Source organism: Setaria italica, chromosome III (assembly GCF_000263155.2).
Source record: "Setaria italica strain Yugu1 chromosome III, Setaria_italica_v2.0, whole genome shotgun sequence".
NCBI classification, from domain to species: Eukaryota; Viridiplantae; Streptophyta; class Magnoliopsida; order Poales; family Poaceae; genus Setaria; species Setaria italica.
The window spans coordinates 19,336,918-19,475,717 of record NC_028452.1 but is presented as its reverse complement, the minus strand read 5'-3'; the positions used below and the strand labels follow the sequence as shown (position 1 = coordinate 19,475,717).

At 48.5% G+C, this 138,800-nt stretch overlaps 10 protein-coding genes and 1 long non-coding RNA gene across 25 annotated transcripts; 5 read left to right on the top strand and 6 right to left on the bottom strand.

Moving 5' to 3' along the window:
- Positions 1-2,961: 2,961 nt before the first annotated feature.
- Positions 2,962-7,550, top strand: LOC111256746. Its single transcript, XM_022825245.1, has 2 exons — positions 2,962-3,445; positions 7,537-7,550. The coding sequence occupies exons 1-2, from the start codon at positions 2,962-2,964 to the stop codon at positions 7,548-7,550; spliced, it is 498 nt and encodes a 165-aa protein (XP_022680980.1).
- A 41,243-nt stretch (positions 7,551-48,793) lies between these two features.
- On the top strand, positions 48,794-51,411 carry LOC101778226 (one cut domain family member 2). Of its 3 annotated transcripts, XM_004961947.4 has the most exons (4): positions 48,794-49,310; positions 49,442-49,512; positions 49,970-50,291; positions 50,383-51,411. In XM_004961947.4, exons 3-4 carry the CDS (start codon positions 50,030-50,032, stop codon positions 51,171-51,173), a joined length of 1,053 nt encoding a protein of 350 aa, XP_004962004.1. In that variant the 5' UTR covers positions 48,794-49,310; positions 49,442-49,512; positions 49,970-50,029; the 3' UTR covers positions 51,174-51,411. The 3 variants fall into 3 exon arrangements, with proteins under 3 accessions (XP_004962004.1, XP_004962006.1, XP_012700452.1); XM_004961949.4 differs by lacking the exon at positions 49,442-49,512 and having other exon boundaries at positions 48,828-49,310; XM_012844998.2 differs by lacking the exons at positions 48,794-49,310; positions 49,442-49,512 and adding an exon at positions 49,548-49,851.
- A 2,712-nt stretch (positions 51,412-54,123) lies between these two features.
- LOC101777137 (probable beta-1,3-galactosyltransferase 8) lies at positions 54,124-56,466 on the bottom strand. Its single transcript, XM_004961943.2, has 7 exons — positions 56,312-56,466; positions 55,997-56,212; positions 55,855-55,919; positions 55,239-55,772; positions 55,007-55,132; positions 54,809-54,918; positions 54,124-54,706 (listed from the first exon to the last, which is right to left on the bottom strand). The coding sequence occupies exons 1-7, from the start codon at positions 56,312-56,314 to the stop codon at positions 54,555-54,557; spliced, it is 1,206 nt and encodes a 401-aa protein (XP_004962000.1). The 5' UTR covers positions 56,315-56,466; the 3' UTR covers positions 54,124-54,554.
- Positions 56,467-59,409: 2,943 nt separating this feature from the next.
- Positions 59,410-62,740, bottom strand: LOC101777550 (splicing factor 3B subunit 4). Of its 2 annotated transcripts, none has more exons than XM_004961944.2 (4): positions 62,518-62,740; positions 61,234-61,445; positions 60,810-61,011; positions 59,410-60,720 (listed from the first exon to the last, which is right to left on the bottom strand). In XM_004961944.2, exons 1-4 carry the CDS (start codon positions 62,549-62,551, stop codon positions 60,587-60,589), a joined length of 582 nt encoding a protein of 193 aa, XP_004962001.1. In that variant the 5' UTR covers positions 62,552-62,740; the 3' UTR covers positions 59,410-60,586. The 2 variants fall into 2 exon arrangements, with proteins under 2 accessions (XP_004962001.1, XP_004962002.1); XM_004961945.2 differs by having other exon boundaries at positions 61,393-61,445.
- A 9,074-nt stretch (positions 62,741-71,814) lies between these two features.
- LOC101776727 (protein ACCELERATED CELL DEATH 6) lies at positions 71,815-76,279 on the top strand. Of its 2 annotated transcripts, XM_012844895.2 has the most exons (4): positions 71,815-72,052; positions 72,650-73,390; positions 74,671-75,200; positions 75,277-76,279. In XM_012844895.2, exons 2-4 carry the CDS (start codon positions 72,769-72,771, stop codon positions 76,000-76,002), a joined length of 1,878 nt encoding a protein of 625 aa, XP_012700349.1. In that variant the 5' UTR covers positions 71,815-72,052; positions 72,650-72,768; the 3' UTR covers positions 76,003-76,279. The 2 variants fall into 2 exon arrangements, with proteins under 2 accessions (XP_012700349.1, XP_004961999.1); XM_004961942.3 differs by having other exon boundaries at positions 71,815-73,390.
- Positions 76,280-80,237: 3,958 nt separating this feature from the next.
- Positions 80,238-85,210, bottom strand: LOC101776323 (protein PGR). The gene is made up of 4 exons (XM_004961941.4): positions 84,803-85,210; positions 83,804-84,026; positions 81,199-81,447; positions 80,238-80,694 (listed from the first exon to the last, which is right to left on the bottom strand). Exons 1-4 carry the CDS (start codon positions 85,081-85,083, stop codon positions 80,563-80,565), a joined length of 885 nt encoding a protein of 294 aa, XP_004961998.1. The 5' UTR covers positions 85,084-85,210; the 3' UTR covers positions 80,238-80,562.
- Positions 85,211-90,831: 5,621 nt separating this feature from the next.
- Positions 90,832-98,215, top strand: LOC101775374 (ankyrin repeat-containing protein At5g02620). Of its 3 annotated transcripts, XM_004961938.3 has the most exons (3): positions 90,862-91,685; positions 96,601-97,133; positions 97,230-98,215. In XM_004961938.3, the coding sequence occupies exons 1-3, from the start codon at positions 91,043-91,045 to the stop codon at positions 97,959-97,961; spliced, it is 1,908 nt and encodes a 635-aa protein (XP_004961995.1). In that variant the 5' UTR covers positions 90,862-91,042; the 3' UTR covers positions 97,962-98,215. The 3 variants fall into 3 exon arrangements, with proteins under 3 accessions (XP_004961997.1, XP_004961996.1, XP_004961995.1); XM_004961940.3 differs by lacking the exon at positions 97,230-98,215 and having other exon boundaries at positions 90,832-91,685; positions 96,566-96,734; XM_004961939.4 differs by lacking the exon at positions 97,230-98,215 and having other exon boundaries at positions 90,834-91,685; positions 96,866-96,999.
- Positions 98,216-102,268: 4,053 nt separating this feature from the next.
- On the bottom strand, positions 102,269-105,182 carry LOC101774964 (dnaJ protein homolog 1). The gene is made up of 3 exons (XM_004961937.4): positions 104,644-105,182; positions 104,151-104,530; positions 102,269-102,919 (listed from the first exon to the last, which is right to left on the bottom strand). The coding sequence occupies exons 1-3, from the start codon at positions 104,827-104,829 to the stop codon at positions 102,469-102,471; spliced, it is 1,017 nt and encodes a 338-aa protein (XP_004961994.1). The 5' UTR covers positions 104,830-105,182; the 3' UTR covers positions 102,269-102,468.
- Positions 105,183-110,658: 5,476 nt separating this feature from the next.
- On the bottom strand, positions 110,659-115,877 carry LOC101760121 (beta-galactosidase 7). The gene is made up of 19 exons (XM_004963697.1): positions 115,710-115,877; positions 115,029-115,124; positions 114,806-114,918; positions 114,558-114,624; positions 114,292-114,384; positions 114,060-114,203; positions 113,879-113,973; positions 113,676-113,784; positions 113,519-113,603; positions 113,312-113,430; positions 113,070-113,231; positions 112,785-112,969; positions 112,562-112,659; positions 112,196-112,308; positions 111,798-111,905; positions 111,610-111,717; positions 111,193-111,338; positions 110,929-111,085; positions 110,659-110,844 (listed from the first exon to the last, which is right to left on the bottom strand). Exons 1-19 carry the CDS (start codon positions 115,875-115,877, stop codon positions 110,659-110,661), a joined length of 2,352 nt encoding a protein of 783 aa, XP_004963754.1.
- Positions 115,878-121,439: 5,562 nt separating this feature from the next.
- On the top strand, positions 121,440-128,236 carry LOC105913921. Of its 6 annotated transcripts, XR_002677090.1 has the most exons (6): positions 121,440-121,662; positions 125,698-125,835; positions 126,108-126,168; positions 126,249-126,399; positions 126,681-126,791; positions 127,621-128,236. It is a non-coding gene; the product is annotated as an uncharacterized LOC105913921 (long non-coding RNA). The 6 variants fall into 6 exon arrangements; XR_001163466.2 differs by lacking the exon at positions 125,698-125,835; XR_002677088.1 differs by lacking the exon at positions 125,698-125,835 and having other exon boundaries at positions 126,078-126,168.
- On the bottom strand, positions 121,753-131,907 carry LOC101774288 (beta-galactosidase 7). 4 transcript variants are annotated; one of them, XM_004961936.3, is made up of 19 exons: positions 131,549-131,906; positions 127,136-127,231; positions 126,921-127,033; positions 126,691-126,757; positions 126,482-126,574; positions 126,271-126,414; positions 126,082-126,176; positions 125,880-125,988; positions 125,666-125,750; positions 125,448-125,566; positions 125,202-125,363; positions 124,896-125,080; positions 124,687-124,784; positions 124,374-124,486; positions 124,046-124,153; positions 123,853-123,960; positions 123,614-123,759; positions 123,222-123,531; positions 121,753-123,106 (listed from the first exon to the last, which is right to left on the bottom strand). In XM_004961936.3, the coding sequence occupies exons 1-19, from the start codon at positions 131,753-131,755 to the stop codon at positions 122,996-122,998; spliced, it is 2,469 nt and encodes an 822-aa protein (XP_004961993.1). In that variant the 5' UTR covers positions 131,756-131,906; the 3' UTR covers positions 121,753-122,995. The 4 variants fall into 4 exon arrangements, with proteins under 4 accessions (XP_004961993.1, XP_022681224.1, XP_022681225.1 ...); XM_022825489.1 differs by having other exon boundaries at positions 125,448-125,750; XM_022825490.1 differs by having other exon boundaries at positions 125,202-125,566.
- Between the last annotated feature and the right edge of the window lie 6,893 nt (positions 131,908-138,800).

Genomic DNA, 138,800 nt, shown 5'->3' with positions numbered 1-138,800 from the left:
CCAGCTCCTATTCGTCACAAAGCACTCATGACCTGTGGCGACCGGAGGCAAGCTAGGAGCAGCCCCGTCCTCGGGTCCCGCACGTCCTCGGGCCCTGCGCGAACGGTAGAACAGGCGTGAAGCTCCCCCTCTCTACAAGCTATCGCCAGAGCGGCGGTATCCACCGTCCTCCATAACGGATGGCAGGGTGACGACGAAACCCCCTCATCATGATCTATCCCGATACCTACGAACGTCGAAACAGCTACCTGCGAAGAGCTGCAACACTTGGCATCCGGCGGCCACCCCTTCGGACATGCACGACGGCACGCGTTCAGGGTCGGCAGGACGTCGGGCGCCAGGGGCCTCTGCCCCCCTTCCCGCCAGACCTTTTTACCATCTCACTCTTTACCTTTTACCCGGTTCCCAATTGTAACTCCGGCCAGCCCCTTGCGATATAAAAAGCGGAACCTAGAGCCGGGGAAGGGGGATCGATCGGCAGACCAAGAGATCAACACTTCTCCTAAGAACACGAAAAAGAGACCTGGGGACCAGTCCCTCTCTCGCCTGTCTGTAACCCCCTACTACAGAATCCCCGCGCGGGCAACACGAACATCCCCGATATTGGACGTAGGGCTCCCTTTGCCCGAACCAGTCTAATCCGTGTCTCCCGTGCAACCATCTGAGGCTCACGCGCATAAAAGAAATTTACTAGTCTAAGTCCTGATCCGCTGATCTTGACAACGACAGTTGACGCGCCAGGTAGGGGACCTTTGCGCGTACATCTCCAAGTCTCAGATGGCCAGTCACGATAGCAGCTTCGCTCCGGGCTCCCTGATTCGCTTCGGGAGCCTGGACTTTCTGGCCACCGGAAATGGGATCGAGCTGATCCCTATCCATGTCCTGCCCGCTCGTCCTGCTGCCCTCGGCACCACCGCCAGGACGACGACGAGCGGCCGGACGCCAGCCGGAAGGGCTTCACCAGAAGGATGGCCCTTCGGGCTACGCAACGCCACGGGTGCTTACGGCCGCCTCCTAGCGCGGTCCTTCGCCACGTCACCCGCGAGCAACGAGCCCGCGGGCATGGCAAGGACGGTCTCCGACGCTGGCTCCAGTAACGAGGATCCACGCCCCTCGCGCGAGTGCTTCATGGCTGACGCGCACTCCGAGGGGTCCAACGGCGATGGTGCTGAGGGGAGGCAACGGCCCCCCCCCTCGCGCGCCGCAGCTACGACTGGGGCCCCACCCAGGGCACCAGAGGGCTCTCTGCAACCGGAAGCGCACATGGGCGCATGCCAAGAAGTAGAGCACCCCCGCCACGAGGGGGGAGCACGACAACGAGCGCGCGACGTCCAGGAACGCATCTGTGCGGATGGAGAACGTCCACCGCTCTTTGCCCGCGCCAGCCAGAACATCGCCGCTGCGGCGGTGCTGCTCCGACAGCTCCCCGAGCCGGCAACGCTTGAGGAGCGACGGGCGCGCCAAGAGATGCGTAACCTACTCGAGTGCGCCGCCGTCCAGCAGGCGGAAAGTTCGGCGTCTCGATGACGCGGCCAGAACGCCAGTAGGGCAACGCAGGGCGCCCCCCCGGAGCGGCGGGGGGAATCTGTCCATCAACCCCTTCCGGAGGCGAATCCAGCTGCGACCGCCTAGCGAGCACCGCCACTCGCGATAGGCGAGGCCCGATCCATCCACCAACGCGTCGGTCCCGTTCGCGACGCCCGCGATACACTGAACGCGCGGAGACGCTCCCGCGCGGACAGGGCGGACGGGGCGGACCGAGGCTACCACGTCCACCGTGGCGGATGCTACAACAGCGGGGAGGACCGCAGTCCGAGCCCTGGAGCAGCTGGACCTCGGGCCTTCTCTGCGCGCATCCTGAATGCGCCCTTCCCGCCGCGCTTCCGGCAACCTACGAGTATGGCCAAATACTCGGGGGAGACCAACCCTGGAGTATGGCTCAGCGATTACCGGCTCGCATGTCAGGCCGGCGGGGCGGACGATGACCTGTTCATCATCCGCAACTTACCCCTGTTTCTGGCAGACTCCACGAGAGCCTGGCTAGAGCACATCCCTTCAGGACGCATTCGTAACTGGAACGACCTGAAGGAGGTTTTCGTAGGAAACTTCCAAGGGACATACACTCGCCCCGGCAACTCCTGGGATCTCCGGAGCTGCCGCCAGGGGGCGGAAGAGTCCCTTCGGGATTACATCCGGCGCTTCTCCAGAAAGCGCACCGAGCTCTCCAACGTCGCCGACGCCGACGTCATAGGAGTTTTCCTAGCAGGGACCTCTTGCCGGCCCCTCGTCCACGAACTAGGGCGCCGAGGTCCACGAACCACGGAGGAGCTCCTCAACATCGCCACTAGCTATGCCTCTGGCGAAGAGGCTGTCGGAGCGATCTTTGATCGTTCCAAAGGCAAGGCGAAGCGGGAGGAGGACGCCGGCGAAGGCACCTCCAACCGCCAGCAACAGAAGAAGAAGAGCAAGCAGCGGCGCGAGGCCCCCCTCGTGGCCGCAGTCGAACGCAAGCGAGGGCAGCCACCCCCCGAGGGCGCACCCGGCTTCTTCGACAAGCTGCTCGAGGGACCGTGCCCGAACCACGAGTTCCCCGTCAAGCACGCCTACAAAGACTGCAACCTCATGAAGAGGTTATTCGTGGGCAACCCGGTGAAGGGTGATCGGAAACGGAAGCCCGACGAGGAAAAGAAGGGCGAGGAGGAGAAGGATGACGGCTTTCCTAAAGTGGACGGCTGCTTCATGATCTTCGGGGGCCCCGCCGCGTACGACACCAGGCGCCAGCACAAGCTAGAGCGTCGGGAGGTTTACGCCGCCGAGCCTGCGACCCCGACTTTCCTCGATTGGTCCGCGCCGGCCATCACCTTCGATAGATCCGACCACCCTGGACGCGTCCGGCACCCAGGGCGCTATCCTCTCGTCATCGACCCCATCATTGGCACAACACATCTCACCAAGGTACTCATGGATGGGGGAAGCGGCCTCAACCTCCTCTACGCTGAGACCCTCGACGCCATGGGGATCAACCGCTCCCGTCTCCGTCCTAGCAAGGCCCCCTTCCATGGTGTTGTGCCAGGGAAGCAGGCGACGCCCCTCGGGCAGATCGACCTGCCCGTCACGTTTGGGACCCCTTCCAATTACAGAAAGGAGGTCCTCACCTTCGAGGTGGTGGGCTTTCGCGGAACCTACCACGCCATCTTGGGCCGCCCATGCTACGCGAAGTTCATGGCAATCCCCAACTACACCTACCTCAAGCTCAAGCTGCCGGGACCCAACGGAGTCATCACCGTCGGCACGACCTTCCAGAAGGCATACGAGTGCGACGTCGAGTGCTGCGAGTACGCCGCGGCTACCACCGTCTCGGGCGACATGGTGGCCCAGCTTGAGGAAACCATTGAGGACCGGTCCGACGCCAAGCAGTCAGGAACCCTCTTCGAGCCCACCGAAGGTATCAAAGAAGTCCCCCTCAATCCCGGTTGTTCCAGCGGAGGGGTGGTGCGAATCAGCGCAGCCCTATCCCCCAAATAGGAAAGCGCGCTCGTCGGCTTCCTCCACGCAAACAGCGATGTCTTTGCGTGGAAGCCCTCGGACATGCCAGGCATCCCGAGGGAAGTCGTCGAGCATTCCCTGAACATCAGGGCCGGCTCTAAACCGGTGAAGCAGGGCTTGCGCCGTTTCGACGAAGAAAGGCGCAGGGCCATTGGCGAAGAACTCGAAAAGCTCCTGGCGGCCGGCTTCATCAAGGAAGTACACCACCCCGAGTGGTTGGCCAACCCTGTTCTTGTACCGAAAAAGAATGGGAAATGGAGAATGTGTGTCGATTATACCGGTCTCAACAAAGCGTGTCCAAATGATCCGTTCCCTTTGCCGCGTATAGATCAAATAGTCGACTCGACAGCCGGGTGCGAAACACTCAGCTTCCTCGATGCATACTCCGGCTACCACCAGATCGCGATGAAAGAGGCCGACCAACTCGCCACCTCCTTCATCACCCCCTTTGGCCCCTACTGCTACGTTAAGATGCCATTCGGCCTCAAAAACGCGGGGGCTACCTTCCAGCGATGTATGCTTAAGTGCTTTGGAGATCTCATCGGGCGAACCGTTGAGGCTTATGTCGACGACATCGTGGTCAAATCCAGGAAGAGCGATCAGCTTGTCCCCGACCTGGAGCTAGCCTTCGAAAGGCTAAGGGATAAGCATATCAAGCTTAACCCAGAGAAATGCGTGTTCGGTGTCCCAAGGGGCATGCTGCTAGGCTTCATCGTCTCCGTACGCGGCATCGAGGCGAACCCGGAGAAGATAGCGGCCATCAACGGCATGGGGCCGATCCGGAACATGAAGGGAGTGCAGCGCGTCATGGGATGCTTAGCATCCCTAAGCCGCTTCATCTCGCGCCTCGGCGAGCGAGGACTCCCCCTCTATCGGCTCCTGAAGAAATCCGACCGCTTCGAGTGGACCAGCGAGGCGCAGGAGGCGCTTGACCGGTTCAAGGACCTCCTGACGAAGGCCCCAATCCTGGTTCCGCCGGCCGACGGCGAGGCCCTCCTACTCTACGTCGCGGCGACCACCCAGGTGGTCAGCGCGGCCCTAGTGGTGGAGCGGGAGGAGGAGGGGCACGCTCTCAAGGTGCAACGCCCGGTATACTTCATCAGCGAGGTGTTGTCCGAACCCAAGTCACGATATCCGTAGATCCAGAAGCTCGTCTACGCCGTCCTCATCACGAAGAGGAAGCTGCGTCACTACTTCACCTCCCATCCGGTAACAGTCGTCTCTTCATTCCCGCTTGGTGAGGTAATCCGGAACCCAAATGCAACAGGGAGGATCGCGAAGTGGGCGGTTGAGCTTATGGACCAGGGTATCACCTACGTCCCCCGCACCGCCATCAAATCCCAGGTACTTGCCGATTTCGTGGCCGAGTGGACGGAGGTGCAAACGCCGCCGGTGGCAGAAGAGCAGGAGTTTTGGACGCTATACTTCGACGGGTCGCTGATGAGGGCTCGCGCCGGAGCGGGCCTCGTTTTCGTCTCTCCGCTGGGCGTACGCATAAGGTACATGGTTCGCCTCCATTTTCCTGCATCCAACAATGTCGCTGAGTATGAAGCCCTTCTCAACGGGCTTCGCATCGCCATCGAGCTGGGCATCCGTCGACTGGACGTCCGAGGCGATTCCCAGTTGGTCGTCGAACAAGTCATGAAAGAATGGAGCTGCCATGACCCAAAAATGGCCGCCTACTGCAACGAGGTACGTAAGCTCGAGGACAAGTTCGACGGGTTGGAGCTCAACCACGTCGCAAGGCGCTTCAACGAAGCCGCCGACGAGCTCGCAAAGGCGGCGTCTGGCCGGACGCCCGTCCCTGACGGCGTCTTCGTTAGAGACCAGCTGAAGCCTTCGATCCGCTACCCGGAGCCAGCAGGGGTCGGCGAGGCATGCCCGGCCTCGGGGTCGGGATCCGAGCCAGGAGAGGTCGGCAATACGCCACCTATCCCGGACCCGAACACCAATCCCGAGGGAAACAACGCCGCCCCACCCGACCCGGCCGCGGAAGCCAAGCCCTCCGACCCCGCGGTTATGGAAATCGAGGCGGGTCCCGCGGCGGGGGCCGACCCCCCGACCGATTGGAGAGCTCCGTACCTCGAGTACCTTATCCACGACGCGCTCCCAACTGACAAGACCGAAGCCCGCAGGATCACGCGCCGAGCGAAATCCTTCGCCATCATCAACCAAGAGCTTTACAAGCGAAGCCACACGGGGATCCTCCAGCGCTGCATCCCGATCGAGCAGGGAAGGGCGCTGATCCAGGACATCCACGCCGGGGCCTGCGGTCACCACGCTGGGCCAAGGACACTGGTGGGCAATGCCTTCCGGCAAGGTTTCTACTGGCCAACCGCGATCGCGGATGCTACCCAGGTAGTCCGCACTTGCGAAGGATGCCAATTCTTTGCCCGCCGAACCCATCTGCCCGCACAGGCGTTGCAAACCATCCCCATCACGTGGCCGTTCGCGGTCTGGGGGTTGGATCTCGTTGGACCCTTCAAAAGGGCGCCCGGGGGCTTCACCCACCTACTCGTCGCTGTCGACAAGTTTTCCAAATGGATCGAAGCAAGGCCTGTGGCGCAGATCAAGTCCGAGCAGGCGATACAATTCTTCACCGACATCGTCCACCGCTTCGGGATCCCGAACTCCATCATAACCGACAACGATACGCAGTTCACCGGAAAGAGATTCCTCCAGTTCTGCGACGACCACCACATTCGAGTGGATTGGGCGGCAGTTGCGCACCCCCGCACGAACGGGCAAGTCGAACGAGCCAATGGCATGATACTCCAGGGTCTCAAGCCACGGATCTTCGACCGCCTTAAAAAGTTCGGCGGACGATGGGTTGCGGAACTCCCAGCAGTCCTCTGGAGCCTGAGGACGACTCCCAGCCGGGCGACAGGATTCACCCCGTTCTTCATGGTTTACGGGTCCGAGGCCATCCTGCCCACCGACTTGTAGTACGGATCACCAAGGGTCAAAGCATACGACGAACAGGGAAACCAGGCGTCGCTCGAGGACGCACAAGACCAACTCGACGAAGCGCGAGACGTAGCCCTCCTGCACTCGGCTAAGTACCAGCAGGCCCTACGGCGTTACCACAGCCGCAGGATACAAGGCCGCGCCTTCAACGTTGGAGATCTAGTGCTCCGCCTCGTCCAAGACAACAGGGGTCGGCACAAGTTGACTCCCCCATGGGAAGGCCCGTTCATCGTCGCACAGGTGCTACGGCCAGGCACCTACAAGCTGGCAACTCCCGACGGGCAGATCTTCAGCAACGCCTGGAACATAGAACAGCTAAGGCGCTTCTACCCATAGCTCTTGTTTATAAGTTATACATAGCTTTGCCCCCGTTTTCGTTTAAGCTCAGGGGTATCCGACCCTGGCCTCGTTCCACGGTCGCATACCCCTCAGGGGCTACCAGTTTTGTTCTTCTGCTAAAAAGAAACCCTGAGCCACCTTGGCTCAGATCTTTTCGTTTAAGCTCAGGGGTATCCGACCCTGGCCTCGTTCCACGGTCGCATACCCCTCGGGGGCTACCAGTTTTGACCTTCACGAAACAAGAAGGCCTTTTCTTTTAAGCTCAGGGGTATCCGACCCTGGCCTGGCCCCAGGATCGAACACCCCTCGGGGGCTATCGGGGGCTCGGACCCCAGCCGCTGGGCACCGCCAAAAAGAAAACGTTTTTTCTTCTTTCGGAAAACCGGCCACTCCCTTTCGAAAAACCTTTGGATGCAGAAAGAAAAGGATGCGTGAACGGTACTCAGCCAAGTCACGATCGGACTGCGAAAAAGCCTATGCCCCAGCGGCTACGGTACCTTCGCTCATCAAAAAACTTACTGACGCACCCGGCAACGCATCCAAACGCTTTCAAAAAACCGAAGGAATAACAAAGGGAAACGGTTTCCTTAGCACAGAATAAAAAGTCATAAGAACAGGCCCGTATGGCCAGCGCAAACAAGTTCAAAACGACTGACTTAAATACAAACGTTTTTTGGGCACAAGCCCGGTACAGCTAATTGACAGGAAGGTCGGCTGGAGCAGTAGTCCCGGGGTCGGCTGAAGCGGCGGCTTCAGGGCCAACAGGAGCGGCGGCTTCAGGGTCGGCGGCAGCAGAGGCCTCGGGACCGGCAGGAGCAGCTTCAGGGTCGGCAGGGGGGACGGCCTCATCCTCCAGAAGCTTCGCGAGGGCCTCCGCCGGTGCAGTCACCGCGGAGTCAATCTCGTCCAGCTCGGCGTCGGTGTAGCCGACGCAGTACCCCTCACTCATCCCGACAAAGTTAATGTCGGCATAGTGAGAGCCGAAGACCCCGAAGGCGCGCCGCACACCGAGGTGAAGCGCGTCCACAGCAATCTCACGACGGCGACGGCGCACTTCAAGAACACGGGCCGGCAGCGAGCTCGACCCTTCTTCCGGAGCGACACCGAAGTCCTCGCAGACGGCGCGGACCGCATCCCGCAAGGCGCCATGCTCACCGCGCTCCTCGTCGAGCAAAACCCGCAACCTGGCAAGGTCCTCTGCAGGAGCCGATCAAAGAAACCTCACCAAGTTAAAGGAAACGAAACACCAACAGCACGGAAATACAAAAGCAGAAAGAGCCTCACCGTCGGCCTTGGCCTTCAGCTCGTGTTCCCGGGCGACACTGAGGGACACGGCAGTCTGGAGCCCGTCCACCTGCAAACGGAATTGGTCGCGTTCCGCTCGAAGGGCTGCATTCTCCCCCCTCAGCCACGCCAGTTCCTCGGCGTCCCGGTGGGCCCGCTCGGTAGCAGCGGCTCTTAGCCCCTCGGCGTCATGGCGCGCCTTTTCCATAGCAGCCTGGAATTCCTCAAGGTCGAGGCGGGCCTTCTCCGCGACAGCCTGGAGCTTGGCCTCGGCACGTCGCGCCCCCTCTAGTGCCGCCTGCTCGCGCCCCTCCAGGTCGCGAACGGCCCCCTGGGCAGCACCGAGCTGCAAGGCCAGACCCCTGGAACGCTCCCTCTCGGTGTTATAGTGCTCCCAGAGGTTTCGCTGCCGCCGGAGGAAGTCGGATTTCTCCAGGCTGGCCTCCTGAAGAGCCTGCAAAGTAACATGACGGTAAGACAAAAAAGTAAAAATAAAAGAGCTCATCACCGAGCGGCAAAAGCAAACATACCTGGTTGCCAGGGACTACGGTGTTGGCCAAAGCTCCCAACGCCGAGGTCAGCGCCGCCTGAGCCCGGGCGACGCCGCCATGCACCACCTACCACTTATGCCACTCGGTGGCATCATCCAGCGCGTAAAGGCGCCGCGGCGGGTCGTCGCGGGACGTCCAGCGGAGGATGTGCCCTCTCCACACCCCGGGGACGGAGGAAGCTGAGGGCGGAACAAGGCCTGACTCTGACGTCGTCGTCGACAACGACAGTACGACGCCAGAATCCCCCAGATCCGCCGGCGGCTCCGGCACCTGCACACCCGTCGCCACCACGGCCGCCGACGGCACCTCTGTGGGCACCTCCATCTCAGCCGCCGGAAGCACCCCCGTGGGAGCAACCGGGACGGAGACCTCGGCCTCCGACACCGGTGCCTTCACCGCCGCCGCACCCTCGGGAGCCAGCGCCCCCTCTGCCTCCGACCTCGCCACGGCAGCGGGGGCATCCGCCCTGCCCACCGCCGTCTCCGCCTCCTCCGCCTCGTCGGCGTCGAGGTCAATCACCTCCCCGGCTTGTGGGCCCGGAGGAATCGCGACCCAAGCTGGAAGAACGACCGGTGGGGCCGCCGGCGGAGTGGGGTCCGCTCCCCCTCCTGCGGCTGACCCCGCCGCCGTCCTGACGACCGGCTCCTCAACGGCCACCTCCGCCGGGGGACCTGCGGCCACGCCAGGAACCCCGCCTGTCGCCGCTGGCAGGGTGGTGGCCCGTCCCCCGGAGGAGGACGACGACCGCAGCATCTTCTTGGGCGCCAGCCGCAGGCTGACGCCACGGGGAGAAGCGCTGCAACGTCAACGGATAGGCGTCAAACAGAAACATATGAAAGGAGAAAGAAAAGATGACGTGCGGAGAAAGTCAACTTACGCCTTCGGAGCGCAGGGGCGGCGTGCGCGCTTCGACTCGGAGCCAGACGCCGACCCCGGGGCGTCTGGCAGTGGCCGCTTGTCGCCACCCCGTTGCCCCCCGCCAGCAGGCACGGCGGCGGGGGCAGCCCCCACGGATCCCCGAGGAGCCCCCCGAGTGGACTCCTGAGGGGCGCCCCGCGCCGGACCCGAGACTACGGTAGGGGCGGGCTCTGAAGGCCCCTGAGGGACGCTCCGGCTCGGCGCCGGGGCGACATCCCTCGCCGGCACCAAAGGAGCACCCCGCGCCTGCTCCTGGGGGGTGCCCTGGGACGACCCTGAAGGGGCGCCCCGCGTCCCTCTCTGGGGAGGATCCTGTGCCGACCCCCGGGGGACGCCCTGCGTCGCCCCCTGAGGAGTGGTCCGCGCAGGCTCCTGGAGCACGCGCTGCGCCGGCCCCTGAGGCACGGCCCCAGGACCGGGGGGAGCCGGATCCCGCACGGGCGCTCCCGCCGCCACACCCCCTGCCGCCGTCTGAGGGTGCGTCGCGAATCACTAAAGCCCCCGAATGGGGGGCAAACAATTCCACTTCCTCCTCCTCCTCCTCTTCTTCTTCTTCCTCTTCTTCTTCATCGTCGTCGTCGTCGTCAGACACGACCGCCCCTCTCTGCCGCCGTCGGTACTCCTTGGCGGCCCTCTGCCGCCGCTTCCCCATCTCCTTGTCCTTGCGGCGTTTGTCCTTCTCCGCCTGGAAACGGTTGAGAGCCCTCCGTGCGGCATCCTCCGGCACCGGCGGGAGAGAGTCCTTAACCCGGGTCAGCGAGCCCTGTGAGGCGAAAAAGAGGATCCACATCGGAACAACGAGACGGCAGAACATCAGGGGGGAGAAGTAGTGACCCAGACGCCTTACCAGGTCCACGAAGCCCTGCTCCGGGCGCATCGGCGGGTGCCCGGGGACCGGGTACTCGACATCCTTGTCCTCCAGCACCTCCCGGAGCCGTTGCTGGATCTCGGAGGTGGCGAGCGCGCCTATCGCCAGGACGGTGCCCTCGGGCGGCATGTCAGGGGTCATGACGCCAAGGGGCCGGATCCGGAGCATCAGCGGCGCCACCCGCCGGGCGTGGTATGCGCCGATGACACTGGCACCAGTGAGTCCCTCCCGCTTCAATTGCCCGATGGCCTGCAGGAGGTCGGAGATCTTCTTCTTCTCCTTCTCCACCGGCCCGTACGCCCACACGTCGGCGTCGCGTCGATAGTGCGGCCGGTGAACGTCGGCAGGGGGGAGTTCGGGTAGTTCTTCACGTAGAACCACTGGTTGTGCCACCCCTTATGGGACACAGAGGTCTTCACCGTCATATACTCCTTGGAGCGAGTATGACGGAGGTGGATGCCGGCACACCCAATCGGCACCGGAGGCGACTGTTGCTGGCTTTCGGCCTTCCCGGTCTTCTGGTAGAGGCTCACCGTGAAGAAGTACTTCCACAGCTCGAAGTGGGGCTCGATCCCCAGGAATCCCTCGCACAACGCGACGAACGCCACAATGTGCTGGACCCCGTTGGGGTTGAGGTGCTGGAGCTCGAGCCCGTAGTAGTGGAGCAGCCCGCGGAAGAAACGGCTTGGAGAGGAGGCGAATCCCCGCTCGTGGAAATGGGCGAAGGAGACGACGTAGCCGGCGGGCGGCGACGGAACCTGCTCCGTCTCCGGCAGCCTCCACTCGTCCGCCGCCGTCCTCTCGCAGAGGAGCCCCTTCCGCACCAGACCTTCGGCGCGCTTGGCGGTGAAGTGGGAGACTCCCCAGGAAGCCATCACCAAAGAAGGAACAAGACCGACGAAGACGAAGACGAAACGCGCGGCGAATGGCAACGGGAACAAGGAAAACAAAGCGAGCGCAGGAGAGCTAGGAAGGCAAGGAGGCTTGAGCGTGAAAGGAGAGGAACCAGAGCGGCGTGTTCCAGCTTTTATAGGAAGAGTACCGGGGAAGCCAAACCGACGCCCCGGCCGCCATAAATGCGGCGCCAGGTACGCCCCTGCCACGCCCGTTTCCTTTCGAAAATCGCGCGCACGATCGGCCGCGAAAAAACATCCTATCTTCACTCCCCGGGCTTCGCGCCCACGACGCTTCGCACAACCGGCTCTGGCACATCAACCGCTCCGCTCCGGCCCGACGCCCACAGGGAGGTAAGAAAGGGATACAGGGCTGAAAACGCCCCTACGGCCCGATACGGTCCAGGGGTTCGAAAACTGGCCCAACACGGGTTCGACAGTTGCCCCAGGACATCCCCGAGCAAGGGGTGAGAAGGGACGGGCCCGCTAGCGGCCAACACCCAGGCGAGCAAACGCCAAGGGCGCCCCAATCTCACATTCGAGTCCCGCTCAGTATAAAGTTCATGGTTTTTCCACGGGGAAAGGCAACGAGCCCTCAGGTCCAATCGAACGGATCCGAGAACTATATGAACTGACTGGCGGGAAATTGGAGTACGCCACCAGCTTGGCCCGAGCCGGACCCCCCCGAACGGGGACCGGGACTCCACTCGAACTTACCCGTTTGCAGCTCAAACGAGCACCACGGTTCGTCCTACGTGGATAATGTGGCCCGGCTCAACCCCTCCGTCCCAGCGAACGGTCGCTTGAGGGGCAACGATAAAAAAAGTTGATCTGGCTTACCGATCAGTTTCCTGCAACGAGCAGGAGCTCGGGGGCTAGCCTCGCAAAAAACTACCACACGTGTGGTCACAAATTGACAGGTTCTCTCGAGCATGGCGAATAATGAAACAAGCATGCCATGATACAGGAACCGACGGCAAACAAGCGAAAGGAGCCTCCGGAGGAGCACTCCTGCTCCACCACAGGCTCGGGGGCTACTGTTGGGGGGAAATATTAACGACCCCCTAAACGCGCAGCTTAAAGAAACAAACATGAAGGCCCAGGCCCACCGAAGTGTGGTCAAGTCTCCGCCTCACCCGACCCCAGCGTCAGGGTCGGGAGCGCCCGACCCCCCTCCGCAAGGTCTCCGCCTCGACCGACCGCGCCCCCAGGGTCGGGAGCCCCCGACCCTGTACCACGAAAGTTCCGCCTCGCCCGACCTCGAGCGAAGGAGTCGGGCACGTTGAGGCCCACGGGTCAGAATCCTCCTCGGATACGTTCCACATAGACAAACAAATCCTGTGGGGCCCCCCGTCGGCCTCACCATAAATGCGCCGCAGAGAAGGCAGAGCGCAGGGCGACCGCGCCCCCCACGCAACCCGGCGCAAGTACCCGCGCACGACCCTCCTGTACGAGCTACAGTATTGGCGGCCAGCTCCTATTCGTCACAAAGCACTCATGACCTGCGGCGACCGGAGGCAAGCTAGGAGCAGCCCCGTCCTCGGGCCCCGCGCGAACGGCAGAACAGGCGTGAAGCTCCCCCTCTCTACAAGCTATCGCCAGAGCGGCGGTATCCACCGTCCTCCATAATGGACGGCAGGGTGACGACGAAACCCCCTCATCATGATCTATCCCGATACCTACGAACGTCGAAACAGCTACCTGCGAAGAGCTGCAACACTTGCCATCCGGCGGCCACCCCTTCGGACATGCATGACGGCACGCGTTCAGGGTCGGCAGGACGTCGGGCGCCAGGGGCCTCTGCCCCCCTTCCCGCCAGACCTTTTTACCATCTCACTCTTTACCTTTTACCCGGTTCCCAATTGTAACTCCGGCCGGCCCCTTGCGATATAAAAGGCGGAACCTAGAGCCGGGGAAGGGGGATCGATCGGCAGACCAAGAGATCAACACTTCTCCTAAGAACACGAAAAAGAGACCTGGGGACCAGTCTCTCTCTCGCCTGTCTGTAACCCCCTACTACAGAATCCCCGCGCGGGCAACACGAACATCCCCGATACTGGACGTAGGGCTCCCTTTGCCCGAACCAGTCTAATCCGTGTCTCCCGTGCAACCATCTGAGGCTCACGCGCATAAAAGAAATTTACTAGTCTAAGTCCTGATCCGCTGATCTTGACAACGACACATATATTGAGTATAATCTGACTGACTCCCATGGAGAGTGGAAAGAAAGGTGGTTCTACATCGGGAACCATGAACCTCGCTTGCCTGTGGTGACTGGTCACGCGCCCAAGCATGCAGAATACTGGGTGAACGAACCTGAAGATACTCCCGAGCTGGATCACTTGATGCAGCAAATCACCGAGTTGAAGGCACTCGGGCTAACTGGGATTAATGTGGCGGCCAGCTTTCTGAAGAGAAGAGTTCAGTCGCTTCAAAAACGTGCTTACTCGGGAAGTGAGTACACAGGTCTTAAAGATCCATCGCGTATGTCCGATGACGATATATCCGATGATGATGTAGAGGCGCTGCTGGCCAAGTTTTTAAGGAACTACCAGGGAGTACCAGTAATCCATGCGGCTCTGCGTCAGTATGACGCCTGGTATGAGCCAGAAGTGGTATGTCTTTTGCACCTGACTTGTTCTCTCTTCTGACTTATGTGATATTTGTTGATGATACCGACTTGTTGTTTGTAGTCTCGAGTTCTTGCCGGCTACTTGGCGCAGTCGGAAGAAGAGTTAGGAGCTGTTGCTGAGGAGTCGGAGGACGAGCCTTCTCCTCCTATCAAGAGATGCAGAGTAGTCCGCAAGATGTCTGCGGCTAAGTCTGCTTCAACACCGGAGAAGTCCTGGGGTACCAAAGTATGTAGTCGTGAACGTATCTGTAGCTGATGAATTTGAACTTGCTATTGATGCGACGAATTTTATCTTGTTCGTAAAGGCTGTAGATACGGCGCTTGGTGATGATGAGGCTATTTCTGAAGAAATAGTCGTGACCGACCCAGAAGTCGGTAATGTATCTGTTGACATGGTGCCGGAGAAGGTGCCATTAATAGAAACTGGAGTAGCCCCCGAGCTATCCGCGCCGACTCCATCGGCTGCCATGCCGCCCGTTGTTGACCAGGCGGTCCTGGGGTTACCTGCTGAATCAGCGGGTGTTGTAAAGGAAGTGTCGCCAGTACTCACTACTGGTTCTTTACTGTCCAGTGTGATCGCCAGTGGTAAGTGTTCTGCCCCGGCTGGATTCGTTGATCCAAGTGGATTTGTAGTCTTGACCTTTGCTTTACAGGTCTTGGCGAGAAGACGATGCCGGCGGCTGTTCCTGCGGCGACAATTACTCGGCCACCTGTTGTCGAGAAGAAACGTGTGCGACTTTCGCCACGTTCGACTCGGTGAGCTTACTTTACCTGGTGTATATCTTTAAGTCATTTTGAAGTCGTCTAATGACTTGTCTTGATGCAGGTATACGGAAGAAACTATCCCTGTGGAGGCAGAGGTAGGGTCGGATCCCCCGACTATACTATCTGTTCCTTTTGAGGATTTAATCGTTGAGGAGGTGCTCGGGGTTGACGCCGGTCGTCTTGGAGCTACCATGTCGATGCTTCAAGATGTCATCCATTCGGCGGAAGTTCCCGCCGCTGCATCGGGTTCCGGAAGTGATGCCTTATCCGCATCTGCTGGCGGATCATTGGCCGTAGTGAGTGTTGAGAAAACCAAAGAAGCAACTGCTCCAGGTATGTTTCTGCAGTCTTGTTATTGTAGTCATAGCAGGCGGTTGACTGACGATAAATGATGTAGGTGCCATTTTGGGTACAACTCCTCATCTTGCGGAAAGTACTCAAAGACCGGTGGTCACCCTGCCATCCAACTTGGAGTTCCAGAAGGCCACCGATGTTTTCTGGAGCTTCCAGGTAAAATTCCTTGTTGAGTTGTTGCATGACCCGAGTAGTTGTGAGGCTTGAAATTCAGCACTCCATACTCGGACTTTTTAGGAATGAAGTCATCAACTGGAGCAGGAACGTGCCCGACTGACAGAAGCTCTGAGGGTTCATGAAGTTGGGGCAAAGTCTTTTGCCGTGGAACGCACGGATCACGCGGTTCTGCAGCAAAAACTGGAGAGCCGCTACAAGTCGCTGAACAAGAAGTATCAAGGTAAGCATTTTGCCTACTCTGGGTGTGTCCAACAGTAGTTGGCTGTGGTTGAGTTTTTTGTCTTGTAGAGCTCAAGAAGCAAGAGGCAGCTGCAAGGAGCCAAGTTCTCGACTGGAGAAACGCGCACGACCAAGTGGCGGATGAAGCCGAACATCTTCGGGCTGCGCTGACAGAAGCACAAGCTGCTTGCGAACATCAGCGGGACCGAAAGATGCAAAATGGCGTGATGCTTGCCATGGCCATGGTGGCATGCAGAGATCATGCCCAGACCATGGGAAGACTTCAGGGCGAACTCCAGGAGCTAACTGTAGCAGCTGAAGACTTGGTGAATGCCATAGCCCCCGTGGAAGAAGGCGCAGGGCTGCAATCACTAGTCGAGCGATTAAATGCTGCCACGAGTAGAGTGGCGGGACTTTGCAAAACTATTTGCAAATAGGTCCTTGCAGTTGTGAAGTCCTACTATCCGAGGGCAGACTTGGCGGCAGCTGGTGATGGCGTGGCTCGCAACTGCACAGAAGAAGCATATGCGCAGTACCTCGAGGAGGCAGAGCCTATTGCATCGAAGATGTCGGAGTTTGTCTCTTTAGAAGAGCCTTGAGCTTTGTATGTACTCTTGTATTTTTGTCGAGTACTTTGAATGATACTTTTGATAAATGAATACTTGGCCATTGGACTTGTTGCTTGAAGTTTGTTGTCTTGCGAAGAGTAGTTTCACTCCATCTTGTTCGACCCAAAGTGCTGGAGTCGGCTGGGCCTGACCCTCTAGGGGAGGAGCTCCGTCTCGCCCGACCCTGAGTCTTGGGGTCGGCTAAGCCTGACCCCTTCGAGGGTGGAAACTCCGCTTCGCCCGACCTCACGGGGAAACCCTGCTTCGCCCGACCCTGAGTCCAGGGGTCGGATGTGCCCGACCCCTGAGCAGGGGGTCGGAGTAGTCCAAGCCCCCGAGATAATTGTGAGAGCGTAGGCCACGCTTGGCTTGTAGTAGTCCCGAGTGTCGAGTAGTCGTAATGCTGCCGAGTACTCGTCTTTTGAGGGACACGGGTGTACTGTACTCCTTTGTCCTTTGTGGATGCACGAATGTACTGTACTCTTTTGTCCTTTGTGGAATAAGTACCGTCACGTGGGCAGAGTCAGGAGTTGTCAGACTCATTGATCACAGGTGCATAGTAACTCTTGGGCAGGTGGTAGTTGCGGCGTTCGACTATAAATAGAGCCATCTGGTGAGCGAACCAACTCAAGTTCCTGATCAACGATGGACTGCCTTCGGTTGCTTCTATTTGAGTGTAGATAGCCATCAGAAAGTGCACCGGTGCTAGAAGATTCCTTGTAGATTGAGGCCACCTTCCCTCCACAGACTCCTGCGCTCGTAGGGATAGCCGCGATGCTAGAAGAATCCTCGTAGGAGGCTTCGTCGCACGCCTCATCTTGCAGCTCATGATCCAGTGGAGTACGCGCTCGAACTCGCGAGTGATTGGTGATGAGTGCCGCGGTCTTTATCCTACTCCCTGAGAGGTGGAGGTGTGGCCGTAGATTGGATTGGCTCCGCAAGGCTAGCAAAAGAGCAGCCTTGGTTCCCTCTAGGCGCATCGTGCCGGATTCATCATTGCCGCTGTCAAGGCAGTGGCAATGCTGGAGTTCCTGGCATTGCCTTGGGTAGGGTACCTGGGTATGGCTGCGTTTTGCGTAGCTTCCTTGCATGTGGGCCCTTCCTCTTGTGGTCGGCAGACCTGAGTGGCCTTGTGATATAGTAAAAGCCTGAGGCTTAAATGCAGCCCGCCAGTAGGCAGTTCCTTGTAGTCTTCGTGTATTCCGAGTACTTGTACTCATATGTAACCTGATGTATCCTTGTTTCAGTAAAGAAATATTGATACGGAGATTTTGTACCACGGCAGTGATCCTTGTTGAGTTGATAACTCTTGTCAAAGCTGAGGTATCTTGAAGTCAGTAGTCCGGCAGTTAGCTCGAGTAGTCATCATGAGTTATTGCTTTGAAGTGATTAATCAGATGCTGCTATGGGTAATAGCGACAAAGATGTTCTATATTCCAAGAGTTTGGTACTTGTTCTCCTGAAAGCTCTTGGAGTCTGTAAGATCCAGGTCCCGTAACCTTTGATACGATGTAAGGATCTTCCCATGCTGAATTGAGTTTATGCAACCCTGACGTGTCTTGGATACGCTTAAGGACCATATCGCCCGAGTTAAAAGATCTTTCCTTGACGTTGCGGTCGTGGTAACGCCTTAAACCATCAAGGTATTTGGCAGATTGCACTAGTGCTGCGCATCTTGTTTCATCTAGACTGTCTATATCTGTTCGCCGTGTTTCTGTTGCCAGTTCTTCGTCGTATTGTTCAACGGATGGTGATTGCCACATGATGTCAGCGGGTAGTATGGCTTCTGAGCCATATACCAGGAAATAGGGTGATAGCCCCGTAGTCTTGCACGGTTGGGTACGGAGGCCCCACAAAGCATTTGGTAACTCTTTGAGCCATTTGCCACCTCTGGTGTTGCCAACGTCATGTAGTCTTTTCTTCAGGGCGTCGAGTATCATGCCATTAGCACGCTCGACTTGTCCGTTGGCTCGTGGGTGAGCGACCGAGACATAGCGGATGTCGATGCCGCTGTTTTCGCAATATTCCCAAAAGTCGTGATTATTGAAGTTTGACCCTAGGTCTGTGATAATCCTGTTGGGAAAACCATAGCGGTGTACGATTTCATCCAAGAAGTCGAGGACCCGGTCTGCCTTGGGGCAAGTGACCAGTTTGACCTCGACCATTTGGTGAATTTGTCGATTGCCACGAGTACTCTGTTGAATCCTCCTGGCGCAGTTGGTAACGGACCTATCATGTCGAGCCCCCAGCAGGCAAATGGCCATGTTGGAGGTATTGTGACTAGCTTGTAGGCCGATACATGTTGCTGTTTTGTGAAGAGTTGACAACCTTTGCATTTCTGAACTAGTTGTTTGGCGTCAGCCAGAGCCATTGGCCAGTAAAAGCCTGCTCTGAAAGCCTTGCCAACTAGTGTCCTCGAAGAGGCGTGGTTGCCAGAGATTCCTCTATGAATCTCTTCTAGGATTTCTTGGCCATCTTCTCTGGTGACGCACTTCATGAGTACTCCAGATGATGCACCTTTCCTGTAGAGCTTGTCTCCGACTAGAACGTAATTTTTTACTCGCCGGGAGGTTTGCTCAGCTTTATTTTTGTCGGATGGTAGCTGGTGATATTTGATGTAGTCGATGAAGGGTGTCCTCCAGTCGACATCTATCATCATGATTTCATGAGAGACGTCAGCAGTCGGGATTTCTAGCAGTGTGACTTGGTCGGATATGGACGACTTGCGCAGTTCGTGTACAAAGATTCCTGCTGGAACCTCTGCGCGAGTAGAGCCCATTTTGGATAAGACGTCAGCGGCAACGTTGTTGTCGCGGACGATGTGATGAAATTCCAAGCTAGAGAACTTGGTTTCTAGTTTGCGGACTTCTTTGCAATAAGCATCCATGTTGTACTTGTTCCGGTCCCACTCTTAATTGATCTGGTTTATAACGACTAGAGAGTCGCCGTACACCAGTAGTCGTTTGATGCCGAGGGAGATTGCGAGGCGAAGGTCGTGTAGCAGTGCTTCGTACTCGGCTTCGTTATTAGGTGTTTCCCAGAATATTTGCAGCACGTACTTGAGCTGGTCTCCCCTGGGGGAGATGAGTAATACGCCTGCGCCGGCTCCTTCAAGTTTGAGGGATCCGTCGAAGTACATTACCCAATGTTCTAGTCGTTCGACTGGTGTTGGAACTTGATTTTCAGTCCATTCAGCTATGAAGTCGACCAAAGCCTGGGACTTGATGGCTATCCATGGCTTGAAGTTCAATGTGAGAGCTCCGAGTTGAACTGCCCATTTGGAGATTCTACCCATCGCATCTCTGTTGTGGAGAATTTCGCCGAGCGGGAAGTCGGAGATGACTGTGATGTTGTGCTCTTGAAAGTAATGGCGCAACTTTCAGGAGGTGAGCAAAATAGCGTATAAGAGCTTTTGTATCGGTGAATACCGAGTTTTGGAGTCCGAGAGTACTTTGCTAACGAAGTATACAGGTCGTTGGACCTTGTAAGCGTGGCCTGGTTCAAATCGTTCGACTACTATTGCCGTGCTGACGACATGAGTAGTAGCTAAGATGTATAGGAGCAAGTCTTCGTTCGGAGAAGGAGCGGTGAGTACAGGAGGCTTTGACAAAAAGTCTTTGAGTTGTGTTAGTGCCTCATCTACCTCTTCCGTCCATTTGAACTTGTCCTGGCGTTTAAGAAGCTTGAAGAAGGGTAGTCCCCGTTCTCCAAGTCTCGAGATGAACCGGTTGAGAGCGGCCATGCAGCCTGTGAGTTTCTGCACATCCTTAATGCTACCTGGTGCCTGCATGTTTGTGATGGCAGATATTTTTTCCGGGTTGGCCTCAATGCCGCGAAGGCTAATGATGAACCCGATAGCTTACCGGAAGTTACTCCAAAGACGCACTTAGTAGGATTGAGTTTCCATTGGAAAGCGCGGAGACTAGAGAAAGTTTCCTCCAAGTCAGCAATGAGTTCCTCCCGGTTTCTTGTTTTGACGATGATGTCGTCGACATAAGCTTCGACATTGCGGTGAAGTTGCCTTTCGAAGCACATCTGTATGGCCCTTTGATAAGTTGGTCCTGTATTTTTTAGTCCAAAGGATATTGTTTTGTAGCAGAAAGCTTTAAAGGGCGTGATGAACGCTGTTTTGGCTTGATCTTCTTCTTTGAGGCTTATCTGGTGATAGCCGGAGTAGCAGTCGAGAAAGCATAGCAAAGCGCACCCAGCGGTGGAGTCAACCACCTGATCGATCTTGGGTAGCCCGAAAGGGTCTTTTGGGCAGTGTTTGTTGAGGTTGTGTAGTCAACACGCATTCTCCATTCGTTGTTTTTCTTACGAACAAGCACAGAATTGGCGAGCCAGTCAGGATGAAAGATTTCTTTGATGAACCCTGACGCGAGTAGCTTGGCTAACTCTTTTTTGATTGCTTCTCGTCTGTCCTGAGCAAACCGGCGTAGTCGTTGCTGTTTTGGAGTAGCTTTGGGATCGACATTGAGAGAATGCTCAATCAGTTCCTTGGGCACACCTGGCATGTCAGCCGGTTTCCAACTGGAGGTATCATGGTTGGCCCGAAGGAAGATGACGAGCGCGAATTCCTATTTAGGATCTAGCCCTGTTCCGATCAGGGCTGTCTTGGAAGGATCACCTGTCTGGAGGTCAACTGATTTGAAGTCTTGCTCACTGGCGGGTTTCACCTTTGTGGACCCCGACTTGTTTTCCGGGATCTCTAGTTCGGTTGGATTGAGCTTCTTTGAAGCTGTGAAAACTTTTTGCATGGGACTTGATGCTTGAGTAGTCGCCGCAATCTCCACGGCTTCAGTGTCACATTCGTATGATCGCCGTAGATGTCCTCGTAGCGTGAGCTCCCCCTTGGGGCCTGGCATTTTGAGTACCAGGTAGACATAATGTGGTATGGCCATGAACTTGGCGAGTGCTGGCCATCCGAGTATAGCATGGTAGGATGTTGTGGCGGATCCACTTCGGATTAGCTTGATTAAAACATGGTTAAGTCGCCTAACACGCGACACTCATGCCTTAGCTGAGTTAACACGAAGTGCCGTCGGATTTCATCCGATTTAACCACTTTAACAGGACGAGTTAGCAAACTCATACGAAGGTGAGCGGTTCCAGAGAATACAACAAGTCCACTGAGTTAAACAAATTTGACCGTTTAGTTCAACAATAAAACAAACATCAGAGTTTTACAAGTTCAAAAGCAGCGGAAAGATAAAACAGCGGAGCTAGCACCGGGGTCGGACGTCCTTGGTGAGGCCAGCCAAGACGTCAGTGATCCCTCTCCTCGCCGTCCGAGGAGGGATCCCACTCGACCGTCCAACCCGAAGGGAGTTAGGGCAGCCAAGTGCCAACAGGAGCGGACTCGGGAGCAGCGGGTTCACCTGAAAAAGAAAAACCACAACAAGGCTGAGCTACTAAGCTCAACAAAACTTAACCGACAGGGATTAAAACTACTCCACCTCTTCTAGACATGCAAGGCTCTTTGGCTGAGGGGTTTGTTTGCCAAAAGCACTATGTGGATCCTTATTTCAAGGTTTTACCTCAGATTCTAAGTTCATTATCCGGTCTAAGTTAGCAACTTACTCTAAGCAAACAAAGAACCAACCAAAGGGTATATATAACATCATCAAGACCATGTCATCATCAGATTCCTTTCTTAATCAGGGTAGCATAGCGATCAAGTAGTCTCAAGCTGTGAGAGGCAGACAAATCGATTCGAGTTCTTTAACCATGCATGGTGAACCTAACCACACGACATCCGCGCACCACCGAGGGTCGCTTCCTGTGTCGGCCTTCCCCATCAATTCCCTAACCCGTGTCGGGCCCATTTCCTTTGGTGCAATGTTCCACAGACCCGGCCTCTGTCGTTCTATGACCACACTTGCCACCACGTGCGGCCACAGGGGAAACTCCGTTCCAAGGACAATGGGGTGACCGCTCACGTCTAGGTTCAATCCAGTACTCGGCTTCCTCATCCCATACTGAGTATGAGGTTAGTACTTTCAAACACTTGATCACGAACACCACCACTGTCAGGCCTTAACAAGTTCCATAGATAGACGGGGCGATCAGCCGACCACCAAAGAGATAACCAAAACCCTGCCCTGCCCATCGTCCTTATAGTTGTGACAGAAGGAGAACAACCAACTCCTACAACTCGCGAGTGACAGGAAATCACTCGACTTTTACCGCTTCCTATTTAAGCATAGCAACTACTCGGTCTGACAGCTAGTGTTCAACTCAAGGGATCTAAGTCATGCATCTACGGTTGCAATCAACTCCTATACGTAAATGCACAAACAAGATGAAGAAGGCATGCGCAAGTTTGGGAAACTGGGGTTCATGCTCCGGGGCTTGCCTTCAAGCGAGGAGGGAGGGAACGGGTCTTCTGCTGGGGCGACTTCGGCTTCTGGAAGCGGTTGCTCAGCTACAGCTTCGTCTTCTGGCGCCGGGTACAGGTCGTAGACGCCGTCGGCGAGATGTAACTCTACACGAATGCAAAATGCAGGGGGTTAGCACTTAGACGATTATTTCAACAGCAACTCTTGCGAGTTCTAGCCCAGAAACTTTGTAGCAAGGCTACCGAAAAAGTGAGAAAGTTCACTTGAGTCTGCGACTTCGAATCTGATGTACTCGGTACGGTAATATTCTTTAGTGCTGAAGGTGACTAGAAGGACAACTTGTCCAAGTGGTATAGCTGCGTTTCCAGGCACGATGCCGTAGAAAGGTGAATCCATTGGGGTAAGCATTTCAGTAACGTCGAGGCACATCTTCCTTAATGTCTTGGCGAAGATAACGTTGAGGCCGCTTCCGCCATCGATGAGTACTTTGGTTAACTTTGATCCTGCCACAACTGGATCCAGGACTAGTGGGAAACGGCCTGGTTCTAAAAATTTTGTCCATTGATCTTTTCTGTTGAAAGAAATTGGAACTTCTGACCATTTTAACGGTGTAGGGTCCGTTGGTTTGATGGCCATGATCTCCCTGAGTACGAGTTTGTTGGCTCGCTTGGATGCAGTGCTTGGGATACCGCCGAGAATGACGTTGACGGTTTTTTAAGCTGTCTGGAAGTCACCTTCTTCATCTTCGTCGTTGCGGGCTTTATTCTTACCCTTAACTCTCTTCTTGGTGTACTCTTCAGGGGGTGGTGGTGCGGGTAAGTCTTGCATGACTTGGCGCATGCTGTAGCAGTCTATCGCCGAGTGCTTGCTAGTCGGATGCCATGGGCACTACTTTTTGAGTAGCTCAGTGAAGGTTGGCCCTTCATCGTTTCTGCGGTGTCCCTTTTTCTCGGAGTTGGTCATGGCGGCAACAGTGTTGCCGGGCTTCCTTTTGCGATTGTGGTTACTCGAATAGGTGTTCCGAGCATCGGTATGCCGAGTTCTATATGGGTCATTGTTGTGGTTGTTGTCGCATCCGCGGTTACGGTGGGAGCCGAACCATTCTCACTCTTTGTCTTCTTCATCCGCCCACTGTTGCACCATAACTTTGAGTTCTTTGACATCAGCTGGTCGTCGGCGACTGAAGTCTTGGTATGTTCGTCGATCATAGAGTCCATTCTGGAAGCACTCAATGATGTCTGTTTCGGAGATGTCAACTATGGTAGCCTTCTTTTTGAAGAACCATCGCAGATAGTCGCGTAAGGTCTCGCCTTCTTTTTGCTTAACTTGACTTAAGTCGATCTTGTTGCCTGGTCTAGCCATGGAGCCGGCGAAGTTGTTGGTGAAAGCCTTTGTCAAGTCTGCCCAAGAGTCAATGGACTTGGGTTTGAGTGACTCAAGCCAGGTCAGTGGTGCGGGTTCCATGCATATGGGGAAATGGATAACTTTGGTGTCGTTATTGCCCCCGGCTGCTTGGACGGCTAGCGAGTAACATCGTAGCCATTGAATTGGGTCTTGCTTGCCATCATACTTGGTGATTCCAGTTGGCTTGAACTTATCGGGTAATTTTGTTTTCATTACCCGGTTTGTGAAAGCAGGAAAATGGTTGTAGCTGTCGACTTCCCGTTCGCGCCGACTGTTGAGAATTTCTCGTAAATCACTGAAGTTGGACATTTCGTGGTTCTTCCGAGTAGGGCGGATGTTTTTAATCGAGTTGGTGTAGCTGACCTCACCAACATCCTTATGTCGAGCAGGGGCCTTATGCTTGCTTGGACATTGGCTGTGTTACCGAGGTTGGTTGACTGCGTTATCGTTTCATGGGGTGGTGTTATTGTCTGTAGCTCCCCTGCTACCTTCTTGGTGGTATGTGATACGAGGAACACACGTGATTTGTGATTCTTTGTCGAGTAGCTTGTAAGCTTTCTCCGCGAGTTGTGCGATCAGTCCGTTGACGCGCTGCACGAGTTGAGCCGTGGCTGCGTTATCCTTATCCTGAGGCATCAATGTTGTTAAAAGGTTGATTGAGGCGATAGCCGCGAGTGGATTATTGTGCTCCTGAGCTTGGACTGCGTTGAAAGCCCATTCAAGATTTGTGATGGGAATATTTGTAGCCATCAACTGTCGTCGCTCAGCTCGAGTAGCGTTGCGCGCCCTTCTTTGGTTGCGCTACTCGGAGGTTTCATCGTGAGGGGCGTCAGCTGTAGACTCATCTTCGGAGATGTTGTCGATTTGTGCTAATCGCCTGGGGGTTCTGTTCTGGCTAGTACCCGGGTTGTTATTCTGAGTAATAACAAGTATCTCCCTGTCCGGGTAGTAGCTTCCGGACCTTGATGTTGCAATTTCTGTGGAACTTTCCTCGCGGTTGGAAGTGAGTGGAACGCCTTCTTGATATGGTAGGTTGTCTATATGGGCGACGAGGCGCGAGTCGTAGTCACAGTCGAGAAGAGGCGGTCGCAATCCCGGCCAATGGACGAATCTGCCTTGTGATGTCGAAGTTATTACCAATCCTTGGGCTGGACCAGATAATGGTATCTCTGGTGAATAGGACGAGTCGAAGTCGACGTCTTCGTCATGCCCGAGTTCGAATCGGGTTCGAGTAAGAAAACCTTGGTGGACTTTGGTTGCGTTGCGGAGTCCGTGCGGGAACCGCTCTGAAGTCGAAACGACTTGGACACTGGCTGGGACTAACTAGTCCGAGGCGAGTCCAACCCTGAGTCCTTTGGTCGGCTGAGCCCGACCCTTTGGGGGAGTAGCTCCGCTTCGCCCGACCCCGAGGGGTGAAACTCCGCCTCGCCCGACCCCGAGGGGTGAAACTCTGCCTCGTCGAACCCTGAGTCCTAGGGTCGGGTGCGCCCGACCCCTGAGCGGAGGGTTGGAGTAGTCCGAGGCAAAGTCGAATCCGACGTGTAGTCGAACTCGAATTCGTTGACTTTGAAATCTTGGTTTTTTCTGATCAGATTTTCTGGTTTCTTCTCCTGAACGTCGACGATCTGGCGCCGGAATGATCCCGAGCCTTCGGCGACGCAAAGCCATGATCCAAAAATGAAGGTGGCGCCGGCTTTGATGAAGAAGACGGGCCTGATAATGACCTTTGCCATTGAGTTCGTGCTGAGAAACTCGATGAGTCCTCCTACCTGGCGCGCCAGCTGTCGGTGTTTTAGACCGGCAACCCGCCTAGGGGGTACCCTAGGTGGTCTTTTATGCGGTAAGGGTCGTCGAGAATCAAGGAATCAATGGTGACACGAGGAACACGATTTAGACAGGTTCGGGCCGCTAGATCACGTAATACCCTACGTCCTGTGTGTTGGTTTGTATTTGATGAACTGGAGTTGTCCTCGTGTGTTGAGGTATGTCCTTCTGAGGGGGGTCCCTGCCCGCCCTTATATACATGGGAGGGCAGGGTTACAAGTCTGAGTCCTAGTCGGGTACTTTTACAGAGTTCTACTCGGTAATGGCCTGAGTAGTTTTCCATAAACATACTTGACTAGTCTGAGTAGGATACGCCCATCCTTGTTCTGATCTTGTCCGAGTACGTCCCTTGGTGGGCCGTCCAAGGCCTACTCATGGACCTGGGGTTTATGCACGACATTCGGGCCTTCGGAGAGTAATACCCTACGTCCTGTGTTCTGGTAGATTGTATTGCTAGTTGCAAGTGTGAAGGGTTAATGTGAGGTGGGATGAGTCGAGGTGAGTTGCATTACCCTCGGGGGCGCCCTTGGCCGCCTCATATAGGCTTACGACCTAGGGGTACCCTTATCCCTCAAGCCCTCGAGCGATGTAGAGTCCAACAGGAACCTGACGGATGCACAACGAAGCTTGTAATGTACTCAACTGAAGGTACGGTGTCGCCATAGTGATGGAGAGGCTGCACATTGCTAAAAAACGGAAGAAAAATTGAAGCTTTCGCAAGCGTATGACCAAATACGCATGGCTATGCGATTACCGAGCTTAGGGATGTCTGGCATCCTGTAGATCGAAGGGAAGCACATGCAGGGCGTCGCAAGACGCACTCCATATGGAGTAGCCCCCGAGCATTAAAGCTATTAAAGTAATCGATCCAATGGTTAAGAATTTGATGTATTGTTTCCGTCGTAAAAGTGATACAAATATAGCGTCTAGCCCCCGAGCGCGAGGACTGGTGGAGCCGCGGAGGCATGCTGACCTGAAATAGGCGCCTAGCCCCCGAGCGCGAGGACTGATGGAGCCGCGGAGGCATGCCGACCTGAAATAGGCGCCTAGCCCCCGAGCGCGAGGACTGATGGAGCCACGAAGGCACACGGACCTGAGATAGGCGCCCAACCCCTGAGCGCGAGGACTGGTGGAGCTACTGAGGTACGCTGACCTGAAATAGGCGCCCATCCCCCGAGCGCGAGAGCTCGTGGAGCCACGGAGGCACGCCGACCTGAAATAGGCACCCAGCCTCCAAGCGCAAAGACTGGTGAAGCCACGTAGGCATGCTGAACTGAGATAGGCGCCCAGCCCTCGAGCACGAGGACTGGCGGAGCCACAAAGGCACACCGAACTGAGATAGGTGCCCAGCCCCCGAGTACGAGGACTGGCGGAGCCACAGAGGCACGCCGAACTGAGATAGGTGCCTTGCCCCCGAGCGTGAGGACTGGCGGAGCCAAGGAGGCTCGCCGACCTAAGATAGGTGCCCAGCCCTCGAGCGTGAGGCTAACGAAGCCACGGAGGCACGCCAACATGAAATAGGTGCCCAGCCCCCGAGGGAGAGGACTGACGAAGCCACGGAGGTACGCCATTAGACTTAACGGAAAACCCGCGAATTCTATCCATCGTGTGTGTCGTAACTAGGGATCCACGGATTTCATTGCTAGGTTTACACCGTCAATACCTTCAAAAGCCGAAGAGGCGCAGTTTCCTTTTCATTTCCACTCCACTTGCCCCCAAGCGCCACCGCCACCAACGCCATAGCCTATGTGGCAGAGAACCCTAGGTCATGCCGCCGCATCCGCAAGCTGCATCTATTGCTTCTCCGCTCGAAGACAGTACTCACCGCCACCACACCACCATTCCCCGCCGTATGCAAACCAAAAGGCCTACCTACATTTGATCTACGCCACGAGGATTAGAAACCGAAGAAATGACGGCGGAGCAGGCACTGGATCCATCCATCCACTTGATGAAGTCCGTGATGATTGAGGAACGGATTCAGGCCCTCATCGACCATGGCCTACTCGGACCCAATTCCCTCATAGAGTGAAAGGCGACCGCGGGCTAGGAGTTCCCCACTGAGGACAAGACCAAAGCTGTCGTCTTTGTGGCGTTCTTCGAGCGGAGATTCAGGATCCCGATGGGGGAATTCTTCTGCGGGTCGTTGGAGTACTACAAAATTGAGTTAGTGCATCTGAACCCTAACCATACTCAATATCGCCGTGTTTATCCATCTGTGCGAAGCATTTCTCAGAATCCCCCTATTTCAATTTGTGGACATATCCGTACCAATTGAAAGTGGTGACGACGAAGGGGAAACCGAGGGTAACCAGCGGCTGTGGATTTTTGCTACGGCTAAAGAGGGTCGCTGAGTATTTCGACCTGCATCTCAAGGATTCAAACAAGGAGGTGTATGAAGCGTCCCCACATAAGTAGAGACTAAATGTGATACAAATATCAGTCCCAGGAGGCTGATAATACATTTATTCGACAGATAATTCAGTTACCGTACAACTCCCGAGGGAGTGGGCGTGAGAGCCACGCAGCGATAAGAAATAAATAAACAACAGCGCCTAACCAAGCAACTGCCAAAAGACAGCACTCGGGACTACACGGCAGCAGCAGCATCTTGGAAAGGCCAACACCACAGGCAGCGTTGGGTGCGGACACAACCTCTACTCAAGGTCTTCAGCGATGAAGTCAGGGTCTTCCTCTGTAGCAACGAAGTAAGGGTGAGTACAAATGTACTCAACAAGTCCAACCCCATCCACGGAGGGGGATACAAGCAAGTATATGCACAGGATACAACAAGGATAGGCTAGAGTTTATTTGCGATAAAGCTAAATTTTCCACACATGCATAGGTTCGTTTTTAAACAAATTTTTGTGAAGCTTTTCCTTAGTAACCGAACAAGGGGTGGGGTTGATCCTACACAAAGGATCCAAGTTTTTATCGCTATCGGACTCCCCGTCCGCCATAGTGCACGGCACAACTGCCGGACTCTTCCAAAATTCAACCCACCCACACACACACACACCACCCATGCCCAAGTGCTAGTTATGTGACCAAGCCGTAACTCGTCCAATGCCATGGACACGGCTACCCAGATAGGTTTTAACTCTGCAGAGGTTGTACACTTTTCCCACAAGTAGGGTACCACAGCACGATCACCTTGGTGCCGGTGCGGATCCTAACAAAGTCATTACCCACCTTAACTAAAACTGGTTAGCCCTCACGGAAGCACCCAAGGGGTTCACGGCTCATCCACGAGACCGTAACCGGGACCTAAGTCACCAAGATCTTATTCCTTTTCCATGGGCTCCCGTTGCTCACCAGCACCCCTGACGGCTAACAGTTCAGCTAGTGAGATTTATGCTAAGTCGTTGCCCATACAATGGTCGAGTGGTTGCACGATGGTGGAATTAGGCAAGATGACACATCAACTCGGTCCTTAACCACGACAAGATGGATATCTCCCGACGTTGCTCATCCACCAAGGTACGAGCACAACACCCTGGCATCCCACACAAGGAATACCCATCCATCCTGTCTCCACATCCTTTTCCCTTGAACCCAGAAAGCCATTTTCCTTTATTTGCACACACACACACACATTTATTTTCCGAAAACATCAATGTAGTGGTGATGGTATTTAAGTAGTAATTTCCTAAGCATTCTAGCGGTGGCTATCGACCAAATAGAGCAAATCGTATTTAGAGACAACCATAGGATAACAAGGAATGTTCATAACAATCAAGGGGTGGCTATCCAACCATGTCTTGCAATGAAATAATATGCATTTTGTAAAACAGGCCAATAGGTTGTGTTTGAAAAACTAGGTATTAAATATGCATCAAAGGGTGAGATTGGACTTGCCGTCTTCAAAGCCTTCCGGGAGCTCCGGCTCATGCTGCTGGTCCTCGGGCTCGGGCTCGCGGTAAAACTCCTCCTCGGGATCCTCCTCGGGAAATCCGCGATCTACGGCACACACAAACGGACACACAAATAAATAAAAGAAGATCGGTTTTTAACCGTAAGCTCCAAACAGAAAACGTGAACGGAAAATAGGTAGAAAGATTATTTTTGGGAAATTTGGATATGGATCGGCGAAAATATTCTGGAGGATGAAGTGGTGAAATTTGGGATTAATTGGAGGAAGTTTGGCGCATGAAATGACGGGTTAAACATGAATTAGGGGCTTAAACGGAGGTTTAGGATTGATTTATAATAAACTAGGGACCTATTTGTAAATTCTTTTGGAGGTGGAGGGGCTTATCCGCGAATAGGTTTATGAGAGTGGTGGAAGGACTATTTCGCGAATAACAGATTCCTTGGGGTTAGATCGGAAAGGAGGGGTTTCTTCTTCCCTTCTCTCTGTACCGAAACAGAGGAGATGGGAGGGAGGGGCGGCCGGCCTTGGGCGGCAGCCCAGGCTCGCCGGCGGCGAGGAGAGGCAGTGGGAGAGGCTAGAGGAGGCCGTGGGGGCTCCATTTTGCCCGATACCTTGGAGCTTCGGATAGGGAAGGGGCGGCCGGCGGTGGTTCGGTGGAGGCGGCGGCGGTTGGCGCTCGGGCGGCGGAGGTACTGGTGGCGGCGGCGTTTGGCGAGTGGTGTAGGTTGGGGTGGCGAGCTGGGTGGTGGTGGAGCGGCAAGGGAGGCCGGGCGAGCGGCCCTTTTTATAGGCCGGCGAGGGGCGGCCGGCGGTGGGGGACCGGGCGGCCGGCGGTGTCCAGCGTGGGGGTGGGGGCCGGGCAGGCCGGGCCGGCGGTAGGGGCTCGGGCGCCGGAGGAGGGCGTCGCGGGGAGGGCAGCACGACAACGGTGGCGTGCGGCGGGCAGCACCGGAAGAGAGGTAGGGGCCGGCGGCGGGCGGCGTGGAACGGGGACGGAGGTGGGGCCGGCGCAGGAGGGGCGCGGGAGGGGTCGGCGGGGTCGGGCGGCGCGGAGCGGGGCCGGAGGCGGGGTCGGCGGGGTCGGCCGGCGCGGAGCGGGGCCGAAGGCGGGGTCGCCGGGTTCGGCCGGGGGAGTAAATGCGTCGGTGGGGGGGCGTCCAAGGAAATGGCGCCAGGAACTGGGAGGAGTGGCGCCAGGAAGAAGAAGGGAGGAGGAGAGAGGAGGAGGAGGAGGAAGAAGAAAAAGAAAGAGAAGGAAGAGGAAAAAGAAAGAAAGAGGGAGGAAACAGAGAAAGAAAGAGGGGGAACCGGCGGCGATTGCGGCACGCGGTCAGAGCACGCGCGCGGCGGTCTGACGACGGCACGCGGCGAGATTTACGGGCACGGGTAAAGATGATGGCTGTCGGCTTAGGTGCCGGAACGGCGAAATCGCCGGGAAAGTTTTTGATATCCGGGAGCTCAGCGGTAAAAAGATTTTAAAGATGATTTTTAACGGGTGATGTTACAGTGTAAATCAAGAACAAGCATTTCCCTAAGGCGTACTCCTTCGTGAGGCCGGCCGACCTGGTAAGATCTTGGTTTCATCAATCAGCTTTCCTTCTTTGAGTTTGCTTCTTCTCTAACTGTTCCCTTTGATTCACCAGAGCCGTGAATTTGAGTTTTTTGTCCAGCATTGCTTCCACAAGGGGCCGACCCACAACAGCCCAAGATCCACCCTACCGCTGATGTTGAGCAGCCGCCTCCTGCCCTGGATTGGGAGTCGGACTCATCCTTTGGCATCTCCGACGAGGACGTGCCGGTCCAAGGCAGCGGGACGGAGGCTGGAAGTGCCTCTCCTATTGGGTGGTGGATGCGCCAAGCCATTCTCAAGGTGATGGAGTCCAAGGCGCTAGAGGCGGAGACGCTGGAGGTGGAGAAGAAGAAGCGAAAGAAGAGGGGTGCCACGAAGCCGAAGGCACCTATTGTGGTGGCAGCATCCCCTGCGGAGACCTCATCCAGGGTGCCAAGCAACAACTCCGAATCACCCAACCTGGCTGCCAAGAAGAAGAAGGCTGAGCTACTTGAGACGACCGTTGTCGATGCGGAGAAGCTCAAGGAGCGGCTAAAGATGGAGATCTGTGGGGGAAAGCGAAAGGAGCCGACCTTGCCGCCGCCAGCTCCTCTTCACCCAAAGTTTCGAGCGAAGAAGAGTACACTGTGAGTGTATTCGTGGCATCACTTATTGTTGAAAGTTTGTTTGTATGCTGCTTCACCCTTTATCTGTTCTACACCGATCGAGCAGGAAAGCGGTGACGGAGGATGAGGCAAGCCTGTAGGAGGCTAGCTTTGGGACCCAGGTGGGAGGTTAGGTTCTCGATGTAGGCTTGGGCTTTGCATCTTCTACATCTACCCAGACCGGACATGCCGCCGACTTGGTGGTAGAGCCGGAGAGGCCCAAACAAAAAGTCTCTATCGTGCCTAGATGCTGCTGGGGGTGCCGTCATCTCCGTACCCAGGGCCACGGATGCCAGTGCCATGGAGCAAATGGAGGAGACCCCTAGGGAGGCGCCGATTGATGCCGAGATGGCAGGCTATGACACCGACGTCAATACCCACGTGGATGATGATCGCACCACGCTGGCGCGAGTTGTGGCGGAAGATAAGAAAGACCTTGCCGTCCTGAAGGAAGCCTCGGTCAAGGTCAAGGAGGTTTTATACATAAGTTGGCTGACCTATCTTCATGTTGACTTTCATCCCTGTCTTCCATCTTTGAAATGTTGGAGCAACTTTTGTATAGAATCTGGACGAGCGCGCGCGCAAGAGGGCTGGCGCCATCCACCGTGTCGAGGAATATCACCTCAAGGCTAAGCGCCTAGAGGCCAAGCTCAACAGGGTCAAGGAGGCTACCGCGGAGTAGCTCCGATGTAAGGCTCGGGAGCTGGAGGAGCAGAATCGCCGATTGGTCGGCCGATTCTATACAGGCGCGCACCCGACAGCTCATTTTCTTTAAAGAAGATATCTTCAGCTTCTGTTTCAATTGACTAGTGGAGATATCTTTGATGGACAGAGCCTGGAAACCAATAATTGGAAATGAAGTATAAGGATGGCAATTATCTATCGGCCTTCCGCTGCAACTGCGCATCGGGGGGAGATGACTTCCAGACTGCAGAAGAAAAGAAAGTCAGTGGTAATCTTGCAGTGCAAAGGAATTAAGTTAAAATCGGCTAAAAAGGGGTAGTACCGCTGCATTTGGATCAATGTTGGCGGGATCCAGGTGTGACGACCGACCCCTAATCTCCCAAGTTAATCTTAATCGGAGCCCTTGATCACCGTCATCTGTCTTGCTTTACCGCGCCTGAGTGCTCAGCCTTCAGCCCGATCCCGACCCCTGAGACCCGACCCCTCCCCGCTTCGCTCCGATCCCGACCCCGGCAAGCTCAGCCCACCGTCGGATCCTTCTAAGCCTTCCTCAAACGTCCGTTCTATCCGCCCGGAGGACCACGAGATCTTTTCCCCCAGATCCTCCGCGACAGGCGCACTCGAGTTGCATGCCCGCTTCAGAGTCTCCCTGCCGCGTGGCTCGTTTTCTCTGACGCCGCCGCTCAGTTTTGTCTCTGGCTAGCGACCGAGTGGATTCTCACGCCCCCTTCCCCAATGGCAGCGGAAGCCCCTCTGCAACCTTTCTGCAGAACCTCGCCTCCCGCGCCCATCATCACGCCGCCAGATCCCGGCCCCAGAGCCCGATGTCGCCCGTCTTTTCCGTCACTTCGACCACAGTCGCGCCGCCTGGTCCCCGCTACACGACGATTCCTCCATCGCCAACCCCGACCACGGCAGCGACAGCTCCTTTCCCCGCCCTGTCAGAAGCTGTCCGACAATCTGTTGCTTCGCGCTCGCCCGCGCGCCCACGGCTGCCTGTCTTCTCACCTGTGCGCCCTCGATTCCAGGGTCGTTAAACCGGTCGCTTCTATCAAATCTTCCGCACGGCGACGCCCGCCTTCTGCCAAATCTCAACCACCGGCATAACCGCTCCTGCACCGCCCTGACGGCAGAGCCCAATGACCACTGGCGTCACCCCCGGAGTCCTGCACCACCGCCCTCTTTGCTCAATCGCCGCCCCGACAGAGCACTCCATTGCTTATCCCCAGCCTTCGCGCCGCTCCCTTTCTCTCTCTCCCGCGCCGCTTCCTTTCTCCGTTCCAGCAGCTATAAAAGGAATGCACCAGCCGCCGGAGTTCCCTCCGCCATTGTTGCCTTCAGCCTTTCTCTCGCTCCCTGCTCAAGCTCCTAGCGCCACACACCCAGTTCTGGAGGAGCTCTTCTCTCAGCTTCTCCCTCAGTTTTCTCCAAGTCACCCAGCTGCTTGCTCCTCCGTGCTGCGTAAAAGCTCTCTTGTGATCTGCAAGAAGCACCGCCGCCGCCGTAGCATTTCCGGTCTTAGCCGTTGTTCAAAGCTTTAGTCCCTTCGCCCAAGTCTGCCTCTTCCTGACCCCAAGCTTTCCTTCCAGGAAGAAGGTGAGTTGCCGACCCCAGTCCGCTTCGCCCGACCCCTCCTATCCGCCCGACCCTGGTTCCGTCTCGCCCGACCCTATCTGTTCCGCCGACCCTTATCCGCCTCGCCCGAGGGTTCGGCTGTGATCTTTTTCTTCAATCCGAGGGTGTATGTGTAAAATCTAGGAACCCTTCAGCGCTTGCATCTGAGGATTCCTAGTATACCACATCCTCTAGTTCAAGGATCAGATCATAAGTTCCTTTCCGACCCTTGCCTCTTGATCATCACCAGCTCTCTTGAACCTCCCTACCCTCCTGCTCCTTGTCGCAAGTTTCTGGGCTCAGGTGAGCCAGTGTTGCTGTTGAAATAACCGTCTATGCTAACTTTTGCATTGCATTCGTGTAGAGCTGCACCTCGCCGACGGCTTCTACGAGCTACACCCGGCGCTAGAAGACGAAGCTGTAGCTGAGCCCCTGCCCGCTGAAGCCGAAGTCGCCCCCGAAGTCGAGCAGTTTCCTTCCTCTTTGCTCGAAGGCAAGCCCCGGTTGCATGAAAACCCTGCGTGTTTTACCAAACTTGCGCATGCCTTCCGTAACATGCTTGTGCATTTACGTATAGAAGTTGTTTGAAACCCTAGATGCATGATTTAGTTATCCCCATGATCTGAGCACTAACTGTTGGACCGAGTAGCTGCCTTGCTTAACTAGAAGACGGTAAAAGCCGAGTGATTTCCTGTCACTCGCGAGTTGTAGGAGTCGCATGTCTACCCTTTCTGTTATAACCATAAGGACGATGGACGGGGCAGGGTGTTGGTAACTCTTTGGTGGACGGATGGTTGCTCCGTCTGTCTATGAAAACTTGCTAAGGCCCGACAGTGGTGGTGTTCGTGATCAAGTGTTTGAAAAGTACTAGCCTCATACTTAGTATGGGATGAGGAAGCCTAGTACCGGATTGAACCTAGACGTGAGCGGTCGCCCCATTGTTCTTGGAACGGAGTTCCCCTGCTGGTTGTCGCACGTGGTGGCAAGCGTGGTCACAGGACGGCAGAGGCCGGGTCTGTGGAACCTTGCACCAAAGGAAATGGGCCCGACACGGGTTAGGGGATTGATGGGGAAGGCCGACACAGGAAGCGACCTCCGGGTGCGCGGATGTCGTGAGGTTAGGTTCACCATGCATGGTTAAAGAACTCGAATCGATTCGTCTGCCTCTCACAGTTTGAGATTGCTTGATCGCTATGTCACCCTGAGTAAAGGAGGAATCTGATGATGACATGTTTGTTGATATATTTACACATCTTGTTTGGCTCTATGATTGCTTCGAATAGGTTGCAAACCTAGACTGGTAAATGAACCTAGAACCGGAGCTAAAACTGGAAAATAGGGTTTTACTTAGTGCTTTTGGCAAACAAACCCCTCAGCCAAAAAGCCCTGCATGTCTAGAAGGAGGAGTAGTTTTACTCCTATCGGTTAAGTCTTGTTGAGCTTAGTAGCTCAGCCTTGTTGTGGCTCCTGTTTTTCAGGTGAAGTTGCTGCTCCCGACCCTTCCCTGGCTGGCGCTTGGCCGCCCCAGCTCCCGCCAGGCTGGACGGTTGAGTGGGATCCCTCCTCGGATGGCGAGGAGAGGAATCAGTGATGTCCCGGTTGGCCTCACCAGGGACGTCCGACCCCGACGATTGCTTCCGCTAGCGGTTTTACCTTTTGTTATTTTTTTCCTTGGAACCTTGTAAAAACTCTGATGTTGGTTTTTGTGGCCGAACCAAAGGGTTAAATTGTTTAACTCAGTGGACTCGTTGTATTCTCTAGAACCACTCACCTTCGTGTGGGTTTGCTAAACTCGATCCTGTTCAAGTGGTTAATCGGATGAAATCCGACGGCACTTCGTGTCAACTTGGCTTAGGCATGGGTGTCGCATGTTAGGCGACTTAACCCTGGCTAATCAAGCTAATCCGAAGTGGATCCGCCACAGCTGGTACCAGAGCCGGTTTAGCAGTACAGAGAAAACAACAAGCTCTAAACACTTCTTTGAAAAGATAAAAGTTGCAAGAGACTTTTGAAAAATCTCGTATGATCGTTAAGGATGGCTTTAGTGCGAGAGGCCCTAGGGGATTTCAGGGTTGTTTTAGGTGACTAATAATTACTTGGTTATCCTGCTAACCCTCCAGCACTTCGCCACGTCTATCATACGTGTGCCGAGTTCCGCATCATGAGCATGCGAAGGTTGATAGGGAGTTCTATTCAAAGGACCCTATCCTCGTGGTTGTTTTCGCCCACGTCTATCACACGTGCGCAGGTTCCGTATGAACTCCATACGAAGGTTGGTACGGTTCGATTCCAACGAACCTATCAGCACGGTTGGTTCGCCACATTTATCATACGTGTGCTGATTCCGCATCACGAGTATGCGAAGGGTTATATGGTTCCATTCAAAGGGAACCTATTTCCACGGTTGAGTGCTGTCCATGCAGCCTTAAACGCATGGGTGCCGTTCCTATAGTGAGCGGTAATGTTTGGGAACGCTTTCATGGGTGCTGGCACGAAAGGTTCGTGTGTTGGTGTTTTCTGCAGGTGCGCTAACCGCGTTCGTTTAGGAGACGTTGTAGAACCGACTAGTTATAATAGGGAGAGACGTAATTGTTGCCTTGTCACCGGCACTGACCACGTAAGACCCAAAGTTTCGGACAGTTGTTTTTGGTTAAGTGTAAGGTAGGCCGTGCATGCGTCACAACTAAAAAGTTGTAAGGTTTCCTTCTCAACAGCAACCTTGTTCGGAAGAGTTCTTTTTGGATCTAAGGATTTCTAGTTTCTTTCAGTTGCCCTCGGTTACAACCGAATGCTTCTTTGTCTGACCCCTGATCTGACCCTTGGAGTCTATCTCACGTGGTTTCGGTTTCTTGGTTCCAGATGGCTGTTCCCGGGCATGTTCTTTTTGGAGCGGATGGTACTTTCCAGTCGACATGTCTGCATTTCGAGGGGTTTCCCGCGATTCTGTGGGACATGTTGAAGTGGTTTGGGTACCAGTCCCCACCCTTGTACGCCGGACGGTTATATCTGGAGCAGGGTATCCAGACGTGCCAAGTGCAGGCGGTGGTACCTCCTCCCCCTGTGCGGCCCGACTGGCCCTCTTTCGGCATAATAGCCTATGGCCTTGCTCCTGAGGACACATGGGAGTCTGCTGCCCTCCAGCTTCTCACCCAGTTCTGCCAGCTGCATCCCTTGGAGATCACGCTCGACCCGATCGGCCTTTTCCCCGTCAGGAACCGGCTGGACCCGGCATGGCTTGACCGCGTCGGGAATATTGAGGTGCTAGCCACCACATGCGCCATGGTCACCATCTCCACCAATAACAGGTGCATGGCAGCTCTTTACCGGCTGATAGAGCTTCAAGGGAGAGCCATGACCCTCTTCGCCCGGACAGCAGCGGATGCTCACGGGTACCTCCAATCGGCACGGAGAGATATGGTAGGCCAAACCTACCAGCTTATTCAACGAGGTATTCAGATCCACGACATGCAAGACCGGATCTCCGAGCTTGAGGGAGAAGTCGCCGATCTAGTGGACGGCATGATAGAGCTATCGGAGGAGAAGATGGAGACGGAAATGGAGTTGGCAGTTGCCAATGCCCATTTGGAGGAGCATCAAGCTGAGCTCGATGATATGCATGCCCTCAACATGCAGCTCGAAGCTCAAGAGGACCCTGAGGAAGACGAAGGAGCGTCCAGCATGGATATCGAGGAAGATGGCGCCCCTTCTCCCACTCATAGCGTCCATTTGTAGATTGAGGATTCTCAGGGAATCATTCTTTGTTGTACTCCTCGGCAGCCTAAATTTTGGAAAGGTTGTAATAGGTTAGCCTAGAGTCGAGTACTCCCTGTGTTTGGAACACCATTGTATAAAGTCAATTCTGGTGTTTGACCTTTAATCCTTGCACAGTGTTGGATGCTAAGCTAAGTGAGTTGCGCCATGACCATATGCTGTTTTCGGGGAGCCTGTTCAGTTGGCCGACCCCAGTTTGTAAGGCCGAGTGCGCCGACCCTTGAGGCAGTTTCCGCCTCGTCCGACCCTTTTTAAGTATGGATCGTTGCCGACCCCTTTTTCTCAGAAGGATCACCTAGCCTGACCCCTTGGCTTGAGTTAGGTCATAAGAGTCTGTATATGACATGTTTCGCTGAAGTTGAGTACCAGGTCAAGATAGATGTTATCTGCGCTGAGAATGAGAAAAGTGTGTTTTCCCTATGAGGACGTGTGTTGCACCATTGGCAAGAGTTGCATTGGAGAATTTAAATTATGCGATCCATTTGTTGGAGTACATCTAAGGTTATGAAATTAATGGAGCGTTAACTCTTGCAGATGGCGCACCACACCAGGTCTGGTTCTGTGCCCGGCAGTAGCGAACAGCGACAGGATCTTCCCCCGCCCCCGCCCTCATCACCACTGGAGGCAATCCTAGCAACTCAAACTGAGCTGCTAAGGCATCTGGTACAAGGGCAACAGCAACAGCCACATTGTGGAAGAGCTCAACAGTAGCCGCATATCGCTCGGTATGAGGACTTTCTGGGGACACAGCCCCCTTTGTTCCAAAAAAACACAAGAACCGCTCGATGCTGACGCCTGGGTTCGTACGATCGAATCCAAGTTTGAGCTTCTCACCGCCCCATGCCCCGACAACAACAAGGCTCGGTTTGCAGCTCAACAGCTGCGTGGCTCCGCACGGCTTTGGTGGGATCACTACCATGCCATGCTGCCGGCTGGCCATGTGGTCAGTTGGAATGAGTTCAAGACGGCGTTCAAGGCGCATCACATTCCAGAAGGTCTCTTGGAGTGCAAGCTCAACGAGTTTCTGGCCCTTACCCAAGGAACCCGAGATGTGCTGCACTACGCGCAAGCTTTCAACGACCTGTGCCGTTATGCCGGCTACCATGCGGACACAGACGAGAAGAAGCGGGACAGATTCCGCCGAGGACTGAGCTTGCAGCTCAGGGAAAGGTTGAACCCCATCAAGGTGGACACCTACAATGAGTTGGTCAATCTGTCCATCTCTCAAGAGGATTGCATGCAAGCTCTCAAGGCCGACCAGAAGAGGAAAGCCTCTGTGGCATTTCCAAGTCCGCCGACTCGAAGGTTCCGGATGGTTCCTCCACAAGCCCCTGGCCGACCCCAGCAGTCAGGAAGGTGGATTGCCCAACCCCCGCCAGTAACAGCGCCTCGTTTTCCAGGCCTCCAACCGCAGGTGCCCCGGCCGACCCTGCCAGCACCACCCCGCCCAGCGCTAGTAGCCGTTGTTTCACCTGCGGCAACGAAGGACATTTTGCAAAGGACTGCCCCAGGAACAAGAATCAACAGCAAGGTCAGAACCCCATGGCAGCCAGAGGAAGAAGGCCCAAGGTGCAAGTCCGACAAGGCCGACTCAACTACACTAGCTTGATCGAGCTCCCCGAAGGTGCGCCAGTAATGACGGGTACCTTCCTTGTTTTAAATCAAGCTGTTGTTGTGTTGTTTGATTCGGGAGCCTCTCATAGCTTTATCGGGAGTAAGGCTAGGGAAAGATGTGAGCTGGATATCGGTCACACAAAGGAACCTTATGTGATCGCCACTCCTGGAGGAAGGATAACGTCGGATCAGATTGTTACTCTTGTACCTCTCCAGCTAGGCCCCACCCTCTTTAAGGAAAACCTTATCATCCTTGACCTAGAAGGCATAGATGTCATCCTTGGTATAGATTGGATGGCCCGACATCATGTGGTTCTAGATACAGTAGCCCGATCCCTCTACATCAGTTCACCCTTCCATGGCAGTTCTACCATATCCTTGACCCATCCTGAGTCTGCACTTCCTTGTGCCTACCCCCTATCGGGAGCCCGTCTAGAAGGCCTCCCTGTTATCTGTGAGTACCCCGACGTGTTTCCGGAAGACTTGCCGGGTATGCCACCTGATAGAGAAGTGGAGTTTTCCATAGAGTTGATCCCTGGCACCGCCCCAATATCTAAGAGACCCTATCGAATGCCACCCGCTGAGTTAGCCGAGTTGAAGACCCAGTTGCATGATCTGTTGGAAAAAGGCTTCATCCGACCCAGTACATCATCTTGGGGTTGCCCTGCCCTGTTTGTGAAGAAGAAGGATGGCAGTCTACGTATGTGTGTGGATTACCGCCCCCTCAATGCTGTGACCGCCAAGAACAAGTACCCGCTACCCCGCATTGATGTCTTGTTTGATCAGTTAGCCGGAGCAAAAGTGTTCTCCAAGATCGATCTTCGTTCTGGATATCACCAAATCAAGATCCGACCCTGCGACATACCCAAGACAGCTTTCTCTACCAGATATGGACTGTACGAGTACCTAGTCATGTCCTTTGGACTCACCAATGCACCCGCCTATTTCATGTACCTCATGAACTCGGTATTCATGCCCGAGCTGGACAAGTTTGTAGTGGTGTTCATTGATGATATCCTAGTGTACTCGAAGAACGAAGAGGAACATGCCGACCATCTTCATGTAGTTCTCCAACGGCTAAGAGATCACCAACTCTATGCCAAGTTCTCCAAGTGTGAGTTCTGGTTAGATAGTGTTAAGTTTCTGGGACACACTATCTCCAAGGATGGTATAGCCGTTGACCCCAATAAGGTGCAGGAAGTCATGGAGTCGAAGCCTCCTGCCTCAGTACACCAGATCAGAAGTTTCCTTGGACTGGCCGGCTACTATCGGCGTTTCATACCGGATTTCTCTAAGATAGCTAAGCCGATGACCGAATTGTTGAAGAAAGAGGTCAAATTTGTGTGGGACAACAAGTGTGAAGAGGCCTTCAAGACCCTGAAGCACTTGCTGACCACAGCCCCAGTTTTGGCTCAGCCCGACCCCTCTAGGCCGTATCACGTATACTGTGACGTCTCTGGCACTGGACTTGGGTGTGTTCTTATGCAAGACAATCGAGTCATTGCCTATGCCTCACGGGCGTTACGACCTCATGAGCTGAGCTACCCAACCCATGACCTTGAGCTAGCGGCAGTGATACATGCCTTGAAGATATGGAGGCACTACCTAATGGGAACCCACTACAACATCTACACCGACCATAAGAGCCTCAAGTACATCTTCACTCAGGCCGACCTCAACATGCGCCAAAGAAGATGGTTGGAGCTGATAAAAGATTATGAATTGGAAGTGCACTATCATCCCAGCAAAGCCAATGTGGTAGCCGATGCCCTTAGTCGCAAGCACCATTGCAACTGCTTGTTGTCAACCGCCTTCATCAAGACTCTGTGTCACGAAATGGGAAAACTCGGTTTGGAGATTATTTCTCAAGAGACCCTTGTTCACATCACCCTTGACTCAGTTTTGGAAGACCAAATCCGGTCAGCACAAGTAAGAGATAAGGAAATACAACGGATCATCAGGAAGATCTCAGTAAAGGATGAGGGATATAAGCAATTCCGACAGGACAAAACGGGAGGTGTGCATTATGGAAACCGACTAGTTGTACCCGTCGACCCCAACCTTAGGAAGCAAATCCTAGATGAAGCCCATCTCTCCAAGTTCTCAATCCATCCTGGTAGCACTAAGATGTACCATGATCTCCGTCAAGCCTTTTGGTGGAGTGGAATGAAGCCGGAAATTGCCCGGTATGTTTCAGAATGTGACACCTGTCAACGCGTCAAGGCCAGTCATTTAAAGGTAGCAGGTACCCTGCAACCGCTACCTATTCCCTCTTGGAAATGGGAAGACATCAGCATGGATTTCATAGTGGGATTGCCCCTTACATCACAACGATATGATTCCATCTGGGTTATAGTGGACCGTTTGACCAAGACCGCACACTTCCTTCCTGTTCGCACCACCTACACAGTCAAGCAGTATGCAGAGTTGTACCTCGACCGCATAGTTTCCCTACACGGTGTACCCAAGACCATCGTCTCTGATTGAGGAGTTCAGTTTGTGTACCCGACCCTGGTTCCGTCTCGCCCGACCCTATCTGTTCCGCCGACCCTTATCCGCCTCGCCCGAGGGTTCGGCTGTGATCTTTTTCTTCAATCCGAGGGTGTATGTGTAAAATCTAGGAACCCTTCAGCGCTTGCATCTGAGGATTCCTAGTATACCACATCCTCTAGTTCAAGGATCAGATCATAAGTTCCTTTCCGACCCTTGCCTCTTGATCATCACCAGCTCTCTTGAACCTCCCTACCCTCCTGCTCCTTGTCGCAAGTTTCTGGGCTCAGGTGAGCCAGTGTTGCTGTTGAAATAACCATCTATGCTAACTTTTGCATTGCATTCGTGTAGAGCTGCACCTCGCCAACGGCTTCTACGAGCTACACCCGGCGCCAGAAGACGAAGCTATAGCTGAGCCCCTGCCCGCTGAAGCCGAAGTCGCCCCCGAAGTCGAGCAATTTCCTTCCTCTTTGCTCGAAGGCAAGCCCCGGTTGCATGAAAACCCTGCGTGTTTTACCAAACTTGCGCATGCCTTCCGTAACATGCTTGTGCATTTACGTATAGGAGTTGTTTGAAACCCTAGATGCATGATTTAGTTATCCCCATGATCTGAGCACTAACTGTTGGACCGAGTAGCTGCCTTGCTTAACTAGAAGACGGTAAAAGCCGAGTGATTTCCTGTCACTCGCGAGTTGTAGGAGTCGCATGTCTACCCTTTCTGTTATAACCATAAGGACGATGGACGGGGCAGGGTGTTGGTAACTCTTTGGTGGACGGATGGTTGCCCCATCTGTCTATGAAAACTTGCTAAGGCCCGACAGTGGTGGTGTTCGTGATCAAGTGTTTGAAAAGTACTAGCCTCATACTTAGTATGGGATGAGGAAGCCTAGTACCGGATTGAACCTAGACGTGAGCGGTCGCCCCATTGTTCTTGGAACGGAGTTCCCCTGCTGGTTGTCGCACGTGGTGGCAAGCGTGGTCACAGGACGGCAGAGGCCGGGTCTGTGGAACCTTGCACCAAAGGAAATGGGCCCGACACGGGTTAGGGGATTGATGGGGAAGGCCGACACAGGAAGCGACCTCCGGGTGCGCGGATGTCGTGAGGTTAGGTTCACCATGCATGGTTAAAGAACTCGAATCGATTCGTCTGCCTCTCACAGTTTGAGATTGCTTGATCGCTATGTCACCCTGAGTAAAGGAGGAATCTGATGATGACATGTTTGTTGATATATTTACACATCTTGTTTGGCTCTATGATTGCTTCGAATAGGTTGCAAACCTAGACTGGTAAATAAACCTAGAACCGGAGCTAAAACTGGAAAATAGGGTTTTACTTAGTGCTTTTGGCAAACAAACCCCTCAGCCAAAAAGCCCTGCATGTCTAGAAGGAGGAGTAGTTTTACTCCTATCGGTTAAGTCTTGTTGAGCTTAGTAGCTCAGCCTTGTTGTGGCTCCTGTTTTTCAGGTGAAGTTGCTGCTCCCGACCCTTCCCTGGCTGGCGCTTGGCCGCCCCAGCTCCCGCCAGGCTGGACGGTTGAGTGGGATCCCTCCTCGGATGGCGAGGAGAGGAATCAGTGATGTCCCGGTTGGCCTCACCAGGGACGTCCGACCCCGACGATTGCTTCCGCTAGCGGTTTTACCTTTTGTTATTTTTTTTCCTTGGAACCTTGTAAAAACTCTGATGTTGGTTTTTGTGGCTGAACCAAAGGGTTAAATCGTTTAACTCAGTGGACTCGTTGTATTCTCTGGAACCACTCACCTTCGTGTGGGTTTGCTAAACTCGATCCTGTTCAAGTGGTTAATCGGATGAAATCCGACGGCACTTCGTGTCAACTTGGCTTAGGCATGGGTGTCGCATGTTAGGCGACTTAACCCTGTCTAATCAAGCTAATCCGAAGTGGATCCGCCACACCAGGTCGTTGCAGTATGTTGCGGGGGACACGCAGAAGAGGTGTTGTTTCCATTCACCCCACCATAGCTTGAATTGTTGGACTGCAAAGGAGGCCACCACCCAGTTGGCCAAGTCAATGGTGTTGGAATCTGGTGCCAAACTGCATAGCCGATTATATTCAAACCCCGTGGTAAGCTCATCCCGAAACTTCACGCGGCCGGTAAAATAAATCCCAATCGGCAATTGTCCAAGGCCAAATTGTCATGCTGCCACTGATGGGTTGTAAAACTCATAAGTCAGGGAGTCTTTCCTCAAAAAGGAGTTCGCTGGCAGAATCCCAGGCTTGATCAAGATATCCATAAGCTCATTGTCAAAAGAATTGGTGGTTGAATTGAAATAGGCGGGGTTTTCAAAAAGTGGCTCAGTTCTTTGATATGGATACCAGCTTATGGTTTCTTCACTGAAGCCAGCATAGAAGCACCTGAAGTACTCGGCGGTCTTGGTGGGAGTGAATTTACTACCGGGGAGCGCCGACGTCGCTTCGCCAAAAGAAGTGCAACGCCGGCGAACTGTTGGATTTTCCCTTGACTCGATATTGGGAAATGTTTGGGTTTCAATTCATCCCCGAGAAACTTTGATCATGTATAGATTGAACCAGAGGGTAATGAACCACCAAGGGCCACTGGGGTTTCCAATCGGCTCTCCAGTCGACAACTTTACAGCAATTTGGTGCAGCATATGGTAGGCCGATCCCAACAAGTGCTTTCCTAGAGGAACATTGGAACCCCTCACTAATGCTTCGGCCAAAGCTTGTGTGTTCAACGAAGGGCCGACTGCTCGGCCACAGAAGAAATGTTTTTCTAGCCACATTATCAGAAAGGATGTGTGCTCTCTGTCGCTGATGGTTCCAGTCTTCATATTCCTATCGATATAGCCTTTCCATCCGCCGATTCCTTTCGTTTCCAGGCGATGGGTGGGCTTGATCTGGAAGTCGAAGGGCCTGCCGGGCGAAGAAATGTCAAGGCCGGTCAACATCAGGACGTCGGCTAGAGTCGGAGTCATGGGCCCATGGCCAAAGAGGAATGCGTTGAGGGCGTCAGACCAGAAATAGGATGCCGCCATAACTAGGGGCTCGTTCTTCTCCATCTGAGATAAAGACAAGTTTATGCAATGGCCGATTTTCTATTCATCCGACAGAACCCTCTTAGAATCAGCCATCCTTTGGAACCATTCCTTCCAACCAGGGGTCTCGTTCGGCCAAGATCTAAATGCGCCCGTCCACTAATCTAGATCCATGGGTGATTGCTTGAAAGGAATTCTGTGGGTTTCCAAATTGATGAAGTCGGTTGGATCTGGGTTTCCCATAGGGCCAAGACCGATGAGACCAGGTACGTCTGAGAAAGGGATGGTAATTCGCTGTCTAATCGCTTAAGGAAGATGAAAAAGGGAAAACTAAGAATAGATCTAAAAGACGCATGAGCAGTAAAAAGTAAAAGGTAAAGCTTTATATGTTTACCTCTGGGATGAAGCTCATTGTCGCTGATGGAGCCGTCATTGTTGAGAATGAAGCGGGGTGAGGATGAGAGAAAGATCGCTGGAAGGATGCAATCGGGAGGCGAAAGGGCGCTGGAATGTGATGGAAGATGACTTGCTAGGGAAAGGGAAAATTCTGAGCTCGTGGAGAAGAAGCGGCGGAGAATGCTTGTATTTAAGGATGGTTCGAGAGAAATGGTAAAGGCGGGATTTTTACCGCCGTCTACACGAATTTCGGAGGAGCGGTTGCCTCAGGCGTCCAGTTTGAAAAGATTGCAATCATCAGGTAAAAGACTGCAAAATAGAAAAGAGTTTTTGCCGCGCTTGTCTCGGAGAGAAAGTTAATATTAAAAAGAATTTCGAAGCAAAAGTTATGTTTTACTCCGAAACTTGGGGGCATGTGTTGACGCCGGATTTTGACACGTATTTTGAATCGGCGTCAAGGAAGGAAAAGATTGGCCCATGCGGCAAGCTAAAAGCTACAGTTGGGAATCGACCAATTAAAGCTACAGTGTTTCGGTCGATTGGCAAAAGGAGTCAGCAAGGATTGGCCGATTGGGAGCTGGAGCGGCTTGGCCAGTATGGGCCTAGAGTGAGCCGGAGAAAAGATTAGCTAAAGAAGAAGGTTGGTCCGTGGGATATGACAACCAACTCCGATATGAGTTGTGTTTGTAAATATTTATTGTTATTTAAAATTAGAGATAGATTCTAGTCGGTTAGGAAATCAGTTGTAACAGGCTATAAATAGTCACCTCTAGAGGTTTGTAAAGGACACATCAATCAATACAACAAATCTACTTATTCCTCGCACTTTACTTTCAAGTCGACGACTTTGCCAAAAACCTTTTCTTTTCACGAGTTCGTACGGGTTGGCAGGACTGCATCGACACGATCTCCGGCCGATTTGTAAGTTCTATTTATTGAGTAATATCTAAGGTTTAACTTCGTGCGCATCGCTGTTGTTTCGTTTAGATTTATTCACCAGTTATCGATATTAACTAGAATTATAGATTTTATCTATTGCTCTAGTTTTATCACCAGTTATCCAGCTTGAGATTCGAACTGTCGGCTTCATTACTGTTATTCTTATTTATTGTCATATAGTCGATTAGATCTGTTTCAAGTGTTGTATTTGTAGTGTTGTTTAAATTGCTCTAGTAGTTTCTTTTCAATCACTACGTAACCATCGGGTGCTCTATAGCCGATCATCTCTACATTAAATCGATCGATTCGCTGATACGCTTTTCATGACAGATCGGAACCTTAGCCGATCGAAACCCCTGGAATTTAATACTTTTCTTTTCTTGTCAATCAACAGGTCAGATTGACTGGCACACCGCGTGAACCGCACCAGGGCAATAACCTGAACAGGAGTTAAGCAGATTCTTCCGGATCGTATGTCCGACGCTGAGGGTCATCGGCCGATTTTTAACGCCAACACAAGCAAAAGAGAAAAATTCCATAGTTGTATTTCTAAATAAAAATATTAATTTTTTAATAAAAAATCAAAATATAATCATGTTTGATCTTCTTTTATTCCATTAATTGTAAATAACATCATGGTAAAAATGGATTTAAAAACGGATATACGGTTTAGAAGGAAATTGCTTTCAAAATTTGGAAACTACACTATTGTTTACGTATGGTCCATTGCCTTTTCATTTGCTCAGACACCTCCAGCCGATCGTGGCTTTGCACGTGGTCAGAGAAAAGGAGCGGAGGCCACAATTTCGAGCTCCGTCTGCCTAGTTCATTTTCTGGACTGGCTCCTTGGCCAGAGACCTGTATGGAGGCGTTTGGCAGGGCTTCAGCAGGAGCCGGAGCTGGAGCTGCTCGCGAAGCTCTGCCAAAAGCGGCCTTACCCTGATCTCTTTTGGTTTAAAAAGTCCTTTTATGTTTGTATGGTTTGTAAAGTCTTGTGAAAATATATAAAATATATATTTTATTTTTGACCCATTGCATATGAAGATGAGTTAATTTATGCGGAGTATGTAAGGGAATAATCGATAGCATTGGGACGAACAAGCCGTGTGTGTAATATTTAATTAGAGCATCGTTTTCTTTGCTTTCGTTCTTTTTTTTTTGTTTTTTTGCAAATGGCGATAGCCAAACCAGATTCATACCTTTTTAAACTATGGCATGACAACATATCTATATCTACGCTGTCTCCAAACAGATATAAAAAATATTTTCCTTCATTTTAGTTCATTTGAAACTGAATATAATATCGTACGTAAGATCACTCTATTCGTCTCGTAGAAATCCACTATGATTCTATGAACAATGTGTGAAGCCGAGACCCACGCCCAGAGCCACACAAGCCATAGAAGTGGCGCCCAACCGGCAAGCAAACGGCCAGAGCATCAAATTTCCTAGAATACATTATTACCTTTTATTTTCGTTTTTTCTAAGACCGGTGCAGTGCAAGGGCATCGTTGACGATGGCAAACCAGGACGCAGCTGGCCCCCGGAGTGAGGAGTCGTCGTCAAGTGCCATGAAACAAACGATCGTTGACAACTTCTTCCCTCCAGTGCCGAGTGCCGAGCAGTCGACCACGCTTGCGGGGAACACGCCCGCGCGCCGCGGGTGGACGCACGCGTCCCAGCCGCCGAGATCGAGCCCCTCCCTGCCTGATTCCCAGCTCAGGAAGGACGCCGACGAAGCGTAGCGTCAGCGCCCTCTTCCACAGGACGTCGACACGATCAACTCACTGTCACAGCCGCGCGGGCAGTCCAGAAGAAAACGCGCTGCGGAAATATCTAGCAGCACCTGGATCTTACTCACTAAAATTCATATCACATCAAATATTCGAAGACTAATTAGAAGGACTAAATATGAGCTAATTATAAAACTAATTACACAGATGGAGACTAATTCACGAGACGAATCTATTAAACCTAATTAATCCATCATTAGCACATATTTATTGTTGCATTACATTGTCAAATCACGAACTAATGCTTAATAGATTCGTCTCGCAAATTAATCTTCATATATGCAATTAGTTTTATAATTAGTCTATATTTAATACTCCTAGTTAATACCTAAATATTCGATGTGACGGGAATTTTAGAAGATTCTAAAAAACCGAACACCCCCGTCATGTAAATTTAAATTCTACTTGACGGCTGTATCGTGCACAGAACGCTTGTACGCCGTGACAGGCAAGCAGGCACCAATCGACGCGGGATACGTCGCCGCGGCGCCGTCCGCCAAAGCGAGAGCGCGCGGCGGGCACGCGTTCGCAGCGCTCCGGCCTGGACGGCAGCGCCAAAGGGCTCCCGCCGGGCGCGTCAGACTCGTCGCCCGACTCCCAAGTCCCACCCAAGCGGACGACGCGACGCAAGTCACGCAACGCAACCCCACCAAGCAAGACGCCCGCGAATATTCGCGGCACCCCGACCGACCGGGCGCGTCCGCGGCCCGGTCCCGGGCGCCGCCTCCTTATTTTACAACCCGGCTCGCGGGCGCGAGGGGACGCGGGCGGCGGCGAGCGAGCGAGTTCCAGTCCTCCTCTTCCGCGCGCACGGAGGAGACTAGCGGCTCACGCCCGCAAGCGCCCCACACGGCCACACCCCGCCCCGCCAGGCCACCACGCCCCCGAGAATAGGCGAGCGGCTGCTGGCCCACGAATCCAGGAGCCCCGGCCTGCGCGGCGCGTCCGTCGGCCCTCCCTAAATCCGGCCACGCCCGCCGGGGTGGAGAGAGAGAGGCGACGGTTGATCAGTCAGTTCTAGGTTTCCTCGGGGGTCGCCTTCCCCTTCGCTTCCCCCTCGTTGTTGCCGGTTTGTTCGGCTCGATCTGGTCGGCGGATCAGTCGGTTTTCATCACCAGAGGAATAAAGTTAACTTCCCTCGGCGGCCGTTCGCCCGTCGCCCGTATCGCCGCCGCCGCCGCCTCTGTTGGTTGGAGTCCGACCTCCCTCCCGTCCCCTTTGGTGAGTCCTGCTCGCTTTCCTCGCTGCTGCTGCTTCCTCCTCCTCCCGATTCGATTTGCTTCGCTCATCCCACCGATCTGCCGGTGCGATTGTTTGTTGTTTGCTCATCTGGATTTTTCCTCGCCTGGCAGTTTCGGTTTCCGAATCTTCTAGGCCATCGTCAGCCCGGCGGTTTCTCGAACTCCATCCCGTCCGATAACAGGTTGGTTGGCGCATTCTGATTCCTTGCTCTCGAGAAGAAAAAAATGAAGTTTTTTTTTTTGTTCTGGTGCTCGCTGTGGGGATAATGCTGGCAGGGGAGGCCATAACTTGCTAGGCTGGCATCTCATGGCGTGTCGCTCAACTAACGGGCGGACGCGATTGATTGCCCCGCCAGCCCAGTTGGATTTGTGGGGTGCGTTTTCGTTTCCGCACGCTTGATGGCGAAGTGGTTGTTGCTTTCGGAATCTCTTTTCGTAGTCACTGAGAAATATTGCTTCTTTGACATTTCTATTGGTGTTCGTTCATCTCGCGTTTGCTTGGTCACGCCTGTTCCCAAGATGTGGGTTCATACTCAGTCAAAATAAAATCGAATTTTTTTTTCTGGTGCTGGGTACTCTGAGCATGTTGCTTTTAGGATTCGTTCTCGAGGGTGATTTGGTGCTGCGGTTCTTTCGCAGGTCTTCGTTATCACTTCGTTTGCGTGCCTCCGGCGAGCGAGGATTAGTTGAAACCGGACCATGGCTGAGATAGAAGACGCGGTTGGTGCGCCGCCAACGGCGACGACGACGGAGTCCGAGGGCACCACCACAGACGACGAGCATCTTTCGCCGACCTGCGCCTGCGGCGGCGGGGGCGGAGGTCGCGGTGGAGGCGGAGGCCGCATCAAGATCCTCTGCAGCTTTGGCGGCCGCATCGTGCCCCGCCCGCACGACGGCGTGCTCAAGTACGTCGGCGGGGAGACCCGCGTTCTCGCTGTGCCCCGATCCATCCCCTTCCGCGGTACGTTCTTGATCAGTGCGCATTGATAGTTGATACTTTGATGTCGTCGGTGCTCAGATCTTCAATTCATTTTCCGCCCCGCCGTGTGCAGAGATGAAGAAGAAGGTGGAGGAGATGTTCAAGACGGAAGTAGCGGCCATCAAGTACCAGCTCCTCTCCGTCGCCGAGGACCTCGACGTGCTTGTCTCCGTCACCTGCGACGAGGACCTGGCCCACATGCTGGACGAGTACGACCGCCTCGAGGCCAAGCGCTCGCCGACCGCGTCCCCGCGCTTCCGCGTCTACGTCTTCGCGCCGCAGCCCGCCGCGCCCGCCTCCACCCGCTACGCCGGCCTATCGCGCCTCCACCCGCACCACCATCACCAGCAGCAGCACCACCACCACCACCACTTCCAGCCGGAGCGCTACGTCGCCACCGTGCCGGCCTCGCCCGACGGGAGCCCGCCGTTCCCGTCCCAGCCGCACGGCGCCGTCTCCGCAGGCAACTCCCCCCGCGCCAACGCCGTGGGCGCCGAGCCGCCCGCCGCCTTCGGGCAAGGGATGCAGCGCGTCCGGAGCACGCCGAACCTCGGCACCCTGGACGCGGCGGCGCAGTGCCTTCACCAGCACGCGGCGGACGGCGGCGGCGTGCCGGGATACGTGAGCAGCTCGCCGAGGCACGCCGGCCTGCTGCAGAACAGCTTCCACCACTACCAGCACCAGTACGCGGCGGCGCCGGTGGCCGTGCCACACCATGCCGGGCGGTACGACGCGCGCGGGTACGTCCGGGTGGGCAACTACCTGGCGCCGGTGGCGCCTCCTGCCCGGCCTGTCTCGAGGGGAGGACTGGCGCCGCACAGCGAGATGGTCACGCCGAAGAAGTCTGCCATTGTTTGGGATTGATGCGGCCGTCGGTACGCCGGAGCCCGGAGGGGAGCCTGGTATAACGAATCCTTTTCTTTCATCAGTACGAGGGGGCAATGAGTGGACTGATACGAGTGTTCTTGAGATGTAAATAGACGGTCGGATGGATGGCACGCGGCCTTCTTTTAGCTGTTGCGACAGTGTCCAATGTCCATGCGGATTGCTGAACAGGTTTGTGCGTTACTTCGGGGGTGCAGCACGTCACACCGGACTCTAATCACGAGGACTAAATATGATCTAATTAAAAACTAATTATGGAGACTAATTCGTGAGACGAATCTATTAAGCCTAATTATTTCATTATTAGCACATGTTTAAGGCTTAATAGATTCGTCTCGCATAATTAGTTTATGTTTAATACACTTAATTAGTATCTAGACATTCAATATGATTGGAACTTTACAAGGGAGTAAACAACTAACTTCAACGCTGCCCGAAGCAGGATTGCGTTGACAGTCAAATCAAAATATTCAGGTAGCCAAGGAAAACTAAGCCATGACCTTCCTCCTTCACAAAAGCTAGGCGAGATTTTGACATTCAGGGTGCGTTTGGTTTACATCCTAGCTACACCGCGCCAAATATTGTCTACGGCCAATGTTGAGCAGTTCGTCGGGGTTGGGAACGGCAGCGGAAGGAGCCAAATATTATCCACGGCCAATGTTGAGCGGTTCGTCGGGGTTGGGAATGGCAGCGGAAGGAGGGAAGGCGGGAGCTGCCGAAGAAGAAGCACCCTTGGAGAAGTAGTCCCGTAGGCGTTGCCGTGGCCGTCCATGGTGGAGCCGGCGGAGGCATGGGGAGGAGCGGGGGGCGGTGACGGCATAGGGAAACAAAGGGGGCGGATCTGGCGTAGGGAAAAGAGGGAGCGGATCCAGCGAAGGCGTGGGGCGGAGCGGGGGCGGTGGCGGCGGATCCGGGAGGAGCAGTGGGCTCATGGTAGTGGAGGCGTCAGGAGGAGCGGGGGAGGTGGCGGCGTATGGAGCGGATCTGGCGGAGGCGTGGGGCGGAGCTGGGGTGGTGGTGGCGTAGGGAGCGGTGGGGGCGGAGGTGTGGGGAGGAGCGGGGGTGGCGGCAGGAGTAGTGGGTGCGGCGGTGGGGAAGGCAGTGGGTGTGATGGCGGTAAGGAATGGAATGGGAGAGAGGCAGAAACGGATCGGGACGGGTGGGGTGGGTGGGGGTGCGGCGAGGGGAGGTAGTCCCGGACGGGGTATTAATGAGGGGTACTCCCTCTTTTTAGTCCTCATAAGCAACCCTTAGAACTAAAGGGCTAAACTTTAGGGACTAAGATTTAGCAACTTTTAGTCACCCCATTTGCCCATTTAGAGATTAAAAGTTTAGCATGGCCTTAGTTTATGGCCAAATCAAAAATTGGCTATGACACAATTATGAGCATGACATGTGGGTCCTGCATCTAATGATCATTAGTTCGTCAAAACATAGTTAATATGGATCTAGAATTATAGATTTAATTATGAGGAACATTCCTGTGCAATCAGTTTTTAAATATGATTTCGTATTTAGGAGATATCGTTGATTGAAGCTGGTAACTGAAATGAGCAAAATATTTATTGCAACGAATCACGTGCTGCCATGTCATGAAACAAATGCCCATGCAGCCAAGCCAATTTGGGGCGCCCGATTTGGCCGCCCGAGAAACAGCTGGAATCCAAGGCTACGACCAAAGTTTTTTGGACATGCCAAACTTTGACACTAAACCAAGCGCCGGCCAAAATAGCTGGTCACGGCCAATATTTGCCGTTTCCGAGTCATGATAGATAAAGTAATCTGACACTGACATTCAGAGTTGCCCCCCATTGTAAAAATAAATGCTTCAGATTGGCAAAGTAAATGCTAAACAAGTGATGGATCCTTGATTCACCATGGTTTGCTCAGTCAAATTATCAAAGGAAATGCTAAGCAGTGCCGTACGAAGAGCAAGAGCGCTTCTCCACATGATCACAAGTGGAGAATGAATGTTTTCATTTTGGAGGGCGGTAGGCGTTGTCGGAGGGCCGTTTTTTCCTTTTATTTTCTAAGGATGAAGGGTCATGTTGCTAGCCTTTTAGAAATGATCTTACGAACAGGGGCACAGACCAAGGATGAGCAGGGGGAGGGGACTTAGGCCCCCTTATGGTAGGCACACTCTAAAGTCTAAAGATACACATAATATTTTATCATATAAATCAATGAAAAATGAAATTTTGCCTCCTTTAATAACTTGTTTTTACTGACTGACTTCCTGATGTACCAATATACTTGCTCGAATAAAATATTGATATTATGATGTCGCTTTCCACTTGCCTAACTTAGATCAAATTTAGTGGCTATTAAGAACTGGCCTTGGCTGAGCCAGAACATTTCGAGGAAGGCATGCACACACGCTGCACGTCGTCGCGCTACATCAGTAGATGATCCGTTGTTGTCTTCTTGATTTGGTTCTGCATATCCCGTTGGGTTTATCTTTTTCTTGTTTAGGACCTCTTCGTGTAGAGGATGTACATGACGGTTCTTCTGAAAATACGATGAACCAGCATCTATATTCTATTCGTGTAGAGTAAGCACACCGTAGTGTTATAACTGATGTTGTGCTCCTCTTGTGATACTAAGCCAAAAAGGTTCCGTAGCATGTCATGAGCACCGAGCAAAGGGACAGTTGAGCAGTTCAAGCGGTGAAGCGAACCGCTCTATCTTTGGACAAAGATAGAAGGCAGAAGGTCGTGAAGGTGGCCTTTGTTGTCCGCACATCTGGTCGGAGGACCATCCTGGGCTTTCACGAGCATAAGCTAGCGCCTATCCTGGGACCTGGGGTGATCATGGTGTTAAACAAGGGCATCTATGCGTTATGTAGACTGCTTTTCATGCCACGACACATCGGTTAACTCGATGGGAGCTGAAGAGAAGGCAAATCCCAGAGTCATTGACCATTGTTGGTGCAGCCATTAATTCGGCATCTGATAGTATCACCATTTCTCGAAAGGAATAATAAAACATACTCATTACAATTCGTTTGGCAGGACCAAGAGTTAGGCAATCGCGAATTGGAGAAGTCATTCCACATGAGAGAGTTGTAGGCTTGTAGCAGTATTGCGATTGGGCTCAATCCCTTGCAATTTTGCAAAGCAAAACAGGACGATCTTCTGAAGTTCTGATTCCACAAGCACATGCTCGCATCATGCCACAAGCCCACAACCACCACCTGTGCCTAGTATACGTGGTGAGGACGTATACGCAATTCTGAATTCTCAGACAGCGCCGCTTGGTTTCCGAGAGTTCCAGAAAATTCTAGATGGAAATAAACAAAAGAAACACTTTCAAAAAGAAAGCTGGCGCTCATCATGTATGTGGTGGATCGATCGTCGGAGATCAGATGGCGGCGGCGCTCCAGACGGCACCGTCGCCCTCGCCGCAGGCGCTGTGGATGGCCCTCATCCTGTCCACCGACTTGCAGATGCCGCTGCACGACCAGTCGAAGGACGCCGCGCACACGTTCCCAGCCTGCTTCTTCCACTCGCAGTCTGCACACACACGCCGGAGAGCATGGATCAAGAGCCAAAACCAACAGCGCCACCGCAGCAGCACGGTAAAATTAAGATCAGGTGGTCAGGAAGCCATCGTACCTGGCGGCGTGGCGCAGCAGAGGCTGCGGTCGTCGACGTGCTCGACCTCCAGCCCGAGGAGCCACGCGCCGAGCGACACGTCCTCGTTCGCGAACCGGTGCAGGATCGGCCTGCGCGTCGTTTTCGCCGTGCAAGCGTAAGCGTGTGCGCGCGAACGGAATGATGCTGATGACATATGAACTCGACGGAGACGCTTACTGGTTGATGGAGATGTAGGATGCGAGGTCCCTGGAGACGGCGTAGATCTGTCCCGTCGCGTGGCGGAAGTACTTGTTCCCCTCGTCGCCGAACTTCCAGTACTCCGGCTCGTGGTACTTGACGCCCCTGCAGCCGTGCATGGCAGCCATTTCGCCGTCGGAAGTGAATCATCACGATGTACGGAGAGCCAGTCAAAGAACATCACGGGTTCGTCATCTCATCGTGTGCTTACTTCTGCGACAGGACGGGGCCGGACTTCATGCACCCGACGTAGACCCTTGGCCTGGCCCGGTACTTGGCGAGCCTGGTCGCCAGCATCCCAAGGTTGACATGCACGTCGTCGTCGACCTTGACGTAGAACTCGGCGTCCCAGGTGGCGACGGCGGTGGCGAAGTAGGCCCGCGTCTTGGCCGACAGCTCGTGGTACCCCTCCACGTGGTCGAGCCGCAGGAAGTCCCCCGTCGCGGCGGCCTCGACGTTGACGGCGCGGTCCAGTGCGCCGCCGGGGGTCGCGCTGTGCCCGATCACGAAGCGGACCACGACACCCTTCTCCTTCTCCAGCCGCCGCAGCTTGTCGCCACGGGGCACCCAGGTGTCCCGCAGCGAGTCGCGCCGCTTCTTGCTGCTGAAGGCCGTGTTGATGCCGACCACCACCAACGCCTTGGGGAGGCCCCGGGACGGCGCCGACACGCCCAGGCCGCCGTTCTGCTTGGCGCGCTCCACCGCCAGCTCCATCTCCAGCGACGACACCGACTTGTCCAGGGACCTGGTCAGGAACTCAGGATCCATCCAATGCACGGCAGCAACATTGATTCCAAGTGGAAAAATAAGGCTGCGGGACGACTCACTGTATCGCTTGGTGCGTTCTTGTCACCTCCTTCGTGATGTCGTTCGGCTTGCTCTCTTCCAGCTTCTGAAAGGGGAAATATTTTTAAAACATTTCGTGTATAGCGTATTGTGTGTGTGGAACCATGGTTTCTTCATACTTACACGCCTGCTTTGGTCGCAGTCGTCGGCGAAGAGAGGGATCCCGGAGCCGTGACTGGTGGAGGTCTCGCCCGACGGCGGCGTCACCAGCGCCATCCGGCCGCTGAGCAGCAGCCCCACGAAGAAGCTCGTGGCGCACAGCATGACGACGGCCTTCCCCGACATCGGCCTCGCCCGGGGCGCCTTCTTCTCCGGCTGCGGCTGCCTCTCAGTCTGCGCCTGCAATGCAATGCCGGCACGAACAATAGGAGATCACCATTGGAGAACACATAGGAACGCTCAAAATCTCAGGGCAGCTCCAGTCCACGCGCTACATACCATCGTCGCGGTGCGAGCACGACGCTTACAGGTGTTCTAAAGCTCAGAAGTGGTGAGCGCGCGGCAGATCCGAGCACCTGGTGAAACCAAGCGAGGAGACGGGGCAGGGAAATGCGCGCGGTGCTCTCGGATCATCGCGCGCGGAACACGCCGGCTACCTGTCATCTGATCCCGGCACTGCGAAGCGGTTCAGTTGGCATTTGGCAAGGCCCCTTTGGCGTGAGGAGGCTCGGCGCTCATGCTGACAGCATGAGCTTAGCTAGTAGTTAGGATGCCACGATTAATACCTGGCCTCCGGCTCCGGGGTTCAGGAGTTGCCCTCAGGAGAGGATCACTGTCATGACTCAAGATCAATGATTCGTCCGGGAACCCATGTGTGCTCCGGTGCTAACCGGTAAACGCTCGCTTCTGCTGTGACTGTGAGACAGTGTACGAGAGTAAACTGGACAAGCGATTGAGCATTTCCTGATTATCCAATCTACGCGGGTGAAACAGAATCCGAAGAAGAATAGAATCGAAGCCTGCTGAGACGACAGCCCACTACTGGGATAACATCACAATGTACACTTTTGAAAGTGGTTTACATAGCGTGTCAGACAGACACAGCTGACTGTAATGGAAAATGAACTAGTTTATACCTAATATTAAAGCAAGTAATGTTTCTGATAAGTTTTTTCGGCCGTCGTGGTAATTTTGCAAAAAAGTTCCTCGATTTTTTGGTAATCAACCTGCAGTCTAAATGCTGAACAGATGGAGGGCTCGGGTGGAAAAAGTAGAGAAGGGAGGGGTTAAAGGGGATAAAGGTTCTCCTTCCTTCAAAACAGAGGCGACGGAGGGGATTGGGCACCCCGGCGGCCGGAGCGGGCCTGGTGCCGCGCCGCGGAGGTCGGCGGGCCCCTCAACCGAGCTCCGGTGGCACTCCTCTTCCATCTCCGACGGCCCCCTCTCTGCCTCTATCTTCTGGGTGGCGCGGCGGTGGGCATCCTTGCGGGACCGGCAGCGGACACCCGCAGATCCAGCGACCACCCTCCACACTCCGACGGCACCCATCTCCGCCCCCCTCCTCTCCTCCCGGCGGCACATCTTGTCAACGGCGGCGCAATAGGAGGTCAGCGGTGCTTCTGCTGCTGAGGCCAAGCAACGCAACAGGGAAGGGGCGCGGGGAGGGGGGCTTTTCTCCTTCGGCGGCGCCCCTCCTGACTGGCGAGCACGAGCGCAGGGAAGGAGCGGCGCGAGGACAGGCCCCTCTTCTCCTTCAGCTCCTCGCTGGCGAGCACGAGCGTAGGGAAGGGGCGGCGGTGGTCAGCCCCCTCCGACTCCTGGTCCGCCCAGTGCTGTCAGGCGGAAGAGGCCAGGGTACATCAACGGGCCGAGAGACAACCCGGCCAACACTAGCGAGCTCTCCATGTCTCCGGCGGCTGGGGCGGTGAAGCAGAGGCGAGGTCGGTCGATTCGTGGAGTTGCCGGCGGAAGAGACTGTGGTAGATCAGCGGGCCGAGAGACGATCCGGCCAACGCCAGCGAGCTCTCCATGTCGCCGGCGGCCGGAACGGAGAAACGGAGGTGGTGGAGCTTCGTCCGGTGGCATGCCTCCACACCGCACTGCCCGCCGCGCGCCCTCGAGAACCTGGTGTAGCGGTACAGCACGACAATCTCCTTGCTTCCTTCGTCCCCGTCAGCGGCCTCCACCGTGGCGACACGCATGAAGGGCGACGGCGGCAAATCGGGCCGGCCCAAGAAAACTCTTCGTTCGGCACAGCGTTGCCGGTTTGGTCGCTAAACTTGATGTTCAACTCTTGTAATTGTTGATCAACCGTGGCTCCTCCTCCTCCACGTCAATGAAATATGGGAATTACATTTTCTCTTTTACCAGATGGAGGAGAAGCAAAAGTTGTTGTGTTATGTGTACAGAGAACCTGAAGTTTTGGGAAAGGAATTTTAAACATGTGCTTTGGTATTACAATGGCAGGCTGCAGGCATGTGGTCTTATGAAATATTATAAATTCTGAACCTCTAGCAATTCAATATACCATTTCATAAGGTTCTAAAATACTTTTTTTTCATAAGTTCCCAGCAGCAATCAGATCACAGTGAACCTAACTGAAGCTTGGCCTGCTGCATGTTGGCGAGAAGGCAAACATAATACTGACTACTGGGTATCTTGTCTTTCAGCTTTTCAACCGTGCTAGAACAAAACAAGTGTAACTGAAGTAGATGCTGCTACTCTTCTGGACATCCAAGGGTGCCTTATTCCATGATGGTCATAAATTTGGTCGGAGCTGCAGTACAATACCTCCAGTGCTAATGCAGGGTAGCGTGTCAAAATGTTCCATTCCTCTCACTGTTACTACCAATGGATAGTTTTGAAGTGCTTTGTCAGGCACTGATAATGAGAGTTGAGGAAAACAAACCGATTGATCATCAGGAACTGAACCATATTCCGTTCATGGGAAGAAAAGAAAGGAGCTTCATTTTGCCCATGATTCAGCCACCCAACTCAGATTCACTCAACTCAGATGGATAGGAAAAAGATCATACATTGTCCAAATTTAGTCATGAAGGATAAAAACAAAACGTGTAGAAACTACCCTAGCAAAGGTGTTAGTGTTAGAAGATTACACGAGGCACGCACAAAAAGCTTGGCAGCATCCAAATACTCTTTTGGCAGCATCCAAATACTCTTTTAGCAGCCATACAACATGTGTATTCCATTGATCAAACACAAGGAAAAGGAACACTTTACATCAACCAACTATAGAGATTCAACCATAGGGCCTATTCAGCTGGACTTATAAGCCGACTGAAAAGCTAAAACGACTGATTTGTTGTAAGAGAAAAACACTGTTCGGTGGCTGATAAACTACAGTAAGCTTGAGTAAGCTTTTTGGTCCAAGTATAACAGGCGCACTGCAAGGTATACCAAAATTCAACGCAGTCGATGAAGTGCTCCCCGGCGCCGGCGTTGCCAACGCACGTGCCTAAGGTCTCACTCAGCTCACTGGCGGCAAACTGGTCTCAGATCATTGCCAACAAACTGTGGTGGGCGGTACCAGAGAGTGGTACCTCCGGCCTTTAAATTGCAGATAATAGAGCAGCCTCAGAGCAAAATTCGGAATCACGCAACGATTGTTCAATTCTGCAGTATGCGAGAACCAAAAAATTACAGCCTGCGGACCCATCGCAGGAGGAGACCTCACAGCAGGTGGAGGTCAACACGACCGTACAAATGAACTGACTGGATGCAAGGGTATTGTTGCATCATAAAGTAGTACCATTACGGCATAGAATTGGGCAACTGTCATTCTTGAATCTCGAATTGATCTCATAGGCTGACCCTGTATAACAAATCTTCAATCATTAGGAAATGTAATAGCCTGCAATCTGGAGCTCCAACGGGACAAATTTCCTTTCAAATTCCTGTAGTCGAGATCACGACCACAGGCATGGAGCTCCCAAATACAGCCTGCTGAGAAATGAGTATCATCTGACCCATCTTGATCAACAGTACAGGGCCACCAGCAAGATTCACGATTCAGAGGATAACAGTACCATTGGGAAAAAAAATGCAATAGCTAAATAATTCACCAGTGAAGTGAGAATCCAGCAGTAACAACTTCCATGCTACTGAACTTGGAAGTGACAACAGATCAACTTGCAAATGCGGGACCAAAGCAGCCATGTATGATGTAACAGAGAAGGTATAACTTGATTACTCGAAAGCCTGTTGTGGAACAATGAAAGCCTGTTGCTGCCACAGACAGACAGCTCAAGCAAACAAGTCATATATAAACCAAATATTCATATAAACGAACAACATAATGAGGGCAGGTTTCCCCTTTCCTTTAACAACATTTCCCCTTCAGATGTCCAACATAATACAGATTCGATAGGGATGATAAACAAAATCCACCAAATACTCATATCTCAAACACAAACACGCTCCTATAACATGAGAAACAGCTAACGACATTTAATGTAAACAGCAATTGCAAAGTTTTGCCACCCATTCATGTAACTAGACATGGTAATTCTAGTACAATCATATTAGTGGAGCCTTGATCACTAGGGCACGAGAGGAGCCTAACCAGCAGACACAACTCCCACAACAATGTAGAACAACCCAAAAGATAAGCATATGCCCTACCACCATAAACCATATTCACAGGCATTAAATGGTGAGTACAGAGATAACCTTACAGATGGCTGAGACAACAGATAATGGCTTCGGCGGTCTACTCTGTCAGAATATCAAGTTACAGTCACTGGAGCTCACATGCTAGTAGGACGGGTATGGAACTGGTTCCCTGGTAGCTCGACGGCTAACATCATTCATAACAGAGCCAAATACACGTCTACTATACTCATACGTACCGTTGCTTAGTCCTCTACTCGGTAACCCACTTGATGGCGCTGGTAAAAAAGGGAATTATAAGCTTTTAACACAAAATTCAACATCAAATGTCTCACGTTCCATAAACACCAAAAATACAATTGCTCACCTTGAGAATGTGAGTCATATGAATGATTTGGTGAGATACCATACCCTGCAATCCTGCCATTCACGACTGTATGCTGTGACGAAGGAGTATCACTAGACCGCATAAGTTGAGGAGGCTTTGGTGCTGGTATAGGGTTTAACCTAGGAGTTACAGGCATATTGCCATTTGAGGAGGGTTTGTCAACCTTGTCTTGCCCAGAGATCTGTCAAAAAATGCAACAATTTCAGAGCTTAGACTTTTGCCAATACTCATAAATATAGTACGAGCAAGGACCTGAACCAGTAAAGTACAGTATCATATTCAGTTGGACAAAGGTTTAGTTCCAACACAAGTTAATGTTCAGTGCATAAAAGATATATACCATGGAAAAAAATAACGTTCAACTAGGCAAAAGCATAAAATGGGAGAGCAAAAAGAAACGCACCGCAAATCTAAGTGTTTTATTATGTAGCCGAACAAGGCCAGAAAATAGCTTAACAGCATACTGGGCAATCTCCTCTGTTTCATACTCAGCAAAAGCATAACCCTTTGGTCGACTAGTTTCCTTGTCGCGAGGTATGTGTAGGTCTACAACTCGACCTACCTGAATAAGAATCTCATACAGGACCCTCTCAGGAACCCTGTCATCCAAGTTACCTATTTAAGAAAAATACAATTCAAGAGAGTAAGCTATTAGGTCAGACAATAAAAAAACATAAAGTAAGAGTAGCAAAATAACCAAGGTAAAGCAGTACCAACACTGCAAAGCAGGCAACAACCATGTAGGATATCAGGTTATGCATAACATAGACATGAAGCTATGCATAACATCACAAAAAGGAGTTCATAGGAAAACAATGGAGCAACTAACAAGCAAACAGATTGCGAAAACCTACTAGTCAAACAAAGAACAAAACAAATGAGGATGATGGCTAGGCAATTTTTTTTTAATATTCCTTACTTCAAAGGGACTGAAGGATCAAGATCTCATTGTAACTGATTACTAAAACTAGTTATGCCCAACAACTCAAGAATGAAATGCATCATGATAGCATGACCAGCATCGCCGCAAGCAACTGATGCCAAATTTCCAGTGACGTGCAACTAGAAATGTTTGCTTACAAGTAAGAGAAAGTTCATTCGTCTTTTTCATCGGGAAATTCACAAAGAGAAGCTCACGTAATTAAGCCAGGCAATAAAATCTAAATCCTGTTTGGGGGCAAAGCTCTTGCTACATGTGGATCCTAAGCGCGCAACCACCTATCTAATAATATAAGAATCGGGAAGGGCAGCCCGAAACCCAAGCAACAGATTACCCTAGTAAACCACCCATTTCATTCAATTAAACCCCCAAATTACAAGGTGAAACCCATGGGTTACCCTACCAATCAGCAACAGCTCAGCCTAACAGGCAAGAGGAACTACAGCTACTACTCGAATCAAACCAAAGAAAGACCAGAGAGGAGCAAGTACGAAACGGCCCCAATTTGGGGTCGGGAGTAACAGCGACCGCCGCCAGCCACCGGTCCGCGAGAGGATAAGCGTGTGGACAGCGACCCCGCGAAGGTTAGACCGCTAATCGCCGCAAATCCACACCTAATCGCGGGAAATTTTGAGGAGGAGGAAAAATTTGAGGGGAGCTGAAACTCCGCGGGAGTCGCCGCGCCGGGTGACTCGGTCCTCGAACGGCAGGGGGGCGCCGGGAATGGAGGGGGAGGGGAGATCTCACCTATGAAGACGGTGCATCCCGGGTTCCTCGCCATGGGCGCCGGATCTGGGAGGAGGAGGCGGAGGCCGAAAGACAGCGGGAAGGAAGACGCGTTGACGCCGCGGCGAATGCGAGGACTGCGGGCGGGGGAAGGCAAGCGAAGCGAGCAACCGAAGCGACTGGCAGGCGAGGCTAGCGCACGGGAAGGTTGGTAGAGCCGTAGAGGGGGCGGACTGTTCGGTGTGAATGTGTGTGATCTGCCTGCGCGGTGGGACTATTTGTGGAGGCGGCTCGGCTGCCGACGCCGTGACGGCTGAGGACTCGTAGCCCCGTGCCCCCGTGTGGCTGATGGTTGGGACCGGGCTCTTGTGGGCCCCGGTGGCAGAGGGAGGTGTTCCCAGAGGGTTCTGACCTTTTGTGGTTGCGTGAGAGAAGAGTACGGATTGAGTTTGTCTTTCGTAGTACCTAATTTGGGTTCCTCTACTCCCAAAATACACACATAGCTACATGATCTAGGTATAAGCATTGATATGCGTCCAAACGACCCTAGACCTGACCCGCAAGCTAATGTGGCACGCCACGCTAGACTACACGTGCCCAGAAGCCGAGCATTTTTTCACATACTCCCCTCCAATACATACACACGTATACATATGGTCCTCCAGATTGGAGATTCCATCTCCAGCCTTGATCCTTTTCCCATCCCCATCGCTGCCGGAGGCAGCCAGGCGCACGTCGGCTGACCATCGGAGCTGGCAATCCCACCGCCGCCGAGCCGCGCTGCAATCGCGCTTGCCGCCGTGGCGCTCGTGCTGGTTGTGGCTGCGACACGAGTGGCCGGCCAGACGGTAGTGGCGGTGGATCCGGGCGGCTGGGCAGGATGGCGCCCACCGCTCGCGGCATCGTGGCATGCGCGGTGGCGTGGCGGGCACGGCGCACGGCTGCGCGGCGAGGAGGGAGCTGTGGGGCGACGGTTACAGCAGCAACAAGACGCGATGAGCATGGGGTGGGTGTTGTGCTCCCAAATCACCCATTGCAGCAGCAACAACAAATGGCACAGCTCTATTCTTGTCTAGCTCTGTTCTTATAGCAGCAGTAGCAGCAGATAGCTTGCAAGGGAAATCTCTGGGGATAGCCGAGTAGAGGAAGCACAAAGCAAGAGATGTTGATAGAAAGCACCAAGCAAGATTGACATGTTCATGCGGGGAGGAAATAGGAAGCATACAAGAACAAAGAGGGAACAAAGAGGGAACAGGAAGCACCAAGCAAGATTGACATGTTGATAGAATTGCTAGGATAATTGTTGTGTCGGTGAAATGTTTGTTAGGTTTGTGTAGTGTAAATGATCGACCAGTATTATTTGAGATTTCATAAATGGTAATGGATATGAATTCACAGAAATTGACATGCATAGCATTTTCATATTCCAAATCCAAGTACTAACAGTGGTAGCATCCAACATTGTTTTGGTGATAACCTATTACATATCACTTCAAAAGAGCAAAAGAGTTCAAATTAATTCAACACAGATGGTTTTTCCTTCTTTGTAGCTTCTCCATTCTTCTTTGCAGGTACAACCTTCCTCTTCCTTATAACAACTTTGCCTTGTTTTGTTGCAGTTGTCAAAAGCGCAGGCCTCTCAACTGGTATGTTAGAGCTGATGAAGGTAGAGTCTGGAAGTGGGCGTGGAGGCTGAAAGGAAGATGTCGATTGTGATCCCTGGTGACATTGAGTTGTCATTGTAGAACTAAACAACACAATTGACATTACCATCCAATTTTAAGCAAGACATGGCCAGTAGCTTACCTGTTCCATCATTTGGAGAAGCATGGTGGAGCTACGTTGTGACATCATATGGGAATATACTAGTGATGAGAAATGTTATGACATCATGATAGAACTTGAAATAGGAGCATAAAGTACAGTGAAGGAGGTAATACCTATTCCGGGACTGGAGGTACCATTTGTGGTTCTTGATTTTCAGGTTCTGCATCCTCATGTTCTTGATGTTCAACCTCATCAGGTATATAATCCTCAGGCCGAATGCCCATCTTCTTAATAGAGCATCCTTTAGCATTGTGGTTATCCTGTTTACAATAGCTGCATGTGATTATCACTCCATGTTTGGACAATTTAGGACCATTCGTTCCCTGGATTTCACATGGTGGCTTCCTCCTACACCTTGGTGACCTTCCTATTTTCTTCTCTTAAACGGTAGCTCTGACTATAGGGCCATCTATATGTAACCAGGTGCTCTTATCTCTGCATGGCATGATGTTACCTTCATATGCCTTGTTGAAAGCTTCTAGGGAGTATCATGCATGGACTATATTCTCTGGAGTAATCCTCTCATGCCTTAAGCAAGAGATGGCATGTTGACATGGAACACCTGTCAGATTCCACTTCCTGCATTCACATTCTTTGGTATTGATATTGACTACATACTAAAAATCTCTCTCAAGTATTTGGAAAAACCCCTGACCAGCAGGCAATGCATAACAAACATTAGCAAATTCAGCATTTTTGGCTACTTTCTTCCTTATCTTTGAACATATATTGCTTACAAACTGCTCAGCCAACTCTTTTTGCTTGTTGTAGTATCTTGTCATGAGCTGTTGCTTGATCCTTTCAAACATACTCAGGATTGGCATTTCCCTTCCTTCCAAAATATACTTGTTGAATACTTCACAATTATTATTCAGCAATATGTCAGACTTGGGAAATTCATAAAAGTATGCCCTTACCCATGTGTTTGTAGGCATTCTCTGCAGCCAATTATATGCATCTTCATTTAATGTCTTCATCTTGCCCATATGGTACTCTCACTTGGCTACTGTACAAGCCCTTGCACAAGTTCACAGCTGGTTCTTTAAGATCTCACTTTAAAGCCTACATCCTTGAAATTGGAGTAGAGATGTCTAACACAAAATCTATGTTCCGACTCAGGAAAAACCTCCTGAACTGCAGGAATCAAACCCTAAAAATGCACAAGAAGTACAAGAATTAAACATTGCTATGTGTGAACTTAGCTTAAATAGGAGAATAAATATAATGAAAATATGTACCTTCTGCTTGTCAGTCATGATAGTCCAGGGAAATGTGTAGCCAATGTCCAAATCTTGCTTCAGAGTCTCCAAAAGCCACTTCCATGAAGCCTTTGATTCAACCTCAACAACAGCTAAAGCAATTGGGTATATGAAATCATTAGGACCAATGGCCACTGCAGTAAGAATCAGTCCTCCAAATTTGGTCTTAATGTGGCAGCCATCAAGACATATCAATGGCCTGCAGCCAGAAAGGAATCCTCTTTTGCAAGGATCCAGTGACATGTAACAGGTAGAAAAATGACCATTTGATAGGTTCAGAAAGAATGAGGTGCCTCGATTACTTTTCCTGAGCTCTTGTGCATAATCCCAAAGCTAGTTATATTGCTCACTGTCATCTCTAAAAATCGTCTTCATAGCTATTCTTCTAGCTCTGGCCAACTTGCTTCTTGAAGGAGTCAAATTCCAATCTTTCTGTACCGTTCTTGCAAAGTTTGAGATACTCATCTTATCATTGGCTCTAAATGAATCCAAGTACTTGTCAGCTAGCCAATTTGTAGTACACCTCTTGAGAACCCACTCATTTTGACAATTGTGTCCTCCAACATATATCTTGATTGTAATTGCCTTGACTCTACTGTCATATGATGCATAGAGTGCCCAAGGACAACCATCTGCACAGTGAGCCCTGATCCTCTTCCTCTCATTCCTTGGTATTTTTTATCTCAACTCTCTTCATACTATACTCTATAATAGCATATCTCAGTTTCTCCATTGTCTCAAAAACCATTCCTACCTTGAAAATAGGGTTAATTAAGTCTTCTTGCCTGAAAGAACTTTAACTTTATGTTGACTTGTGCATCTCTGTCTTCATTAGGTAATAGCAATTCCTCCTCCTCATCATCAGTAGATAACTCTTCTGTCATAGCAGCTCCATTCACCTTCAGCCTACTTCCCTTAGCCTTCTTCACCTTTCCAGTACTCTTGGCACTACCTATTCCTTCATCCATCACATCCTTATCCACGTGATCCACAAATAGATCATCATCATCATCATCAAGTTCATTTTCACTATCCCAGAAATCTGAATCTTCATTGTCACTGCCAGATTCTCCAACTGAATTACTTCTCTACTCCTTCACTGGACTTAGATTCTTATAAAAGTTCTGGTAGCTTCTCTCCATCTTTCTTCTCCCTATACTGCACCTTGACAGCGCTCACCACCTTTGGAAGCTGTGCAATTGGGTTTGATACGATAGCTTCCCAAGGAGCACTAATAACAGTATCATCATGATCAAAATAGACAACTAGGTTCTTAATCCTACCCACAACTGAACACATGGCATTGGTGTCTGCATCACCATGTGTGGCTCTCAAGCCATCAGCCAATTCTTTCCCTAGTAGCAGTCAATAATACTTCAAATTTGATGTCTTTGGGTATTGTAGCTCCATGAGCATGTCATCTAGCCACAATGTCGGCCAAGTATCAACTTCACAGTGATCATACCAACTAACTTTTCCAACTACATAACTCCTCAAATGCCCAAAACCAACAAAGAATCCACCATGGTGAACCTGTACTGTGAAGTCATCAGGCTTGTCACCTATGATCAAGAACAAACCAATGGAAACAACAAATTAGACTAAAATTAAACTTGCATTTGATACCAACAAAACCTCAACAAAACCCCAACAGAACCCTAAATCCCACTGAGATTACCCTAATTTGGATAATTCCAACCCCAAAACTCAAATTTTCTACCAGCCACATGCACTAATCCTACCAATACATCACCGATTCTATGAGTCTGAGTTAGATTCTCACCATACGATGGCGCATGGTTGACCTTCCTTCGCAATGTCGGAGCCATCATCGGCTGCCACCGCGGTGGATAGCTACGACACCACCGCTGTGCTTCGCCTTCGTCCCTTGTCGTACCACGGACTGGTACAATTCGCCGGCAACTGCCTCCGTCCCGATTTCCTTGGTGGCAACGAAATCGAAGACAGAGAGAGGTGGAGGAGAGGTGACACGAATGGTGGCAGTGCAAGGAGGATGGGGGCTGGGGAGGGGGGTTCTGTAAAAAACACTCCACTTGGGTCCAGCGTGGAATGCCACATCAGCTCGCGGGTCCGATCCAGGGCCCATTTGGACGCGTGTCGACACCTAGGTCTAGATTCTATAGCTATGTCTGCATTTTGCGAGTAGCGGGACCTCGATGACACTCGGTGGCAAGTTGATGTACCGCTAGTGAATTTTACTCTAGCGTGGAGATAGCTCATCGAGTTTTTTAATTGATAAACAATGCAAAAACAAAGCGGCTAGCGCTTCCTTCCGCACCTAGCTTGCACGTTTCCCAAGCTCAGCTCTCTCACAACACACCAGTTGGCTCAAGCGAAGCTGCCCTATTCTCATCTCTCTCTTCTGGCTCAGCATCAGTAGCTGGCTTATGTTGTTGGCGATGGCCTGACGCACCGGTGGCTGGCTGCGGGCTACGTCAAATCACACGAACCAATATTATATACTATGTGGGTTCAATTTGTACCATGGGTACATGGTCCTAATAGGTACTCGAGATCCGGATCCGGTACTGTCCCTCTTGACATTATGTCACATTGGTATACGTACTTTATGTCCCATTGTATGAAATATTCCCTCCGTCCTAGTATAAGTGTACTAATAAGATTTGAAGTGCACATTAGAGTAATAGCAAATGACATTACTACCCCTATTAAAAGGATACAGGCAGCCTAAACATGCAACAGTGTACAATTTGAATAAGAAAACATGAAAGACAAACATACTTCAGAATAGACCACATTTTTGGAATGTCCTAGACTAGCACACCATTACAGAGAGAAGGTGGAGGATGGCTAATACTCCATGTTGGGTGTTTCAGATTCTATTTTTTTTACAAATGGACCCACATGTATAGACGCACAACAGGCAGGAATGTTGGACAGATGAGCATCTATTGATATTGATCGTTTAATTTGGGATTTTGTTAATCTTACAATTGCACTTAAACTGGGACAGAGGGAGTACGTATCCTATTTTCAATTGGTACCTGTCCCAGCGATCAAAGCAGGACATGTACAGAATCCTTGCACAGTAAATATTAGGTACATAATCTTCTTTGATTTCAAATTCATTGAAACCACCAGCTCTCTCTCACCTCCATCCATCTCTCTCCTCTTAGATCTAGATATGAGGCAGCGTCGCTGGTAAAAAAAAAAGAGCAGTGCGGTGGGGCCGACCGATACCGTGCGGCACGACAGGCCCTGACGAGTGTGGTGTGGGGCTATGGCAGGCCCGACCATCAGCGGTGTGACGTGGCGGGTCTGAGCGGTAGCGGTGCCCTGAGGCAGCAGAATTTATAGTTAGGACATGGGCAATACTTACAGCATATGACTAGATAGGTACATCCGATGTACAAAATGGGATATTACTGCTGAAATTATTTCACCATGGTTAACACACATGTATAACACATGCACATGCAGTGATAAACTGGTACTCAGGGTGCACATATATTTACTTTCATTTATCATGATGTTTCATGATTTAATAATTTATAATTAGAGCATGTGCAGTACCCATAGTGTTCATGCAAAAATAGTAGGGTGCATCTGCTATACTTAACTTAATAATGAGGTAGATCAAGGAAAAAAATGAAAACTTATGTACAAGATTATTGAATTATCATGTGAAAAGGGCAACTTTTAAAATTTAAACCTCGTGTACAGTCCATATAGTGCATCACATGTGCGAGTGGGCAAAGAAGTAAAAAAAAGTACCACATAAAAAAACACCTTTACATCTCATTGGTACGTCCCTAGATACAAAAAAAAAGAAAAGAAAATACGCATGAAATAATCACTAAAGATAAGATCATTGTCAGTGTTTTATACCCGGCAACCTACCGAGGGGTATCCTGAGATAGTAGATTGGTTGGTGGGAGATCGCCGGACCTGGAACTTGAATGTAAAAGCGAGGATACAAGACACAGATTTATATAGGTTCGGGCTGCCAAAGTAACGTAATACCCTACGTCATATTTGGGGTGTTGTATATTGCGCCATGCGCTTAGGTGTTATTTGGTGTTGAAGATTTGGTTCTCTGTTGTGGTTTTGCCGATCTAGGTACCCCTGCCCTCCTTTATATATTCCAAGGGACGGGATTACTAGTCGGTTACGAGGTAGGAATCATAGTAGAATTACAGGGTGTGAGTCCTAGTAGGGTTATAGGGAAATCCTAGTAGGAGTCTGCTTTCTTCCTTCCTTGCGGGTACTGGGGATCTATCCCCAACAAGCCCCCGATCACTTCATAGTCGAATGCAGCAGTCTTCGAGTACTTTTTAGATCCTCGCCAAGTAGTTTTGGTGCTCTTCGAGTACTTTGTCTGGCTGAATCTTCAAAGTTTCTCAAAGCTGTCATGAGGTTATGGTGTGCTCAAGTCCTTGATCATCTTGATTTTGTAATCTTCATCTTTGGAATGTGATATGGAGGGCGGTGAAAGTCGCACTCCATATAGAGTAGCCCTCGAGCCTTAAGTTGAATCGAAGAATCAGGCTAAGGGTCATAATGGTCTTGAATCTTCTTCTTTTGTCTTGAAAAAATCAAATGCTGGGTGTAGCTTATCAGCTCCCGAGCCTTAGAATGATTAAATAATCAATCCGAGAGTCTTTTAGTATTCACGCCAGTCGTCTTTCGAGTAGTTTTGCGGCGTCCAGCCTCCGAGCTTATACGACAGGTGAGCCGTAGGAGCCATGTCGAGTAGTTGTTGACGCTTAGCCCCCGAGCTTGAGAGCTAGCGGAGCTACTAGAAGTATTCCGAGTAGTAATTGGCGCTTAGCCCCTGAGTTTAGGAACTAGCTGAGCCATTGGAGGTACGCTGAGCATCCTGAAGAGTTATCGCCGAAGCTTAACCCGAAAAAAAGATGCATAGCATATTGCAGAATCTTGAAACTACTGAAACTTATTTAGTGATGAATATAATGTAAATATTGTGTGTCATGCTCTTGTTTCGGCCACATTATTCCCGAGTAGTTAGCCTATTACGTTTAGGCTCTTAGTCCCTACTTAGCCATTGCCACTACGTGTGAAATCTTTATCTCATGTATGCGTACTGGCACTGCTTCTACGGAGATTTTTATCTCGCATCCTAGCATTTAGGTATGATAGAAGATCCGAGACTTTTACGGATTAAGGCATGTTTTGCTCGAGAAGATTAGTGACCGCTAAGAGGAGACAACCAAAATAAGTTCAGATTAGTGGTGTCCCATGTGAGATAGAGGGCCAGGATAAGTTCATCTCGGGCTGCCAGGTACACAGAGATATTAATCCAAATCACACATAGATGTCTGAAGTTTGAACCGTGGCAAACAATTTCCCCTTCCTTTCTTTTTAGACCTATTTCGCGTGGCTATGACTCCTATTAAAATAAGCTCTAATAGGAGTAAAATAGTTTTTTTAGAGGTGATGCCTTGTTTGTTAAAATCATTTGCAATGTGGTTAATTTTTAGGGCAGCAAATGCTTTAGGATGGTGAAGAAGCCACTGAAGCAACTTTGAGGATGCTCGGTAGAGATTTTTGAAGCAACTAAATATTATGGCTTTGGTTTTAGGAGTGCCATTTTGGGTTCCTCTAGTCTAGTACAAAAGTGGCTTTGGTTTTAGGAGTGTTTTATTGTTTTTTATGTGAGGTCCTTTTTATTTTCACCGTTTGATAATTCTTCAGAGCTTTAAGTAACCAAACAAACAAGCCGATAAATGACACGCCAGGTGATAGAAGTCGACAATAGTAGCACACGGCGCCTAATCGCCTAGCATTGATTGCAATTCGAAATTTGAGTTAGAGGCGTGTCTCAATGCGTCTTTAACGGTCTAGCTACTTAGCTAGATGCTGATTTTTTTCTTTTTGGAAAAGAAGGTGCTGACTTAAGTAGTCAGATTCTTACCAATGTTGGAGATGCCCTTAATTGTAACGTAAGCTAAAAATATTCCTAGTCAATCTAAATCCAGCACCGTATTATCACCGATGATGCGGTTCACCACCAAGTTTAGAAGAGGGAGCATATCTTTAATTTTCACTCACAAAATTATTTTCAGCGCGGGGGCAATTAGTTTTTTAGAGGGGCAAATTACTGGATGGAGTGGGAGTTTGGGCCGAATTGTAGGATATACTCACCTTGTCAGTTCACCACCAGCCTGCCTGTAGCCCACCCAATTCCTCAGGCAGCCTATCTCAGCAAAGCCCTCCCACCGAGGCTCCAGCGGTCCAGCCAGCCATCTCCTCGGCCCTGTTCTGCTTCGGCAGATGGGAATTGTGAAGCAGAGAATAGCCGCATGGTGGAGGAGGTTTACTACTTGCTTGCACCATGGAACCCTAGGAGGACTGGAGGAGAGGGGGCGGGTGTTGTGGCCGACGCCGTGCCCAGCGCGCGGGCGATGAGGAACAACAGCTGCGGTTGCGCCGCTCAGCCGCTGCCGGTGGCTGAGCAGGTGACTTTGGTAATCAACCTTGAACCCTCTTCGTCTTTTCATCCATTTAACTTTTGGTTGGGGATTTGGGATTCCGCAACAGGACTCCATAAATTAACGGAGGGAGTATCATGATCTCACCCGTTATGTTTGATTTCAACTATTTGTGTTGCAATTATGCCTGATTCCGGACTTAAATTGTACTGGTCATCATAGATACGGTGAATGTGAATCTGTTGTATAATACAATATCCTTGTACCTGCGGCTGAGCTGTGGCTGTGTGCACCCCGAGGTGTCCTTTTACTAAATACTCCACTAGTTGTATCAGACATTCAAACGTCAAGCGCGTAGGATGGCCAAGGCAATATGTTACTGGATTAGGTCGCGTTGGATGCTTTCTTTTTGTTTGGTGTAGATGAACCCCAGATCTAGCTGACTAGCTTAAGGGCGTAGTTGGTCAGGGCTTGCTGGATTTGTCTTTTATTTTGTAAAATAGTAGCCTCCCAAGTCTAAAGTCTCAACCGCCAGGTTGTATGTATAGTGGACATGTATTCTAAACAAGTAAGCAACCGAATAAGTGTAGCAAAATATATTGTTGATTGTTTGACTTCGTTACAAACAAAAAGGAGCTTGCAAGGAAGTTCCGTTAGCATCCATGGCCCTGTGTATATGAGGAGTTGAGGATGGAACATAGCCATGGTAGCTATACAAATGCGTTTCATTTCGACTCATTCAGCCAGAGTATATGGCAGCAAGGCACATTCCACACACAATGGACCATAAATTGCTCAAAGCTGCTGCCACAGGCGATGCAGACCTATTAGAACAAGTTCTAGGCTTGCAGCCCCCAGCAGCAGCAGAGCAGGGAGCAGAGTGCTGCCTAAAAGGTGTCACAGCAGAGGGCAGCTCGGCTCTCCACATTGCAGCCAGCTGCGGGTACCTGGAGCTCGTCAAGATGGTCTGCGCTCGGGACATCTCGCTTATTAAGGCAAGGAACAATCTGCTCGATACACCTCTGATTTGTGCTGCGAGGGCTGGGCATGTGGATGTGGCCAATTACCTCATGGACTGTGCTATGGATGAGCAAGAAGATTTGAGGGCGAGGAATTTGGATGGGGAGACCGCGATGCATGAGGCGGTCAGGAATGGCCATTTGCACGTCTTGCAGGGACTCATGTCAAGGGATAGTGGGCTGGCTGGAGTAGCAGATGAGAATGGTGTGTCTCCGCTTTACTTGGCGGTTGCGTCCAATCGGGCTGACATGGTCAAAGTCTTGATTGGCAAATCTTCTAATCCCGAGACATCGTTGTGCTACTCCGGGCCAGATGGACAAACTGCATTGCATGCTGCGGTCTACGTCAGCAGAGGTAACTTGAAATCTTACAAGTTGTATTGGAGCCATGAGCTTTGTCGTCCATTCGTCATCTGCTTTTCTTTCTTAAATCTGTATCTTCTCATGACTGTTGGATCTCTCTGAGAACTAACTGCTTATTTAACCAGTAATGAGTTTTGATTTTGTGAGAAAAGGCATCATGGACATAAAATAAAAGAGAAAAGAAAAGGACAAGGGAAAGTAAATCAACGCACTGAGTTCCCTTGTTGCTTTAGTAAGTTAATAAATTTTGCCTAATTGTGCAATTTACTACTTCCGTCAGAGGTGGGGATGATTGCATGACTGTGAGCGAAATTTTATTGCCCAATGGTGATTATTAGAGATTGTATAGCTGATTTAGCTTTCCATGTATACTTGATTGTATTCCATACGCTATATATATGAAGGTCACCGCCCTCATTAGGGTGTGTGGTGTTTCCCCATCTATCTCTCTACAGAGATACTGTGATAGCAGCCTAATAGCAATCCTAAGGTTTTATGGTGTTCATCCTTTTGTGTAGAAGAGTTTTATTACCTCCACTAGGGTATTACTTGTGTTGGACTGAAGTTATAATAGTCATATAATTACAGCTATGCTTAAATTTGATTCTCTGGTAATATAGCTTTATTCTTAGCATTTAATTGTTAGTATAAAACCTTAAAATTGTCTAGTTGAAACTTTCAAACTAATATGAGATCCAAGGATAAGCAATGTGATTTGGGAAGGCTACCAAGAATAATGACCTGTATCTGAGAGCAGAACTTGATAGAATTAATCATGTAGAAGTGATATTGAGTAGCTTTATTAATTTGTTCAAAGCTCTGGAAATGCTTAATGCTCATGTTCATTTATGTTCTAAATTTTCGTAGCTCTTATATTATACGGGTTGTTTTATCCATAACCAAGTATTTAAATATTAGCAGAAGCAACATGCTGCATGCTTAAAACCAAGTCCTATGCAATAGAACATACATAATGCCTTTTGCCTGACACCACATTGATCCCTCCACTGCCAGCAGTCCAAGTCATCCAAATTTTCTTGGTATTTGTATTAGGTCCTAAGATTAGAGCTTACGAAAGGTCCTAAACATTATGTTTCTAGCAACTAACAAAATGTATGTGGTGTGGTTAGGACCACTATAGATCTATACATTAAAGACGCCTTGTGTAGATTTGTGTTGCACAGACTACTTCATCAACTCTGTTCTCATTTTGATGAGCAATCTGAATTTTATTTTGTCAAATGGTAATGCTGTGTTCTTTCTGTTTTTCAGAAATATTTGAGTCTCTGCAAAGTTGGAAACCAGAACTTGCCAGAGTGGTCGATGGTCATGGAAGAACTGCCCTTCACTATGCTACAGTAGCAAAAAACCTTGGACCAGTGAAACTTTTATTGGCAAACAGCTCCCTTGCATATTTTCCAGATAATGAGGGTCTATATCCTGTGCACATTGCCGCTATAGAGGGAAATGCTAATGTTGTCTGCAAGTTCATGGAAATATGCCTGAACTATGATGAGTTGCTTGACAACAAACGCAGAAATATTCTACATTGCGCTATTGAACATGGCAGGGTTCAGGTGGTGTGGCACATCTGGAGAAGCCCAAAGTTTGTGAGGATGATGAACGCAAGGGATGATGAAGGAAATACATCCCTACATCTGGCTGTAAAGCATGGACGCACAATGATATTCTCGTTTCTTATGATGGATACCAGGGTGAATCTCGACATTATGAACAATGAGGGTTTAACACCTCTAGATGTTGCCTTCAGTAAGATACAGAGTGATTATACATTTTCATCGGTAAGTTCCTCCATGTCCATTCTGCTCTTCCAACTTTTCATATTTTTTTTTAACTCTTTTCGTTTCCGTTTTGCAGTTCATGAATACTTCCATCATCACATGCTTAACCCTCTGTGAAGCTTCAGGAAGCCCATGCCACCAGGCTAGAAATCTGACAGATAAGTGGTGCTCAGAAGGAAAGAAGGAATTAGGCAGTTACGCTAATGTGTCCCAGAGCATTTTATACATCTCTATATTTATCATAGTTGGTTCACTGGCTGCTGCTTCTACTCCACCTGGGGGCTACATTGCAGAAGGCAAGGATGCTGGCAAGCCAGTATTCGAAGGGAGAACTGGTTTCTGGATATTCGTTATTGCAAACACCATGTCGTTCTATCTCTCCACAGCGACGATATTTCTGTTCGTGTTTGCCAGACTAACAAGGCATCGCCGGTTTTACCTCATTTTGTCTGCTGTACTGGTTTTTGGAGCGGTTCTGTCCATGGTAATCGCATTTGCGATAGTAGTAGGGCTAACATTGGACCCTGCAAACGGCTGGGACGAGTCTATTCTTATTTGGCTGGTCTCAAATTTAGCATTTCCGATATGTCTGCGAGTCGCAATGCAATTGTGGATGAGCAAACACCGCTGGCAGGACATATCTAAAGTAGTAGCTCAAACTATCCTGCTAATTTATGTGGTCCGAGCTTTGATCATTTCCATGCAATCCCTGGTTAAAAGCGTACTGCCTGGGAGACAGGGACCCTGCAGCTGGCCTGGATGTGTGATCCAAGGTGATGCAGTTCTCTTGTACCCCACTTGAGGCTCATGAAATCTCCTCTGCAGGTGGTGAAATCGCCCAGTACAAGTGTACGGCATTATTGCTCTTCTCAGCTCTTCACAGCAAGATCTGTTCAGTAATAGCAGCTGTAATTGTACTCTCGAAGTTCTACACATTCGCAATGCTTAAGTTTGACATAGTTGTTTGTAACAGGTTTGATTTTCATCTTGTATTCTTGTATTAAAACTGTGCTGGTGGTGTAATGGACGCAAGGTTATGCTTTTCCATAGTAGCAAAGATTGGGGGTCAAGTTTTACCATTTGTCCTCAAAGATAAAAGTCGTGTATCATTCACCAAATGAATATCTTAAAATCTTTCTCGGACATGCATGCTCCAGGTTTGCTGCCAGGGCGAACCCAGGGCGGATATTGGAGGCTTGTCTTTCCAGTTCCAGAAGGTGATCCAGCTCTCATGCGAAAGCATTTGCTTCAGAGCGTAGTGTTACACGGCTGATACACCTTCATGGAGGAAAAGGAAGCAAAGTACAGGCAGCCACCAAGTCAAAACACTAAAAGTCAATGTTGATGGTGCGTTCAATGGTGGCTGGGGAATAATTTTCAGAGACTACCTTGGCCATTTTGTTAGTGCAAGACTGCAAGGGCAGGGAAAGTGCAGCATGTGGGAGATGCTTTTTCAGTGGAATTCTGTGCAGCCCAAGAAGCAATTAACTTGACCATGGAACTGGGAGTTGGATGTTTGGTGATTGGATCTGATGGACTGACGCTGGTATTAGCTCTCCAGAGAAAGGAGGTTGATGCCTCGCGGATGGTGGTTGTTAACTGGGTGCGGCTGGCCGACGCGCCGCTTCAACGAGCACGTGGCCCACCACCGCCTCCGGCCCACCAAAACAGCCCACGAGGAGGTCGTCTTCCTCCTCCAGTCACCCCCGCGCCGCCGTTCCCCTCCTCCAGTCACCCCGGCACCGTCCTCCTCCACCGTCTTCGGCGGTGGGAGAGCCACCGGATTCGCCACCGCCAACCGCCACCGCCCTAACCTAGCATCCGCCGGGATGCTCGCCATCACTCCCCCGCCGCTCACCGGCTATCCTCCGCCACCTGCGGCCGGCAGCACCCGCCGCCTAGCCGTCCCGCCCACAACCCGCCGCCGCCGCCGGTCCACCGCCGCCCAAGGCCCTCCTAGATCCCAAACCCGGCAACCCGGCACCCCGAAGACCCCCACCCTGAACCCTAACCCTACCGGCGGCAAGCCCCTTGCCCCGCGCCACCTTTCTCCTACGGCTCCGACAGCTCCCGCCACCACCACCCTCAGCCGCCCTAATCGTCGGGGAGCTCATCTCCACGGAGAGGAGGAAGTAGTGGGAGGAGGTGCTGCGGGAGGAGGAAGAAAGGGAGGGTGGAGGCGCTGACCTGTGGGTCCCGCATGGTGGGTCGCTGACAGGTGGGTCCCGCAGGTGTGTGATAGATGGTTATCTGTCGCATATGTTAACTTGTTGTACATGATCTAAAATTTCAAATGGCACTAGCTTTAGCTGCTGCACGAGTGAGCATTGTAGCCGCTTTGTGTAACGCTGCCGCGCATGAGCTAGCTAATTAAGATCGGTATGAGTTTATATACTATGTCATCGAGGTCTTGGGTCAATGATGTACCAGCATGTGTCGCTGAGATTGTAATGGTCGAAATGCCCATATAAGTTCAGTAATAGAACTCCCTGCGTTTCCATGAAAGAAAGAAAAACAAAAGCCGGGAGTCTTTTCCGAGACAAAACTAAGAACTATCCCAAGCCGAAATTCAGGTAATCTGGAATGGAAAACATTTCACTTGCGTACATTCTACATAGGTGATCGATTTCCTGTGCACACTTATGCTATAGCAGGCAAGGCTAATGCTACCCGCAAGTTTATGGAAATATGCAATTTGGTGACCGAAGAAGGGATTTCGATGCGTCCCTCCGACTGGATTACATTGTTGTAAAATAAGACCTCCTATGAGTAATATAAGAAACAAAAAAAGACTCGTAGTGAGTTGAGCTACGCTCAGGTGGTAAAGTTCTTTGTAGTAAAATCTGTTTATTTGAGTTTAAGTCATTGACGTGCTCACATTTTTAGGAATTCATTACAGAATTTGATGGATGCTATGCTTTCAGTGGCAGGTGGCATGTGCCATTTGACAACAAGACGCGTGTGGTAACTTTGCTAATCCTAAGATTTGCTAGCTAAATCTTTCGAAGATGCTTACAGGGTAAGATTACGTGCGTGTATTCATAGGGGGTGCCAGTATGCTTGTGTGTTTGTGAAAGTGTGCATCTTTACTGCATTTTGCAAAATAAGAACTCTTTGTGCTAGTTCAAGTGGATTCTTATCGAACCTTTCCTCCAAGAAGAGGGAGCCACCCTTTGTACAAAAGTTCTGTTATTGCAATAAAAAGATGAAGAAGAGAGCCTCATATTATGTCTTGTCTACTTTTCTGCTTGCATTTTCGTGCTTATCGTGAGAAGCATGAGCGCTAATGATATTTCATAATATAATGATGAGCTTGTTTTCCAATTTGACATAATTAGCATGTGTCATCTAGGTCTCCGAATTGAACTACTACTAGCAAAATTGGATCTCTGAACTTTATAATTGCCCTGTTTCAGTTCAAAATATCACTAATTAGTACTGTGTTGAGGGCAATAAAAATATAAAGAAGAGAGCTCCATCTGCATTGTGTCTTGTCTACTTTTTTACTTGCATTTTTGTGCTTGTCATCAGAATTATGAGAGGAAGAAGATCCAACTGCTAATGATGTGTTTCACAATAATGGCGAGCTTGTTTTCCATTTTGACATAATCAGCATGCGTCCTTGAACTTCTTAATTGCCCCATTTGAATTCAAAATATCACTAATTAGGATACGCATGCCTGTCGTTGAGGGATGACATGACATGAGAGTCATACAGTATTTTCTCATTGGTCACCATGTTTGACCGCACAGTACATGTTTGGTGGAGCCCCTAGAGTAGCTTCCAATAGCTATGCTAAATCGTATTTTAGAAAGAATCACTCCTAGGTTGATTACATAAAATGATTCTCTGAAATGAAATAAAATGGTGGGAGCCGAAAAAGTAACTTCAGCTAATTTGTTGCCTTGTATGAAATAAAATTAGTGCCTATTTGATAGAGTTCATGTTTCTAATTCTTATTTAATCTGATTCTCTAATAAAGTGATTATGTGGCTGTTTTTTTTTATAATTCTCTAGGATAAACTCTATGCATGGATTGCTCTATACGGAAAGTAAATAAGAAGCTAGGTTTTTTCGCTCCCAGCATCTTAATTTATTTCAGAAAATCACTTCTTTTTTTTCGAATAGTTCAGAAAATCACTTCTAGGAGTGACTCAATAAATCATTGTTTAGGAGGTGAATTAGAGTGAGACTCCTGTTTCCAATTCTCTAGAGAAAGTGATTATGTGATTATTCTATAATGATTCTGTAGTTTATGGTTCATGTTTTCGATTCTCTATGTGCAGTGGTTCTATGATTGTTCTTTAATAATTCTCTAGGATAGATTTATTTATGAACTGATTCCATATGGAAACTAAATTCTATTTTTTCAACTCTCAAGTCTCAACATCTTGATTCATTTTATAAAATCACTTCATAGAATCAGCCTAGGAGTGCAAGAGTTCTCACTGCGCCTGAGAGGTTCTGTGGGAGGTGTGCCAAACATGTCCTCATCTCCTCCAATTATCCTAAGAATCACTTTATGTATATAATCACTTCTCTTAAAGAACTAGAAGGAATAGCTCTACCAAACAAGCCCTAGTGATAAGTTGGAAAATTATGTGACATGGATGGTACACAGATAGATCAACACTCGTTAAAAGGTTTGGACCTCATTGAACCATTTAGTAGTATAGAGACCCATATAAGCATTAATTGTTCACAGAACCCGAACAAGTTTATATTTTAAAGACCGCCAGTGCACTTTAGTCTCTTTAATACTCCCTCCATCCTAAAACAACGTATAATTTGGAACGGAGGGAGTATATAATTTAATTCATGCAGGAATTTAGAAGAACTCCCACATTCTAGGCGAGGCATGAAGCTGTGGGGAAACCCTAAACTAATCCAAAACTGCATTGGTTTCTGCCAAAACATTGCCACACTCCTAGAAGCTTCAGAAATTAAGTACAAATGCAACTAGAGTACCTTATGTGGAATGGGAACATACCTATAAAAAAACATCCACTGGGTCAAAGTAGAGGCGAACACCTGTGTGCCACAAAAATTCTATCAAAATACATAGAAGTTGCAAATTGTTCCAGTGTCATGCAAGGAAAGGGTGCAATACATTGCTCTGTTCAAGATTATCTATGTCTAGTTTCATGATTATACAGACATGTATGCTTACATAACCAACACCTTTCAACTCATACTAGCATTCAAACCAAGTTTTGCTCCAAGTCATCAAGGCGAACAGATTTTGCCATCAAGCAGCCCTATGTGGCTAGGTATACTCATGTCACTATTATTCTGAGACCCTTTGTGTTTGTAAATGAGAACGAAGATCAGAAACAAGTGAAGAAACTTCACAAATCATTTTTAAAAGATGTAAATGCACACAAAAGCTGTAAGTATAGTTGTTAGTAGGATAGATACTGCATTAATAGCATCATTGTCAAGGACAGTCATCCCAGAAATCTTTGTAACAGTAGGACCACTTTTGCTGACGACCTACAAAGGAGGAAAAAAGAAATTATAACATTATTATCGGATGGAAGTTGCAAGATAATATTTTGCTAAAAATTTCACTAAATTCCAAACTAAATCAAACTTGTTAACATTTTACGGCAAAGGACCCTGTTTGCAGAAACATCAAATCCTGGCCTTCTACGCAACTAGTTTATATTTTGAAACATCCAATGATCCAAATGTACTTGTTATGATCCTTACAAATAACAGAACTGTTACCACTTAACAAACCTACCGAAGAAGTCCTATATGATATTCTACTTTGAACAAGGTAATAAAATGAATAAATGTTTTTGTGTCCTTTGCAGTTATCACTGACTCAACATACTTCAGGTGTCCTAAAGCAGAAGAAGATTTCACAACTGATAAGTACTATCACAATGAACTAATGACCTCTAGATGCAATCTTCAATGAAAAAGCATGGCTTTTACAGACCATCTTTTTCCCCAATAGCATATTACAAAGGTGGCACAGCAAAAGTGTACCTTCTTCCGAACACTGCAGTATCCACTGAACTGAAGTGTAGCTCCCAGCAATGAATCAATTAGACTTCCAAGCAAACCAGCCGCAGCAGAGATGGGTAGTACTAGGAGCTGCTGGAGGGCCACATCAAAAGAACATTCAGCTGTCAACAGTCCAACAATAATGAATGTGAGACCAATGAGCAGGCCTCCTCCGGTAGCAGCAAGAAGTCCTTGTAAGGTCACTCCACCATTTGTACCCTTCCTGACATGCTAATAAGTAATACTTTTATCAGCTCACAGGTAAACACCACAAAAGACTAATATACATTTGGGGAATACCCTACTCCCTTTGACTACAAATGTAAGTCATATTAACCTTCTCAATTCTTTAGTAGATGTAAGCCATCCAAGAAATTCTCGGCACCTTTTTCTTTCTTTCTTCCTTCATTGCCCAAGATAATTAATGCTACCACCGTCTGTATAAATAACCCATCTTTCCCAATGTAGTACAAATGAAGGGCAACAAAGTCATTTGATCTACTTTCTTAATCCTTGTACACAAATCTAAAGTGACTTACATTTGGAATCAAATGGAGTAAAAATATAAAAAATTGGAAAATGAAACAGGAATATTCTGTGTGCTGACACAAACAATGGTAGTAGTCACAATCTATTGCATGGTGTAGGTAACATAGACATGACAAACATCCAACAACAAAGCCTTTCAGTCCCAAGGAAGAAGGCATATCATCCAACAATAGGCATCATGGTTTTTAAAGCGTTAAGGCGAGGCGAGGCAAGCCACCACTGCCTTATCGCCTAGGCGATGCCTAGGTGGGATAAGGCGGGCTAAGGCGACACCTTAGGTGAGGCGAGCCACCACCACCTTGTTGCCTAGGCGACGCCTTAAGGACGCCTTAAAAACACTGATAGGCATATGGCTAGAAACCTTGTTGCAACTTTTTTCCCTTGCTCATCTGATGTAAATAACGTTTTTTGCTCTTTAATATATAACCAGTAGGGGCGCGGCCCCTTTTGTTCCATAAAAAACATCTTCATCAATGTCCCCGTCTCTCTGTAGCATTGATCCCAAATATTGAAAGGTACACTTCTTGGAAACTACTTAACCTTCCAAAGTAACATCTCCATCCTCATGTGAGTCACATCTCATATATTCAGTTTTAGTTCTAACGAGTCTAAAAGCTTTGGACTCTAGAGCAATGTTTTAAATAGTTTAGCCTCTGGAGAAGCTCCAGGGCTAGGATAGTCACCGTTTAGCGCTAAACTATATTATCCGCTAATAGCCGCTATTAGCCGGCTAAAAAAGCTAAATGACCCCTCATTTAGCTTATAGCCCGCTAATAGCAGCTCCTGACTCATGAGGAAGACAAGCAAGTTTCAACAATATTTCCCAGCCAGAAGTTTCTACAATATTTCCCAGCTGGAAGTTTCTAGTGTTTTTCCTTCTACCATTGTATTGCTCTTGCTTGTTTCGTTTGTATTGCAGTCAATGATGTGTGATAATTCAGAACCGAGATAGAGTATAATCCACTAAATTATGAGTTTTAACATGCATTTTTGTTAAACCGCTAAATGGGGCTATCTGAGGCTATAGCTGGCTATAGCTTTTTTAGCCTCTGAAAAACCCAGCCGCTAAAGGGCTTAGCCCTCTATTTAAAACATTGCTCTAGAGTCTCCAGTCCCGCCACTCTCCAGTTTCCTATTTAGTCCCGTACGGCTTTCATCAACTAGCACAACATCGTCCGCGAAAAGCATACACCAAGGGATATCCCCTTGTACGTCTTCCGTGAACTCATCCATCACCAAGGCAAATAGATAAAGGCTCAAAGCTGACCCTTGATGAATATCAGATATTTAAATATTCATCTATTCTACTTTGTACTCTTGTTAAATGTTAATGCTCATCTGTTCTACTTTGTACTCTTGTTTCCCTTTGCTAATGAATACCAGATATGCTTTGGAAAAAAATCATATGTCCTAGTACTATATTAGACACAATTTTCCAAAAACACAGTGAGACGGTACCTTACTGCCCTTAGGCCTCAAATTCATCTTCTTTACAGAACAGTATATTGGAATTAGTAATATATTCTATGTTTGGACGTCCAACCCACTAGAACACACACAGCTTACAGCCTTACAGCTTAAAATCACGAAAGTGGACAAGGTCTGTGGTTTTCAATTCCATGTTTGTACATTTGGAGAAAGGTTTCACATTATTGCTTAGGAAAGCTACACATTGTGCATCAATACTGTATTAGGCCAGGTAGGCATATTGTATGCTTTCCTGATGAGAATGTGATAAATCTTATTGATTTGCCTACTGTGTTGACTCAGTTCTTATGTTAGTTCAATACCACGAACAGTATGGATGTGGCCAGATGGGTATCAATACCATGACCTTATACATTTCAGATCATTTGACTGGAACCTAAATGTGTTGGCATTGTCCAGTCAAATTGGCTAAGGGCAGATTAGGAAAAGTAGCCTAATCTTGCAGCCTGGTCAAACATATAGAGAATTACATATAAAATCATGACTGAAGAGAACATATGGACCCCATCAGTAACTCAGTATCTCCTATTGCATGGAAAAGAACACTTACCTTCAGAGTTGTAATAAGCCGTGGTTGTTCATTACTAAGCACACCAATTTCAGACGACCAAGTATCTCCATTGCAGCAACAGTAGTGGCCAATAATACCACCCATAATACCAGTTATAATCTTTGAGCCATTTGAGTCCAAGCACTGATCTTGCCCTCCAGTTATTATTTCAAATATCACAACTAGTATAGTGGCAATTGTGCTATTTGCTAGTACTTGGATCCTGTAAGATGTAAAGCGAATAATAAGAAACAACAGAAAATTTAAGTTGACAAAACAGCAGCTGCTGTGAATTGTGATATATCTTTGATGGTGTGTGATGACATCCACAAGATATTTTTTGGGCATCTTCTGTGTATATATTTTTTGAACTGAGCAAAGACTATTATCACTTTGAGTATAGTTCCAAGGAAAAAGATTAAGTAACACATAATAAAATCTGATGTAATTGCATCAAAGCATTTAAACATGTAAGAATTTTAGGGAATTTCCCTTGAATTTATAACACTTTGACTTTGGTTGGAACCGCAATTGCTGTTCCACTGTATGCAAGCTGACAGCAGCATGAAAGTGGTAACTCTGAATAAAGACCTGCACACAACTGAGAGAAGGCATATACATGGTAACCATGTGAGACGCATTTCCAATCATTAGGTTCCTTTTTTTCCTTTCATTTTGCTAGACGTGGTAAGGCCAATCTTGAGCAGTGCTTAATCAACTGTTAATTTATTATAAACTGGTATATAGTTCACCAATTTGTGGTTGCATCTTTATATCTCTCAGTTGAACACTGAACATTCTTTCTTTTTCCTAGCATCATTCACTAAATACTTAGAATTTCTACAGCAATTATTCTGAGAACGTACACGGAAATGGTGGCACAGACAGAGAAGGGATCTGTCTGAGTTGTGAAATGTCAAAGCCTAGCTCAAGTGTTCAACAGACAGTAGATTTTTTTGGTGGGATTCGCTGCTCCACAAAACAGAGAGCGTTGCTTACCAGTTGCGTTGACCGCCCTCCTTAAACTCCTCCTCGACACGGCGCTTGCGGTCCTCCCCGATCTTGGTGAGCTTGGACGAGGATAAGAAGAAGGCCAGCAGCACCGCGCCGTACCTGTAGCCGCAGGCGATGTGGACCGCCATGACGACGAAGCCGGCGATCCCGCCCGAGGCGTCCAGGGAGCGCCGGCGGACCGCGCGCGCTGCGATGGCGGCCGCCAGCAACACGCCGACGGCCGACCGGACTACGAGGGAGGAGGAGAAGGCGGCAGGGATCACCATGGCGTGGACGCCCGGTGCCGCGCGGGGTCAGCACTCAGCTGCAGTCTGCGACCGGACCACGAGGAGCCGCCGGTGGAGCGAATTTTGGGGGAGTTGGGATTGTGACTTGTGAGTTGGGATTATCGAAGGGCAAAAATGGCGTTCACGCCACGTGCCATAGAAAACCATGCTTTATTTCCCAATCAAACAGGTATGCAAATATAAATTCTGGATAAGAATACTCTTACCTCTTTAGAGCAACATTTCAACGACAATACCTGAGCATGATAGGAAACATTTCGGCTCGGCAGCATAGCAGGGAAATATTTTCAACGGCATAACAGATTGATTTTTAAAAGCATTTCACCATAAAATAGGTCCAAATTAAAGAAGCAAGTCCAACAAAACAAAATAGCATGTTTCAGCCATATTAGGCTATCTAGTACAGTGCCAGATCCATATATCACAGGACCATGGTTTGGACAACAACATTACAGGGGCGTTTGGCAGCACTCCACCTCACAAAAACCAGCTTCATTCCACCAACTCCACACTTTTCCAGCTCCACTCCACCAACTCCGAAAAAATATGGAGTTACTGTATGTGTTTGGCAGATTGTAGTGCTCCAGCTCGAGAAATATGAGGATTTGGTGTGCATTATCTATTATACCGTTGTGTTGTGGGACCCACGCGTCATTGTCTATTGGAGTTCTCCCCGCGGGCAGCAAGGCGCGCCCCCTTCCCTTCCATGCTCGATCCTGGTCAATGATGCTAGCGTCGGTCTCTACAGCGAGGTCCCGCGACCTGTAGCCCCGACGCCAGCGAACCCGCTGCTGACCCCGCGCCGGCCGCCACCCCGGTCCCGCTGTCAAAGCCGCCACCGGCGACGCCTCCCCCTGTCATGACGCCACCTCCCTCCACGTAGCCGCCGCCCACACCACCCGCGGTGCTCCCACCCACCGAGGTGCCTCCGCCGACGGCCACGCCCCCGGTCGAGGCGCCCACGATGCTGCCCCTCATGATGCCCGCGCCTGTGACCGAGGCGCCCATGACGCTGCTGCCGGCCGAGGCACCGTCCAAGGGCAAGAACAAGCACAAGAGGAAGAGGAAGCAGCACGGCAAGAAGGAGGCCCTCGCGGAGGCAGCCACTGATCTCAAGGACGTGCCTGGCCCTGCGCCGTCGGTGTTCGACGTGGTAATGCACGGATCATGACACGGCATGGGGTGCACAGATGCTGGCAGCCATTTTCGCCGGAGATTGGGGCCGGCGGCACCTAATCCACAGGCGACGGCGCTAGCTCGAGGAGGAGGCGACGGGAGGATGGCGTTTTGTTTTATTTCGTAAATCGGTATGTTGTGTAATGAGTGGCAAAGGTGGGTAAATAACCCCGAACTCTACGAGAAAGTCTGAAACTGATGTTTTTGGAGCACTCCCTGAGTTACTCAAGGAAAAACGTGGATCTGACACCTAGCTCCACATTTTTTTTTTGAACTAGACGTGTTTGGTAGGAAGTTTTGTGGAGTTGGTGGAGTGGAGCTGTTTTTTGTGGAGTAGAGTGCTGCCAAACACCCCCTATAAGAATATGATACCAAATGGCCTAAGCTTTTTTTGGATTTCTTAGATCTGACAACCTTCAACTTCTTTAACTTTCACTTATCATGGACAGGATCCGGAGATAGAGTAAGACATTGAACAGGTTCTACAAGTCCCAGCATCCTCTTATGGCTGCAAATGTATATAGAGTTGTGTCAAATAAATAGAGTCGATAAGCATGTAGGCATAAAGATTGAATGTGCAATACCTTCTTGTGAGAGTGCTTGGTGTAGAAACAGAGATGATGGCTCTAGTTGGTGTAGATGATTCAAATTTTAGCAACTTCCTTGACATACTATAAATGTAGAAACATGCAAAATTAATTACTGCGGTTTTAACAAGACAATGGTTCAAGAAATTGCAAGACCTTATCACAAGGCTTGGTGTAGAAACAAAGCTGATTTCTCTATATGGTGTAGCACTCTAAATGGTTCATATGTGAGATATGCGCAATTTAAGTGAAATTTTTGTAAAGTTTGAGTTGAAAGCTTACAATGGGTCAGCAAATGATAGTTGTTCATGTGGTGGTTCAGTAGCACTGGATGGCACTATTGTGCTATTTTTCTTGCCTCTATTTCTCTTAGGTTTTGGAGCGGCAGGTTGTGGTGCATCATAATCATAAACATGTTCGTTGCATGTTTTTTTCCATATGCTCAAGTTTTCGACACCTTTTGCATGTTGCAATTCTCTTCCCAAAGCCCACTTCGACCCTTTTGCAGTTGATTTGGACCTTCTCTCCTTTGGTCTCCTTGTTGCCTTTTCAGAAGTGGAGACCACAACTTAACTTGAACCCATGATTAACTTGAGGTCACTGTTTACTACTCCCTTCGTCCTAAAATACTATTTATTTTAATTTTTTTAGGTACATAACTTTTTCTATATATCTAGACATAGTATATACCTAGATGCATATCAAAAGCTACGAATAGTAATTTGGGACAAAGGGAGTATCTGCCATTGGCTTCGCGGATTTTTCATAGGCTCTCTTGAACTTTGCCATAGAATAGTAGTCATGAATGTAGTCTTCAATATTAACTTGAACTAAGATTATAATACAAAGTGCATGTGTACATGGCAGACCAGTAACTTACCAGCGCCTACATGTGCACTTTCTCGCCTGAAGATCAATAGTACACCTCCAATAAAATAGATCCCTTGTAACACCTTCAATTTTACCTAACATTTCACCTTCTTTACCATCATCTTCGTGTGAGTACCTCCACATATATTTCAGCCCCCTGCTCCTTGCATTGAGGGCCTTCATCACATTGGGCAGTATCTTATCTTAAGCTTCTAGTAAATTTTCTTCTCAAGAACATTTTCTCCACACATAACTATTTGATCCTATCCATAAGATCAACTACATGCAGGGATTTCTCATGCTTAATCCAGGTGTTGAATGTTTCAGCTTTATGCACTCTTTATGCTCAACCCATTTCTGAAGACTTGAGTATCAACTAAATCAATTCCTTTGCCTGCACTTGTTGAGATCACTAGGCCTGAAGGTGATCTAATAGCTTGATGAAGTCTACTGAAAAATCATGGCCAATTTTCAGTTGTCTCTGATCCAAACACACCATAACACACTGGAAATATCTAATTATGCCCATCAATAGCAGTGGCAGATGCAAGCCAACTCTTCCATTTCCCAGTCAAATGGGTGGAGTCCACACCAAGAAAAGGCCTACAACCATTTAGAAAACCATCCGATTCACACAAGCTTTCAAGACAACAAACATTCCGGTAAATCCCTTCTTCTTCCCAACTTGCTCAAATTCTATATCCACCAAGTTTCCAGGATTGGTCTTCTCCATCTCAGCCTTGAAACTAAAAATGTGCTCAAAGCTTTCATCCCACTTCCCTTTGAGTTGTTACAAAGCCATATTTCTTCCATCCCACACTACCTAATATGACAACTTCAGGTGATACTATTTTTTCAATCTTTTCTGCAGTGCTTTTGCCCCAATTGTAGGGTACTTTGCAATCTAATTAAGAATATTATCCCTAACCCAACGATTAGTTGCCATGCTGTTCTTCTCAACTATTCATGTGCCTTGACAAGTGTGTGGATTAGGTATCTTCTTTGGGCCTGTTCGCTTCAGCTTATAAGCCAGCTGAAAAGCCGAAACAGCTGATTTATTGTGAGAGAAAAATACTGTTTGGTGGCTGATAAGCCGGCTGAATAAGCTGAAGCGAACAGGCCCTTTATCCAGAGAAAATAAAATAAAATAATAAGTATAAATCATTATAGAAAAATGCACATTCTCATAAAAATTAATGCAAGTTCATCTGTACCTCCAAGTTCTTCCATCTTGCAATTGTAAAGCATGTATCCACCACTTGCAGCGTGCATCTTTGCAATACCCTCTATACCTTATTGAATCAGAATAGGGAGCTGCAATTTCATATTCACCCTTTATTGCATATTGCCTAATAGCCTCCGTAAAAGTATCACCATCCCCAAAAGTTATACCAACTGCTATTGTTGGATTCTCTAAATCAATTGCATGGATAAATGTCTCACAACCCAATGCATCATCCATGACTAAGTCATCCTCCAAGCCAACACACTCTACATTACTCCAAGCAATATGTACATAATCAGATGAATCAGAAAGTAAAGGTTTGAAATGATCCTCATCATCCAAAACAACATACTCTACATCATCGCCCACCCAAGGCACTTCAACATTGTTTTGAGCTGGAGGCTCTACAAGAGATGGTACAATTTCAAGTGAAGGCTGTGCAATTTGGTTGGTTGCTTCCCTGAAACACACAAGGCATGCTCTGTTGCCGTCCAATTTCTTCAATGGAATCAGAATCATCCTTTTTCATAACAAACACTTGCAATGAGAGCCTTCTTATCTCCCAATACATGTCAATCGCCAATTTCTGGTCAGAATCAATCTCTTCATAGATATGTTTCATTTTATCCCAATAGGTGACATGCAACTTGTGTCAAAACTCTAGCTTACTTTCTGCGACAATTCCAACTAGCGAATCATTCCAATTTGTGCTATCCCTGTCTAAAATACATGGAATATTACAAGGATCACAATACATACGACTGCCATCATCACTCAGTTTCACATAAGCACCTACACGCATAGCAATCCTGTAGGCCGAATCAGCATCCATCCTACACAGACATGGCACAAATTGGAGTGGAATAAACACACAATAAGCTTTACTACATTTGTAAATACGAGCCCAAGTTAGCACTAACCCTAGGAGAATTGGAAGAACACTTACCCACGGGAACCCTGAAACATAAGCCTAATCCTACAGGAAAAATAGAAGCAAAAAAAAAATCAAACCAACGAGCTAGAAGAATTGATTATAAAGGACTACAAAACAAGTATTTATAATGAAAGGACATATATGGATAGAAATAGGCTTGACAAGAAGTTGATTGTTGAGCCAAGGATATAGTTATGTCCTTATATGGGATATCTAATATTTTACCATCCTTGCGAGTAGCATGGTTGCGAATGCTCTTACATATTTTGCCGATGTGCCACCGTGGGGGCCGAGCAGCGGCTTACTGGTAAGTGGTAATCAACCTTCTACCCTTCTTCCTAATTTCCTCTACTTTTCTTCTCAATGGGGATTAAGACCGGCACTGCTGGTAATCAACCTTCTACCCTTCTTCCTAATTTCCTCTACTTTTCCTCTCAATGGGGATTGGGTGCTTGGGCCTTTCGTCGACAAGACTAAGTGAAGGCACAGGTGTATTCTGAAAGCTTGTGGCTCGTGCCTGCAGTTGAGTTGACTCAGCTGTCCGTGTGTTGCACGAGATGACATTATATTTCACCGAATCCTGATCCATCCAGGCATCCACTATCAGAAAACAAGCTCGTATAGGCCGATTAAGCGAGGGAATAATGTGGTCCCGCTGTTGCTTTCTTTTTGTTTGGCGTAGATAAACGCCACATGTCACGTGTTCACATTTTGTCTGCTGCTTCGCAGTTTTGTGGCCTCCCAATGCTCATCCGTTAGGTCGTCCGGGCCATGGCCCGCGTAGACAACGCTGTAGATGAGCAGCAGCAGCTAGCTGTAGATTTTTCGGCCAGAGGCGCTTACCAAGTAGTCAAGCCTCTTCGTTGTAAAGTCGGCCACTTGCACGGCTCGGCGCCACTGCTGCTGAATATTGTAGTTATACAAACCTTGATTAATATAGTTTTAACTTCGCTGCTCGGTCCAAAACTACTCCCTAAACCAGATAGATTACATGGTTATATTTACTGTGCAGCAGCCAGCAACGCTGGAGGAGGTTGCTAGGAAGTTTCGTTTGCACCCAGGGCCCTGTGTATAGGATCGGACTAGTCGAGGACAGAACGTTTAGCTGTGTGTTCATGCGTCTCGCTGTGTGTTCAGCCGAGATACATGGCAGCAAGAAGAGAGACCCCACACACAATGAAACCCAGATTGCTCAAAGCCGTTGCCACAGGCGACCTAGGCCTGCTGGAACAAGCTCTAGGCTTGAAGCCCTCACCGGCGACAGCTGAGCAGGGCGACCTGAGCTGCCTAGATGGCGTCACGGCAGGGGGCGGCTCGGCGCTCCACGTCGCCGCCAGCCGCGGGCACCTGGAGCTCGTCAAGATGGTCTGCGCTCAGGCCCCCTCGCTCATCAGGAGAAGGAACCATCTGGGCGACACAGCTCTGATCTGCGCCGCGAGGGCTGGCCACGCGGATGTGGCCGACTACCTCGCGGCGCGTGCTGTGGAGGAGAACGAGGACGGGAACCCCACGCTGAGGGCGACGAACTCGGGCGGGGAGACTGCGATGCACGAGGCGGTCAGGAATGGCCATGCCCTCGTCCTGGAGAAGCTCATGTCCAGGGATAGCGGCCTGGCCGGAGTGGTCGATGGGGATGGTGTATCCCCGCTTTACTTGGCGGTTGCATCCAACCGGGCTGACATGGTCCGAGTCCTGATTAGGGAATCTCCCGACGGCGTGAAATCATCGGCGAGCTTCTCGGGGCCAGATGGGCAGACTGCATTGCATGCTGCGGTCTACGTCAGCAGAGGTAACTTCAAAACTTTCCATTGGAGCCATGGGCTTTGTGGTTCGTGCATACAAAAGCTAGTGCCCCATTTTCTGACAAAACATATTCTGTAAAAAAATAATCAAATTTACTATCTTTATTAAGCTAGTCTCTTCTTGGGACGGTCAGATCTGCATGAGAGCCAACTGAGATTGTTTAGTTGGATGATCCTGTTCTAATGAACAAAAATAACACTAACTGTTGACGAAAAGAGGTCCACTTACAACTAGAGAATCTTAAATAGAAAATATATTTTTTACGTATTACAAAATAGAAAAGGAAAAAAGAGGATGTGGGAAAAGAAAATGGGCTCTAAATACTACTGAACTCTTAGGTTCTTTCTTTCTTCTTGTCTTGAATACGTAGGAAGACTGCATATCATTTAATAAATAGTAGAAGAAAAAATTGTACAAGACGAAGGCTTACAAAATATTACAACTTATGCACCATAGAATTTAGGAATGATATGAAAGGAAAACTAGAGAAAGGAAACAACCACCTAGAACTTAATCCCAAGAACAGAACCCGCACTACTATAGAAAGCGGTATAACCGCCGGCCCCAAACCGGCCCATCGTATCCAATTCGGCAGTGATGGGTATCCCATCACCGCTGGTTCTGAAACCGGTAGTGATGCCGGATAAAAAAAATAAAATAGATTCCCGGCCCCGTGTCCCGCCAACCGCCGTGCCTTGTCCGCGCCCACGACCCGCCGGCCACCCCTCGTCCCAGCCGACTGCCGCTCCTCGTCCCAGGAGAGGGGCAACAGAGGGAAGGAGGAAGAGGAGGAGGAGGAGGAGAGAGAGAGAGAGATGCACCTGGGATCTCGTCACCGCCGCACCTCGCCACGCCGCGCCTCGCTGCATCCCACTAGCTGCCGCCGCCGCACCTTGCCCCGCCGCCACTCCTCGCCTCAGGCACGAGGTGAGGGGCAAGCGGAGGGGGGAGGAGAGGGGAGGTCGGGGAGGGAGAAGGAGAGGGTCCGTGGTGGTGGAGGGAGGGAGGAGAGGTAGAGGGGCCGGTGGAGGGAAGGGAGAGGGAGGGGTCATCAGCAGTGGAGGGGAGGGAGAGGGAGGGGTCGTCGCCGGCCGCTGGGGAGAGGTCGGGAAAGATGGAGGGAGAGGAGAAGAGGATAAGACGGGAAGAGAGGGAGGCGATGCGGGAGGGGGGGAGAGGGCACTGGACGCACACGATAGGGGGGCGGACTCAACTAGATTAGATAAATATTTCGGGTTCGTCTCCCCCTTCACCGCCAGTTTGTTATACAAGCCGGCGGTGATAGTATCACGCGGGCTCGTAATACAAACCGGTGGTGATGGTATATTTCATTGCCGGTTTGACGTCCCATAGCTTCATTTGCTGTAGAATCGCTATATCACTACTGGTTTACCTAAAACCGGCAGTGATAGATCGTCTTGGATAGCAAATTCTGTAGTAGTGCCAGAGGCTGAAGCTCCTTGGCTCTAGTGGCACATCATAAGGTGGGCTCCTCCTTGACCGGCCACACAAATTTGTTCGCTTTTGGAGAGACAACATTAGAGACACAATGCAATCATTCGATGCTTCCAACATTCCCACGAAACAAGGATGCCTCCGTAGCAAATCATTGGATGTTAACTATCTACTTACTTGATGGAGAAACTCTGCCAGCTAGAGAAACATGTAGTTTTAGAGTTGGGTGGAATCCTCTTGAGCCCGTCCTATTGAAGAATAATGAACCAAACTTTCTAAGAAACAATGCAAGAGACAAGAATTTGTATTTTGGTGCACAAGGATCCGTGATTAAAAACATTAAATGCTAAAGGAAGATATAGATTTCAAGATCACTTAAAAACCTACGAGACCTACAAAGATTTAGAGATTTGGATCCCATTTGAGGTGTTTAAGATATTCAAGCAAAAAGGCCCAAGTTAACCAATGTTCAAGCTTATTGAAAATTCTTGATCTTCCTATACCCCAATCCTCCATATATGAAGGTAAAATAAGTAACTAGATTCAAGAATGTATATATTTTGCTTAGCATTTAGTGCCTATGCTGGTTTAGGATTGCATTTGAAAATTAGAAAGTACATGCAATTCCTAGGTTAATTAGGTTTTCATACGGTACGTTGGTTGTGTGTTAACTCTCACCCATGAACAATCTAGACACACTACTAAGAAAGTTGTACTGATTTTGCATTCTTTATCCTCTGATTTTCCTTTTCACATGTTGCCCTTTATTTTCTGGATTTTACCTATCCTAGAATTAACATGTACTTGGTAAGAATGGAACCTAAGGAGCAAAACTTTGTATCAATAGAGATATAAATATATATAAAAGTTGTTGTGCACGTCTTGATAAGCTTGTATATTTCTATATATGGTAGAGCCTTTAGGTTTTTAAAGGGCCTAATTCACACTACTTGTTATCACTTCTTATAAGGCCTCTAGGTGAAACCTCTAGGTGAAGCCACCTAGGATCCTAGGTGGACACTCTAGAAAAAGAGAGAAATTCTAGAAATTCTCACAAAAAGCAAAACATCTGGCCATCAATCGGTAGACTCAAATTATCATAGCCATTGGTACGCCATTATGAAAATAGGCTAAAGTAACCCCTAAATCTATATCTAAATTACCCACCTCTACCATTTTATAAAATAAACTAAGTAACCCCTTAATCTTCATACAAATTATCCACTTATGCCATTATAAATAATATTTAAAATAACCCCCTACATTTGAAACTAAATTGCCCACCACTAATACTTAAAAAATAACTTAAAGTAACCCTTAAATTTACATCTATATTACCCATATATGCCATTATTAAAAATAACATGAGGTAACCCTACATTTTAATACAAATCACCTTAATTAAAATATACACCAATATATAATTGTAAATTGTCCATGTCTTACACTATTGATATATGATATATAATTAAGGTATATAGGCATGATGTGTGTCACCATTTAAAAAGATATAGAGGAGGTGATGAGAATATAGATTTCTATGTTAAAATTATAGCTTAAACTTAAAGTCCATTAAATAAATTCAAGCGCATACCTGTGATGCAAAGTGAAAAACTAAGGATTATAAATGTGGATAAAAATGTTATGTCGTAATTACTAACCAAAATCCATCACAATCAGATGAAGATTATAAGTATATATCTATATAGGTATTGTATTCGAATATTTAATAAATGAGAAGTAGCTCAAGGTAACAGTCTTGTAGCAATGTGACCTTTTTTCATTGGAGACTCAACATTAGTTCTCATGAAACATGCCAGAAAAAAGACAAATCCTAAAAGTTCTCACAAAAATCAGAAACATTAAATATTAATTCTGTAAACTCTAATAACCATAGTCATTGGTCCATTATATTTTCTTAAAAGTTATCCACCGCTATCATTAAGAAAAATATTCTAAAATAAATACTAAATATATATCTAAATTACCGAGCTATACCATTATAAAAAATAATCTAAAGTAACCTCATAATTTTCATCCAATTTACTCATGCATATCATTATAGAAGCATAACTTTAAATACCATTCTAAATTTGTATCTAAGTTACCCTTATTACAGATAACCTAACATAAACACCTAAATCTTAATCTAATTATCTTCATGTGCATCATACAGAAATGTCCAAAAGTAAACTAATATATGATTCTAAATTACCTATTTATGTCATTTCTAATATAGAAATACAAAGTTAAGGTATATCGGCATGATGAGTGTCACCATGTAGACCATTTATACATGAATGTGCGGAAGTGATGAAAAATATTGATTTTTGTGCTAAACACAATGTATGGAGGTGCGATTCATAATGAAAAAAGTGTGAATACGGATGAAAAAGTGTATAGAATAATTCAATCACAACTTGGAAAGATGAGTAATATGTTGAAGTATTGAAAAAAAATGAGAGAGTAGTAGGTAAACAAATTTGATTATTAGTGAGAAATTTAATTACTAAATAATTTTTAAATACAATATCTTCTAAAAATATTGGCCAGTGCGGGAGCACGGGTTGATAGACTAGTGTGCTTAATTAGTGGCTGTTTGGATCACACAGATTAGAAGTAAGTTTCCATAGACAAGTTTAGATGCTTGCGATGTCTAGGAAAATTGGTTGAGTTTTTAATCAATTAGTATTTGTTTTACAGATTACTTCGCTTGGGCCACGTCAATTAAACAAACTTTTGCATATATGTAGTGCACCATTACATTGCACCAGATCTTCTTCCCTTCATTTTATTGAATCTAATCGGCATTAGCAAAACAGTAGCAGATCAAGATATTTTTTTTATCATGTATCTAAGAGGAAAATGGCAGAAAAAAATTAACAGGAGATACTGGAGTTGTATTCTGAAAATTAGGTAGAAGTGATTTTTTATAAGGCTCAATATTCGGGGTTCAGCAAAAAGAAAAGACAGGTCTTTTGTTATTCCCATTTTATGCTGTCTAGCCAAACAGAGTTTTAGGTGGTAAGGCCCAAATCTGATTTAGATAATAAATTTAATTTTGATAAAACTTGATATCCAAACAGCCCTTAAGGGTTTGGTTCTATGCACTGTGAGACTTGACTTGAGGAAGAAACATGCGCAACATTAAAACCAGACACTATGGAATAAAATGCACAAAAAGAAAATCTGGCATTGCATTGATTCTTCAACTACGATCCGTCCAACTCATCCAAAATTTTGGTCCCAAGCTTAGAGCTCATGGAAAACATAATATTTAGCACAAATAAAATCAGCATGTTCTGTGTTCCAGTGACCACTTTAGACCATTGTAATTGAAGATGCCTTATGTAGACATGTGTTGTATCCACACATTAGTTCCAACTCCTTTGTTCTATTTTTTGTGGGCAGTTGAATTTTGTCAAATGTTAATTCTCTGGCAATAGGTGAATCCCTGCAACGTTGGGAACAAACACTTGCCAGCAAGGTCTACAATTATGGAAGAACTGCCCGTCACCATGGGACACTATTGGCTCAAAAACTTGAACCTGTGGAACTTCTATTGAGCAATAACAGCTCCCTTGCATACATTCAAGATAATGAGGGTCTATTTCCTATCCACATTGCCGCTATAATGGGCAACGTTAATATTGTCCGCAAATTCATTGAAATATGCCTGGACTATGATGAGTTGCTTGACAACAAACGCAGAAATATCCTACACTGCGCCGTTGAACATGGAAGGGTGATGTTGGTTCGGCACATATGTGGAAACCCAAAGTTCTTGAGGATGATGAATGCGAGGGATGGCGAAGGAAACACACCGCTACATCTGTCTGTAAAGCATGGGCAGGCAATGATCTTCTTCTTTCTTATGGTGGATCCTAGGGTGAATCTTGCCATTATGAACAACGAGGGATCAACACCTCTAGATGTTGCCTCGAATAAGATACAAAGTGATGATACATTATTGTCATCGGTAAGTTCCTCCATCGTGCATTCTGCTCTTTCAACATTTTATTTTGAAGAGGATTTCTAGGTTATAAACTCTTTTCTATTTCCCTTTGTCGTATAGTTGACGGACACTTCCATCATCATATGCTTAAATCTTTGTGGTGCCTACGGCAGCCCCTGCCACCTGGCTAAAAAATTGAAAGATAATCGGTGCTCGAAAGAAAAGAAGGAATCAAGCATTTACGCTAATGTGTCCCGGAACATGTTCAACAACTCTATATTTATTGGATTCAGTTCAGCACTCGCTGCTGCTTCTACACCACCTGGGGGTTACATTGCAGAAGGCGCGGATGCTGGTAAGCCAGTACACGGAGGGAGAACTTCTTTCTGGATATTCATGTTTGCAAACATCATGTCGTTCTTTCTCTCGATACCAACGATATCTCTGTTTGTATTTACCAGACAAACAAGAGATCACCGGTTTTATCTTATTTTGTCTGCGACATTGTTTTTTGGAGCAGTTCTGTCCATGCTAATCACATCTGTGATGTCTGTATGGCTAACATTTGACCCTGAGAACAGGTGGGGCGAATATATTTTCGATCGGCTGGTGTCAGCTGATTTAGCAGTTGCTATAGTTCTACAGGTTGCCACGCTGTTGTGGACGAGCAAACACCGCTGGCAGGACATTTCTAAAGTAATAGTTCAAGCTATCCTGCTAATTCATGTGGTTCGAGCTTCAATCGGCACCGTGCAGCCCCTAGTTAAAAGCGTACTGGCTGGTCAACAAGAACCCTGCAGCTCGACTGGGTGTGTGATCCAAGATGATGCGGTTTTCTTATACCCTACTTGAGGTTCGTGAACTCTCTCTGCAGATCTGTGGAATTGTTCAGGGCATTTGGCTTTTATCAGCTAGAGTTGTTCTGTTAGTCAGTAAGATCTCTTCAACAATATCAGCTGTATAAGTGCTCTCGAACTGCTGCCAGACACCATGCCAAAGCTGTAGTTTGATACTGTAGTTTCTTTGTAACAGATTTTGTTTTTCAACAATAGTATTGAAATCATCTGATAGTGTGCAATGGATGCAAGGTTTTGTGTTTTCTTTTTCATGGCAGCGAAGCTGGGCTGTCAAGTTTGAATGTTTGATGATGTGTGCGTACTGAATCTCAGAGAATAAGGCACAGATACGGTGTAAAGTTTCCACTGCCTGTGCTGATCCGCACGCTGACTTGCTAGTGGAGCGTACAAGAACTCCTGATCTCCCGCGCACAAGTTGGAGGAATAGAGGCATTTTGCAGCAGTTTCTATATATATATCTTTGAGATGATGCTGATTTCTATTTGAACTTATTCCTCGTCTCCACTCTCCAGTTCCTTTCGATTCGTCCAACAACAAGATCAGATCACGTTACCGAGTCCAGTTGCTCAATTCCATCAAGATGGCAGCTGAGTAGCTGACCCTGTCCCTGTCCGGCTGCACCGAACAGAGCATGCTGCGTTGCAGGCTTGCAGGTTGCACTGTTGCAGCAGCAACGCTGCAACAGCTGTCTGCGTGAGTCGTGAGCAAGCAAAATGAGCACGTGCTAATGATACGCCACCAAAAATAAAAGGGGTGCATCTACAGTTGAATTCCTCAGCGGCCCAGCATGTTAGCCGAAAAGGACACCTGCACTGCAAGCCTGAATCACACTCTGTTTTGATTTGTCTGTCCGACTCGAAATGCTCACGCCCTCCGCTGGAAACCCGTCCGAACAGAACACCTAGTCCTATGTGTGTACATATGCCTACCAACCGATCTCAGACGTGCTACCATACACGATCTAAGTCTCACAACCAGTCACAGATTCCTAGTCGCCGACATGGGAAACCTCTGCTCCTCCGGTTGCAAGGCAGACAAGAAGGCCAAGGCCAAGAAGCCAAAGCCGACGCTGCCGCCAGCAGCAAAGCCCACTACGGAGACGATGACATCGGCGGCGACGGTGAAGCCAGCCTCCTCCGCAGCGGCGGTGGCGACGACCTGCTCCTACGGCCACAGGCAGATTTCAGTCTATCCTGCGATAGGACTCGGCGGAATGTCGATGGGTACGGGAGGGCGTTGGTAACATTTTAACTTGTTACTGTAATTTCCTAGCAGAATTCCTGCCATTTGTTTCTTCTTCAAGCTCTGTCACATCCTAAAAAAATTTCAAGACATGATTAAAAAGAATAAATAAATAATGATTTTCTCATAATTTTAAAAATTTTCCCAACATTTATTTTTCTTTACTGAAATTTAGTATAGGAAAAATAATTGTTTGTTTTTCAAAATTTAATAATATTGTTCTGTGTCTGTGCATTCATACCGATGCATCTTGGTTTTTTTAGTGCAAAAGATTTTAAAATGCATTCAGACGACAACCAGATTCTTCTGAAAATTTTCCAGCTTTTTCTGAAATTTAGTATCGTTTTCCTTGAGCTTAATCCAATTTTTGGATGGTCCAGGAGCTCCAAGTCTTATTTGGGTTCCTTGTGTCACAAATCATCTCCAAGAATTTTCCTAATTTTTTTGGAGTTTTTGAGTATTTCTCATGATTTAATTATGATTTCAGGATTTTCTGGAATTGTTTTCGAATCCGAAATTAATTCCTAAAATTAGAAAAAGGAGGAAAATAAATCCGGACTCCAACCCGGCCTATAAATACTTTCCGTGATCTTCTTGACGTCCTCTTTCCAACACCACAAACCGCACCTTATTTTAACAACCCTACCGTGATCTTCTTGACGTCCTCTTTCCAACACCACAAACCGCACCTTATTTTAACAACCCTACCTCTCGCAGTTCAACACCGAACATACAGATCTGCGGCGAGTTTTCCGGTGAAACTCCGGCGAGCAAATCCGGCGCAACCGTCAGTCCTCAGCCAAAGGTGAGCGCACCGACGCGTTCGTCTCTTCGTTCTCGTTCTGTTTTGTCGTTCATGCGTGAGATCGGACTTCGTTTCCAGCAAGTCCCTCTTCTCTCTCCTGTTTCTGTTCAACCATGGCCGACCTCCTCCCGAGCTCCCACATCCTGTGCGCCACCACGCCCGCACCGCCACCACGCCCGCACCGCCGCCTCGCCTCCGCGTCGCGCCGCCGCAGCCACCTTGCGCCGCCGCCCACCACCCACGCACCCTGCAGGCCGCCGCCACTCGCCTGTGCGCCACCCCCGCGGCCGCCTAGCATCACCGCCGCCCCCACTTCCTAGCGCCGCCACCCGGCCCGGCCCGGCAGCTAACGTCGGAAGCTCGGAACAGCTGCACAGGCTGATTCAATCGAAGGTTGAAGATGACGCCATCTTTTGCATGTTTAGCCCTTGAAGAAAAAGGAAATCCGGATCTTGTGAGTTTTGCGAGAAAGCCCTCACAAAAGTTAGATTCTCACGATCCAGTCCATATTTAATGCTTTTGCGCGTTAGCCCTCGAGTTGCTTGATAAAATTAAGTTTAGGTCTCTCGATTTCTTGTAACGGTCTCTGGAAGCTTAGTTTTCTCGCAGATAGGCCTTTGCAGTTTATTTTGTGCGTATCTTTTGCGTTCCGTTTTTAGCGTTCTTTACGTTCACGAGTTTGTTTCGACGCATAGAAGAGTTTTGTAAGCTTGTTTTCTTCTATTTATATGGATTGGTGTAGTTTTTTAATTTAATTATTTTGTTTGCTTGTATGTACGTGTTCTAGATGTTGTCTTGGATGATTGATGCGAGTAGGACAAACGTACTTCGAGGACATTCAAGAGCAAGAGTTGAAGATATTTCTGAGTAGCAACACTACTTATAGAAAGGCAAGTGTGTCCTTATGCTTTTGTCTCAATAACTTTATTAATCACTATTGCATATGCTTGCATTTAATTTGATGGGTCCTATTAAAGTTTGCCTAGTTTTTATGATTATTTCTTGTCAACCTGGGTTTATCTTTCTGTTGGGTAGCTCATGCTTATTGCTTTACTTGGGTTATGGTGGTTCTAATGAACTCAATAATTAAATTTATTTTATTTATATTATACCTTTCACTAATACAAGATCACAATACTTAATTGGAATATGGAGAACCACCCAGGAAAACAGTGCAACCACAAGATGGTCTTGGCTAATTAATTAGAAACCTTAGTATGGGGTAATCTTACTCGAAAGAATCAAGAGGGGCACTGAGTCGTCGTATAACCCGGTCCTCTTGGGAAAGGAGCTTGGCTAAGACCCTATACCCACTAGAGAGGTTTATGCGCGCCAGACACCGAAACCTTAGCGGGTTATCACTGACTGGGGAATCTTTGTAAAGGCCTCGTAGCGTCCTTATGCAATCACACCTCGGAAGTGTGTTATGGTGCCTAGCTAGCACTGTATGGTTGGGTCTAAGGTTCTTTTGAACTTTTACACGACTTGTGGGTAAAGATGTGCAACCTCTGCAGAGTGTAAAACTGATTGATCAGCCGTGCTCACAGTTAAGATCGACCTGTACCCTCACATGATTAATATACTTGAAGATAGACTTAAATTGTGGTTATGGTTGTGCCATATGCTTATGGCTTATGTTTATGTTAAATGTAGGTTGGTATATACTATACCTTAGAAATCAGGTGCTAATAAAATTTGATAAACTAAAAATGCTTAATGTAGTCAACCATTCAGCCTTTCATTATTTAAGCCTTGCATTCATATTTTCTCCATACTTGCTGAGTACGACATGTGTTCACCCTTGCGATAACCAACATTGCTCAGAAGAAGCTGCTATGAAGTTGTTGTGAAGATGGTCTAAGTGCTAGGCGTACGCAACCCCGGTCGATTGCCTGTGAAGTTTGGAGCTTTTGTTTTCAGGATTAAACTTAAATCTCTGATATACTCTCTTATTCCTTTACGTGATTCTGTTACTGTTATTCACTTATAATGTTACTATGTGTTAAACTAATGTTACTATGTGTTAAACTAGATCCTGATAGCCCTTGGTTTCTTTGTAAAACTAGGTGTGACAGAAGTGGTACGGTTGGTTTTGTCCGGTTCAAATGAACTACGAGTTATCCATTTCATCCGGTGCATACATAGTTTTTTTGTGCGACTAATATGGACTAATGGATAAGCAAAATTTCCGTCACTTGCTACGGAGTAAGGTCCCGTTCATGTAAACGCTTAATAAGAAACAAAACCAAAGATCGTCATCTCTAGCTCGTGCAAGTTGCAACCGTGCATATTCTGCATAAAAACAAAACCTCTAACATATGTACAAGGACATCGATCTTCATGTGCTCTAGAGTCCTTTTCTCTAAGTAGTAATATCAACACAAGCGTAACAAAATTTTACAATTGCAAGAAGTCGCCACATAACAACACACCGTTCTCCGATGCCCAGCAAACTTCAGGCGCAGCCTCTCAGGATCTCGGCGAGCCCCTTCCGCTGCTCGTCGGTGAGGTCCTCGGGGAACACGACCTCGAACTTCACCATGAGGTCCCCGCGCGCGCCCTTCTCCCCGCCGGCGACGGGCATTCCGCCGCCCTTGACGACCTTGACGTACCCGGGGCAGATGACCTCGTCCCGGAACGCGTACCGGAACCTGTCGCCGCAGAGCAGCCTGAAGGAGAGCTGCCACCCCGTGAGCGCGCTCACCAGCGGCACCCGCGCCCGGAGCACCAGGTCGTCGCCGAGCCGCTTGAACCGCTTGTGCTTCCTCTCCGACACGACGAACACGGCGTCGCCCGTCAGGCAGCCCGGCCGCTCGTCGCCGGCGCCCTCCATCGTCACCGCGGAGCCTTTCCTCATCCCGGGCCTCACACGGATGGTCTGCGTTACCTCCTTCTTGGTGATCAGTCTGTCATCAGAAAAATGTACGAGGTTGGTCGGTCAGTCGCGTGAAATCTGATAAGCATGGCAAGCCGTCAGTCGAATCAGTGGCGCAAGCAGCTAGTGAGGGAAGTGCGGCGTCACTGTATGTAGCCGCGTATCCCTGCTCGATCGGCCGGCATCCTCACATGCAACCAGGCAGCATGCGTTACACACCACCTAATGGCCCAGAAGGACCACATGTGAATTGTGATGCAGAGCAAGCGGAATGTTTTTGTTGATAAATATGGCATGTGAGACTGGCTGGATAAACTAATAAGCCCGGAGCCTGAAAGGTTGTACCGAATGTACTGCTTCAGTGCCTTCCTTATTGTGGAGAACTGATTTTGTTCCATAAAGGACACCACCTTATTCAGCATAAAGTGGACTTGCTGTCAAAAGTAACAGCTCTGACCTCTGATTGCATAGTTATGTACAGAGATTCTTCTTGTTGATATGAAAGTACGTGCGGGATTAAGGGGTGTTTGGATCTTTAGTCCGGACTAATATTTATGTCACATCAAATATTTGGAGGCTAATTAGAGGACTAAAATGAGCTAATTATAAAACTAATTACACTTGAGATGAATCTATTAAGCCTAATTAATCCATCATTAGCACATGTTTACTGTAGCACCACATTGTCAAATCACGTACTAATTAGGCTTAATAGATTCGTCTCGCAAATTAGCCTCCATCTGTGCAATTAATTTTATAATTAGTTTATGTTTAATACTCCTAATTAGTATTTAAATATTCGATGTGATAGGAATTTTAGAAGCTCCTAAAGAACCAACCAAATCCTAAGTTTCAACCAATTACTTAGCTTTATTATACGTGCATAGGTGACACAAGTAGACAAGTAACAATAAAAGTGAGAAAAGAAAAGCTTCGTTAACTATGCAGCTACAATGCTGACTGAACACAAAACGTGTGATGTTCTGAATTATGCAGAGCTATGCGTGTTTGCAGAGTTGTTGTGGGAAATACTTCTCAGGTGATATTGTCGTGAAGGGTGCGATGCAAATATCTTCAAGAAAACGATATGCTGATTCAATTTCTCCGAAGAACACCGCCAAAAAGACTGTTGTCAGAAGTTAAATGGCGACGATGTTGCCAGAAGCGAGTTAAAAAGGACTGCACAGTCGCACAGACACGGGTGTCTCTATTCGCCGTACGGCTCTAGGCGTCACCTATCGTAGGCGAGCGCGACGGCTTACCCGTTCTTGGTGACGACGTCGCGGGTGTACCTGACCTCCTTCCTGCACCCGGTGCAGAGCTCCTCGAGGGTGCACTCCACCCTGCGCTCCAGCGGCGGCGCCTTGCGCACCACGTAGCTGGAGAACTCGGCGAACGCGCGCCGGCCGCCGCCCCCGACGTTGCTGCAGGCGCTGTACACCTTCGCCTTGGCCGCCGGCTCCTCCCGCGCCAGCGTGCAGGGGGGCGCGGCCCCGGGCTTCTCGCCCCGCGCCGCTCTCACCACCGCAGTGGCGACGTTCTCGCCGCCGCAGCCGCAGAGGTCCTTCTCGGCGGGCCTACTCCTCCCGCCGCCTTCGCGCGCGGCGAACACCGCCCTGTTCTCCTGCTGGTCCAGCAGCGCCTGCGAACGCCGGGAACGCTACACAATCAGCACCGTGCATGCAATGCAACAAGATAGAATCATTCGCGTCATGAAGACATGAACACATCGAACTCTCGGCCATCGGCGGTCACCTTGTAGGCCTCGGTGATGGCCTTGAAGCGCGCCTCGGCCTCGGGCCTGGACTCCGGCGGGTGCTTGTCGGGGTGCCATTGGCGGGCCAGGGTCCTGTACGCCGCCCGGACGCCCTGCGGGGAGGCGTCCCTGGCGACGTGAAGGATCTCGTAGTAGAGCTCCGGCGGCTTGTTCTTGTTCCACATTATTGGCCTCCCGGTACGCCTCGGTGCTCGCGCGAGAGGCCGAGAAAGGAACGGAGGAACGGACAGCTGAGAGCGAGCGAGTGCGAGAGGATTCAGGAGGGTGCAGTAACCTGTCGGTCGCAGCTATAAACGGGGGCGGCGTGCGGCGAGGAGGTAGTGGAAGAGAGATCGTGGCGGCTTTGTAGGGGATGGGCGCTTCAGTGCTTGGACTGCAGGAAGAGGCCGGGAAGAGAAAGAGATCGAGCGCGACGGGGGCCGGCCGCCGGCTCGCTCAGCGGTTGGTGCGAGGTAGTACAAGTGGCTTGTCCTCGGTACGACGTGTAGGCCAGGGAGCCACGAGGGACGACGACACGGATGATCTGCGTCCCTTGTCGGAACGTGCAGAGGGCGCGCGCCATTGCCATTGGCCATGCGCCAAGGTTATGAGGGAGATGGCGCGAGGGAGCAGGCCTGCAAATGTTCTTGGCAAGGATTGGTTGGGCGACATTAGTGTGGCGAGGTGTCGGACCTGCCATGCGTGCCGGAAATGGAGCAGTCCCCACTAGCTCCTTGTGGAATCCACGTCGATTGTCGCCATACAGATCTACTACTCGACCACTACAGGTTAAGGTCAGGCCACTCGGATCGAAATACTCCTCGTGGTCACTGGTCAGTCAAGTTAACCCCGTCCACGGGGTACACGCGCGTTTGCCTGCCAGCCGGAGCCCGTACGCGGGGCGGAAACGTACAGTTACGGACGCTGTCCATTTGCGCTGCTGTCCTTGTCAGGTCTGAGGCGCGCGCGACCAAGGACGCAGGCCCTGCAAAGGCTGCAACTGAATCAGCTAGCTGCTACAGTGGAGCACCGAGCAGTTAACGATGGCGCCATGGCCGCCAGCTCGATCGTCGTCAAGCACGCAGGAGGCGACATGGTCTTGCGACCATTATTGTTTCGCCGATCGGCCGCGTGCAGAAATACTAATCGCACGCGCTCGTGCAGGTACAGTTTCGTACGTACGTACGTCGTCAGGAAAAAAAACAGTTGGGAACAGTTATCTTATTTCCACTCGCCAGGGAAAAAAAAACAGTTGGGAACAGATGCAGGGCGACAGCAGTAGTGATCGCTCATTGCGTTGATGGTTAGCCGGCAGGTTTTCGTCAGATCCAGATCACCCCAATCCAAACAAGTACGCTTCCGTAAGTTACTGTATGTTGCTGTACGATTGGTTCAGGCTTTCTTTCACCTTCAACTGTGAATCTGCTATCCCAGGGCATGCACGTACACCGTGGGTCGTGGCTCAGTGAATTGTGTCAGTTACTCGCGTGGCTCTGTTCTTCCTGTCAAGTATACCTCAATAGTTCTGTAACTTCTGCCAAGATCCAAACACGCATGTGTGCCTGTCGAAAGTGGGGGTACCAGGGGAGCGAAAATGAACCTCCTGAAATGATTATTGCCCATTTGCATCCAAATCACTGACGACCCATCTCTGCTGAGTATAGGGCCATTGTTGTGAGTGTGACTCTATGATGAGTCTTTCCCCTTAAATGCATTACTAACTCCACATCATATAAATATTTCTACAGCTATGTGTTATTGGTTTTCTTCACGATTTTCTCCGGAGCCACCAGAATTGAAGGCCAAAGAAGGGCAGAGCAAAAATCTACTATGGAGGAGGACAGAAATATATGCAATCTTGTAGCAAATCATATTTAAAAACACTTGAAAAAAATGGGATGTCGGAGTCATAGAGAGCAAAGAAGATTGTGACTACTGTACAAGGGCCAAGAGAGTAGAACTGCGCGTAGGTAGTGAGTCACTTCAGCCCCACAAGAATGTGAAAATCGAAATGAACTAAAGAAAATATCTTGAAGAAATGAAAGTTTATGATTCTTGATCCAGATCCATGAGGTATTCTCAGCTTACACGTGGAATACTTATCTCCTGGAGCCATTGCGGACACACAGCATGTGAGAAAAAATTAGTTGAAATCAAAAAAGGATGCTACCCCACAGGGAGCAGCTGATAAATGTGTCCATCTAGGCAGTGTCCCTTAGTGCGGCAACAGTGTAAATATTGCAGAAAAACTGCATCTTCGATCTCTGCATTCCCCAATCATTGCGCTTGGTTTCTTTGCTTTCTCCATGCAAATTAAGGTGAGAATATATGGTCCTTTAAAAAGTACTAACATTTATCAACCTGTCCTTCATATAATAAGCGTATCCATGTCCTATAATGGACAGCTTTTTTTAGAATTATGGACAGCATTATAGAGCAACTGGTAGTTAAAATATTGTCACTTGATAATGATTTCCAGGTCAGTGAGATCTAGATTAGATGCGAGGAATGTGATGACTGTTCGGCACGCTCCTGCAGTCAAAATCATATAAAATCACCATCACCTCCTAGAGGTAAGAATTAGTTAATGGAGAAGCTAGAGCAAGTAGCCCTGGACTCCTGGGTCATTTTCTGTATGTTCTCTGATTTGATTCTCCTCGTCCTCGATGTTTTTGATATTTTGCCACCTTTGTTAACATCAGTGAAGTGACCTGATGTTACATGAAAGATACAACCTCTAAAAATGAATGGCTCAGAGCCACCATCTTTGATTCTGAATCACCAGATTAAGGCCTGTGGTTTGTTGTTCTTCATTGGAGTGTCGGCAGAAGATGAAAAATCTGGAGAAAACAAGTGTGTCAAGACAAAATTTTCAATCAAAGAATTTCTAAGACATCATGAACACCAGGTAGAAGTTTTAAGCAGTTTTTACTTTTTAATGATAAACCGTAGCCAAGGAAACCTTTTTTCGGGCGGCTCTTCTTTTAGATCACTCGAGTGTTTCAGCCAGATTTGACACCTGAATTTTCAGCTGTCAAATGGTCTGTTCTGATTCAATAGCCCATAGACAAACCTTAACCTTGAACAGCAGGAAGGAATTTTGCTGGGCTTATATTAATAAGGAAGAAGATAGTTCAAAATTGTTGGGTTAAAAATCAAAAAGTAAAACACAAAATAAAAACTGTCATGTACAACAAGCTCGAAACAAGAACCATAGGTCGTGTTCTTTCAATCTCTTGGGATGATCTCTCGTAGCTGTGTCGCTCCTGCAAGACATGATCTTCGCAAGGAGGTTCTCCGAGCTAGAGTGTTGTCTCTGAAAGATTCTCGCATTGCACTCCTTCCAAATTTCCTAAATAACAATAATAAAAAGGCAAAAATGACCATTTTAGTCCCTCAACTTTCCCTCGAGGTTAAGTTAGTCCCTAACTTTCAGATCGGTCAAATTAGTTCCTCAACTTTTTTTTTAGTCGAAATCGTCACACGGCTGATGTGGTGCTCCGTACTGATCACATAAGATTAACGTGAAAAGTCGCTCCTTCTCAATATTTGTTGATGTGCTGCTATAGAATTTACTTGGACCGGTAATTTCTCATTCAAGTAACTTGGGCCACCGGTTTCATGGACCCAATGCCACTGTTCAGATGGTGAAACGGACCTGCTATTTGTTACCGATGTGACTCACCGAGTATCAATTCTTCAGGTATCTAATTCATTGCTAAACTTACACGAATGAAGATAGTTTTTTAGAACTTGAACTCTAGTACCTAAATTATTGAAACCGCGGGGAGAGTAGTACACTGGATTCTTATACCCTTTTACACAAGGCGACAAGAATATTGACGTGAACTTTGGAGTTTGGACCTTGATCAGCATTACAATAAAAAAAATAGGCGACAAGAACATCGATGTCCAAGTAAATTCCTGAAAATCAAGAAAAATGAGGAGGGGAAGAAGGAAGCAAGGGCAATAAGGATTTTTCATATTAATTTCATGCTAATATGGAGTTCTACATCACCATAAGGATGAGTCTAACCCAAAAACCAAAAACGAAAGTTAAGGAACTAGATTGGCCGATTTAAAAGTTGAGGAACGAACTTGACCCTTCGGAAGGGACCAAATCGCCTATTTTCTCTAATAAAAAGGATCTCACGGAATAAATTGGCACTCCAGTTGCGGTAGCTACCGCAAACCACCATTTAGAGACAATCTGCATGCTGCTCCATTCATAGGGGGGAGTCACAAATCCACTGTCTCCCGGTGCCTTATGCTGCCATGCCTCACTTGACTTGGAATCGTAATGCCACCGTGCCTACATCGTTAAATCAATAGTCCTTTGGCACTCATGGTCGGTGCCGTCACCGCCGCCTCCGTGCCCCACCACCCTGCAATAAAAAATTCAAACATAGCCCCCTCCCTCCAAAAACAAAATCCTTAACCCTGACCTTCACATAGGAGCTCCATTGTCGCTGGGGAAGATGCTAGTTGTTCGGAACAAGAATCATCAGGTATAATCGTTCAATCCAAAAATCAGACTGTTCATTCTCCATAGAGCCATCGTCAAAGATGAGGATTTGAACCCAAGCTTATTGGGTGCTAACCAGGTGTGAATTTGAATTTGGTAGTTTGTTTGTTCGGGTTCTTTCATGATGTTTCAGAAATCATAAACATCGTAAACATATTTTACAGAGATGTGGAACCACGTATAAACAAATGGGAGCTATATAAATTGAGTGAGCGTGCCTGATTGGACGCCACCAAAAGCCACGGCACAGTAGCGTAGTGGCTGTGGCGCTCTTTTTTAACGTCACAGCTCTGTGGCGTGGCGGTTGGTGGCCACCATCCAAGCACACCCTGATAAATCTAACCATATTGTTCCTTTCAGAAATGAACGACGGTAAAAAAAATGAAGAAACGAAGGGAGTACGAAGTTTGTTTTTTTTTAAAAGACGAGTTTGAGGTCATCGGGACGAACTCAAACAGAGAATCAAAACATATAAAATGGTTTGTGTAGGAGGCCTGAACTTCGTGCCATTTCCCAAACTGGCCTGGGCTGCTGGCGACGTTTGGAATGGGCCGACCCACCTTTTCTTTCCTGCTGCACGGCGGCGGCGGCGCAGAACGGCGAGCTGGGCCGTGCGTCTCCAGTCCACCAAACCCGCCGCGGTTTGCCAAAAATGTGGGCTGCTCGGACAGTCTAGCACCCCATCGATCTCCCCAAGAGCCCACCGCGCAACGTGGAGACGTCGAAACGGCGAAATCTCGTGGGCCTCGTCGTTCCCAGTGACGGCGATCGCCGTGGAGCTGGTCCGGGCGTCCGGCGCCGCCACGCCTGGTTGTCTGGCTCTGGGGGTGGCACCCGACGTCCCGACGCGCCCGCGGGCGTCACTGCATACCAGGGCGGGCGAAAAGTGCGTCCTGTCTTGCGGAGTCGCCGGGGAGCTGCGACCGCATTTGTAAGTTTGTTCCTTCCCTTTGTTTGTTGATTCGCATCGCTCCTATGATAATATCGGAATTTGGTACTCATCCATCCCAAATTATAAGTCATTTCAAGAATCTTGGAGAGTCAAAGTATCTCAAGTTTGACCAAATTTAAATTTATATGATAATATAATAACATTTATGATATCATCTAAGTATCATTAGATTCTTCATCAATTATATTTTCATAGTATACCTATTTGATGTCATAAATCTTTATAATTTTCTCTATAATTTTGGTTGGTCAAACTTGAGATGCTTTGACTCTCCAAGATTCTTGGAATGACTTATAATTTGGATGGAGGGAGTATTCGGTAAGTGTAGTACAATGCGATCGATTTTCCCTACTCGGTAGATCCTTACCGTGCATGGCAACATGATGTACGCTCGAAGTGAATTGGATCTCATCTCACATTTCGATTCACAAAAGGAACGAATTGTGTCTCGCTAAATTTTGCACATACAAATTAGTTCGTGTCAAAGCTATGCCTACATGTAACCTGTGATCTATGCATCAACTACTAACTGTTTGCCTAAGAATACATGGTGCTTGTTTTGCTGTCTCTTTTCTGCTGCCCTTTGCCATCCAACAAATTCAATTTGTTATTCTGTTTACAAATCGCAACAACTAGAATGGATTTCTGGGCTCCAGGGCACCGCTCGCCTCCAAATTTAGCAGGTGTTAGGGGAATATAACACCCAGTCTTACCCAGACAAGCCTGAAGCAGTGAAACGAATAATTACGCACTAGTAAAAAGGTAGCATATTATGAATTTATGATGTGTTGGTCAATGGTTGTATACAGTGTAAAGATGATGAAGCTCATGTTCGTTACCTGCTTTACCATTACTTTTGACGGACACTGTGTTCACCGTTATTTGTTTTGGGTTGCCTCCCATTTCCTCAAAAAGGACCAGAGTGTTCCCTTGAGGTTTTAGAAATTGCCGTGGTATGTGATACCTTAGGAACGATGTTCCAATGGCATGCTGCTTGTGAGATTATAAGGAAGAGAATAATGTAGTGCTGAATGGACTAAGAGTCTAAGAGTAGGAACTAAATCTACTTACAACGATTGAGACGGATTGCCACTAGGAGCCTTGAAGGAGACCCAATACCGTCCTATGCTCTCTCCGTTGATCCAGACCTCGCCCTTCCCCATACCAGCAAGGTTCAGTGCTACTGCATCATTGCCCACTGGCGAGGCAAATGTTGTCTGGGTCACAGAACCAATGATTTCAGGAATTAGAGCTTGATTGGTTTGTTGTCAAAGTTTTGGCGAGCCAAAAGTTGGGCAACAAAGTTTTGGCAAGCCAAAAGTTGGGCAACAAAGTTGCCAATACTTTGGTAAGGTAGCAAACCAAGTAGTGGCCAAAACTTTGGCATGCCAAACTTTGGCAGCAAACCAACCAGGCTCGTACTCTGCTACTGTAAAGAGCTGACTTTTAGCATAAGGTTATGAAATAGTTGTTCCGTACTTTACGTACCTTGTACCAAGTAAGGGGATGATATGTCGTGTTGTTGATAGTTGTCCATTCAATGCCCTGTGATCCTCCTTGTGTATAGATGTGGTTCCTCTCCCCAAATAAGCCAACCTGCATTTAAGGAAAAAGCTTGAAATGAAGCATCTGATTTTTTACCTCTTTATTTTAGTTCTGATTGACTAAGATTTTACGTGGTAACCCCATAGTCTATTGTTGAGAAGTTGTTCTGGCTGCTTTCCCTTTTGTATGGTCACTTTCCGGATTCCAAAGACTTTCCTTTCCATGTGAGGTCCAGAGTCCTTCAAATCAGTACATGAAAGCTCAATTTAATGCATTTCTCATCAATCCATATTGAACCTTATGATACTCAATCTCAACATTATGTGTAGGGATGCAAAACAGAAAATCTTATTTCAGTAGGAACCAAATACGATGTCAGCATGTGTCTATGCAAATTGGCATCATACGCTTTGTGTTTGAAAGCCCAAAGTACAACAATTATGCCCCTTGCTATTTCATTTCATAATTTGTCTCTGATTTATAATACCTTGTTTGTTTATACAGTATACATGGGTTGTATGAGTTATACCGGTGATCCAACCATAACATTTAGCAATGATATGGTGTTTTGTCCTTCCTTCAGAGCAACACGCGTCTTCAGAATTATATTGTCACTTTCATCATGACTCCCATGCACAGACCCTAACCATAGTATGAAAGAGTGTTAACTATTAAGCATAATTTAGTATTACATAGGGGTGAAATGTGACTAAAAACAATAACAGCATTAATTGTAAAATTTAAAGGAGGATATAGCATAATCAGAAACTAACATATGATCAATGTGAATGTGTGATCATGTTTAGTTCATATCTTTGGATGTTTATTGCTTGCTTTTCATAAAAGTATACTAAAAGAAGCTTGGAAACCCAGAGTTATCTCATAGGATACTGACCTACATATTGTTTGTTGACAAAAGCATGAACTATATGTGCTCGTGACTCAACATTGAGAAGTACAGGCTGGCCATCACCAATTGGTCTATATTCATGGCTGCATTTGAATATGAATTTCCCATTTCATACATTTAGCATATTCATTGAAGACAGGTAATCAAGGTGAAAAGAAAACAAAGGATGAATTATGAATAACAGAGGCCATTGAAATGTTGCTCTTACCTGACAGTATACCAGAGATAGTCTGTCTCATCTTTAGTGGCTGAGAGTTGTTCTAAGAGCTGCCTTGTAGCGTGCATAGCCTTTTTCACATCTAAAGGAATCGGTTCTTTGAATGCCTTCCAGGTATTAATGTCACTGAGAGATTGTACTACTTCAGCTATTCTTGAACCATGCTGGGCCTTTATCTGCATTAAAAATAAATAAAGATATGAGAATTATTGATGCCACTTACCTATTATATGTATATAAAAAGATGATGCTGGTGACAGAATGTTGGCTACTCACCTTGGCTGTTTCATGAACTACTCTCCTGCAATCTGAGAGAATACTAATTGATTTAGGAGCCAGTTGAAAAGATATATGGCGAAATGTTACTTTTGGCATTTGACTCTTATCAAAATTGACCAAGAATGCCACACACTTCGATTCTGTTTCAAACACATGTGCCTGTAGTACATCATAAATTATGCGTTTATCTTTTGTAATCCATTGAAATAAATCATCTACTTTTTCTGGTGTCATATTACCTCTTGTTCTTGACCCAACAAAAAACTGGAATACTTTCCAAATAGCAACGGTTCTGATAACTGCTTGACTGCTGCATGCAGTTCTCTGAGATGACCCCATGTAGGCTGCCATATTAAACCTGTATAAATGGTCCAGTTAAATGAATTGAACTTTTGTAAGTAATATAATTGTGTAAATCCAACACTATGTGTAAATATGTATGGTACCATATTCATCAAGGGGAGCTCCATCATAGTAGCTTGTTGTTACATATGAGGAAGCAAACCTTCCGAAGTTTGTCCCTCCATGGTACTGTATCATGATGAGCAGAAAAAATCACACAATCGTTATGTTTGAAATGTTGTATTTTTTGGACATACATACCATGTAGTAATTCACAAAACTTCCTTTCTTCCGTGCTATAAAAAGTGCAACCGCGAAGGCAATATCTTCTGGAGATCGCAGTTGTGTATCACTGCCGTATGTAAGGAATCTGGATGCAGAAACAATCCATCATTAGACCCTTTTTTGTACCATCAGTATTAGAAGATCTAATACTAAGGGAAAAAAATGTCATTTTAACAAACCGAGATGTCCAATTTTCTGTCCACAGTGCAGGTTTGTTAGGTGAGTTTGGTCCTACAAATGTTTCCCCACAAGTGAGCCCGTTGCAGGAATTTATCTAGCCATGAGTTTGATGTTAGACTTATTGGATTTTTCAGGTAACCATGTGCAAATCAGGTGAAAGAGTATCGAATGGAAACTCACAACTGAATCTGGAGCATCATCCTGCTTGCACATCATCCATGGAACACCTGCCTGGAGACTTACAGCCATCGCAGCTGCCCAACGGACATAACGTGGTCCACTTGAGCCAAATGCAGGCTCAACCATCTGGTATTCATTCTCAATCTACATGAAAGTGATGTAATTAGATGACCAGTGTGTCAAAATATCGAATTTTGCTGCAACTATATATTCAAATTCAAGTTGTCCTGACCTGAGAAATGATGATAGGTCCTCCTTGTGGGTAATAAAGACCTTCATGTTTCATCATGTTCACTATCTGTGTGACAAATCTTTTCATATGTTGCTGCATATGATCAAATACAAGTAATTACTGTGATGTGTTAAAAGACGTATTAAATGTGATGAAATCATTGATATGAAACTACTTCAGTAGTTTTCTTAACAATCAGGGCAACTAACCCACCACAGATTGCAGGTAATGAGTTTACTAATTACATCTCAACAGGTTAGGCTTACCTTAAAGGGTTCATTATCGCCTCGGAAGGCAATGTTTGGGACATCATGTAGCCAAAATGGGAAGCCTCTGCATAAACAAAATGTACTTATTCAGCAGTTGTTGTTATACTATTCTAGGTTCCCCATGCCTCAGCTGTTATGCCCCCTTTTTTTCCAAAAATTAGTTCGTTTAGATTATACTTTTGAGAACATTGTTTTAGAAACTCATTCAACCAGTCTCACACAGGAAATGCTTCATTCATTCATACCCATATTTCCATTCCGCCTCTATGAACGGGCCAATCCTGAGGCTTACATAGAGGCCTTGAGCTTGAATTTCTTTGATGAATTTCACAAGATCATACCTTCCTGTAAAGTTGTACTGATGAAATGATATCATATTAGTTTTCAGCCACTCATTTATGGAAATATTTTTCATGCTTTTTGACAGGTACCCTGTACCCATATCGAAATGGAAAGGAGGGCGTTTACCTGACCCTTGACAGGCTCATGGACATTCCAAAACACATACGTCTGTATCACATCGAGGCCACCTTCCCTGGCTTTAGCAATGAGTGTTGGCCACATCTGTCAATTTTTTTCAGAGACTTGGAGGATTAATCATGGGATAGACTGAATGATGGAGTGCATAACAAATTAAGTTTTTTAGGCATCCAGAAAATGCTATTAACTTTATCTATGAATTATGATGATAATTGAATGTTTCCACCATTCCTTTGTGCACGTTGCATTCTTAATCTAGATGTGCAACTGCAGGGATCAGTTCAGGTAGTATCTCTGTATCTGGAGAGATCCAAGTATACCGTGCGCACGGCTCATAGCAGATCATTGTGCAGGTCCCACCCGCGTAGCAGCATGCTGAGTTGAGGTCGAAACCACCACGCTAAGGTGCCTTGATAAACTGTATCGATCACAAACTACATTGTCTTGTTGGCATGTGGTAAAGCAACTCTAAAACTGATATCAGAACACCATTTCCTCATGAACCAACCGTCACACCTTTTTTCAGTGAGACAAAAAAAAGAAAAGAAAAGTTTATCACAGTTTTGGCTGCAATTCCTCCAATCCTTCTCTTCTTGACAGGGCACCAAGTAAACTTCTACAGTAGCGCCAAATTGAGCAATATACTGTATCTAGAACGAATCAAAATACCTCGGGGGTGCTTCTGGTGTAGTGCATCTCGCCGGAGAAGAGCATCCTCCTCGTGCCATCCACGATCAAGGCCCTGCCGTCGTACGACACCTCTCTCCGCGCCGCCGCCGACGTGCGCAGCGCCGCCAGCACGACGAGCGCCGCCGCGACGGCCATGCTTCTCGGCATCTCGGAGCACTCGGCTGTACACTACTCGCGCGCAGTCTCAGCGCGTTTTCAACGTAGGTGTATGCTTGTTTGGGCCTTTGGCAGGAAGATCAGGCAGATGACCAGTAAATTTTGAGCATATTTGGTAAGTGACCAGAGTTAGGGCATTGACTAATAGGAGTAGTACTTTGGTAAGTGATAGGCGTTTGGATTGAAGTCAATCCAGCTGCCGAAATATTGCCAAAACAGTTAGGCATCCATTTGGTTAATTTCAAGTTGAATTGCTTATCAATTTGCAGTGATTTGCATGCTGGCTTTATTTGGTTTACAGACAAGCTGATGTGTTGCCAAATTATATTATTTGCTAAGATCAAACATCATCTTGGTTAGGCCCTGTTTGGAAGGAGGTCGCTAAAATTTAGTCATGGACTAAATTTTAGCCCCTTCAAATATAGTGCTAAACTTTAACCTTTTGAGGTGTTTGGATGAAGAGCTAAAATTTAGCACATGTTGCACAAAATGACTACTCTACCCCTCCACCGATGCCCCTCCCCCTCCATTTCTTCCTGCAAGCCTCCTCGCAAATCTCGGGCCGCGGGGCGGTGGCGAGGCGGACGCAAGGCGGGGTCAGACGGAGGCGGGCACGACGGCGGGGCCGGCAGGCGAGGCGGAGGCGGCGGGACCGGCGGGCAAGGTGGAGGCGGCGGGGCCGGCTGGAGACGGAGGCGGCGGCGGTGAGGCAGAGGCGACGGATGAGGTGGAGGCGGCGGCCGGCCGGAGGAGGATGGCGCCGGGATAAGGCGGAGGCCGCGGAGGTGGAGGCGGGCGGAGGTGGGGTCGAGCGGAGGCAGGCACGGCGGCGGCGGGTTCGGGCGAAGGAGGCGGGGAGAGAGAGACTAAGGGGAGGAGAGAGAGGGGAGGGGGGCAGGGGGAAGTGGTCCGGGGACCACTTTTTAGTCCATTTAGTCAGTTTTAGTCACCCCAAGTGACTAAAGGATTAGTTGGGGTTTAGCACTTGACTTTAGCACTAGTGTTTGGGAACACAGGTGGCTAAAATGGACTAAAGTGGGGGTGCTAAAGTTTAGCACCCCTCTCCCAAACACCCCCTTAATATATCAGATTAAGCTATATAAACAGGGTGTCAAAGGAAAGCAGGCTTAATCAGCGCGGCTCATATTGATGTTACCTTTAATCCTTTGGTGTGGTAGAAAAAAATTGAAAAAAGAAGAAGTTGGGTTAGGTAGTACGGGGTATGAGTATAGCGTTTACGCTTTGACTAAACATGTTAGGATAGGATAGAACACAAGGAAAGAGGAAAAGTCCCCGCATGCCGCATTCTACAACGGAAAAAGTGCAAATTACTGTCACACCCGATTTTAAGGACAAAACCGAGTGCTTTCAATACATGTGCGTCAAGATCAAGTTACACACACGTATGACAATAGTGAATAATAAAGACAGTACTAAAGCGAATAAAGGGAGAATTATACATTATTACATGACCAAAAGTCTCAATAAAACATAAGCCTAATTATTTCGCAGCGGGATTCCAAAGACGACGACGATACCACAGGCAGCTAATTGAAGAACCGTACGCCTAGAACTCCTCAAAGTCGTGCAGATACTCCTCCAAATAAGCTTGGTCTGAACAGCGGTTTTGCAAAGGTGAGTACACTTATGGTTGGTACTCAACAAGTCGTGGGGAATAGTGTAGTGTAAGGCAACTCAAGGTATGGCTAAGGCTTAATTAGCATCAGCTTTTAATTAAGTTGGTCAAGTTTTATTTAGCAATTAACTAAGTATAAGTTTATACCACCCGAAATTAAACATGAGCATAAATAAAGTAAACAACATATGCATGAAATGACAACAATTTAAATCCATCTTCCGATAATATTATCATGTGAGGGTCCAGGCCGCTCTTAATCGTGAGCACGGCTGATCGATCAGTTTTACACTCTGCAGAGGTGGCACATCTTTACCCACAAGTCGCGTAAAAGTTCAAAGAACTTTGGACCCAACCATGCGGTGTTTGCAAGACACCATACCACACTTCCGAGGTGTGATTGCATAGGGACGCTACGAGGCCTTTACAAAGATTCGCTAGCAATGTGGTAACCCGCTAAGGTTTCAGGTCGAAGCAGAACATAGCAGTCCCCTAGTGGGTATAGTATCTTAGCCAAGCCCACTTCCCCCGAGAGCGAGTGCTATATCCCATCAACGCCTCCCCTCTTGCCCTTTTGGTAAGATTACCCCAAACTAGAGTTTCTAATTATTCAGCCAAGACCAGAGCCATTTAGTCTTGTGGTAGCACTGTTTTCCTGGGTGGTTCTCCATGTTCCGATTAAACAATAGTGATCTTGTATTAATGAAAGGTATAACAGAAGTAAAGCAAGATTAAACATTGAGTTCAATTAAACCACCATATACTAAGCAAGCACTAAGCATGAGCTACCCAACATAAAAGTAAACCCGGTTGGTCAAGGCAAAGGTAATTTCAATCTAGGCAAACCTTAATTGGGACCCATCAATTTCATCTTAACATGTGCATAGCATAAATGTTGAGTACGAGAAAGTAAAGGTGTATAGGACGGAAAAGTAGTGATCAAGGACATGACTTGCCTTCTTGGCCTTGCTCCTGCTGTTTGTACTCCTCGAAGGCTTGGTCTTCAAATCCCTCGAACTGCTAAACGTCTACACGCGTCACACGAGCACATACAAGCAAACATGGGCAAAAGGTAAGAAACAGTACACCAATCACAATTAAACAGAGAAAACAAGCTTGTAAAATTGATCTACGCTTTAAAACAAACATGTGGATATAAAGAACGTGAAAAACGGAGTTAAGATGCAAAAATATGATTAAAACAAGATCCAGGGGCTTTTCTGCGAGAAAAACAAAACTCCTAGGGTCAAACTGCGAAAAGCTGAGGGCTTATACGTAATTACGCGTATAAACCGAAGGTTTAACGCGCAAAAACTCCAAAACAGACGGCGGGTTGATTTTTAGAAAACTCAGGGCTCAAACCGAAAAACGCGAGGGCACATCTGTAACTATTTTTCAATGCAATCTAGACCACGGGTTGATTTGCGGAAAAGACGAGGGCTTAAGTGAAAAAGAACAGTGGTGTGGTGTGGTTGACCGGTACGCGGTTCGGTTGACCCGCTGCCGACCGTCGGATCTAAATCCGACGGTCACGGTCGACGATGACACCGTAGCGGCGGCGGCAGACGGCGGCGAGCGGCGGCGGGGTCGCCGGAGTAGGCCGAAACGGCGCTCCGAGGCTCGGTTTCGCACGGGGATCGCACGGGAAGAGAGCGGGGGACGCGGCGAACCCGTTTAGGGCCTTGGCGGGAGCCATGGCGCGGCGGAGCTCACCTTTTGGCGGCGGCTAGCGGCGGAGAAAGGGCGGCGGCGGTGGAGCTCGGGAAGCTAGGGTTTGGGCGCTGCGGAGGGATGCTCGAGGCTGGGGGAAGGGCGGCGACTTATATAGGGGCGGATGGCGGCGGCTTGCGCGTCAAGAGATAGAGGCGGGTGCGTTCAAATCGGCCGGGGAGGCGGCTCCTGCGCGGAGATCTCGCGCGGCTGTTGCGGGCGGAGCAGGAGTCCGGACGGAGGTGGGAGACGATGGCGGGGCCCACCCGTCGGTGTCTGCGGAGCGGGGGACGGGCTGGCGTGGTTGTTGGGCCGGCGCGGTCTCGTGGGCCGGCGGAGGAAAAAGGGAGAGCGGGCGAGCTTCGCGGGCCGGCGAAAAAGAGCAGGCCGGAGGAGTTGCTGTGCGGCTGGGCCAAAAGAAAAAGAAGAAGGGGAAGAAAGGAGAATGCGGCCCAGGAGGAGAAGAAGGAAAAGAAAAAGAAAAGGGAAAAGGAAAGGATTTTGAAAAGTGGAAATTGAATTTGAAATTCAAACTCGATTCAAACTCAAGCAATCAAAACAAATGCACCAGCATGAATGCACAATAAACTCCTATGATGAATTAATTAAATTTAGAGAAAGTGAAATTAAATGCCTAGGAATTTAAATGACATCCTAATTTGAGCAATTTTAGTAAATTTGAGTTCTTGAAAAATTTGGGTGTTACAAATACTCCTCTCAAGTATAGATAAATTCCGGATAACCCATTAAACACCCGAGATGCAGGAAATGATCCAAATGTGTTGATCCTGCATGGCACCTAGCTGGCTAGCTAGCGACAACATTTCGATCTCATGCTAAGGTGTGTTGGTTGAATGCACCGCATGTTTTGAAAAAAAAGAAAGAATGCACCGCATGATGCATGTATGGATTATCCTAGATGGTATGATTGAATCAATTTATTTGAACCATATGGTTCACTAGTTATAGTTATACTAAGTGGGATGGCATCATCATGTATGAGTAGGTACAAGTCACCCAACTAAATAAAAAACAACTATCTATTTTGAACAATTTTGTACATAAATCAAATGATACATACAACAAACACGATTGCAGTAGTCTCTGAGCATTGAACTCTTATTACTTCAAGTAAAACACTCTGTTCCTGAGCTCTGACTTTCTGCAAGTTGACTAACGAGTCGCCTGCATTTTTTTCCTGAATCCCCAAATCACATGGATACGAGCTTAATCAAACAAGTAACCACATGCGGCACCAGATAATTATATACGATCCTACATTTCAGATCGATGGATGCACAAGGGCAACGGAGTCATGCATCTCTAGTATACCGTCAACCATATACAGTACAGCTTGTTACATGTGCGTTTAAAAATTAAATCCCGGATCGATCGGTCAGCAAACTCACGTAATTAAACGGCGTCACAAACAGATGTACTCTGTGAATGTGCCAGTAGTTGATCAGAGATACGTGCAGTTGCATGTGCCACATCTCGCCAACATGTACAGGCCGCCGGCTAACAGCTTGTACTACGACTACGAGCTTGTCAGGAGTAGATCGCTAATGAAAACCACATGAACGTGCGTGCACATATCCGCTTGCCAGTATTATATCCAGGAAGAATCGAGTACAAATTAACGGTACCGTTCCAGTTGATCGATCGCTAGCTAAACTACTGTATATTAGGCTAAAGAGCTTGCGATGGAGCATACACGTCGTCTACACTGACGCTTTGCTGCTTGCTAGCATACGCCGTGTGCATGCACGTATACTCCATCCGTACCTCAAAAAACAAGTCGATTCAAAATTTATCAAAAAATAAATCATTACACTTAATTTAGCATGTATGCGTGTGCAGGTAAACATGCAGTAATCAATTACCGCTAAATATGGTTAATAAATAGAGATAAATTAATTTATTCTAATATTCCTTGGGAACTTTTTTTTTTTAGGACAGGGAGTAGGCCGGAACAATTTTTTTCCTTTAGCTAAAAAGAAATTTAACATATGCTAAACGGCGAATCGGGCCGTCGGACGGCGCTAGTCCTAGCTTGTGTTGTGGTATGAAGACCAACAAATTCATGGGCCGTCCTCTATCTAAACTCTAAGGTACCAGATGGGCCTCATCGAATAAGAGACAAAGGTGGGCCGCAGCCAATAATTAGAAAAACGTGGGCCGCTGCGACCTGTCGCCGTAAGCCCGCACGGGCCGCCACCCGCGCGGGCTTCAGATCTCCCCGTCCGCCGTGACGGCGGCGATCCGCCGCGACGCTGGTTCCGCCCGCCGCGCCGCTCCGCGAGTGAGCGCCTCGGCCTCAGGGCTGCTCTCTGGCGCGGCCGCGGGGATCGCCACAGGCTGCTGCTGTGCTGAGGGCAGGGAAAAAGCGCGTCGTGCGGATCCGCGGCTCGACTCTGAAGACCGGCTCTTGTAAGCTCTCGTTCTCTTCTCCCTAGCAATCTAGTAGTAATAGGGAATGTTCTTCGCCGTTGTCGATACACATTGGTCCGGAGACGCAATAGGGTTTCAGTTTGCACAATGAGCCGTATTTCGGGCCAATCTTACAAATATCTGTGCTTATGAGTATGAGGTCAAAGCGATGGGTACATGGAGTCTATGAACTACACCTCAATTTATCAACTGCTTGCCTAAGAATACTTCTTGTTTGTTTTGATTCCTGTTTCCTCTCTTCTGATCTTGCAATTTTAACTAATGCGTAATGCCTTTCCTGTGTTTGTACACTTCTATGATTGTCTTGGAGTAAAGTACATCCACCATACATGAAGTTGTATCTTGCATCACCATACATGAAGTTGCATTACTGTTTCACTTTGGTCCAACAAGTTGTAAATGTTGCACCCACGATACACCAAGTTGCATCATTATTTCACTTTGATCCAACAAGTTGTAAATGTTGCACCCACCGTACACGAAGTTGTTCATTGGGTGCATGTATTCCAATGTATACCACACTATGTATTCTACAGATATGGCATGCCAGCGAGTACATAGAAGGGTCGAGATGCTTGCTAGGGTCTACAGGACACAGAAGAAAAATTATTAAACACACAGAGAACTATTGAATTAACCTGTTGGTACTGTAAAACACTAGGAAAAATTAGGCCACACCCTAAAAGAAATTGACCAAAAATTTTCTGCTCGAGCGAGCGCTAATCTTCCATTAGCTGCGACAGCAGTTGTTGGGTGATTTCGTAATCGCGTGAATTAGTAGGAGCTGGCTGCGCCCACACAAGCACACGCTAATGAAAGCAGGCTGTGAGAGAAAAAAAGAAAAGAACTCCTCGCACGAGTACTAGCCCTAGGAAGTCCCAATCACTCCCCTTACGTACCACATATCTCCCCCACCCGTGCAGCCACCCTATCTCGCATGCTCTCGAGCTCCCCCCAACCCCGGCCGCCTCTGTCCAAGCCTCGATCTCTTTGTTGCAGCTGACTTGCCGATGGCGTTGGCATCGTTGGGGTGGTGTGCCGACAACATGTAATTAGATGAGCACCAACTACTGGTGCTATCTTGCCAATTGGCATCCATAGAATTTACACTGTTGGAGTACACTGGACTGTTTATGCACATAATGGATAACTTAGTGTATGGTGGGCACAACGTTTGCAATTTGTTGGACCAAAGTGAAACAATAATGCAACTTCATGTAGGGTTGGGTGCAACATTTGCAACTTGTTGGACCAAAGTGAAACAATGATGCAACTTTATGTACTGTGGATGTACTTTACTCATTGTCTTGTATCATCCGCAACTCGCCACGACTACAAGGGATTTTTGGATGCCAGGACACGGGTCCCCTCCAAATTTGTCAGTTGTTACGGGAATAGAGCACCCACTTTTACCCAAGCAAGCCTGAAAAAATTACATAACTAGTTATACGTACTAGCTAACAGGAGAGAACATTATGATTCATGGCATATTGGTGTTAGTATGGATAAGCTTAGAGATGATTTGGTGGTGTTCTGACCTGTTTTACAACAGAGTCCGATGATCCAGCATGACAGCTTCCAGAACCATAATTCGTGCAGTCCCCCACGGGATTTCCATAGCTTGCAAACTCAATTGCCGAGATCTGTTTTCCTTCCTGGCACCAGAGATTGACTGCTGGTTCATTGTCCTGGGACTGGAGTGATGGTGCAGACAGCTCATTCACATTGCTACACACTCTTGTGACGGACACTGTGTTCACTGTTATCTGTTGTGGGTCACCTCCCATTTCCTCAAAAAGGACCAGGATGTTGTCTTGAGGGTTTAGAAATTGCCGTGGTATGTGGTACCTTAGGAATGTCGTTGCAGTCAGACATTTGCTTGTGAGATTGTAGGGAAGAGAGTGAGGGAACTGGAGGTAACTCTACTTACAAAGATTGCGAAGGATTGCCACTAGGAGCCTTGAAAGAGACCCAATATCGTCCGATGCTCTCTCCGTTGATCCACACTTCACCCTTACCCATACTAGTAAGGTTCAGTGCTATTGCGTCATTCCCTGCTGGTGTGGGAAATGTTGTCTGGCTCACAAAACAAATGATACTAGTTATAGTTTACTGCCTAAATAGTAGACGCGGCCAAAAACTGTGAACCAATTTTTCTGTACTCTGTACCTTGTACCAAATAAGCGGACTATATGCCAAATTGTTGATAGTTGTCCATTCAACACTTTTTGATCCTTCTTGTGTGTAGATGTGATTCCTTTCCCCAAATAAGCCAACCTGCGTTTAATCAGAAAGCTCAAAATCAAGCATCTAATGTTTGCCTCCCAGTTTTCATTCCAATACTAACTTGACTTGGACTTACTTGGTTTCCCCATAGCTCATTGTCGAGCAGATGTTCTGGCTCTTGTCCCTGCTGTATGCTCACTTTCCGGATTCCAAAGACTCTTCTTTCCATATGAGCACCAGAATCCTTTAAGTTAGTAGATGAAAGCTCAGTATGTTGCATGTCTATTAATTCAAAGACATGTGTCTTAAAGTTGATCTGAAAGCAGATTATTATCACAGGTTTTATAAACAATTCTCTTTGTGTTTGGAGGACCAATCATGGAGCATCTTGATCCCCACTTTTAGCTTTCTCTAATTGGTAATTCTTTATAGTTCACCATATAGTAGGGTTGTATGTTTTATACCGGTGATCCAACCATAGCACTTAGCAACGATATGTTGTTCGGTCCTTCATTGAGAGAAATATTCGTGCTGAGAATTATACTGGCAGGTCCATCATGACTCCCATGTATTCTACCTAAAATGTTATGGAAAAGAGTTGACAAGTACAAATTAGAGAAGAGCGAACACTTCTGGAACATACGTATAATTCAATGCGTTAATTGTAAAATTCAAAAACAAGAATGGTGTTATCTGGACTATGTGCCATGATTTCATAAATAGAAAAATATACTTGAAGAATTTTGGGAAGACCATGGTGTTTAATAAGATTCTTACCTACATATGCATTGTTGACAAAGGCATGCAAAATATGTGCTCGTGACTCAACATTAATTAGCACAAGCTGGCCATCATCACTTGGTGTATATTCATAACTGCATTTGCGAGAGTTTCCTTTACCATATGTCGATAGTGATGAAACAAGTAAACATCGTAAGCAAGGATCAAATGATGGAGCAAAGGATCTTTTGGAAAGTTTATCTCACCCAACAATGTACCATAGATAGTCTGTCTCATCTTTAGTGGTTGATAGATGGTCAAAGAGTTGGTTTCCAGTGTACATAGCTTTACTCACATCTTGAGGAATTGGTTCTTTGAATGCCTTCCAAGTATTAATGTCACTGAAAGATTGTACTTCTTCAGCTGTTCTTGACCCATGCTGAGCATTTACCTGTGACATAAAAAAAAACCAGACAAATGATGACAAAAATTGATGGAATTTTCCTGTATTCTATTGTTAGGGAACCAAAAAAAAAAAAGATCTTCCATAAACATTATGTAGGTTTACTCACCTTAGCAGTTTCAAAAACTACTCTCTTACAATCTGAGAGAATGCTGATTGATTTAGGGGCCAGTTGCAATGATATATTACGAAATACGACCTCTGATATCTGATGCTGATCAAAGTTGACTAGGAAAGCCACACATTGCGATTCTGTTTCAAAAATATGTGCCTGGAGTGCATCATACATTATGTCCTTATCTTGGTGGAATCTATTGAAATAAAGCATTGAATTTTCCTTTTGTGTAATTTTTACCTCTTGTTCTTGACCTAAAGAAAAATTGGAGTATGTCCCGAATAGTAATGGTTCTGATGACTGTTTTACTGCAGTATGCAGTTCTCTGAGATGACCCCATGTTGGTTGCCATATTAAACCTGGATATGATTCATTGAATTTATTGATGTGCTTTGAATTATGAAATTGTGTAAATATATTTAGCACGCTTCCATTTGTATAAATAATTAAATATTTACCATACTCATCAAGAGGAGCTCCATCATAGTAGTTTGTTGTCACATATGAAGAAGAAAACCTCCCGAAGTTCGTTCCCCCATGGTACTGTATCATTATCAACAGACAAGAACAACAACAACAACAAAGCCTTTGTATGATAATCAACAGAAAATGAGATATATACTGAGAGGTAATGCTGTGAAATATTCAATTCTTTTCTCAGGAAGTTCATACCATATAGTAGCTCATGTAGCTTCCATTCTTTCTTGCTATAAAGAGTGCAACTGCAAAGGCAATATCTTCTGGAGATCTCAATTTTGTGTCATTACCGTATATAAGATAGCTGCATGCAGAAATAATCTACCATTAAGCACTTTTTATCCCATCATAATCTGGGAACATAAAACTAAAAAGTGAAATATCATAGCACAGATACCGAGAGGTCCAATTTTCTGTCCACAGTGCAGGCTTATTAGCTGAGTTTGGTCCAACAAATGTTTCTCCACAGATAAGCCCATTGCAGGTATTGATCTAACCATAAATTTGTAAATTTTTAATTAGATTGGTTTGAACTTGCTGCTAACTTGTGGAAATTAAGTGTAGTAGTATGAGAATGAATACCGACAACTGGATCTGGAGCATCATTTTGCTTGCACATCGTCCAGGGAACACCTGTCTGAAGGTTTACAGCCATTGCAGCTGCCCACCTGACATAACGTTGCCCACTTGAGCCAAATGCAGGCTCAACCATTTGGTATTCATTCTCAATCTGCATATAGTTATGTTGTTAGATGATATGCAAGTCAAAATATAAAGAACTTTGTCATTTTGCTGACCTGAGAAGTTATAATGGGGCCTCCTTGTGGGTAATAAAGCCCTTCATGTTTCATCATGCTTACTATATCTGTGACAAATCTTTGCATATGTTGCTGCATAGATCAAATGCAATTTAATATGATGCCTTAAGAGGTTTATCATGATAAAATCACTGATGAAGTACAAAGTACTTAACTAGTGCTTCATTTGGTTGGGCAGGTTTACTTACCTTAAAGGGTTCATTGTCACTTCGAAATGTAATATTTGGGACATCATGTAGCCAAAACGGAAATCCTCTGTGCAAACAAAAGATATTCAGCATTTGTTGAGGTAATATCTAGCTTTATTTTACTTTGTTGTTATACTATTCTCATCAGCTTTTATAAAACGGTTCTTTAAAACAATTTAGTTTGGTGAGAATATGCTCTGTAGAACCATTTATATTTCTTTCATTCATACCCGTATTTCCATTCTGCCTCTATGAAAGGACCAATCCTGAGGCTGACATAGAGTCCTTGAGCTTGAATCTCTTTGATGAATTTCACAAGATCATATCTCCCCTCGAAGTTGTACTGTTGAAATCGCATCTCTTAGTATTTTGACCACTTGTATATAGTAGGATGCTTTGCATGTGTTTTTATAGGCATCCATATAGAATTGGAAATAGCGTTTACCTGGCCCTGGACAGGCTCATGAACATTCCAAAATACATAAGTCTGTATTACATCAAGACCACCTTCCTTTGCTTTAGCAATGAGTCTTGGCCACATCTGCCAATCATTCAAGAACTTCTTAAGAGGGGAATAACTGAAGGTTGCAGTATATATGAAGATTTTCATCTAGCTACACCCTCGAGCTAAGGATTTGAGTGTGCATGTATTCACTTTCTGAAATGCCTGACCTCTGAGCCAATTCGGCTATATGAGATAATCAGAATTCAGAATATCAGGATAGCTGGTCTATCTGACTGAGTGACTGATGCATCCAAATTTGCACACCGTTGCAACATGTCATTGGTGCGCCATGATCTATAGTGCTTGTTTATAAAAGATGCAGGCTTGTGGAAATGGCAATATTGTCTGTAGGGCCCGTGAAGGCAACTAGAGTCTAGACAGGAACTCAGCAAGTGAGCACAGGAAACAACTTTTTTTTTGCGCAGCTGCACTGGGAGATTGGAGCAACCGAGCAACTCATGTCCACCAGGTCCCTGATCATAGCAGCTGGACATTGACTTTTGTGCAAAGATAAATTGCCAATAGAGATCAAAATTTTTCTTTGGCAAAGTTTTTTCCAAGCAACGTCGTGAACACTGACCTCAGGTGTGCTTCTGGTGTAGTGCATCTCACCGGCGAACAGCACCCTCCTCGTGCCATCCACTACCAGGGCCCTGCTGTCCAGCGTCACCTCTCTCCGCACGCCGTCTCCTTCCTCCACCCACCGCCTTCTCTCTGCCGCTGCCGCCGGCGTGCACACGGTCGCCAACACGGCGAGCACGGCGATGTTTATCGGCATTTCTCTGGTTACTATGGTACTTCACTCTCTGATTCCTAGGGTACTTCACTGCTGCTCTGCTCAAGTTTCTTCTGCCTGGGGCGGTAACATGTGCATGATTGGGACTTGGGGAGGTCAGGCAGTTTAAAGGGCAATGCGTGCATATATACAATAGCGGACGCGGAGATGGTGTTGGGAAGGTCATGCATGTGTACACTGTGCGTCTCTAAAATCTACCATGAACATGCATGTGGTGACATTTTGGTCACTAGCCAGGTTGGCAACCCAAGGTTTGGCCAGATAGTTTCAAGTTCAAGGGAATGGATGAACTATGAGAAGCCAAAGTGATAAGGAATCAAATGCTTGCCAAATCTGTGCCAAATTTGATCAAGGGTAACTGCAAACAATTGACTTATCCAGTGGATCTCTCTGGCCTCTGGGTTTCGTATCGCATCGTATCCACCAACAGGAGTGAATTGCTAAGCACGTTACCAACCAATAGGCTCGCAAATATCTACACCTTTGTCCCATGCAGGTGCAATCTCGAGAACGATAGTTTCAGAACTTTCCGTGGACTATCAAAGTAGAGTATATACAGCCTATCGATCTACAGTACTGGTATACAATTTAAAAGATGGTTTCACACTTGTGCGTCAGTTTGGAATTTGGACCCGGATCCAGACGAACATCGGTTCGCCAATTTTGCAATTTGCAGTGACCGTACATCGTTTGGACGGTCAAATTGTGTCAATAAAAAATCGTACTACTCACCGACGCATCGTTGATTGATGGACGATACTGTGACTTTGTTAGCATGTCTCTGCATCCTCAAACCACACATGCAGTTAGTACTTAGTTGGCTACTGTCTGTCTTCAAATATTTGAGTGATGCGCGCGATCTCTCTTTGGGATCATGCGACAAAGGAAGAATGGAAGAAGTCCTGGATAGACTGGTTGAGCAGCTACTCTGCGTCTGTGCGTATGCATTTTGAAGCACGGAACACTTGCAATTGCAAATGCAATGCACTCTGCAGGTCCAAAACTCCAGATCACGCACTGTACGTCCCCACTTTGAGGACAAGTGATACCACCCTAGTATACCTCCCCTGTGCGTCAACCAAAAGACACATTGCTTGTCCCGTTGCTTGGCGTGCACTAAAATAAACACCAGATCAGAAAAAAAACACAGGGACTTATTATTTAATTTTCTCATCCACTGTGGTCAATCTTAATGCACATTTACCCAGACTGAGAACTTGGTAACTGTACCTGTTCTCTTACATATAATGAAACTTCCTCTCCTTTTTCCTCATAATAATCTGATGTGGCATGTTATTTAATGGTTATAAAATTCTTAATGAAATCTCCACTGAGACTGATCTAAACAAATTAAAGGAGAAAAAAACGTGGGCATTTTTCACTGTTCTTAATTTGGACAGGACCCGCGTCGTGGTTCCACGGGGAGCAGTGCCGTGAAAGACCGTGTGCTATTTGACTAGAGTAGAGATCTCGATGCGTGGCCGGATGACCAATGCGTGCCCGTGCCGCATCACTGGACACAGCGTGCGCGCAAGCGCAGAGTCGTTAAATCACCGACGAAACCGGAAGCAGAGCAACACGCGACTCTCCTACCTTCTCGATGCGAAAATACGCATGAACATACGCGTCCACTTGCTAGCTCGCCTAGATTGAGCGCTAAAATCAGATCAACGCACGAACGCACTTAAACATAACATGCAGCCCACAAAGACGTTCCTTGCTGGGTTGATGTGGCGGCCAGTCAGACCTATGTGGCAGGCCAGTCAGACCGGTCTCGCTAGGAAGGTCAGCGAGAGACCAACGAGCGTCTACCGGGAGGGGTCCGTCGGGGACAGGCGCACCTTGGGTTGCACTAGGTTTGGCAGACCAACTAGGACGCCTTCTCATACCATGGAGATGAGAGAAGAACAACACGTAGGGTTGAAAAATTAGGGTAAAGAGGATAAAAGGTAGATTGATTTGTGATCGATTGGATACCTCTCAATCGGCTGTGGCTCTTTTTATATTTACAGGGAGGGGATGTCTTGCTCTATTAGGAGTCGAAACCCTTACAAATTCCGTATCAAAATACAACTCTTAACTTGAACTACCCAGACCAAACCGGTCTGACCGCCCTAGCAAACCGGTCTGACCGCCCTGGCAAAACGGTCTGATCGGTTTTCCTAGGTGCAGATCTTCCTGAAGTCATAACTCTCTCATCCAAACTTCAAATCGGATGTTTTACATATGCATTTTAATCTACTCGACGAGAGCTACACAATGGTAAGATCTAATTTGCATTTTGAGGAGTTTAGTCCAACCGATCTAACCGATGAGGAGACCGGTTCAGAGTTATGATCGTCCATTTGCTAATTTTGACCGTCAAAGAATATGATACCATCGGATCGATTAGTTCACCGACGCATCGTGCATGCGCGTTCGAGTGAATAGAACGGATGGAGAGGATCAAGAGCAGGGGCGCGGCAGGTCCCCGCATCCGACTTTCAGTTGGGACGTGCGTTAATTTTCCGCTTTGCACCTTTTTTCCGGTACGCGGCGAGCGCTGATCACGCATCTCTTTTCATTTACCAACGACGACGACAGAGCAGTTGCGCTGCGCCGGGGACTGCGGCGGTGGCGTTTCTTTTTCGTTAAAGCGGAGTCCACTGTCCATCATTGAGCGATCGATCGTCCGCTCCAACTAGATAACGTGCATACGGCACTAGCGAGAGCGAGCGAGCGAGCTGTCAGCACGAACTAACCGGTCGTGCGCAATGATTTATTCGCCAACGACGATGGGCACTTGGCAGTAGGCCGGGGCAGCTGGACAACGCCGCCGCGAGCCAGGATAGCCGGGCTTTCTCAGATGATGGCAGAGGGCACCTGGGTGCCAAAGGACGCCGTGGCCACCGGCGGGTGCGCGCGCGCGGCAGACGGGGCACGAGCAGGGGACGGCTCGCACATCCGCGACCCGTTTGCCATGAGAGCCCGGGCGGTGGAGCACACGCGCCGTGCCGTGCGCCGCGCCGGCGCGTCATGCGGAGCGCCCCCGCGGCCAGGCCGAGCGCCAAGGCGGGACGGGTGGGCGAACCGATCGTGTTGACGACACAGGCACGCGCACGCGCGCGGCCTCTATCGCGAGCCCCGGGGGCCCGTTCATTCTACCGCGAGCTGAGCTGAGCCCGGCCGAGACAAAGGCGCCTGCTGCAGCAGGCAGCAGCACAGTCCGAGAGAGTCTTCGGGTGGAGCATCTCCGATCTCTACGCCGTGTGCCTACTCATCGACGACCGTGCATGCTTCATTATATGCAACGTGGATAAATCGCTCCTCCGACAAACCGCGACCGTGTGGAGGCGAAGCAACACCAACAAAAGTCTAAGCAATTCAGCCTCACCTGCGGATCCATTTTCTGTAGGGCAGGGACAGACACGCAAGGCCGGGCATGCACGCAAACTGAATGAAGTCGATCCATCGGTTCAGGTAAAATTGCAGCGTTCTAAAAAACCAAACCGATGGCACTGGCACATCCAATTATGCAAAATTGCAAACGGATCGAGGAGGTTGGCGATGCTCGTTACCTCAGGCGTGCTCCTTGGATAGTGCATCTCCCCGGAGAAGAGCATCCTCCTGGTGCCGTTCAGCACCAGAGCCCTGTGGTCGTACGTGACCTCTCCTTGCACGCCCCAGCCCTCCTCACTCCTCCATCGCCCGCTCCCTGCCGCGGCCGCCGTGCACACCGCCAGCCAGAGAACCACAATGCCGGCGACCACCTCCGCGACGCCCATCTATTTCACTCGCGCTCACGGTGTCCTTGATGATGATATTGTGAGTGGTGATCCCTCCCGAGAGTCGTCAGTTCCTTGCGGTCTGTTTGTGCTCGCTCTACTTATACTACCTGAATAGCTGCAGGCAGCAGAAACGGGCACGTTTGCACAGAATTGGCTGGATGGCGCGTGGTGGCAATTGGCATATCTCTTGCCAGCCTGCTATATGTACCATGATAATGTTTGGCCAGTTATTAATTGCTCCGTTTCATGTGTGAATGAGTATCATCAGATTGCTTGCGTTGCCGTGTCTCGATGGGGCGCCCGCCAGTTGCGTGCCAAAGGGTCTATTTCATGAAAATGGGAGAAGAAGAAATGGTGGCCTATCTTAAAACAGTAGCAGCGCCACCACTCCGAAAAAATGGCGGCGGTCATCAGTAGCCCTGATAATCAGTTTGGGTTTATTAGTTTTAATGGTTAGGATTTTGTTTTGAATTTGTTTTAGTTGGGTTACAGTGGGCATCAGGTTGTCTGATTCGAATTGGATTGGTAGAGCAAGCAATCTTGATAGTGATCGGAGTGTATGTACTGGTATCAGGTTGATATGCCTTTCAGCCTATAGGTTACACACCGTTAGTGGACCAAAGCAATCTTGCTCGCATCACAGCCGTAGACGGGCAGACCAACCCAATCCTCACCGCTGTGCCGAGGGTTCGAGGCCCTCGCCTCGCCTCCCTCCCTCCCTCCCCTCCCATGATCCCACCACCACCACCACACATCCACCTTCGCCTCACCCGCACCACCGCCACCTCACCCAAAACACCACCAGGCCACGCCTCCTACCAGACCTGGCCTCCTCCACGGCCACCACCGGCTGTCCGAGCTTTCCAAGAAGCCGACGACCAAGCTCTCCAAGAAGCCGACGAGGGCGCGAGGCTAGCCAGCATTGAGCCGCCGCCTCTCCACCTCCGTCCTCCGTCAAGGCGTCGCCCCTCCGCCTCCCCGTCTAGGCGCTTCCCTCGGACACCTCGATCTACTGTGGGCACCTCCACCTTGGCCGCCTCCTCCGCATCCATCCCGACGCCTCCACATTGTCCTCCTCCTCGGCAGCCACTCTTGTGAGTTTGTCCCCCTTCATCCTCTGGAAAACTTGTCATCCTTTTATTCTAGAACCATTGTAGTCCATACTCAGTCGATAACAAAGGTTATGATACTGAATCACAACATGTGAGATTACAGAATTACTGCTTACTTCCTATTTTGTACCTACTGTTTCAGTGGCAAGTAGAATAGCTTTTCTTGTTTTCCTGAACGTGATTTGCCCGGAACTTGTAAATTCAGTAAACCTCCTTGTCATGAATGACAATTGACAATCATGTCTACATGCTTGCTTGGTACCTCACTATTGATTGTCTGGACAATAGCATCTTGGTTTAAGAGGATTTCTTTGATCAGCACTATTACTAATGTCTTTTGAGTATCCTATTTTTGAACGTCTCATGTTTGAGATTGAGCCATGTGTTTCTCTCAGTCACATCATTGGTTTAGCCAATCATCTGCTGTAGTTCCAAGTTAATACCAAATGCAACCATATTTTGCTTGTATAAGTAGGTCGGTAATTGTATTCCATTACTGTCTCAGTAGTGAATTTTCATTGAAAAATCTTTCAAGTAATGGAGCGCAGTAGTTTTTCCCTTCCTGTTCTTTGCAGTTTGCTGTAATGGTTGCAAAATCTCTGAACTTTTACTGATTGCTTGTAAGAAGTGCTATGAGAGTTATGCTGAACCATCTTTGTTATCAGCTTTTTCCTGATGAATGCCATGTCTAGTAATTTGTTTACACAGTAGTATCCCTCATGAATAAAACTCGCAATTTCTTATAAGTTGTTATTACCTAGGAATTCTTCAACATGTAGCCAACTCTAAGTGCTATGAAACGATAAACTGTTTGCAATGATTGTCTAAAGAAGTACCAGAGAATGAAGCAAGATATTCAGAATGAACTTGAAAGCCTAGACTCCCATGTGTGCTTGATGTTGGATTTGTGGACATCGATTCAAAACTTAGGCTACATGGTTGTAACAGCTCATTATATCACTCCTGACTTCAAGATCAAGAAGAAGATAATAAATTTCAAAGAGGTCAGGTATCCACACTTAGGGTTTGCTATCGAAGAAGCACTTGTGAGCTGCTTGACTGAATGGGGCGTACGAAACAAGGTGTTTACTCTAACAGCGGACAATGCTAGTAACAACAATACTGCATGTGACCTATTGGTAGATGCTCACAATTATGAGTTGATGTTTGAGGGTGCACATTTGCATGTGAGATGTTGTGCGCATATCCTGAATATTTTGGTTTAAGATGGGACGAAAATTATTCATGAGGGGATAAAGAAGATTCAGAAGCTCTTGAAGCATATTATCTCTTCGCCTGTTTTGCGCCCTCCAACTCACCTCCATGGTGTCTCCTCCAACTCGAGGGACAACGGAGAGGTCAAAACATTCACAATCCTGTTTTGTGCCCTTAGATTCACCCTCGCCTGATGAAGTGGTGACTGTACTTCTTGAGCACGATTACCTTGTTGGAGCTCATTCAATCTGCTTTGCATCTCCTGTATGGACTACCACAATTGTGCTTTGGATGACGGTTCTGAAGGCTCTTCTTCTTCATAATGTATTGCTTCGGTGATCTACTTCTTTCTGTTTGCAATTTGATTCTGGAGTATTATGTATCTTTGTTCTGCTTGCCGTAACTCTTCATCTTCGGCCTCATTGGATGCAGCTAGCGCCTTGCCCTTCAACTGCCTTGTGCTCCCTTGAGAGGTTGATGGGCGAGCCGCTGCTGCTTTCTGTGTTATTTCTACCGCTTCAGCTACCGTGGCCTCGATTCTCCTAAGTGTCGCAATGTCTTCAGCTGCTACTCCCAAACTCTCCAGGCCTACCTCCAGTTTGCCATTTGCTGTGTACTCAACCTCCACTTCCTCTTCTCGCTCTTTTCCAGCATCCAGGTGGGTAATGATGGCTCCTTCATCTGCAGTCTCATTGGTACTTTCTTCTTCGATGGAGCCATGTGGTCGTGAAGCTACCACGAGGTGGGCGCCAAAACTGCTGGTGGAAAATGGCTCCGAAGTGGACTCCATCACAACAGCCTGAGAGTTCTTCCTCCGAAGGGATAGGGCCCCCTTCGTCGGGAGAAGAGAATCGAGTGCCTATCCTATTCTTCTTCTAATGGTCAAAAATCGAGATCACCAGAACAATAAAATGAAAAGTAAAGAAGAATATTAAATGGCATTGACTTTCATTTACTTCGGATCAATTGTCCCATCAGTTACAGTGGCGCCTCCATTTATAAGGAGATCAGCCGCCACAAAGTACAATTACAAAATACTGTTACCCAACGATTAGATTCGAGGAATATTCTGGGGTACAACGGGGAATACGGCCTTTATACGGACTCTTTCAGCTGGCTCCTCGTACGGCTCTTTCATTCTACATGGCGGACAACGTGGTCTTCCGATGCGTGCTTGGCTCCTTCGGAGGTCAAGGGTTTTTTTTGTCGGGTTGCCTTGCTCCTCCCTCCTCGGATAACTTGTGCCGAAAATGAGCCAAATGCAGCAGCTTCCACCCAGGGAGTCATGAGGGAGATCCCACCCCCGTCATGTTGCGAAGGCCCCTTCGTACTCTTAAGGTCCTTCATTTCCATCTTCCTCTTCCCTGCACTCAGAGTTCGTCACAATCAAACAAGTCGTCATGGTTAGTGACGAGAGGACTTCTCCTCCTAAGTGGGATTCCGAAGGTGGTTTCCCCAACACCTCATTCTGTTTTTGACATATGTGACTTTACACATTCTCATGGCCATTTGAATTTACTGACTATATTATCATTTGCATTGCAGGTGAAGAAACTAGTAAAGGTCAACCTACTGACATGGTCACCTTTGTCACTCCATCAGGTACAACACATACATCCTGTTGTTTATGATAAACATGCTTCATTCACTGCTGACCAAGTATGTTTTTTTCATCAAGTTCAAATGTGTCAATTCCACGTCAGGATCTCAGTCAAATTCCTACGTTCATGTGAAGGTAACTGTGCTTTGCTTGTCACTCTAGCATTGGTTGCTGTGAATTCTGTCCTAGATATGAAACTTGCTAATTTTGTCCTAGATAGGCAACAACACCAGCCCAGCTTTGATTCTGATCAAGCTCATCATATCTTATCATTCATGTTGTTTTAGCTTACTACTTGATTATTGCTTATTAGCTTCTTGTGCAGTAGCTTCTTGTTGCATATGCTAGTTCTAGTACATTAGCTTTGTCACCTTCAGAAATACTGCCCAAAGTTGACCTCTGTCACCTTTAGATTCTAGATTTATTTATTGTAGAACAAGCTTAACTAGTTTGTTATAGCGATTCCTGCAGATGACTAGTTGTAAGAATTTGTAAGAATGAGGCAGTTAAAATAATGATCTAGTCTGGAATTTTTTGCAGTCACAAAATTATGACATGTATACATGTTCTTAGCTGATTGTTTGGTGCTATCTGTTAAATTGCAGCCTTCTTGCTTGCTTGTTTGGCCCTACCATTAAAGCCTCACCTCTGTTGGACGTGCTTCTGTGAACACTCTTAGCACTGAAATTTCATCTACAAGTTTGCAAAATCAAACAAGAACAAGCACTGTATTGTATACTGAAGTTTATTGCTATATAACAAGTTCAGTTTGTTCAGCTTGAAGTCTGCAGTTAGTGAAGTTCCCTGTGGTTCTAGCTGTTGGACGCTTCATCATCATACAAGCCCTTCTGTTGCTGGATTCAGTTTCTGTTTGATGACCTAGTGGTACCCTGCTTTAATGTAGCTGATGGTATGTGTTATTATCTGTATGGTTGGTGGTTGATTGGTTGACCAAGTTTATTGGATAAATCCTTGTAGGAATGATTGAGTTTGAACTATCCTCATTAGCCGTGCATTTTCTGGTTTATGTTTATTTTTTTGAAGGAACAGGAGGGGTGAACCCCTACTGAAATAAATTAAAATGAGAGTAAAAGTACAAACTGAGAGACCAGGTCTAACAGAAGCAAAACAAAACAAAGTATATCTAAGAAAAACAAATCAAAAAGGACGATCCAGAGGAAGAAGAGCTAGGCTACAAGAGACAGCTGAAGAAACTACAGAGCATTAATCCACTGTAATATATCTTCCTGAAGTTGAGAATTCACTTTGTGCTGAGCAACCGTGCCCAGTTCTGTAATGAAATGTCTTCTGACCCTGTTGGGGGGAAATGTTAACGATCTCCCCTAGCCCATGAAATCAACAAAATATAAAGGCCCAAGCCCATCTAAGGTGACAAGACTGCCGTCGGCCCAATATGGGAGGGAGAGGCCACGTTCCACCTCGCCCGACCCGGAGTCCCGGGGTCGGGCGTTCCCGACCCCTTGAAGACTAAACTCCGCCTCGCCCGACCCAAAGGACCGGGGTCGGGAGAGCCCGACCCCCGCCGCAAAAACTCCGCCTCGCCCGACCCTGGGTGCGGGGGTCGGACTCGCTCGGGTCCACAAGACAAATATCTGCCTCGGGCGCGGACTGGAGGATCAGGGTGCCGATCTCGTGGGTCCCCCTATCAACCTCACCATAAATGTGCCGCGGCCCTGTCATGCGGAAAGGGAGTGGCGCCCCCAACGTAACCTGTCACGAATACCCATGCGCGGCCGTGCGGTGCGAGTTGCAGTGGCCGCGGCTCCCTCTGATTTGCCGCAGAGTACTCATGGCCTGCGCCGAACGGCATAGGAAGGTGCTCCGCTCGCTCTCGCGCCCCGCGCTCCCGATGACAGGGATGCGACATCCGCGTCTCACAGGTAATCGGCAGGGTAACAGAATCGGCCCTCCTCCCCGGCGGGCACAGATGCCAAGGCTGAGGATCATCATCGTGCTCGGCAGCAACGGCGACCGGGGAGATCATCGACAGGACCTGGAAGAAATCGCTCTCCCTCGGCGGGCGCGCCGACAGGGACCGGAAGCCGGAGCGAGAGCGGCAGCCCTGGGACCCTCTCCTTATGTTATATTTTACTTAGCTTATCTCTTTTACTTCTCCTGATGCCTGGCTCATCTGTAACCCCGAGCTCCCCCTTCGCGCTATAAAAGGAGGACCGGGGGTCCTGAGACAGGGGACTCTCTCAAGCAAATAGAACACACCCACACTCACTTAGAGCATGAGCGCACTCAAGAGACCTGGGATCAGTTCCCTCTCTCGCACTACTGTAACCCCTACTACAGAACCCCGCATGGGTAACACGAGCAGCTCCCAATACTGGAAGTAGGGCCTTCCTTCGCCCGAACCAATCTAACCCCGTGTCTCCTACGCCACCATCCGAAGCCTTACGCGCATAAAAGAAATTTACTAATCTAAGTCTCGATCTGCAAATCTTGATAATGACAGACCCCTTGGACGGAGGGGCTGAGTTGGAGAATGTCCATTCATTTCTACTTGTCCAAATGCTCCAAGTCATAAGAATGATAATTTCCATGAAGAAGCATGATCGGAGTCGTCTCCTGATGGCACTAAAAATAGAAAAGGGCTCTCTCGTGGCGGCGTAGGTGATGCCAATGGTCGCCCAACAAGCTTTAGCAAAATTGCACCAGAGAAAGAGGTGTGATGTTGTTTCCCTTTTCTGGAGAATACACATTTCACAGGTAATGGATTCCAGCTGCATGGATCTCCTGTTTAGAATATCTCTTGTGTTAAGCCTATCTTTGAGAAGCAGCCAGAAAAAAACCTTATGCTTCTTTTGACATTTGGACTTCCATAACCAATGGTGAATCGGGTGGATCTCCTTTTCCCCAATCAATGCTTCATAGGCTTTAGCAACTGAAAAAGAAGAATTACCCCAGATGAATGTCCACAGATCGCTGGATGGATGTAAGTTAATTTGTTGCATGATTCCTTGTAGTGTTAACAGTTGATCCTCCCTCTCGCCTTGCTATGTTTGATGGATAGCAGCTTGCAGTGGGCAGTCCAACGGACCGTTAGTCTGCTAATATGCTTGGTCAGTAGCAGTCTATAGAGCAATCC

Excerpts from the sequence above, each read along its gene's own strand:
- LOC101777137 (XM_004961943.2), bottom strand. Across the intron at positions 55,773-55,854 it reads AGAACGCACCAAGCGATACA|GTCCCTGGACAAGTCGGTGT; the intron begins GTGAGTCGTCCC and ends GTTCCTGACCAG. Across the intron at positions 54,919-55,006 it reads TCCTACATCTCCATCAACCA|GCCGATCCTGCACCGGTTCG; the intron begins GTAAGCGTCTCC and ends AACGACGCGCAG.
- LOC101777550 (XM_004961944.2), bottom strand. The coding sequence starts at position 62,551 with ATGGCGAGGAACCCGGGATGCACCGTCTTCATAG. Across the intron at positions 61,446-62,517 it reads GGGATGCACCGTCTTCATAG|GTAACTTGGATGACAGGGTT; the intron begins GTGAGATCTCCC and ends TTTCTTAAATAG. Across the intron at positions 60,721-60,809 it reads ATATGACTCACATTCTCAAG|CGCCATCAAGTGGGTTACCG; the intron begins GTGAGCAATTGT and ends CTTTTTTACCAG.
- LOC101774964 (XM_004961937.4), bottom strand. The coding sequence starts at position 104,829 with ATGTGGAACAAGAACAAGCCGCCGGAGCTCTACTACGAGATCCTTCAC. Across the intron at positions 104,531-104,643 it reads CCATCACCGAGGCCTACAAG|GCGCTGCTGGACCAGCAGGA; the intron begins GTGACCGCCGAT and ends CGGCGTTCGCAG. Across the intron at positions 102,920-104,150 it reads GACGTCGTCACCAAGAACGG|ACTGATCACCAAGAAGGAGG; the intron begins GTAAGCCGTCGC and ends TTCTGATGACAG.
- LOC111256746 (XM_022825245.1), top strand. The coding sequence starts at position 2,962 with ATGGATGGGGGAAGCGGCCTCAACCTCCTCTACGCTGAGACCCTCGAC.
- LOC101760121 (XM_004963697.1), bottom strand. The coding sequence starts at position 115,877 with ATGCCGAGAAGCATGGCCGTCGCGGCGGCGCTCGTCGTGCTGGCGGCG. Across the intron at positions 113,232-113,311 it reads TGTTGGGTCAAGAACAAGAG|GCACATGTGTTTGAAACAGA; the intron begins GTAATATGACAC and ends GATGTACTACAG. Across the intron at positions 111,086-111,192 it reads GGCAATCCGTCTCAATCGTT|GTATCACATACCACGGCAAT; the intron begins GTAAGTAGATTT and ends ATCGTTCCTAAG.
- LOC101775374 (XM_004961938.3), top strand. The coding sequence starts at position 91,043 with ATGGCAGCAAGAAGAGAGACCCCACACACAATGAAACCCAGATTGCTC. Across the intron at positions 91,686-96,600 it reads TGCGGTCTACGTCAGCAGAG|GTGAATCCCTGCAACGTTGG; the intron begins GTAACTTCAAAA and ends CTCTGGCAATAG. Across the intron at positions 97,134-97,229 it reads ATGATACATTATTGTCATCG|TTGACGGACACTTCCATCAT; the intron begins GTAAGTTCCTCC and ends TTTGTCGTATAG.
- LOC101778226 (XM_004961947.4), top strand. The coding sequence starts at position 50,030 with ATGGCTGAGATAGAAGACGCGGTTGGTGCGCCGCCAACGGCGACGACG. Across the intron at positions 50,292-50,382 it reads CCGATCCATCCCCTTCCGCG|AGATGAAGAAGAAGGTGGAG; the intron begins GTACGTTCTTGA and ends CGCCGTGTGCAG.
- LOC101776323 (XM_004961941.4), bottom strand. The coding sequence starts at position 85,083 with ATGGTGATCCCTGCCGCCTTCTCCTCCTCCCTCGTAGTCCGGTCGGCC. Across the intron at positions 81,448-83,803 it reads GGCTTATTACAACTCTGAAG|CATGTCAGGAAGGGTACAAA; the intron begins GTAAGTGTTCTT and ends ATTACTTATTAG. Across the intron at positions 80,695-81,198 it reads ACTGCAGTGTTCGGAAGAAG|GTCGTCAGCAAAAGTGGTCC; the intron begins GTACACTTTTGC and ends CCTCCTTTGTAG.
- LOC101776727 (XM_012844895.2), top strand. The coding sequence starts at position 72,769 with ATGGCAGCAAGGCACATTCCACACACAATGGACCATAAATTGCTCAAA. Across the intron at positions 73,391-74,670 it reads TGCGGTCTACGTCAGCAGAG|AAATATTTGAGTCTCTGCAA; the intron begins GTAACTTGAAAT and ends TCTGTTTTTCAG. Across the intron at positions 75,201-75,276 it reads GTGATTATACATTTTCATCG|TTCATGAATACTTCCATCAT; the intron begins GTAAGTTCCTCC and ends TCCGTTTTGCAG.
- LOC101774288 (XM_022825488.1), bottom strand. The coding sequence starts at position 131,755 with ATGGGCGTCGCGGAGGTGGTCGCCGGCATTGTGGTTCTCTGGCTGGCG. Across the intron at positions 124,785-124,895 it reads TATCTATGGTACATTGTTGG|TTATGAATATACACCAAGTG; the intron begins GTGAGATAAACT and ends TCGCAAATGCAG. Across the intron at positions 123,107-123,221 it reads CGGACTCTGTTGTAAAACAG|GCTTGCTTGGGTAAAAGTGG; the intron begins GTCAGAACACCA and ends TAATTTTTTCAG.